Here is a 142,800-nt window from a genome sequence, read left to right as displayed (position 1 = left end):
CCCTCTTTTTTAAAAAGGGAAAAATAGTATCTAACCCGTAAGTTTGTTGTGCAGATAAATGAGATAAAGCACATAAAGTGTTTGGCACAGTGTCTGGCATATTATAAGTGTCCAAGAAATGGTAGGCACCATTACAAATATTGCGTGGTTAGCACACTTTCTACGTGCTTAGTCAAGAGGGTAAAGAGGTTGGCAGAGATTGGGAGGAGAGAGGGAGAATAACCCTTAAACCCATCATTTTAACAAGTAGGCTTCCCAATAAGGCTAGGTCCTAAGGAACAGGTGTGAGTGGCTATTCTCTAGGCCCACAGAATATCAGGTGTGATCCAGGCACAGCACACCCTGGTGTGACCACCTGGCATGAGTAGATCTTGCACCTGCCACCTGCCTCTTATAACAGGTTCCTTGGGAGGTCAGGACAACACACCCAGAGACTTTCTAATGAAGATACGATATACAGACGTGTAGGTGAGATTAAGGGAACCAGTGGGAGTGTTGAGTCACCTTTAGGCCTGAGGACACGGGGAGGGGATAGTGTTATGGAGTCTAAATGAATGTGCACCGTGGAAGGGGAACCACCCAACAGAAGCGCTAGTGGGAGATAGACACTCCCAGACCATGACAAAACTGGGAGAAATCAGGAGGAATAAATATCCAAATCTCTCTCTCTTCCCTCCTTTTCATCTCCTGAAGTCGCCAGTCATTGACCAAAGCCAATTGGAAGCCAGAGGCCAAGGGTGCCTGGTGGTCCACAGGGCTCAGCGCCAGGGCAGAAAAGTCATCCAGGGCTGGGGACGCACAGCACTCCTGTACCCCAGCTCTCCCTCTCGCCACACCAATCTTAGCTGCGGCCTCCTCCTCTCCCTTCCCCTTCTCTGCTCCTTTTGCTTTCACTTTGCCAGGTTGACTGAGCATTTCCTTAGGTGAAAAGTGCTGCTTGGATGGAGGTCATTAAAGCCACAGGACTTCTAACCACAACATGGAATAAGCAGTTCACAGGAGCCAGCCCAGAGTGTTCCTAGACGGTCCCATTATATCAGCCTACTGCGGCTACTGCTATTTTGAGTCAAAGTACAAACACAATTCTTGCCTCTCTAGTCTGTCAGTGAGAGGAGTGGCGTAGTGGGCAGCTGGGGTTTTGTTTGTTTGTTTTGTTTTTGCTGCCTAGCTTCTACTCATCTCATCTTGATTACCATTCCCAGTTCTCTCTGGGGTATTACCCTTTCTTCCCCCATGTCTTCAGGTAGAGCTGACTTGTTCCTGGCTCAGAGGTGGAACATGTGACCTACACTTCAACCAATCACTGCATCTAATTCCCCCATACACAGTAACTGGTTCAGGGATGGACATGTAACGCAGTCAGAACAATAAGATATAGTAAGATTTTGTTAGAAATGCTGGAACTAAGACTGTTGATGAATTCCAGATAGAACATTGTAGAAGATATTATGGTTGACTCTCCAGTAGCCATTGCACCCTAGATGATTTTCTAAGCAAGAGTTTCTCAACCTTAGCACCACTGACGTTTTGGACCAGATAGTTCTTTGTTGTGGGGAGCTGTCACTGTGCATCAAAGATGATTAGCAGGGCTTCCCTGGTGGCGCAGTGGTTGAGAGTCCGCCTGCCGATGCAGGGGACACGGGTTCGTGCCCTGGTCCGGGAGGACCCCGCATGCCGTGGAGCGGCTGGGCCCGTGAGCCATGGCCGCTGAGCCTGCGCGTCCGGAGCCTGCGCGTCCGGAGCCTGCGCGTCCGGAGCCTGTGCTCCACAACGGGAGAGGTCACAACAGTGAGAGGCCCGCGTACCGCAAAAAAAAAAAAAAAAGATGATAGCAGCATCCCTGTCCTCCGCCCACTAGATGCCAGTAGCACCCCTCACTTTATTTATGACAACCAAAAATGTCTTTGGATATTGTCAAATGGCCAATGTGATACATCTTCCCGGGTTGAAAACCACTGATCTAAGCTAACATGGTAATTTTATTCCATGTGTCAGTGGTTGGTTGAGGAATGGGCAAGTGAAGCAATTCTGCACCATAAAACATGAGAAGAAGTCTTCTAGGAGATTCTAGGGGACATTTCTTCTTTCTGAAGAAAGAGCTGTAGGAAGAGGTAGTTTTCCTTCTTTTCCTGCACCTTGCAATGTCTAATTATGACACTTGAAATTTCAATAGCCATTATGTGACCATGAGGGCTCTTCTTCTAGAAAAAGAATTGATACTAGAAATGAAGGGGTAGAAAAAACTTGGCTCCTTGATGACATTGTTGAGGCAATTAGTTAACCAGTCTGGATCTCACTGCATCTTTCAATTTCTTATTGTGTGAGGTGAAAACTTTTCTTATTGATCACACTAACTTGAGTCAGATTTTCTGTTGTTTGCAACTCAAGTTATCTTAAGTGACATAGACTTCAGAATGGATGTACGCAACCTTGGGAGCTTCTAGATGTTCTCCTGTGATCACGGAGGGAGATCCTACTTAAGACTTGAGAAAATACAGAGAATGCAGGACTGAGAAGAGAGAAAAGAAATGTAATTTAGTGACAATGGTTTGGACATATCAGAAAATACATTTTCTTGCTTGGCTTTAGTCCATTAGAGTTGGGTTTTCCGGGGACTTCCCTGGCGATCCAGTGCTTAAGACTCAGCGTTTCCACAGCAGGGGGCACAGGTTCCATCCCTGGTCAGGGAACTAAGGTCCCTGTGACACGGCCAAAAAAAAAAAAGTTGGGTTTTCTGTCCCTTGCAATAAAAAGTGATCTAACTGATACAGATGGAATAAGAATAGAGCCTCCAGCATCAGAAAATCACCTCAGAGCAAATGAGAGATTAAGTACTTCGGATGCCAGTCCCCCCAAATTAATCCAAACCCTTTAGCTGTGTCTACACCAGCAAAGAAAGTAGAATGAGGTACTACCCAACCTCTCCCAGCCCACTTTCCCAAATACAACAAAATACCTATGCCTAAAATATTAATAAAATTAAGGAAAGTATGAGCCTCGAATATGGACACTTGTCACAATTTCAAATTCCACGGACTCACTATAGATTTTGCCTGGATGATCTGTATAGATATTTGATCATCTGGGGTGATACTGTATTCATAAAAAGGAAACTTAGATACATCCTATCTGACTTTCTCATTTTTCAGAGGAGGAAACTGAGGCCCAGAGAGCAGAAATGATTACCAAGGTCACGTGGTTACCGAGTGGCAGAGCCAAGACTGGAAGCCACGCCTCTTGACAATTCCACTCTTCTTCATTCTCCCTCACCTCACTTACCTGATACTGGGTTCTGTTTTCTTTTTTCATATATAAATTTATTTATTTATTATTTATTTTTGGTTGCGTTGGGTCTTTGTTGCTGCGCGTGGGCTTCCTCTGGTTGCGGCGAGTGGGGTCTAGTCTTCGTTGCGGTGCGCGGGCTTCTCATTGAGGTGGCTTCTCCTGTTGCGGAGCACGGGCTCTAGAGCGCAGGCTCAGTAGTTGTGGTGCACGGGCTTCGTTGCTCCGCGGCATGTGAGATCTTCCCGGAACGGGGCTTGAACCCGTGTGCCTTGCATTGGCAGGCGGATTCTTAACCACTGCGCCACCAGGGAAGCCCCTGGGTTCTGTTTTCTGAAACGGTCCATGCAGACACTGGGGACTTGGCCTGGCTTTCCTGCAGCGGGAGAAGTTACTCTACCAGGATCCATATCTAATTAGTGGCACCCACGAGAACATAGGTTGTAAAATCTTTCTAGGACAGCTGCATCAGCAGCCCTGGGAAGCCCTGGGATGGGAGGGACCCTCACCCTCAGCTGGGACAGATGGCCGGTCTGGCAAGGCTGGTCTGGCCGCCTGTTCTTCTTCAGGCAGAGTTGGAGCCAGCTGGATGCTGGAAGATGGAATAACCAGAGACAGCAGAGTGGGAGAATGGGCCCCTCCCCATGGCAGGAGGCACCGAATCTTTTGTGCCACCAAAAATTCAGTCCAAATTTAAAGCCGACACACAAGTGGAGTGGGCGGGCCTCTGTGATTTGATGGGTTCTCCGAGGCTCTGGCTGCCTAAAAATATCCCCTCTACCCACCAGCCTAGGACACCCTCCCTTCTTATCGGGCCTGCAATTCCTACCATTAGAGTCACGAAGGTTTTAGATGACAAAGAATGGAGCACGTTTCCCAGCAGGTCACCATGAAAGCAGGCTTCCTGGCAGTGGAAGGGGGGCCCTTGCGTCTGCTCCTTTTAGCACAAAGAGCTAATACTGCCAGGAGCTCAGAGAAGACAAGAGTGGCCTACTTAACAGTTTTCGTCCAACTGAGACTGCAGTCACTCAATTCATTCATGCTCCTTTGACCGGGGCCTTGAGGAAATTATCAGGCTTTAGAGAAAATAAGGCAATGAGGCCTCCAAGCAAAGCATCATTTTCTGTCTCTCCTTGGCACTCACATTTGGGCTGCCTCCCCGTGGGGATCTGGGTCCAAGTTGGAGAACTTTTTCAAGTGCTTGCTGCAGCCAGAATTCGGGAGCTTCCAGAGCTCTGCAGGGCTCTCCAATGATTGTTGCTGTTTTCCCCTAAATTCCCTCCTACTTCCTCTTGCCACCACTTTCCCTTGGCCAATCCCAAGGAAAAAAAGGTCTTTAATCCTGGCATGTTCTTGAGAAGTAGAGGGGTGAAATGGCGGGGGGACAAAGCAAGGCAGTGGGAGAGATTCTCGCCCCTGGTTGATTTTGTCCACCCCATGCTGCCGGTGTGAACCACCCTCTACTCTGTTCTGTCAGGGCTGGGGCCAGGGAGAGAGGTTGACAGGGAGGGTCAGAGGGAACAGTTGCTGACAGAAAGGGCCTGGCAGGCAGCAGAGTGATTAATGATCTTGGGGTTAGGAAACGGACAACAGCCAAAGGAGAGGAGGCTGGTATTCACGGGATTGAGAGTTGGGCTTAGAATTTACAGCCTCTGCCTTGAAGGGGAAACTCTCTGAATACTTAAAAAGATGTTTGGTGTAGGCGCTTATGGGTTGGAATCGGGGTGGGTACCTTGGTTTGGGTCAGGTCATTCATTCATTCATTAACAAGATGCCCATGGATAAGACTGGAGAAGCCAAATGAAAGAATGGACTAATGTGACCATTCCTGTGATTGCCAGACACACCCTTGTGAGGGAAGAGAGGAGGGCTTGTCCTTGAAGCAAAAGGATACTCTCATTGTCATTCATCCTGGCACAAATTTAACTGGATGCTCGCCCTAAGGATATAAGGAGGAGGGACTTATATTAGAAAGAAAAAAAAAGTATCTGTTCTCCCCTGAGTAGAATATCTCCTCAGCTGGCACCCCAAGAAGAGCCCCGGAATATTTCTGGTGTGAGTGTGTTTTGGGGCAGGGGGAAGAGGGCTGCCCTTTGTCAGTGGAGCCAAGCCAGAAGCGAAGCAAGGAAATAGGAATGAGGAAGGATGAGCAGGAGATTTTGATAATTCTCAGTTTTCCTAACTTCTTCCATTGATCCCAGACTTAGGGAAAAGTCTCCCTAAGGTTTACAGCCTGATCTCAGTGATGCTGTAGTGGCTGAAGGAAGAGGCTGGTGCCTGCTTGGGACCCAGCAGCAGAGCAGTGAGCATCGTCTCCTCTCCTGAGGTCAGAGAAGTAGCTAGAACTGTGGTAGCTGGAGGGCAGTGGTACCCAGTAGGAATATCATGGAGGTCAGTGGCTGAGGCAGTGTCTCGGGGATGAGGCAGAGTGAAATAACCTCGTGGTCTTTTTCCTGGACGTCAGTAAGGCAACACCCTGGAAAGCACTCCAAGGTGGTCTGAGAGTCTCAGAAGGCTGGGGTCTCAGCGGAGGTCACTGTAATTTGAGGCACAAACATGTCTCAAGGGGCCCGGCGTTGTGTTGGGCTGCAGGGATACAGGGATGAATTAGACAAGATCCCTCCCCTTAGGACCTGCTGCCTAAGTGACTTTACTCTATCCCTCCAGGTGTCTGGAACCAGAGGACCCTGGGTAGGAAAAGTCATGCTGAATCCCCGGCTCAGGGAGACCACTTGGTTACCTTTGTATTGTCCATGTTGCCAGGCCCATGGTTCAACTTTAAGAACCACAGCCTTACAAGATCTGGAAGAGAGATTGAAGAGTGTCTGGCCCGGCCCTCTGATTTTACAGACGCAGAGACATCTAAATGGTAGGATCTGGTGGGGGAGAAGGCATCCAGACCTGTCCCTTGGCAAAGGGGCACTTTGATATCAGAGCATTGCCCTCACTCCAAAGCAGAGAAGAATAGGTAAGTCCTGTGGCCAAGTGTGCAGGCTCAGACACAAGTATTCAAATCCTGGTTCTAGCTCTGTAACCACGGGTATATTACTGACCCTCTTGAAGCCTCCATATCCTGATGTATAAAGTGGGGACAATAATGACAGTTACTCACAGGGAGTCTCTTGAGGATTAAATGAGGAAAAATCTGTGGCAAAGGCTTAGTGCTCCGTATGGTACATTAAAAATGCTCCATGGTTTTCAATTATTTAAAAAAAGGTTTTTTTCTCAAAACATGCTTGGGTTGGGATTGATTTGCCTTTTTCTTTTCTGTTCAAAGTACATGTCAGCTGTAAACCTTGCTGCTTTTAATATCATTAGTCATTACCCATTGATGAGAATACTCTTTTTGAAGCTCTTGCCTCTTCCATTTTCCTGCAACTCCAGGACTTTTTCTGTACCTCACAGCTTCTGTTATAATACCCCAGGCAAGAGGTAATGTTCCAGTTATCTACTGTTGCATGACAAACTACCCTACAATTTAGTGCCTTAAAAGGACAACTGTATATGTCATATCTCATGAGTTTATAAATCAAGAACTTGGGCAGGGCTTGGCTGGGTGATTCTTCTGCTCCATTTAGTGTTGACAGAGGTTACTTGGAGATACCTGCTTTGCATTTGTGCAAATGGCTGGAATTCTGGGCTCAGCTGGGATGGTCAACTGTTCGGATGTAACCTCTCCTGCATGGTGGCTTAAGGTAATCAGACTTCTTTACATGGAGACTCAAGACTCCATTAGCCTGTGCAACAAGAGTGTAACCTAGCTTCGGAATTCCCAGGATGTTAGTTCTACCACATTCTATTGGTTAATCAGATCACTAAAGCCACCTTGGAGAATTAGAATCCACGTCTCAAAAGTAAGAGCAGCAACGAGTTTACAATCATATTTAATCTACCAGAGGTAATGAGAGCATACATATCAACATTTTTATGTAAAAATACAAAGCACTGGGGAAAAAATTAAAAGGAATATACATGATTGTTTATCCCCTCTATGGATGGAGAAACTCTCTAAGCATAAAAGAATTGAAAGAAACCAGAAAGGAGAATTAGAGTTCAAACTTCTGTATTTCAAAAGAATTGTAGGGTTTCCCTGGTGGTGCAGTGGTTAAGAATCTCCCTGCCAATGCAGGGGACACGGGTTTGAGCCCTGGTCTGGGGAAGATCCCACATGCCGCGGAGCAACTAAGCCTGTGAGCCACAGCTACTGAGCCCACGCACCGCATCTACTGAAGCCCTCATGCTCTAGAACCCGTGCTCCGCAGCAAGAGAAGCCACCGCAATGAAAAGCCCGCGCACCGCAACGAAGACCCAACACAGCCAAAATTAATAATAAAAATAAATAAATTTATTTAAAAAAGAATTGTACACAAAATAAAAATAAACTGAAGCCACAAAAAAAATAGCTACAATACGTAATAGATGAATATCTCTAAGGTAGAAAGTTAATACAAATCAATAAGAAAAAAAGCCCAATAGAAAATTAAGAAAAGTAAATGAATAGACAATTCCTCCCAATAAGAAAAGCACATGACTAATAAATACGCAGAAAAAAAATTCAATCTCACATAGAAATTAAAACCACTATAAGATATTTTGTAATCTCTTTGACTTTGGATGACCAAAAATACTCTCTTGGATGCTGGCAAAGATATTGGGAGACAGTCACTTTCAACAAAGCTCCTGGAAATCAGCTTCCAGGAATTATCGGAAAGAAATAATTATCAGCGTGCACAAAGATTTAGAGACAAAGATATTCATTGCAGTATTGTACAAAATAACAAAAAATTGGAGGAAATCTAACAACAAAGGATTGCTTAAATAAATTATGATGTATTCACATAGTGTAATACTATGTAACCATTAAAAGCAAGGTAAAGTATGTTACCACATGAGAAAGACAAGTGATTTGCCACTTTCAACTGCATCCTTCTTTGCAGGGTTTGTCTAAATATAACCACATTGAAGAATCAAATAATTCTCCAGCTCTGACCTCCAAGGGACCTAATCTATGGTAGTCAATCTTTTTTTTTTTTTACATCTTTATTGGAGTATAATTGCTTTACAATGGTGTGTTAGTTTCTGCTTTATAACAAAGTGAATCAGTTATACATATGTTCCCATATCTCTTCCCTCTTGCATCTCCCTCCCTCCCAACCTCCCTATCCCACCCCTCTAGGTGGTCACAAAGCACCGTTGATCTCCCTGTGCTATGCAGCTGCTTCCCACTAGCTATCTATTTTACGTTTGGTAATGTACATATGTCCATGCCACTCTCTCACTTTGTCACAGCTTACCCTTCCCCCTCCCCATATCCTCAAGTCCATTCTCTAGTAGGTCTGTGTCTTTATTCCTGTCTTATAGGGTAGTCAATCTTTAATCTGTAAATCCTCTCCTGATATGGAATTTGTCTCCAGGATGAAAGAATCTTACTAAGATTCTTTAGCTGTAAATAGCAGGCATCGATTTTAGCTGGCTTGAGCACAAAGAGATGGAATTTGGGGGAAGGATTCCATGGTGTCCCATAGAAACCATGGGAGGACTGAATTGCCAAACCCAAAGAAGGGCAGGAAACGAGGTGGTTCTGGAGACCTGAGTACTTGAAGTCTATGGGTCTTCTCTGGGAGCACTGTTAATGTGAACACCTCTCACACCCCAGGCTCCCAGGTCAAGGTGCCAGGTTCCTGTGAAGGAGCATCTGATTGGGTCAGGTGTACCCCACCCCGACCTAGACCAGTCACCTGGGTTGGGGGGGTGGCGTGGGAGCAGTTTACGTTACAAACGAGGGCTCACCTTGAATACTGTATGGAGGACATTCCCAGAGAAGAATGAGTTTTGTGAGTTGAGCAGCCGCTCCAGGAACTATTTCCTAGAAAGCTCATAGACATATTGTACTCAGGTGGTCACCACTGAAATTTCCATTTTTGCATTATTGTATGTACGTCTGTCGTTTTACATAAAATTATTTTTTTATCATACCAAGCAAAATGAACAAAAATTCTTTCATCTCATTTAATATCCAGCTCAAAATTTCTCAGTTGTCTCAGGTGCCTTTTTTTTTTTTTTTTAATATTTGTTTATTTGCCTGCGCAGGGTCTTAGTTGTGGCACACGGGATCTTCGCTGTCACGTGTGGGATCTTTGTTGAGGCATGCGGGATCGTTAGTTGCAGCATGTGGGACCCAGTTCCCTGACCAGGGATCCAAACCCGGGCCCTCTGCATTGGGAGTATGGAGTGTTAGCCACTGGACCACCAGGAAAGTCCCTCAAAGTGTTTTTTTACATTTAAAACGTCTTGATTGTCTTTTAAATTTTTTTACATTTAATTTAATTTGATTCACATTTTAATTTTTAGCCTAGCATAGGATCACCCCCTAGGGGGTACTTTGGAAAAGTGTGGAGTGATTTGCTTTGCCCCAAAGATGGGCAGAGGTCCCGCTCCTGGCAAGCAGAGCCTGGGACCCCAGCAGCTTCATCTATTGCAACTTGTGCAACAATTTTACACATACCTCACACCACGTTCCACACAACTTTCAAATGTCCCACTAGATTTTTTTTTTATTTTTATTGGTAGCTTATTTTATTTTATTTTATTTTTATTTTTTGGCTGCATTGGGTCCTCATTGCTGTGCGTGGGCTTTTCTCCGGTTGAGGTGAGTGGGGGCCACTCTTTGTTGTGGTGTGCGGGTTTCTCACTGCGGTGGCTTCTCTTGTTGTGGAAAACGGGCTCCAGGCGTGTGGGCTTCAGTAGTTGTGGCACATAAGCTCTAGACCGCAGGCTCAGTAGTTGTGGCGCACAGGCTTAGTTGCTCTGCGGCATGTGGGATCCTCCCGGGCCAGGACTCGAACCTGTGTCCCCTGCATCGGCAGGCAGATTCTCAACCACTGCGCCACCAGGGAAGCCCCCCACTAGATATTTACAGAGCTGGAAACTCATTTATAATCATCTGAGCTTTAGAATGTAACTTCATTTTATATGTAAACAGAAAGACTTTTTAAAAGGCTTTTAATATACACTAAGTATACCCTAAGAATGGAACTACTATGTAAACTGCAGGAAGATTATACTTTATATTTTGTTCAGTGCCTTACCAGGAGTTGTTCACCAATTTGGAAGTCACATCACTGACAGCAGTGCTGCTTGTGGTAACTGAGGCTTCAATATCCCTGTGTTAGTCTTCATTCATAGCTGTCACATTTGTGGTGATTTTATTTTAGGGACTAGCGTCTATTTCACTACATCACCTAGTGGAGTCCTCGCTGAGCTGTCACCTATTGAAATACACCCCTAAGTTCCATTTCTAGCCCCTTTCAACTCTAAGCCTTTCCCAGCCCCTCTTCTTATCATGCCCAAACCAGACACGGAAGGCTCCTGCTGCATTTCCCTTAGGATAATGCCTGACATCCAGGTTTGGAGGGGGTAGGAGTGAGAGGAGGGCACGGATTTCCTGAGCTCCCTGACTTTTGGGGGAGAGGACCGGGGAATGCCATTGTGTGTCACAACAGAAAGAGAACCAGCTGGGGCTTGCTTACCAGAGGAAGACTTTCGTTGCCTCACTCCTGCCACAGCTGATACTGCCTTCAGAACAAAGCTCGTAATTTACAGGCTTCAGATGCAACTTACATTTCCTGAGCACCTCTATTACGCCAGCCATTGTGCCAGGTGTCTCACAAGCAACTGAGGTAGATGTTATTGCCCCCACTTTACAGGTAAGGAAACTGAGGCTAAGTTTCTAAAGTATGGAAACGATCCCAAGAAATCCTCCTGAAAGCCCCTCCCTGCTTCCAGGAAGGGTTGGACAGTTCTTCCCACGTTCCATCCCCTTTGTCCCTTTCTATGCCTACGCAGGCTCGGAGGAGAAGGGGGCCAGGAGGAGTCCTGGCCAGATGGCAGGGTAATAAATGACTCTGATTTAATCATTTGTTGCTCTCCTCTTAATTAAAAAGCTTTTCTCTGAATGACTTGCTGATCACACTGTTTGGGTGAGGACTGGAGGGCCAAGGGAAATCTAGATTGAGTGGAGGAGTTGGCAAAAAGGGTGCCAGATGGGTAGAAGAAGCCCACCCTACACATGCTGTGGGGAGACAGTCTCAGGGGCTCTCTCTTTAGGTCTGAAACGTGTTCAGTCCAATGACAGAGCCTTAGGGAACTGGTTCTTCTCTGGGTCCTGTGTTTATCCAGAAGCTGACTCAGCCATAGGGCTCTTGAATTTCTGAGATCAAGATGCAAGATTCATTTTATCTAATACGTGGCTTGGCACTCAGTTTCCCCGAAGCCCCATCTGGCCTTGGGGAATGGTTAGATGACCTATGGGCCATTTTGCACATGTAGTGTTACTTATACACTGGATACACAGGGGAGGAGGTGAAGCAGGGGAGGGGGGATGTGGTTGGGGGCTCCCGTTGTTCCAAGCGTTGTCAGGATCTGCAGTTGCAATCAAAGGACATGATTTCATAAGCTCGCTACGTCTTCTGTACAAGTACAATGTATAAGTCCCTGTGACTAAAATCCACTTCACAGCAATTATCACACAGAGCCATGTTTTCAAAGCCTCAAATGTAATTAGAACATGTTATTGACAAAGCGTTAGCTAAAGATTTAAGCTTTGAATCTGTCCATGAGGGATTGGATTTGTGAACATTGAGACTCCCCCCGCCCCCCTCACTTCAGTTGCGGTTGAGAGTTAGATTGAGATGCCAAATTCGATCAAAGCCCACGTGACACTCCCTACCGAGGGACTCCTGGCCCTCCCTCACTCGTTCAGACTTGCCAAAAGGACCCCAAAGATTGTGTCCTTCAGGAGAACGTCCTGTCAATCTATAACTCTCTCTCGAAAGTTATTTCATTTAATTAACCAAATTTTCCTCGCATTTGTGACTCTGTCAGATCCGATCATCCTTGGAGCTACCACTTTTCCTGGTTATTTCTGGCTGTCAAATTCCTACTTGTCCTTCAAAGGCCAGTTCAGGTACCACTCCATCTACTTTGCCTTCCTTGTCCTGTGGGCCCTCTGCACCCACCATCACATTTTTTAAAATAATTTATATATATATATACACATATATATATATATATTTTTTTTTTTTTGGTTTAATTTTCGGCTGCGTTGGGTCTTAGCTGCAGCACGCAGGATCATTGCGGCATGTGGGATGTATTTTTGACATACATCTCCTCTCTTCCCCTAGACTATAAGAGACAAACATTTTCTTTTTAGTGTTTGTATTCCAATCATGGATAATGGCATCTTGCAGACAAATAATAAAGAGTTGCGGAGGCTTCTTACTTTGTTTCATCTGTCGTTATGTTATCAGCCCCACCACTGTTTGCATTAGCATAGCTTTGTAGCACGTTTTAAATTTTAGCTCTAGAATAATAGCTTAATATGTTGATCACTTCCTATGTTCCAGGCAATGGGCTAAGAACTCTACATGATCTCATTTAATCCTAAGAGGAAGTCTCTGGGATAAGCCCAATTTTTCCATTTTATAATGGAGGAAGCCAAAATAGGAAGAAATTAACTTACTTCAGTACAAATGCAAAGATCAAAGTGCAGAACCATGTGACTAGCATGTTACCCTGTATAGAAAAAGGAATGAGGGATAAATATGGTTTTATTTACATGTACATAAAATATATCCAGAAAAATATGCAAGAAAATGATGACATTTGTTGCCTGTTGGGCAAGGGATGGGTGGCTAAAAATCAGGGATGCAGGCAGATGCAGATGCAAGTCTTGGAGGTACTGAAGCTTATACAATTTGGGAGGGGGCAGCTTTTTTTATTTTATTTTATTTATTTTTGCCTGCGTTAGGTCTTTTTTGCTGCGCGCGGTCTTTTTCTAGTTGCGACGAGTGGGGGCTACTCTTCAATGCGGTGCGCGGACTTCTCATTGCGGTGGCTTCTCTTGCATAGCACAGGCTCTAGTCCTACCGGCTTCAGTGGTTGCAGTGCACGAGCTTCAGTAGTTACAGCACACAGGCTCAGTAGTTGTGGCGCATGGGCTTAGCTGCTCCGTGGCATGTGGGATCTTCCCGGACCAGGGATTGAACCCATGTCCCCTGCATTGGCAAGCAATTCTTAACCACTGCGCCACCAGGGAAGTCCCAGGACAGGGCAGCTTTTAAAGAAAAAATAATACAAAATGAATATAGAATTAGGTACAGGACCTTAGAAGAGGCCTATTGCAAATGAGGGTCCCTGAAGTCAAAGCTTACATAACTTCATGTTAAATCTGCTTCCAGCTGGAAGAAAACATTTCACTTGTATGTGCTTTTACATGTGTACAGTGTTTGAATCATGTGAATGTATTGCTTATTCAAAAAATATATGGTTTTTTGATTAATATTTTTAAATGCTATCTCTTCAACTGATAGCATGACACAGGACTTTTAAATTGTGAGAAAAGCAAGTAACTAAGTATTTTCATTTGTTTACAAGCAGAGAAGGAGGTGCGTGTAGCAAGCTAGAGAGGGTGCTGAGAAGGAATTCTGGAGTTGTCTGTTTACTGGAAACTGAGGGGTAGTGGAAGGTGGGGATTTACCTCCATCATTTCAAAGTACAGACTCATGCTGGGACTCTGAAAGGCTTGAGTATGTTATACTTACAGGACTACACATCACTTGCTGTACAAGTAGGGTTAAGGAGAGAGTCCCTGCTCTTTCAGAAGCTTACAAGAGGAAAATAAAAACTCAAATAATATTGAACTGATTGCTAAGAGGGAGGTTGATTTCCTGGAAACAAGGGCTGGAGGACCAAGGAGGTGAGTGGACTGGATGCTAATGCGCTTTCCCAAATGGATCTGATGGTCCGTGGTTTTCTATTATTGCAGCCAGGAGAAAGAGGTCCTTTACTGTAAACTACCTAGAAAGCATGCATTCTCTTAACCGCTCAATTAGGATAATTTACCTTCGTGATAAATGGGACTGTTCCTTCTCTGTGATTTAGTCTGAGCGGGCCTCCTTCTAATGCAGGTGGAAATAGCTCTGTTCTCAGCAGACGGCCAACCTGTGTCCTCACCACCCTAATGCCTCAACCTGCAGCTTGCGGCGTGGCTCTGCAGAAGGGATTGATCGCAAGCCCCCAGGTCAGTGGGAACATAAAATAGATAGCAGCTCCCTCCATATATCCCTCTCCCATAGACAGAACAAATTTGAACATGCAGAGAATCTGGAGTGGACACTAAGGAGAATCTTCTGACAGTTAAGACACATGAAATACTGGAGTAAGGGAAGGAAGGAGCAGCATGTTTCTCAGATCCCGAGGAACCCCACACTTTGCATGGTTATTTAGATGCTGTCTTAGTTACAGTGGAGACAGCATGCAGCCCTCAAGGCCACTTAAATTTCCCTCTACTTTTTTTTTTTTTTTTTTTGCGGTACGCGGGCCTCTCAACTGTTGTGGCCTCTCCCGTTGCAGAGCACGGGCTCCGGACACGCAGGCTCAGCGGCCATGGCTCACGGGCCCAGCCGCTCCGCAACATGTGGGATCTTCCCAGACCGGGTCATGAACCCGTGTTCCCTGCATCGGCAGGCGGACCCCCAACCACTGCACCACCAGGGAAGCCCTCCCTCTACTTTTGAAATTCCTTGACGATTGAATGACCTTTTTTTGTTTGTGTGATGTTTTATTTGAGTCAGGAGTGGATTCCCTTTCTTTCTCTATTGAAGGGGGGAAGGCAATTGATGGCCACAGAAGTAAAAATCAAACAAATGCGAGTGGGGAATGTCTAGGGGAGGGTAATATAAAGTGTTACCCTTACAGTCTTTGAGAACTGAAAACCAGGAGAAATTCAACACATGCAACAAACTACTAAAAATAAGTTTTAGTTCCATGATGTGGGCAGGCTGGTTATGGGGTTAGAGGAGCGGAAGGGGGGAAAGGGAAGAATAAAAAGGTAATAAATGTAATATAAGATGAAAAAGAAAGAAAGAAGAAGAGATAAACATAGAGAACCAAGGAGTAAAGAGGAGCCCAGACAGAGTGATGGGAAGCAGTAACGCGGGCTAGGATCATGGACTATTATTCGCCCCCTGGTGGCCTTCAGGGGTATTGCACCAAGCCAACGCCTTCTAATTGAATGTTAAATTTTCGCATCTGTGAGCACAAATGGGGGGCTGCCAAGGGGGCAATTTCCCATGGGATGGATTACCTATTCTATATCAAGAGTAGAATATTAAGCAAAGTCTGATGGCTCTTCCCTTGTTGTAGCACCTAGGGAGCTGCGTACTGGATGAAGAGTAGGAGGTAGGACGTCTGAGGGTTTGAGTTCCAGTGTTACCTGTATCATTGAACAAGCTACTTGTCTCCTCTTTGCCTCCATTTTCCTTTAATAATCATGAAAGAACGCAATTTTTCCAATTCATATCTCTGTAAAGAAGCTGCCTAGTATACAGAAAAAATACAGCAGTCCGTAGAAAGTTCCATCTACTACCTCAGCTTTCGAAGCAACTTCATATCCACCGCCGCAGTGGGAGGTGAGCAAGGGGGCGCTCTTTGAGTGCCGTGTTGTACTCAGACGTTCAGGCTCCCTGAGAAGGAGACGTGGTGCCGGAGTCTCCCTCCAAGGAGCTTTCCAAAGCGACCATCTCACCAGGCCACCGGGCTTCCTGGTCTGGACTCCTGCTTGGCTTCCTAAAAGGCCTTCCTGTTGGCACTCTTGCCTTCCTCCAGGGAAACCTCCAGTCAGCGGCAAGAACAATCTTCCTAAGACACGCACCATATCGCACGATTCCAGGGTGAATCCTTGCAGTAGTTCCCCACCGCGCCCAGAACAAAATCCAAACATCTTCCCGGTGCCTGCAGGACCCTGACAGTATCTGTCCTACTCGCCTCTCCAGCCTCACCGTGTGCCCCTCGCCTTCCCTCTCACTGTCCTGTGGCCATCCTTGCCTTCTTTCAGCTCCCCTAACATGCCCAGATCTTACTTGCCTGGGAGCCTCTGGCTGAGGACCCTCCTCCCTATGACATTTACATGGCTGCCTCCCCTCCTCCTTCTGGTCTCAGCTTCAAGGCCTTCCCTCAGAGGGTTCTCTCCCGGGCTTCCCTGGTGGCGCAGTGGTTGAGAGTCTGCTTGCGGATGCAGGGGACGTGGGTTCATGCCCCGGTCTGGGAGGATCCCACATGCCGAGGAGCGGCTGGGCCTTGTGAGCCATAGCCGCTGAGCCTGCGCATCCGGAGCCTGTGCTCCGCAACAGGAGAGGCCACAACAGTGAGAGGCCCGCATTCCGGAAAAAAAAAAAAAAAAAAAATAGAGAGAGTCCTTTTCTAACTGCCATGAAGTAGTTCCTTCTGTAGTCTCTCCTTGGGCCCTCTGCTCATGTCCCTCAAGCACTTATCATTTCGTTTGTTTCCGTGTGTGTGTGTGTGTGTGTGTGTGTGTGTGTGTGTGTGTCTGTGTGTCTGTGTGTGTGTGTGTGTCTGTGTGTCTGTGTGTGCCTCCCCAACCTGACTGTAAGCTTTAAGAAGAAAGGGTGACATCTTTGGGTTTTTATTGACTGTTGCAACCCCAGGGCCTTTGCCCAGTGTATGGCCCATAGCAGGTCCTTGAATTGTTGCTAAACGAATATATGAATATCCATTCATATGGTGAATAAAGTGGAATTTGTGATTTTGGAGAAACAGGAAAAGTGAAACTTCACAGGTTTAAGAAAACTGGAGCAGGGTGTCAAGGGGCGGTGCTTTTGGCAAAGCCATCCCAGCAGAAAAGGTGCCAGTTTGAGGGAGAGGCTTGGGAATTAATCACAGCCACCAAGACCAGAAAGTTTGAGAAATTAAGATGCTTAGAGAACCCTCACACCAAACTGTGGGATGCATGGTGTAGAAATAATACTGAGTTTCTGTCTTTATAATACATTTAGAGGTTTTGGGGGGAGGAGCGATGGGGATGCAGATGAGAGAAGGGAGCAAAACGGAACTGTCAGACTCAAAGCAATTAAGTCCATCAGAATGGAACAACCAGCTAAGGAAGGTGAATTTCTTGGCTTATAAACCTTCACATGGCCCCTCTGTGCTTTGGATATGCAAATGTCTTTACCAACTGGCGGCACCCCAGGAAGGAACAGCCTCCTTATCCACCCAAAGTCTTGCACCTGCTCCGGAATCTTATCACAGTGCTCTAGGTGTAATTAACCTGAGTGATGACATGCCCTTGAGGTGCCTGTCAGAAACTCCCTTCCCAAAGGGCCGTCAAGCCCTCTCTAGGGGATCAGAAACGGAGGGAAGAGGGAAGCCCAGGGCCTGCATCACTAGCATGTAAGCTCCAGGAAGAGGACTGCAGCAGGTACTCAGACATACTGCCAGGCAACTGCAAGCATGCAACAATTATCTGTATGTTTAATTAGTGTCAGAAAGAGTCCTACAGTGGAAATGATGTTCCCCGTTCCAGCCCAGCCTCTGCCTGGTCAGGCACAGCTAATGCCTCTGCGTGTGGTTTTACAACACACAAAGGTGCTGTCTGAACTAGCAGCTGATCTGGTCTCTGTTTCCTCCCATATAAAACCACATAGTCCGTTCTAGCTTTAAAATTCAATGTATCAATATATCTGTGAATCATCTATCTATCAATGCATGTTTGTTCGCTGCCCACTGATACAGTAGGAGTGGACTGGGTTTATGGTTGTCAGATAAAATATAGGACCCTCAGTTAAATTTAAATTTCAGATAAGTAATACCTTTTAAATATAAGTACGTACATGCAATGTTGGGGACAATTATTTGGGACATTTGCTAAATCTGACAGTTTTAGCTATTTGTCTTCTATCCTCCAAATACTGTAATCTTTTGGAGGAACAGGAACATCTTATTCATCTTTGGAATCCCTTGCAATTGTGTCTGCCAGATTTCACAGACTAAATATAATTGGATATTTTTGAAAGAAAAACTACTTTTAATTTTGGTAAATAAAGGCATTTATGACATTCATCACTTTACTAAAGAAAAGTCGTTTTTTGTTTTTTGTTTTTTTGCGGTACGCGGGCCTCTCACTGTTGTGGCCTCTCCCGTTGCAGAGCACAGTCTCCGGACACGCAGGCTCAGTGGCCATGGCTCACGGGCCCAGCCGCTCCGCGGCATGTGGGATCTTCCCAGACCGGGGCACGAACCCGTGTCCCCTGCATCGGCAGACGGACTCTCAACCACTGTGCCACCAGGGAAGCCCTCAAGCCATTTTTATGTAATTTTACAAAATTATATAAATCTTTTTAAAAATTAACTTTACAAGATGCCTATCACATTGTCCTTTTGTTCGTGTGTGTCTAAGGCAACCAGGTGACACTTCAAACCAGTTGGCACCGCCCAGCTGACCCGCATTTAGGAGCTTCTGCTGTGCGGTGTTTATTTGAAGGCCTTGCACGATGTTTTCACTTTTTTGCTTTAGCTGCCAGGAAGCCCTGAGTTAGTTTGGAGCTCAGCTGCTATAACTAGGCTGTTCTCTCCCTGCATTCCTTGGCTCCAGGCGCTTTCTTCCAGGCCTTTAAACCTTTTCAATGAAAGAATTTTTACTATAAGTTGCCTGAAGAACTTTGGAAGTATAGAAATTTAAATTTAAAAAGCCGTGCATATAACAGTACTCAATAAACGGTGCTGTTGACAAAGCAGATATGAACAATGAGTGGTATTTGATTAGTTTACTTTCTGAAGACAAGGTTTTTTTTAACTGAATTCTTTTTTTTTTAACATCTTTATTGGAGTATAATTCTAATTTCACATTCTTAGAATTTTTGAATGTTTGAGCTAGAAAGGTAAGTACAACTTTTAGTTCAAATCCAGACTTCCCAAATTGGGATTTTGATCCCATGAATCCGTAGGAATACTACAATCCAAGCTCCACTGGTCCACATGCCTTCTCAGCACACATCAAAGGGCAATATGTCATTCTACAGGTGAGCCAACTGAGCACAGCCAAGGTCAGTGACTGTCGTATGAATTGGTAGCAGACGTGGGTGAAGTGCCCAGCACCCAGCTTTCTTAGCAAATTAACTGAGTCTGCTGGGGAATAGAAAGGGCAGGGAAAGATGTTCATTCATTTCTGTTCACACTATATAGTAAGAAATGGCTGCTGGGTGTAGAGAAATGAAGGACCTGAGAAGATTGACCTCAAATAATAGGAACATCCCTCTCCCATCTGTTCTGGGATTTCACAGTTCACTAAGTGCTTCTCCCGTATTTTCTCAATTTGATCCTCACCACAGCAAGGAGATTTAGCAAGGTAGTACTGTTTTCTCGTCCTAACTTTACAGATGAGAACTTAGAGGCATGGTCGTGTGTTGATGTGGCCAATAAAAGGGGTGGAGCTGAGATTTGAACACTATCTAGTGCTGAACTTCACTCAAGGCCTGTAGCCAGGCCAATGTTTTTGTCATTTAAAAAACCAACCCGGGCTTCCCTGGTGGCTCAGTGGTTGAGAGTCCGCCTGCCGAGGCAGGGGACACGGGTTCGTGTCCCGATCCGGGAGGATCCCACATGCCACGGAGCGGCTGGGCCAGTGAGCCATGGCCACTGAGCCTGCACGTCCGGAGACTGTGCTCCACAGCGGGAGAGGCCACAACAGTGAGAGGCCCGCGTACCACAAAAAAAAAAAAACCAACCCGATTTACTTTTTCAAAAGTCACACAACTTCTATATGATTATTATAAGAAAATTCAAATAATTCAGAAAAATATAGATTAAAAAGGAGAGGAGTGTATCCCATCCTCCCCTGTTCCTGAACTATGAGTTTACATGCATTTATAGGTAGGATTTTTATTTTTAATGCATCGAACTATACACATTGATGTGCTTTGTTTTTCTTAACAATACATCTTGGCCATTTTTCCAAATCCTTAAGTAGAGATCTACCTCTTTGTTTTTAAATGAGCCATGTTTGAAGATAGAATAGCAACGTTTATGTGAATACTGATGACAGGGAAATATTATATTTACCACCAATATTTAATAGTGGAGTTGATTATGGAATGGAAAGGGTGTTGGTGCTCAGAAATGGGGTAAACTGACTCTGATAGTGTCAGCTTACTAATTTTCTCTCAGAAGTGTGGGTTCCAGAGTCAGAATCACAAATAGGCTAATAAGGCTTTGAAAAAGTTATCCAATAGCTGCTCAGTTTTCCTATCTGTAAAAGAGGGATACAAATACTGTGTGTTCCTTAAGGTTGTAGTGAGGATTAAATGAGATAATTCACATTAAATGCTCAACACAATGACTGATGAAGACTATGGTGATGACAACAATGACAGTGACACAATGCGAACTCTCTTTTGATCCAAGAAGGTCAGGTCGGGGTTGGAACAGCAGGTGGTGCTTAAATTGCAAGGTTATCAAATCAGGAATGGATACCCCTGGGGATACTTTTGTTAAGAGCTACCAAATCCGTCTGCCCGTCTCTCCGTATTACTATGAGATTAGCCACAGCTGCACTATCTTTGGCTTGTCAAATCAAACTCTGTGTTACTACGATGTTGTACATTTTGCACAGCTCATATTGCTTCCTTCCTGGGTGCTAATAAAAATAAGGAAGAGCAAGTAAAACAAAAACCTCCGACAACTCCTGACAGCGTGACTCCAGTTTTGGAAACAACAACCCAGGCTTTCACGGTCCGGAGCTTGCTGAAACCTTTGAGGGACTCAAGGACTACAATTCCCAGGGTGCACCATTTCAGCCCCGCCCACGACGTTGCGTCTCCTAATTCTCGCCAGGGCCCGAGTTCAAACTACAAATCCCAGAAGGCCCTGCAGCACCGCTCGGGTCTCCCGTCTGAGGTCCTTCAGTTTTTAAAGCGTAACTGGGGCCGCGTTGCCCTCTGGGAAGTGTAGTTCCTCGGGGAGCGACCACCACCACCAGCACTATCTCTGAGGCCTGGCTGCTGAAATAAGGCGAGCGAACTGAACTGGCAGCGCTCGAATAACTGGGCCTAACCGGCCACCCGGAAGAGTAACCTGGCTCGGGGCGGCCCTGGAGACGCGCCTGGCTTCGGGGTCGGGCGCTAATGTGGCTCACGTTCTAGGCCTCACCGGGTGAGAAGGTAAACTGGGAGGAAGGCGGCGGTGGCGGACGAGACCAGATGCCACCCTGGAGCGGGGAGTGGGCCAACGGAAAGGGTGAATCCAAGTGGAGATGATAGTGGTGGGAGTGGCGCTCCCATACTGCCAGGTCAGGGAGAGGCGCGCCCCCAAAATGGGGTGGAACACAGGTCTCAGCACAATGAAGAGAGGCGTCCATGTAGTGGGATGGCTTTATGGTTTGGGGCTGATCAATGGGACTTCATCCCATGGCGTCGTCTCCCCTGGCTAGTGGAGGCAGCGCACCTGGCCTTGGACCTGGAGAGTCTGGGGGCGCAGCGGAGCGCTGATTGGAAAGTTAGGCAGGAGTGTTTTACCCGGGGAGCCTGAGAACTGCAGCCGAGCTCGGGAACGATGCCTTTCCCTAACCCCTTCTTAACTGCTGGTGGTTGGAGGAAGTGGAAGGTCTCTAGGGATCGATGTTTGGAGTTTTGGTCAAAGAGAGTCCCAGCAGGAAGGAAACCGTTTTACCCTCGGGCGCTTCTCAGAGGCCCCCCCCCCAACCTTGTCATATTATAAACATGGCGTGGCGTTACACTGGGTAGCGGCTCTTCAGTTCGAATCAAGCCAGAGAAATTGGTGTCCAGCGCCTGGGTCTAGAGTATTGTAAAAGTGGCTCAACTCATAGAAGAATGACCTAAGTAAATTAATTTGAAAAAATAAGTCGGGATAGGGATACAAAACAGAACATATATAATGATCCTATTTTGTAATAAATCATCAGTCTTCCAAATATTATACATGACCTGTATCTATGGATATGGATAGAAAAAAATCAGAATTATACTGTACTCTATAAACTATGAACAGTGGTTATTGATGGATACTGAGATTACACATTAATTTTACTCTTTTCTTTACATCTTTATGTAGCATCTGAATTTGTACAATGAGTGTATTACTTTTTTTTTTCCTTATTTTTCCAGAAGAGTCAGTCACTCGTTGCTCTATGGTGGTGGGTTTACCACCCGCAGATTGACTTGCCAGGAATGATAAAACGATGGTATTCGAGGGGTGGATTTAGTGTGCAGTGTATGTGACGCTAATGCTTTTTTCCTTCTTCCAGGTTGGAAAGAGGCTGTTTTAGCAAGTGTCACGCCATGGTATGTGTTTGTTTTGGTCTATGTCAATCTAGTCTATTATCCTTTATAGTTTGAAATGTCGCCCTTCTCATTATCCGATGGATTTAGGTTGCACTGTATAACTTTTTGGGATCTGATAACTCATGTTGGCTGGTGGATGAGAGGGAGAAAAATATTGCAGTTGCAATACCTTTTTGGCTTTGGATTTGATCGACCTTGCTTTTTACTTTTTGTCAGAGTCATGGTTTTGGGCATATGCTACCTACTATCTGTGTGGGTATGTGTTTGATTATAAAAGAAACTTTCATATATCCTTTGGCTCCTTGTGCATTTCCTGGGACAAAAGCTTGTTAAAATCAAGGTAAGCAAATACACACATTTAATGTTTATTTCAATATTGTTTTTCCCTTCTCAGCTTTTGCCAAGTTTCCGATTAAAGACTGACATTCCTGCATGAACATTTCCCTGTTAAAATGTCCTTGCCTCTTACAGAGGAGCAGAGGAAAAAAATTGAAGAGAATCGGCAAAAGGCTCTGGCCCGTAGAGCTGAGAAATTATTAGCAGGACAGCATCAGAACACAGTCTCGGGCTCCTCCATTGCTGCCAAACCTTCCCAGTCCAAGCAGGGCCCTTCCACACACCTCCACCAGGATCCTTCTAAGTCAGGGAGCCATGGTGTCGTTTTCAAGCAACAGAATCCCAGGAGTTCATCTGATGGTGATCAGAGACCTCAAAATTCCCACAGTTTTCAACTCAGCACCTCAGAGCAGGCAAAGGGGACATGGCAGAGGCAAGAAGAGATGCCCACAGCCTGCCCGAGCCACCGCCCACCAAATCAAGTGACTCTCGCTGGGATCTCCCCTCCCTTGGCAAACAGTCCTCCAGTGGTCTCCAGCGAGCAGCTCTGGGTTTATGGGTTAGAGCAAGGTCAGATTCAGGCTTCGCACAAGACCAAATCGACACCCTTTGTTAACACAACTCATGAGCCTTTGGCCAGAGCAAAGAATTTCCAGGAGACGACAGCTTCTTCCTCTGGACAGCCTCCCAGGGATCCTGAATTAGAGGCCAGGATGGCAAGACCCTCCACCTCTGGGCAGAACGTTTCAGGGAGTGTGATGCCCAGGCCAGAAGAAAGACTACAACAGAAATCAGGGACCCCACTCCACAAAGCAGCAGGCTCCCAGCAGGGAACATGCATAAAAATCGGTGATCGTTTCCAGGTGAAGATTGGGTACAGTGAAGAGCTCATTGCAGTGTTTAAGAGTCTGCCCAGCAGACGTTACGGTAATGAGTCTTCCATCTAGTTCTTCCAGATGTTTTTTCCTACTTCTAGAGTCTCTTTAAATCTAACAGTTTCTCATAAATATGAAGAGAGTGCATTGGCACATTATATCCATCCAGCTGTTAAAACTTTTCTGTTTTATTTAGCTCACATTTCCTTTTATAATAGACGTTCCTTCAAGCAGCTGCCATGCTTGGGGGCTGCCACATGGCCACGTGGAGAATGGCTGAATAGTTCCCCTGCCAGGTGCTTTGTATGCAGTGTAGCACTTAAGCCTAAAACAGTTTTTTGTGAGAAGTAGGTGTTATTTGCATTTTAAAGGCGATGGAGCTGGCTCAGCCAGGTGACATGGCACGCCCAGGTTGGTTCTCCCAGAAGGGCAGAGCCAAAGCATTATCCTCATTTATATTTGCTGTTTGTCCTCTACGGGGATTTTGTACATCAGTAGGGGCTTTTCAGTCAACTGTTTTGAACTTAGCATTCATTCATTCATTTAACAAACCCTTATTGAATGTCCAAGTACAGCTCATACCAGCAGTCATCCACCTTATTGTGGGCAAACCAGGTACTTCTGTTTCATTTCAGATCCTGCCACCAAGACGTGGAACTTCAGCATGACCGACTACGGTGCCCTGAGTAAGTAGGCGTGTGGTCACCCCCTCATGCAGGGGGACGCTGGTATTGAAAAGTTCCTCGAGTAGCAGATACAGTCTAGCTTGTGGTTCAGATGGCTTTGGGGACGCCATCCCAGTGCTCTCCTTCCTTCTCCCCATGGCCAGCCTAATGAGGCAGGTCCTTGGGAGGAGAGCACCGGTCATATTAACAAAAGCTAGCACTTACAGAATGTGCTACATGCTAGGCTGTTCTAAGCCCCTTATCTATGCTAACTCTTTCATTCCTTATAACAGCCATTTTACAGATGGGAAAACTGGGGTCCAGAGAGGCTCTGTAAGTAACATAGGGTCACACAGCCAATCGGTTGTACAACTGGGGTTCAAACCCAAGCCACTGACTTCAGAGTATATGTTCCCACTGGACTGCAGGCTCCAGCCATGCCAGGAAGCTGTGCCGGCCCTGCTCCCAGGAACGGTAACAGTTCAGCAGACAACACAAACCCGAGAGTGCGGAGAGCGGGTGTTGCCCAGGCTGGCTCCAGCCTGTGTCATGTCTGGTGGTGGTCAGGGCCCCTGGGTGTGCACCACTCTGTCTTCTGAGATTTTGTTGACTGTCCTACACCAAGGTTTTTGTCACCTTGTCCTAGTGCCTGAAGCCTGCACCTCTGTTAGAGTCAGCCCTGAGTGTCCCCATCTCCCGCTCTACTCTTCCCTCCCAGCAGCCATTTCTATGCCCTCTCTGTCCCCACCCGGTTCAAAAAGGGAAAAGTGGAGGATGCATGGCGAGGTTACTCCTCCACAGATTTGGGTCACGAGGTGGAATTCTCTGACATCACCAGTACAGTTTCTGGGGGTAATGGGACAGCTCCCTGCAGAACTTCCTGTTTCTCTCCTTGTCCTCTACCTTTTGAAATGTTTGACACTAGGTTTGGGGGAGCTCGCTTCTCCCATTATTTTAATCCATTTATTAGGTGTTGGGGGGAGGAGAGCCAGTGCTCTGGTTAACATTGTAGGTCTTGATACCTGGTGTTGTGTTATTGCTCATGTTAAACCAGTGATTTCCACTGTTACGAAGTTTTTTTCATGTCATGTCAATTTTATTTTTTTTTTTTGCTTTTCTTATACTTTTATATATGTATACAAAAGTAACCTACAGAGACTGTTTAAAAGTCTCTGTTTTGTTTGTTTTGTCCTCTTTTTACTCCTGTCCTCTGACCACAATGCATGGTGACTCAGATGACTAATGCTTTTGCACATTCATGTAGGTTTTCTGTGCAGTATGGTTGTTTTTGGTAATGCTCCACGTATTTTTTTTAACAGTTCATTGGGCACAAGATTCTGTCTATAGCTTTCAGGTGGATTTTGCTGATTAGGAGTTGTTGAGCTCCCATGTATCCTTCTCAATGTTTTGCATACTCAGTCTGCTCTCTACCAAGATATACCCGGAACACTCTCCCAACAACCGTGGATTTGTGCCTTAACCCTTGTTTCTTAATTTTCGGATAGTTGATGATTGCTGTGTCATCTTAGTACATGTTACTTTTTATTAATGCAACATATGAAGACTTTCAGTCTTTCTGTTATTTGTTTGGGTCCTCCTCTGAATTTTGCCTTTTTAACCCTACCACACACCCACTGGAGGTCATGTGGAAAGTATGTCAACGTGCAAAGAGGAGAAACCAGCCATCCTCCCCCACCCCCGTCTGTCCCCACTCACTTAACCGCTGTCAGCATTTTAGTTTTGTTCCTTCCAGCCGTTTTTTCCTATGCATTAACATATACAGTGTTTTCTATATGTAATGTAATCTGTATCTTGCCTTTTTCACTTAATGTTCCTGCATAAAGCACTTTTATTTTAATGGTGCATGTTAAACAGTTAATTCTGGGTGATGAAAATGTGCGTGTCCATTATTGAACCACTTTGACCTCCAAAAAAATGATTTCGTACTTAATAGCGTCTTTTGTCTTTTCCAAAATTTCTTCCAAAAAACAAACTAATGGCTATATAACATTCTCCATTTTAGAATGTGTGATAGGGACTTCCCTGGTGGTCCAGTGGTTAAGACTCCGCCTTGCAATGCAGGGGGCACGGGTTGGATCCCTGGTCAGGGAACTAAGATCCCACATGCTGCACGGTACAACCAAGGAAAAAAAAAAAAAGAATGTGTCATATACTGGGTAAATCATTTTCTTTTTGTTTAATATTCATTTGCTCCTTGTTTCCCCAGTATCAAAGCTGTAAGGAACACCTTGGTCTATAAATTTGTGTTTTTTCAACTTGTGTTAGTTGAGATAGATTCCTAGAAGTTGAATCATTATGCTCACTTTTTAGGGCTCCTGCTGTATATTGCCAAATTGTTTTCCAGAACGTTTTATTCCTATCTGATATCTATTTTTCTAATCCTGCAAGTTCGATAAGTTAAAAATGGCTTTTTATTACTCTGATTGTTTGTGGAGTTGCACGTTTCTCCAGATGTCTATTAGTCATTTTACCCCTTTTGAATTGGTTGCCTAACTTCTTATCTTATATGGTCTTAGTATTTTTTTTTGAAGTATGAGCTCTGTTCATATTTCTTGCAAATATCTTTATTCACTAGTTTTGCCTTTCATTTCAGTTTGTGTTTTTTAACAGTTTAGTTCTATGTCGTCAAATCTATTAATCTATAAAATGCCTCAGTAATAGAGAAGATAAGGGTCAACACTGTACATCTGTGGCCTGATGATCCTGTGTCTCCTTCCTTGTCCTCCCAGCGGTGGACAGAGCAGTGACCTGGGAACAGGGTTAAGGGGGTGATTTCTGGTGTGTTGACTTCCTTCGGTGGCTTCTCTGACATGGCCACAGAAATTATCTGATAAGTTTACTCATCCTGGTGAGATCCCTGTCCCCCCTGTTCATTTCTGAATTCTAAGTTTTTTTAAACTGGGAAACCTACGGAATAGAAGAGTTACATTCAGGAAATCCTGAAATACCTGAAGCCCCAATTAAAGCACACCTGCACACCTTCCGCATCTGCCTACGCTTTTTCTCTCCCGCCTGCCCAGCAAACTTCCTCCTCACCCTGCGCCTGCCCTCCTCCTGTTCCTGCCTTAGCATTCCAGGGCCACCTAAAAGTCGCTCGGGTTGTCACCTCTGTCCTTTTCTTCTTCGGCAGTGAAAGCAGCCCAGCACCTCCAGGCTGTCACCCTGCAGCCTTTGGAAGGGGCCGAGGGCCACGTGGAGTCACCCTCTACCAGCAGCAGCAGCAGAGTTGCAGCCCAGACCTGCCTTCCTGTAGCTCCCTCCCTTGCCTTTGTCAAAGGGCAGTGCATACTCATCTCCCGGGCCCGCTTTGAGGCAGACATCAGCTATTCCGAAGGCCTGATTGCGCTGTTTAAACAGATGGATTCCAGAAAATACGGCAAGTAGTTGGCCTCCGCCTGATTTCCAGGATGCAGAGTGGCCTGTGACCTCAGACTAGGCTGTTTTCCTCTCTTTAAATGTTCAGAAATAACTTTCTTGGTAGAGCCTTTCTAACCTTCTCCTCTTCCTGTAGAAAGATGCTCCCTAAATTGTTCCAGATTGTTGAACACATAGTGGGGCCTGCTCTGTCTTTAAAGGCCTCGCAAAGAGAAGACTTCTTCCCCAGTCACCTGGGCAGTGTCTTCTTGGTAGAAGCAGGTCAGTTCCTGCTTCAGCCACTTAAACCCATTTAGTTTTATTTTGTCCTTAGTAGAGCTTGAAAAATAGGCATTTGCCATAAAAATAAATGCCTCTGGGTAGAGACTAAGCCAGTGGTTTTCAAACTTGAGCGTGCCTCCGAGCCACCTGGAGGGGTGGGTGAATCAGATTGCCGGCCCCCACGCCCAGAATAAAAGCTGGTGCCTGGCTCCCACCCAGAGCTACTGAATTAATCGGCTGGAGGTGGGGCCTGGGCATTGACATTTAAAAAATCTTCAGGTGAGACTGATCATCAGCCAGGATTGAAAACCACCAGCGAAAGCAAAGCAGTTTTGCTTTATTTTTTGTGAGGTTCTTCAAAAGCTGCCGCATCAGCATAGAGAGCAGAAGAATTCTGAACACCTGGGTTTCGTTCTGAGCTTGGGCCGTGTTGTTTTACAAAACAGTGTGGCTTTTATGGATTTGTATTCCCATTCTTGAAATGGTTTTAGTTTTCCTAGGCAAGTAGAAAGCAGACCTTTAAAACCTCCTGCCTTTGAGACATTACGTGCAGGCGGCATATGGAGGAAGCCTCTGTGGAATGACTTGCCCAGTGAGCTTTCATCAAGGTCGGGGTTCCTTCAGGAGCGGGTGATGCTGGCTGTTGCATTTTTATCCCTTAGATGGAGAGAGTTTTGACTGGTGAGAGCAGGCTGGTGAGTAGGGTTTAGGCACAATGTGCAGGGCCCAGCCTCAGTCCAGAGAGCATTGCCTCCCCTGGCCCCGCAGGTGTTCGGCTTCCGCCTGGGGTGGCCCTCAAAAGGCAAGTACCGATGACCTGTGTCTTCTGACCTGTGGCCTTTGAAATCACGCTCCTGACATGCTCTGCTGTTTAGGGAGGAATGAGAACAGGGAAAATACTCACACCCAACCCTGCCCAGGCCCCTAGACATAAAAACACCATCATTGGACTTTTTTTTTTTTTTTTTTTTTTCCATAGCACTTATTCACAGACTTTCCCATTTGCTGCCCTGCCACTGTCGTCAGGATCAAGCTATTGTCAGAAAGGGTCTCCTGCACTGTTCCCACATCAAGAGTAGTCGGTGTGCTTTTGGTCTTTCTGTCAGATTACACCTGGGCCACCTTGCTTCTTTCCTGCAGTGGACTCAAAGTATCCATGATGCCTTTTGCCTGACTGCCTTGCTTCTTCAATGACCAGACAGAGAAGAATTCATTTTTGCTGCCCAGAAAGCACTTACTGAGTTGAAGCTTGCTTGATTTTCTCAGAAGGTCGATTGGTAGGAAAACCTAAGTAATTAGTCAATGTTGGGTACCCAGATGCTCACCCTTCTTAGTTAATATTATGTGTAGTTTATGCTACACCGTACTAATCAGAAGATGGAAGAATAATAATAATTTATCATTGTTTACCTTTTTTTTGAGTGCGTTGTTTGCCAGAAACTCTTTCATAAGCATTTTACATTTAAATTTTATGTAATGCTCACAAGAGCCCTGTGAGGCAGCGGCTATAGGATGCTCCTTTTTCACATGTGGAACTGAGGCACAGGGAAGTTGCATAACTTGCCCAAAGTCACACATCCAGGAAGCAGCAGACCTGGGATTTGAACATAGACCGTTTGACCACACTGACCACAAGTAGCTTGTTTTCCATGTACAACATGGAGCTAATAATGGTGCCCAGCTTATAGCATATTGAGGAACTGATGAGATGGTGCATGTGAGTCTCTTGGCACTGTGCCTGGCTTAAGGTAAGCAGTGAATAAGTGCAAGCTACAATATTATCCCCACCTTGGAGATTCAGAGTGCTTCTGACCGTCCCCAGTCCTGTGTCCCCGTTGCTCCCTTTATCACCACGCTTACAGCCCAGTGCTATCTTCATGTCTGCTTGTCTTTCCTCCCCAAATTTTGTGAAAGTCTCAATTACTGGTGCTCTCGATCTCTGTGTCCTCAGTGCCCAGCACAGGGTCAGCCACATCACCCGAGGTTCCTGGGGGTTTGTGAAAGCAGGGAATGAATGAGTAGGTGTGGTGACATTGCAGGAGGGCAGGGTGTCACGTGTGCCTATTTGTTTCTTGTCATTGCAGATGTCAAGACCAGGAAGTGGAACTTTCTCCTGGAAGAGTACAGTAAACTAAGTGAGCTGACCACCTTGCTTGCTTTATATCATGCTGTTGTTAAGCCTTAATTATGTGCCTTAAATTTAATGTATTTTGAAAGAAGCAGCTCCTTCCTCCCCTCCACCGTGGTAACTTCGCGTGCTTGTGTACAGGACTAGTAAAGGTGAAGTTGGTCTCGGGCAGCCATGTCCCTGTGCTCTGGGACGGCGGCTTTACGGCAGCCCAAGCAGATGCAGGGTCTCATCTTCCATCAGGGTGAGGCGCTACTAGTCAAATTCTTGAGGCCTGTGAAACCTCACACCCATCACAGAAGTATGAGAAGTGAGGGTTTGTGGATTTGGGGAATCAGAGGCAAGCTAGGATCGCTGAGCTTAGATGGAAGCTACTTTGGATTCCCTCTAAGAACAGGCTCTCTCAGCTTACTTCTAGAACCAGATGGTCTGTGAAAGCTGGAGGGCCGTAGTGGTTACAGGCTTCATCATGGGCTGAGCTCTGCCAGAGGCAGAAGCCAAGGCCAGGGTGCATCAGCGTTTAATAAGCGCTTTGGAGTCTCACCAAGGGAAGGGCCATGTGTACAGATGTAACTACAAGAAGGGGAAGCCAGTTTGGGCTTATCATTTTTCTTCTCTGCTCTGCTTGGGTGGGGCAGTGAATGAATTCCAGTATGGCAGAGAAAGGGGGTGGGGTGTGGTCATAGCTCAGCCTGTCCTGGAATACCAGTCTGTTACCCATCTTCCAGACCATCGATATTCTGCAGTGGGTGTGCAGCCGGCACAATGGAGGTTCCTCCTGCCTGACCCCCTGAGAACTTTCTGGTACCAGGGTTCGGCCAGGAGAGACATGCTCCAGCTCAGTGGGGCTGGGAGTGGGGATCCACATCATTGGCTGTCTTGCCCACCAGGCTAGGGCTTTAAGGAAGAGGGTCTCTTCCCTCTGTCTCCTCCTTATGTGACTTCCTATGCAGCGTCAGGTAGGTAATTCAATATTCTGGGTCCCGTGTGTCCCTTCAGTAAAAAATGGGGTGTTTAATCCACATTTGCCCTACTGACAGAAAGTAAATATAAGGGAAGAGCTTTTGATTCCTTGAGGAAAGACTTGCTGCCAACTCGAGGCTAAGTTTGAATACGATGAGTTATTTAGTGTCGGCAACCACTAGCTGGAGCAGGAGGGATGGCTGACGTTGACCTGAGACCCCTTGGGTCTGCTATTTGGAACTCGTGACTTAGAGCAGATTATTTGGCCAAAGCTGAATTTTTGATGAACGGTAGGAGTGAGTTTGTCCCTCTCACCCCTTTGTCTTTCAACCACAGAAAGACATATAAATATGTGAGCTATAAAGGCTTTGACTTTTATGGAGCAACAAAAAGCAGGATATTTACAGCACTAGCACATGAATGTAATGTTGAAAAACCATGACTTGCAACTGACATAGCGTTATATAACGGTTCCAAGTCTTGAGGGCCATAGATTCCTTGAAACCTCTGCTGAAAACAATGGATTCTTCACCCAGAAAAATGCACATAACAGCCCCACGTAAGATTTTGCCTTTGATATTAATAATGCCATGGGTGTAGAGTTAAGAATTCTAGAGTCAAGGGTTCATAGAATATAAGACTGATTCTCCCCATTTCATAGATTGGGAAAAATTTGGACCCAGAGAAGGAAAACAGTTGTTTTCCTTGTCGGGAGCCTTGTTAGGGTCACAATGAAGTCTGACTAAAATTGCAATTTTGAGTTTGTGATGTGACCCAGTAGGAAACTTAGAAGCCCAGGTCTGCGAACTAAGAAGCCGAGGTGAAGAGGTGCTGCAGAACACTGCAGTTCCCAGTTTAGTTCCAATTCCACTGTTAACAGATTGTAAACCTGGGGAATTTGCACCTCTCTCCTCACCCCTAGGTCTCGTATGTGAAATCAGATGATTGACCTGAGCTAGTGACCATGTGCGTATGAAACTAATTAAGAAATGACGGTGGGAACTGAGTGTGGGAGTGCTCACTGCTAACGTGGTGACTACAGTCTCCAGGTCAGGCCAGTCGCAGAGCGATCCTCTTCCCTCTTTTCTAAGTGACTTGCTTCCTCGTGCCCACAGTGAAGTTGGCATAAAGCCTTCTGTTTCCCCCCCACCTGTCAACAGTCCAGAAGTGTTCTTCGTCCCCTCGATGATCTTGTCAGCTGCTATTTGAAAACGTTAACATCTCTCTGTTGTGTGGCCCGGTAGCGTTCTGCCAGAGAGCTATTTTACAGAAACACTTCTCTATGACTCATGAAGCCAGACTGCACATTCCTGTCGTCTTCCAGCACAGGGAAGGGATAGCAGTGAGTCGCTGACAGCGAATAGAGGCTGTCTCAGAAACACACTCAGTTGACTGAACCAGCAGCAGAGGATTTGGGGAGATAGTAGTCGATAGGAAACAGAGTAGAAAGTGGTTTTTGTTCCTCTTGAGTGGCTGAAAGGACATAATGCTTACAAAGCACTGTGTTTCACAGCAGCCGGATCCTTAGCCCTTTCTTAGCTTTCATCAGGTATTTGATTGCTGAAGATCACTAGAATTAAAATGAAAATGGGTTCTGAAAGCACGTGGAGTGCTTAGTCTCTTGAAGTGTGCAGAAATCAGCACGCTCAGATTTAATTTGGAAGCACGCAGTGTATTTCTGCATCAGTATGGGCACTCTTTTATATTAAGCCATCAACCTTACCTGCTTTCTTATCATGGTGATTCTATTCATGCAAACTGTTTCCAGAAATAACTGATACCTATATTTAGGGAAAGAGAGAGATGGATTTAAATATACTGAAAAGGCAAAAGGCAATTTAAGGTGGCGGTAGACGGCTCAGCCCTCCATATTCACATCAGTATTTGCGATTGCCAATTGACGGCGGTGGCAGAAGACTTTTCGAATACCTTGTGACCATATGGAGCAGAGAACTGACAACCTTAGAATTTCAAGTAGTATCGGGTAGAAGTGAAATAGACGCAAGTTCTCTATTTGATTCCTTCTCCTGGATTCCTGGAGAACTCAGCCCCTTGGTGGGTTACTGTGACTATCTCAGGGTGCCCCGAAAAGGTAAAAGGTAGAGAGCAGTCAGGGATCTGTAAACAGTGGTCACTCTCCTGACTCTGCTCGTGAGATTTTTCAAAGGAAATGTTGAAAGGGAAGAACATCTTGAAAGCTACAACTGTAGGACGGCAGGCTGTGATCAGAAGTTTAATGATAATTCTACTACCAGGGATTTCTAGGTCTATCCTCTTTTCTCTAACTTTTGAATTTTTAACTTGTCTTCTCCTGCCGTCCCCCGCCCCCCAGAATTATGTTTTATTTATATCTCTGGGTTTTTTCTTCTTTTTCTGTTTCTCTATTGAATAAAGGGCTTTTTTTTTTCCTCTTAATTTTAAAATCAGGTGAAGCTAAATTCCTTCAAAGAGAAAAATCAGTGAAATTGATTTTCTTTTATTTCCATGTCGGTCCAAGTTCGTTTATTTTTCCCACCTGGGTTAAAGACTCTGACTGGAAGAGATTTCCCCATCCATTATATTGGGGTCTGGAACCAGCACACATGGACGGAAAGTAAAGACCCCTAAATATAAGCTTTAATTGAAAGAGAGTCATGGTCACCCTTAGTAATAGTTTAGACTCTAAGCTTAGCGGGGGTCGGTAAACTTTTTTTGTAAAGGGCCAGATAGTAAACATTTTAGGCTTCGTGGGCCATGCGGTCTCTGTCCCAGCGACTCAGGTCCACCGTTACGGCATGAAAGCAGTAAACGACAGTCCATAAACTAATAGGCACCACTGTGTTCCAGTGAAACTTTATTTACCAGAACAGGTAATAGACTGTTTTTCCCACAGGCCTTAGCTTGCCGATACCTGTAAAACTCACCTCTCTCAAGAGGAGCTGCTTATTCTCTTATGGAAAAGGTCAGAAGTGTGCAGGGCCATGTGCATTGTTGTCAGTTGGTGGCCTTTGTTTGGACTCTGCCCTTTGTTGTTGTTTGTAAATAGCACTACTGTCCTACTGATCTTTCTTGGAAATACCTAACGGCTTCTCTGCATAGACCACGGTGCTTCCTTGCCTGGTGACAGCATATAGCTTAAAGTTCTCCATCTTCTCAAACACTGAAACCAAAATAAAACATAAGGAGAATGGAAACAAGACAAGATTTATTCATTTTAGGCCTTGCTTTTCCTGGGCTGATTTTTGAAGAATATGGGTCCTTATTTATTGAATGGGAATACTAAGATAATTTTTTAAATGACTTGAGGTTAAAAATAGGTAGGTCGCAAGAACACTTTAGTTCTTTCCGGTGTTTGTGTAGTGTAGTGAAGATCAATTTCGCATTACTGAGTGCCCTCTTGTTTGCAGACACTAGGAATAGAGAGGGAAAACTGGTTCTCTGCCATGCATCTGTCTGCACCCAGTTTTCTCTCCAGTTACTTTTCGGAGAAGATGGCATGCAGCAGAATTCCAGCCATTGAACTTTGTATCTCAAAGCCCCTTCTTTTTCCCCCAGAAATCTTGGACATTAACACTCCACTTCACACACCTCTGTTCTCCTTTCTAGTGGAAAGGGTGCGCTGCCTTCCACAAGTTCAGCTGGATCCTCTGCCCAAGACCCTCACCCTGGCTTTCGCCGCTCAGCTCCAGAAGACGTCTCTGTGTCCCGTGGCAGACATCCCCGAGGCAGACCTGTCCAAAGTGGATTCCAAGCTGGTGTCGAGCCTGCTGCCCTTTCAGAGAGCTGGAGTCAAGTAGGTTCTTCATCTGTCTTCCTCTTGCTCTCTCCTGCTCAGATTTATATCGCTCACCACGGACTGGCTTCAGATGCTCCCTCTTGCACGATGCTCGTCTTTCGCAGCCGTCTAGAGGCATCTGGGTATTAGCATTAAACAGCCCAGGTGCACTGTCACCAAAGCCTGATTGTACCCACTGATTTCAAATTCCGTAAGTTAATTAGGACTCTGTATTGCAAGTGTACAGAAACCCAACTCAAAGTAGTGTAAGAAAAGAGATTTCTCATTGCATGTAATAGAAAGCCCAGGGTCTCTAAAGAGCTCATCAGGACTCTGTACCCCTCTCAGCTCTGCTTTCTTCTTAGTTTGCTTTGTTCTCAGCCAGGTGCTCCTCAAGTGTGGCAGCGGGGGCAGCCAGGGGCTTCCGTTTTGCACCCATCGGTCTGCAGCCCAGCGGAAGCAACTCTTTTCTAGTGGGTCCCACACCGAATATCTGAAATTTGGTGCTGACGCTTGAACTGGTCAGTCCCTATGTCCTGGGGGGCTCGGAGGTCTTACTGGTAAGACCAGGTGACAGGCCCATCCCTGGAGCGAAAGGGTAGGGGCTGCCTCACCCCAATTACTTGGACTGAGAGTGTAAGGTGGTGGTTTTCCAAAGGAAAGTGCTCTTACTATATTGACGGAAAGAAAAAAAGATAAGCCCGTGTCCTGACCTGTCCCTTTTTCTGCAGTTTCTTAGGAGAAACAAAATGACAGGTTTGCCCCAAGTAGAAAGATGGGAGGTGGAGGAGAGGGCAGAGGCTCCATGTAGAAATAATAAGAGCTAGATCTGATGTCAGGTCGTGTGGTTGGAGATAGAGCCCCATGCAAAGGAAGGACCTACACTGTCAATGGACATGGCCCACAAAGGCAGCCTGCCCGCGTGCAGCCCACTTGTGGTGGTTTGGTTAAAGCTTGGCTGCTGTCTCTGTAGGATTTTGTTCTCCGGGTACAGTTTGGGCACAGTGGGACCTCACTGCATCCCCACGGTCCCAGCTCTGCCCACACCCTTTTCTTCCTTTGCCTTCCAGCTGCCACCTCTCTTAGATAACGCACTTTGCCGTTTCTTTCATCTGTTGGGATGTCCTTTGGGCCTTGTTTTACCCAGGCTCAAGGTGGGTTTTCCCTTTCATCTTTCTTCCTCCGTCTCCTTCATTAATGCTGAGAGAGGTTGCCCACCCCCAGCTCCTGGGCAGCCCCCATCTTCAGAATCCAGGTTCTTCATGGCTCCCCTGGAGATCCCTGGGCACATGCGGTGCACGCTGAGAGGTGGTGGGTGCGAGGCACCCCAGGGTATGTACATCAGAGCCAGAGCACAGCCAGCTGTTTCTATCTTTTTCTCCATGGCTCTGAAACTGCTAATGGTACTTGCAGCCTTTCTTCAAAACTGCATTAATTCCAGATTTTAACTTTCATTCCCTGAAGTGGAGGAGTTTGGTATTAAGGGAAGGGCTGTCAATTCCATGTTTTTGTTTTGTTTTTTACATAAGTACTACAACTGGAAACTCAGTTAAATGTACGGAGCAAAATCTCTTAGACATCAGCCTGCTCTAATATCTAAACGGTTCCTTTTAATAGAGGAGTGAGTTGAGACCAAGGAGGACAGTCCTCTGTCTAACGCTGCTCAGTTTCCAAAAGTGGAATTGGGGCTGAAATTCCATCTTCTGATGATGAGTGCAGCGTTTTTTGTGTAAAACCAAACTACGGCACTCAGCTGTGCGATTGTCTCTCTATTATCCAGGCGACATCTTTGTTCTCAGTTGTGATCACTTTGTTCCTTAGTTGGACTACCTTGAGGCAGAGTAAAAGGAAAGGCTATGAAATTCAAGCGTCTGTTCTGCTTTGGGAATGACCAGGTGGATGAAGCCATGCAAACATTGTAAATGGTTGCGACGCCTCGGAGGCTGAAACGAAAGGCCCTCCCTGGTTTGTTGCATAGGTGCCCCTGGCGATCCTGACCACCAGTTTTGTAAATCAGAAAGTAATGTAAAAAAATAGGTCTTTTACAACTTGTCTGTCTGCATGCGTCTGTCTGAGGTGATCCCGGAAATGGTCCGGAAGATTTCACCAAGGTCGGCAGGACAAGGGGAGGGTGGGCTCCCTCCGCCCCCATTGCAGGAGTCTGGTGGCCACAGCCAAGGGGGAGGGGAGGGGACACCACCTCTCACCGGGTGGGCCGTGTGGCAGCTGGGAGGACAGAGAAGTGCCAGGACCACGACAGGACACTCGTTGTCTGCTGAGCCTGGGTGTCCTGGGTTCACGCCCCCCGCAGACCCGCTGCTCACTTTCCCACCTTCGTTGGGCACTGGCTTCTGAAGGGCGGAAACGCCGTTTCCAGGCAATTCAGAAAGGCCGTGTGCAGCCCGGAATTCTTGTGGGCCATAGCCGCTGCTGGTCAGAAGAGGGGCCGTTCTCTGTCTTTTCTGGGTGAGAAGGAAAGGAGAAGAGCTAGTCGACTGGCTTATCATCAGGTTCCTGAGCCAATGATCAGTTCTTCGGGAATTCCGATGAAAGAGGAGTGGCGTTTGCAGCAGGCCAGGCATCTGGCACTGGGGACCCTTTTAGCTTTTCTCTGATTCATATGCCAGTCGAGCAAGTCACCATCACTGTTTGTGTCTTGGTTATTTTTCTCCTTTGGGGGAATAATTGTTATAAGGGAAGCACTTCCCCAGCACTTACGACGGCACCAAGCGCTGTTTTAAGTGCTTTAAACATCACGAGCCCCCGTAACACTCTCTGGGGTAGGCCTCGTCGTTATTCCACGTTACAGCGGAGGCACGAGGAGGTCAGATAACTTGCGTAAAGGCACACGGCTCCCAGGTGGTGGAATTGGGATTCCAACCCAGGCCAGTCGGGCTCCGAAGGAGTAGAATAATAATTCCATGCTTTATTCACAAACTGTAAGCAAGGGCTGCTGCCCTGGAGGGCTTGGGGACCCTGGAGGCTGCTAGGTAATGAGACACGTGGCTGAGGTCGGTGCTGCTCTTAGACAAACACTCTTGCTCCATCCTTCTCTCGGGCCATCCTCCTTTTCTCCAACGTTTTCTGTCTTTGCCAGCTTTATGGGTACAGAGTCCTCTCTGATCTTGAGAAAGCCATTTTTCCACCCCACCGTCTCTTCCTTCTTCCCTTCCCGGCAGATCCCTCATGTGATAAGCGTGCCCCTCCCAGCCCCTCGTTAGGGACTGTTTCCCACACTCTTCCTTTATATCCCCTGGGCCTCGCCTGCGCTGGGCAGAGGGTGACTTCTCTTACTGGAAACTCCCTCCCTCGGCTTCCACGACCTAATTGTCTTCTAGAGCTTCTCCCTCCCCTTCAACTACATTTCACGTTGTCCCTGTTTGTAGTCTTTCCTTGATTATTATTACTCTGCCCCGCGTTTGGCCCCTGGCTTCCCTCTCGGCGGAGCAGGTCTCTTGCAAGCCGGTAGCCCACACCGAGCAGCCATGTGGCTTCACGCGGCGGCTCGATGGCGGGTTAACCGACGCCCTGGGAAGCGCGCCGTGCTCTGTCCTGACCGTGTCTGCTTTCAGTTTTGCCATAGCGAAAAGAGGCCGCCTGCTGCTTGCTGATGACATGGGCCTGGGGAAGACCATCCAAGCCATCTGCATAGCCGCCTATTACCGGAAGGAGTGGCCGCTCCTGGTGGTGGTACCGTCCTCTGTGCGCTTCACCTGGGAGCAGGTCAGCTCTCCTGGTGCCGTGAGTTTAACGAGGAAGCCTTTCCTCAGTGTCAGAGTCATCAAATGACAGTTTGGGGACAGGACCTGGGGAGCTTGAAAGATCTGTCTCAGCTGGAGGAGGAAGGGAGCCTGCTGAGGCCAGGCTCCTGGGTTTCTGAGTTAGAATCAGGCTAGGCCTTTAGGGAGGAAGGGCAAGGCCTTACCAAGCTCAGACTTGCTTCCGTCTGTCAGTAGACGCTTCCTGAGCACCTCCGGTGCCCCTGCAAAGAACACCTTTCACCTCTACCCCACTTAAGTTTCAAAATAGTTTTACTTCCTTTATTTCCCTTAATCCTTAAACAGCTGTGTTCAGCAGACACAAGATATTAACCCCACTGACAGATGAGAAAACTGCCTCTCCAAGAGGTTAAGCACCGTGCTTGCTGCTAGCGAGGAACGTTCCAGGGCCTTGAGGTCGCGCCTCCTGTCGTTGGGCTCAGGGCCCACACCGGTAGCGGGTGGTGTGGGCAGGATGTTCACAGTCTACCGGGCACCTTTATGGCAGAAAAACCTGACATGACCATTGTATTATCACTCAGCTGTGAGCTTTGTCTCCCATAAATCCGGGGATCAGAGTGGTCCCATGAAATGAATGAAACTCTACGTAAGCAAACGTGGTGAGGATGGAAGACGTGGTTCATCGTCCGTAGCTTTTCCCAGCTTCGTGCTGCTCGAGGTGGCTGTCGGCTTCCTCATGCCGAGGCTGTTACTAAGCCCCCGTGAGCTGCTCCTGGGGAAGAGGCAGCTGTGCCTGCAGCCACGGGGCCTGACGCCCAGACATGCCCTTCCAACCCAGGAGAAAGCAAAACTTAAAAAAAGTGCATATCGGGGCTTCCCTGGTGGCGCAGTGGTTGAGAGTCCGCCTGCCGATGCAGGGGACACGGGTTCGTGCCCCGGTCCGGGAAGATCCCACATGCCGCGGAGCGGCTGGGCCCGTGAGCCATGGCCGCTGAGCCTGCACGACCGGAGCCTGTGCTCCGCAACGGGAGAGGCCACAACAGAGAGAGGCCCGCGTACAGCAAAAAAAAAAAAAAAAAAAAAGTGCATATCGAAACAGTACCTCACTCACTTCTTGTGCTCGTGATCTGAACTGTGCCAGAGCCTCTAGGAACTAACAGTTCAACACACGTTAGATTCCCACAGCACCCTCGGAAATTCTAGGCAAGAATAGATGGTCAGTGGCTTATAAGCAGGACAGAGCCTGGCCTCGCGCTCCCGGAATCAGAATGGTGTCAGCCCAGGCTCACTGGGAGCACCCAGACCCCTGGCCAATGACAGAGGGACCTGGTGGCTGTCCACTGGCTCCAGGTACTGGCTTTGGCTAGAGATGGCAAGATTTCTGGGGAAAGGAGGTGCCTTTGTAGAAAGCACTGAACATTTTCATCATCGTCAGTGCCTTTGGTGTACCAGGCTCTGCTAAAAATTCCTTTATAAAATTCCTCTTTAAAAGAGTTGCATTCTTTCCTCACAGAAACTTGTCATCTTGCTAGAGGTCACAGAAGTGGAATCCACAGACACCCCAAAGCGACTGCTCACAAGGGCTTGCTTACCGAGGAGAGAAGTGTCCCGTTAGTGGAAAGTGAAGGGGTGTGGGTGGGTGGGAGGAACAGGGAGGCGACGGTTGTTCGTGGGGACAAGGTTATGCTGAATGCAGGAGGGCGGGAAGGGGAAGAGACCGAGTTTGTCTTCAGCGGGCGTTAACGTTGGTCCGCGTGGAGAGAGGCGGTGGGTGGGTTAGCAGGGCCACAGCTGGCACCTGCCAGGCTGAATCACCACTTGGGTTTTGTTCTCTCCTGTCACCCCCAGGCCTTTCGTCAGTGGCTGCCGTCTCTGAGCCCAGACCACATCAACGTCGTGGTGACTGGGAAGGACCGCCTGACAGCTGGCTTGGTCAACATTGTCAGTTTCGATCTTCTGAGCAAGTTAGAGAAGCAGCTAAAACCCCCTTTTAGAGTTGTCATCATTGTAAGTGACTTGGCAGGGTGCTTAAGTACTTTATCTCTGGGGAAGCTTTCTGCTCGAAAGAGCGTCCATATCTGTAATCTCATGGGGCCCCACTAGGTGTCTAGGAGAGTAGAAATCACTGACTTTGTTTTGTAGGGAAGTGATCTTTCATTTCTCTCAAATAGCGCTTCTCGACCCTGGCTACATGTTAGGATCTTCTGGGGCAGGGGCGGGCGCTTTTTGAAAAATTGTGGTTTACTAGGTCTGTTCTGGGGCTTTCTAGCCCACCTCTCCCCACGGGGGGTCACGTTGGAGGCGAGCACGTGAACCCCCGACAGCCCGGGGCTCTGGGAGCTACAGCCTGGACAGCATGGACCTGTGCCGCCATCTGGTGCCCTCCTGTCGGCGTGACTCAGACGTGCAGTTCAAACAGTTAATAGATTTTCTTCCAGATGATATAAGGACACTCCCTTCCTACCAAAGAAAAGCACTTTTTACCCTAGTTGTTTTTTTTTTTTAAAGGAGGCTTTAGAGTTTAGAGTCCTGCTCCCAGATGTGATGGTACATCTTTTAGCTGCCGCTTTCCTTCTTCTAACTCCTTTCGTACTCCAGAAGGAAAGTCTAGAGATGCTGGCTTCCGGCCTCCTCTGTCAGTACCCAGTGTGTCTACATGGCTCACAAACACAGCCCTGAAAACGTGTGAGTCTCTCGCATCCCCACTCCCGTCCAGCCAGCTACCACCCCTAGTCCAGGTGACAGACGTCCCGGGGCGAAGCCTGCGGTGGATGGTTTCCAGGGGAAGCTTATCCTCGCTTTTCCTCTTGGCAGAACAGGGAAACCCAGTGCCTCCGGGTAACACGAAAGGTTTTTTATTCAAACGCGTGACTTGAAAAAGCCAGTGGTGTTTTCCTCCTCTAAAAATAGGATTCTCTACCTACAGTGGCCTCCCAGATCTTGCTGCGCATCTTGTCTAGTGCACATCTCATCTAGAAGGAGCTAAAGAAAGGGCTTTTAGAAAACTCTTTGAGGACCTCTGAGTTACTCACGTCAACAAGACTGCAGTGGGGACTCTGCCTCGGGTTTCCCGGCAGCGGGCTGACTGCGAGGGAGGCGCCTTCGTCCATTGGCTCAGCTAGCCAGAGGTCGCAGGCAGCTCTGTGCCCTGCCCAGGGCTGTGTGCCGCGGGTGTGGAGGGAGCGGTCAGCCCCTGGTCTCCGGGGAGCCGCAGTCCAGTAAGACAGACCGACACACACGCAGATCGTTACAGTCCGTTCCAGGGCCTTCGGAGACGCGGTAGCCAGAGCCTGTGGGAGCTCAGGGAAAGCGGGGGAGAAGGCGTGGGCTGGGCCGCAGAGCCTTGAGTCTTCAGCACACGGCGTTAGTGCTGTGCAGGGGGGTGGTGCAATCTTACAAGCCAGCAGAGCACCTTTCAGGAGTTTGTCCCGTGCCGCGTGCGAGGTGGGCAGGGCAGGGGAGTCGCCAGCCCCACTTTGCAAGTGGAAAACTGTCCCTGAGAGATGAAGCGACTTGCTCACAATGTCATAGAGAAGATGCCCCAGAGCCTGGTCCTTGCCCAGGCCCCCAGCCGTCTCCTTGAAGGAGAAAGCACTAAGAGAGGCAGCCTCAGTGTGACGCTGTACCAGGGTCAAGCTTGACGTGGGCTCTCTCTCCGTCTGCTCAGGATTTGGCCTTGTTCACTTACGTGACTGTTTCTTTTCAGGATGAATCTCACTTCCTCAAAAACATTAAGACTGCCCGCTGTCGTGCAGCTGTGCCCCTCCTCAAGGTGAGAGCTGCTGAGGACGGGCTCCGTGCCTGAGCCCACTCGGCACTGAGATCTGCTGTATTTTGCTCGGGCTGGACTGGTGTCCAAGGGGAGCAGGGGCCGCAAGTCCAGGGCTGCAGGCCGTGGATGTGACTTAGCATTAACTCAGGGCATCTCTACTTAGGACTTTGGTACCAGATTCGTTTTTCTTCCTAACATCCTGCTGAGGAACTAGTGGTCAGTGCAGTCGTCTGTCTCTCAAAGATGAAGACCTGTTGAAGGACACAGGCCAGGTGGGAACTCACTCTGGACTGTCCTCGGGCTCCCCCTGGACAAGGCAGAGGGACAGCCTCCAGCAGCGGGTCCTCTAAACAGCCCAGGAGGAGCTGCCTGTCTTCCACGTGGCTTGCGAGGCAAAGCTCTCATGGTGCACACTCAGAACCAGGCCGTGGGCATCAGCAAGACGCGCCACAAAGCGCGGAGGCCTGCTTTATAGATAAGATGATAGCCTTTTCTGGGGCTGCCCCAAGGCTGTTGTGTTAGCAGGAAGGTCAGCCGTCCACACCCTTTTCTGGGGTGGTCTAACATATGCTGACCCTTTGGCTGCCTGAGTCCTGGTTTCAGAGCAGAAGAGGTGTGGGTGTGTGTGTGTCTGTGTGTGTGTGTCCAGCACAGCTTTGAATCTTTATCCAAAGGCATTGTATTCTGACCTGCAGTATAAGCTCTGTGCTTTGTGTGGTACACACTGCAGTGTCTATATTTTGTGTCCCAGCCCCTCCATCCCCAACAGAGGGAAGGCCCCCAACTTTCCTTCCATCTATTTGGGGTGAGCTTTTTCCTACTTCAGGGAAAAAAGTTGTACAATTAGAAAAGTAGTCTTTTCTCTCGTAACAAGGTAGAAATATCTCACAGGTGACTTTGGGGGAATCTCCTTTGGTTTGTATGAACTGAGCAAACGAAAGCGCATGTTATGTTCATCTTGGGCTCTTGGGTTGCACCTGATTTTTAAAACTGCAGCTTTTATTGCTTAAAAGAAGCTTTAAGTTGTACCCAAGCTAGGGAAGACAAATATGCTAAATGTTGGTGAAACTTAATAGCATTTGAAAATTAATTTTTTCCAACTCCCCACAAAACACAGTTGAGTGTCTGCTCATTTCAAGTTGGTTTTGTGTTCGGAGTAACAGGTAATATGATAACATCTTCCAAAGCAGGATTATGTCATTCCCTCCAAACCTAAAGGTCCTTTACTTAAAAACCTTGATTCTCTGCCCAAATTACCTATAAATGTTTATAGGTTGAGAGCCATTTATGGACACACTTAAATGTTTTTCCCAAAGTGGTGGCCCTTCTTTTGGGGAATTTTCATATGTTTTCTTTTGAAAAATGTTAATAGACCCTGGTACTGTGGTTCCAATTTTACAGCCATAACTGAAATTAAATCTGTATACCCCTGATTGTTTAGACAAAAGAAACTGCACAGTAGATAGATGATATCATTAAAGATATAATAGGAAAGCTTCTTAGCAACTGTCTTGTTAATGCACTCATTGCCTGGTCAGGCAGCTGGACTTAAATATTGGTTTCTGAAATATGTGCTTCTGAGTCAGACCGTTCAAAGCAGTGTCTGCGTTTTTCAGATCTTGGGTATATTTCAGAGTGACACATTTAAAACAAAATTTTAACCGCTAACTAGTATGTATTACTCTGCATTGGCCGTAGAACTGGGATGAATTAATGTTTCAAAACAGGACCCGTGAATATAGCCTGTTCATGGGTGTCTGGAAGCCACTGTCATCCATGACATTGACTTCACGTGTGCTGGACTGTTGAGGAGGATGAGGCATCCTGTGTTATTCTGATCATCAGACCTCCCACCTCTCTGCTGTATTTCCGTCGAGACCAGAGTTCCTCAACCTTGGCACTGTTGACATTTGGGGCTGGATAATTCGTTGTTATCCACAGGGCTGTCCTGGGCATCGTAGGACATTTAGCTGCATCCTTGGCCTCTACTCACTGAATGCCACTGGCTCCTTCAGTTGTGACAACCAGGTCTTGCCAAGCGTCCCTGGGGAGGAGGGGGGAATTACCCCTCCCCATTTCTGTTGAGAACCACTGATCAGATACTCTAAGGAAATGAGTGAATCTAGGTATTTTGGGAATAAGAGGAGAGTTGGGAAGAAGGAAAATAATGCCTTTGAAGAGCCAAAGAAGGGCCGAATTTAATACTACTTGACTGTTCCTCTAACTTGTGCATCTCTTAGAACTATATTCTGATAATTAATATGTCAAAATATTTTCAGCAGATGTTCATGATGAGGTGATTAGGTTATATCCTACTCTCTGTGAGATAGGCCACATCATGTGGGTTTCCTGAATGGAAACAGCAGCTGCATGCAGAGGACGTTTTGCTTAGGTTGTAAGAAACTAGTGGTGTTGTCCCATGGGAAATGTGACATCTTTCTTCCCCTACAGCACCGTTTTCCTGGGCTGCGAAGCGAGGTGGTTCTGTTTTCATCTGCAGTTGACCCTTGAGCAGCGGGGGTTTAACGTGCCTTTAACTTATATTTAGCTGGCCCTCCATATCTGAGGTTCCTCCACATACTGAGATGCATCCAACCTCAGGCAGTATAGGACTGTAGTATTTACTATTGAAAACATCTGCCTAAGTGGACCTGTACAGTTCAAACCTGTGTCGTTCAAGGTTCAACTGTGTGAAAGTAGGCAAGACAGAAAGCTATAAAGAACAAAACTGAAATCACCTTTAATCCCTCCAACACAGAAAACCACTGTTAACAGTTTGGTTATTTTTCTAACATGTCAGCTGTAGGGCAAGATTTTTTTTTTTTTTTTTTTTTTTTTTTGCGGTACATGGGCCTCTCGCTGTTGTGACCTCTCCCTCTGCGGAGCACAGGCTCTGGACGTGCAGGCTCAGCGGCCATGGCTCACGGGCCCAGCTGCTCTGCGGCATGTGGGATCCCCCCGGACCGGGGCACGAACCCGTGTCCCCTGCATCGGCAGGCGGACTCTCAACCACTGCGCCACCAGGGAAGCCCCCAAGATCATTTTTAATGGTTTGGGAGCGTTCTGTGGTATGGACGCATCCCATGATTTAACCCTTAGTGTTGGACACTGTTTAGCTATTATAAATAATTCTGCAAGTGAACATCATCCGTATGTTCATAGCTTGTATACTTTGTCCTCTTAGGACGAATTCTTCCACTCAGAATTTCTGGGTCGTAGTTTTACCTTTTGATAGTTGCCTCTGAAATCCAGTCTGGCCACGCATCACCACCTTCACTCCTGCTCAGGCCAAATCACATGGTCTTTTTCTCCACATGACTCCAGCCCTGAAGGGTATCTGACTTTTCCATTGTGAGCAGTGAGGTGTGTTTGAGTTTCCTTTAGTGTGTGTTTTTTTTTTTATAGTGCTTTTTATTGTTAAACCAGTTAGATTATTTCTTTTTTTTTTAACATCTTTATTGGGGTATAATTGCTTTACAATGGTGTGTTAGTTTCTGCTTTATAACAGTGAATCAGTCATACATAAACATATGTTCCCATATGTCTTCCCTCTTGCGTCTCCCTCCCTCCCACCCTCCCTATCCCATCCCTCCAGGCTGTCACAAAGCACCGAGCCAATATCCCTGTGCCATGCGGCTGCTTCCCACTAGCTATCTACCTTACTACGTTTGTTAGTGTGTATATGTCCATGACTCTCTCTCGCCCTGTCACAGCTCACCCAGATTATTTCTTTAGAAGAAGAAAGGCCCTCAGAATCCCACCATCCTTCCCTGATAAATAGCTGTTTCTCTTTTTGTGGGAGTAGAGTCCTTTTATGTCTGTTGATTGGCTAGATCAGATGAGCATAGTGGTCTAAGGTGTCTGAGCTTTTTCTTTTCCTTTTTCATTGAAGTAGTTTAACTAGGTGATATATTCAAAGAGTACAGAAGGGTGTACAGTGAAAAATAACTCTTTCTCCCCACTCTGGATCCCCCAGTCCCTTGATCTCTCTCCTCGAAGACAGCCACAGTTACTGGATTTTGGGGTTTAGTTGTAAAAATTAGTCTGTGCCCATGTCAGTACATTCAACGTGTGTTTCCTTTCTCCCTCCCTAGAATGTTCTACAACCAGTTTTGCACCTTCCTTTTTTCCCTTAATGGCGTATCTTGGTAATCATGCCACCTCATTCCCGATAACTGGACCTCATTCTTACAAATAGTAGTCTATTGTATAAATTTGTCAGAATGTGTATCATCTGATCCCTTTTGTTGGATTTGTAACCAGGTTTTGGATGTTTTGTACAGTACTACAATGGCAGTACTTGTGATATACAAGCAAGGAGTCGAAAACCCAGTTCCTCTGCACCTAGAACAGAAAACCCAGTCCCTCTGCGTTTGGAGAGATGGCTCTTTGCCTCTTCAGGCCACAGCGGGGGCGGTGTCCACTAGGAGGGTCTGCTCTCACCCCCAGTGTGATCAGGCAGGCTGCAGGAAGAGTCCCCTGCTCGTGTGAATCAACTAACTTCTCTGTGACGCTAAATAGAAATCGTTTTTTTGCATTGTTCCATTGTGGGTTTCTTGGGTGCTAGAAGAGTTACCTGTAAGGCGTTCAATTTAGGGTTGATTTATGTAGTTTTATGCATTTATATTTTCCTAAACCGGAAGTTCTCAAGGGTAGAGGGTGGCATATAAACCACGTGAAACCGGGCACAATTAAAGGCCTTATGGATGACAGTGATGACAATAAACGTGTCGGGGCTGAGCAGGCTAAGTCATTCCATAATAGATGAGACGCCGTATTGGTTTCTTTTCAAAGCTGGCCTTTTCTCTTTCCATAATGCTGCCTCTGCTTTTTTAACACCCACAAGCATCCATTTTCAACGGTCCCATCACCACCCTAGTCTGGACAGTATATGGGAGGTCTGACTCCATGTTAACTCCGTCCTATAAATATCGGGCAGAGAACCCTGGAGTTCATTTCCAGCACCTGATCTATGAGCTGCTGCCCAGGCTCCATCCCCAGGCTACAGCAGTGATGATGTGGGGAATAGGTTTGGATGGTGAGCTGATTTTCTCTTACCGGTAAGACTTCTCATTTTCCCCGTTTCATTGAAATGGTCTTGAGCCAAGGCAAGTGGTGCAACAGGCGTCATTCCAGAAGCTCATTGTTATTTTAATGAGTCTGCATTAAACCATGGAGGAAATTAGAAGGCCCAGGTAGTTGAACTGTGGAAAATTATAGCTGGAGAAGTTCATGGCTCTCCTGTCCTAATGGAATTAGGTCTTAGCAGCTGCTGAGCGGGCAGAAGTGCGTCTCAAGAACGGTATATATGTTGTATATTTATAATCATTTTCCTTCCCTCTGCTGCACCTGTATTTATTTACTTTTATGAGGCCGTGTATCTATCTGAAAACCTGATTTCCTCCCCTAGGTGACTGACTGCATGCGATTGCCTTACGCTGCCATCATTAACTCGAGGTTACAGTGGTTAACAAGCTGTTTCTAGACAACTGAGCCCCCCAGTAGGGTCCCTTCCCAGAGCTGAAATGGATTTTACCACCAGTGATCTTTGGCCACTCCGTGTTCTAGTACAGTAGGGAAGTGTCTCCTTTTATATCTCACCCTCTTTCTCATCTGAGTAAGAGGTAGGATTTGGGGTCTGGTCTTCTTGGGTCAGGTTGGTGTCACGCTAAGGAGGAGCCCGAAGTCTGTCACTGGAATTGACCAACTGTTTACGCCCATCCTGCCCTCAGCTGAGCAGGCTGCTGCAGGCCTGGGCTGAGTGTAGGGTAGATGGATCCGGGTCCCACCTTTTAAAGTCCTTATTAACTACCAGATGAGCTTGAATCAGGGATCTCTAGGCTCAAGGCATTGTGCAGCTGAGCTAGTGACAGCCTTTTTTTTTTTTTTTTTTCCTCCTCTAAAGAAAACAAATAGAGGCTTGTACACAGGTCATTGCTGATGCTTTCTCCTGGGATTGAGAAAGGGCTGGTCCTAGGTGTCAGTATCTAATCATAGGTTCAGCTTGGGTGTCAGAAATCCATCCTGGAAAAAGTTCGGACCTGCTGCTGTCTCTCCTACTTCCCCTTCCTCTACCCATGCTGGATTCTTTGAGTTTACTCCACGTTCCGTAGGACACCAGTTAGCTTCCTTGTGAACATTTTTAGGCATACAGTGAATATTTATTGATTGCCTACTTTGTGCCAGCCACTGTTCTACGGAAACAGAGGTGGACACAGCCCAGTCCTTGATCTCAAGAAGCTTGCAGTCTAGTGAGGGAGACAGACAAGATAGAATTCAGTGTAAGGGACTGAGTGCTGATGTACATGCAGGCAGAGGGTGTGGCCAAGGCAGCTTAGGAGATGACGCCCAGCCTCTTACCCAGGTCACACCGTGAGGTTCTCGGAGCACACATGCTCTTTTTCTCTGGTCATGGTACCTTCGCTTAGAGTTCCCAGGTTGTGGCCACCCAGAGCTCTGGAGTGAGGCCAGCCGTAGTGCCTTTGGAATCTAGATCTACCTTGGATCTAAGATGCACGAACTTGAGAAGTACCTGCGGTCAGAGTGCGAGGAAGTGAAGGTGTTCATGCAAGATTCCAGGGGTGTACTGTTCCGGGGGCCTCGGCTCCAACTCCTGGGGGTGCTGGGGACATCTCTTGCGTGTCCTCTGTGCGTCTCAGCATCTTGGGCTTTTGTGTTCTAGGTTGCCAAGAGGGTGATCTTACTGTCGGGCACCCCAGCCATGTCCCGGCCGGCAGAGCTCTACACGCAGATCCTCGCCGTCAGACCGACCTTCTTCCCTCAGTTCCATGCCTTTGGACTTCGCTACTGTGGTGCCAGGCGGGTATGTGTTCTTTATTCCCCCTCTTCCCCGCCCACCCCACCCTGATTTTCACACCTCCCTTTCCATTCCTTCTTTTTGGCTGTGGTGTGATCAGAAGATCACTGGCCATAGAGCTGGATTCAGATTTTAGCTCTGCTTTGCCCCTAACTCTGACCTTGGAGTGTCCTCTACGGTAAGATAAGAGCAGCCCCTCCGAGTTCTAATGCTTGTGGTGATTCCACGTTAGTGTTTTCTAGTAGAGCGACCAGTGGCCGATGCATAGGTGCCTGGAGCTCTGAAAGCCAACAGCTCTTGCCTCAGAGAAGGGCACTGAGGTGAGCTCCAGGTGAGGCCGAGGCCCTACATACTCTGTGCAAAAAGGACAGAGGAAGCCTTTGAACAGGTGGAGTGGGAAGCATGATCTCAGGCTCCCCTGGTGGGCTCTCATCAGTGGGCCTTTGCTTTAAATGTCGACTCATTATAGTGAATCGTGCCCGGTCAGCAGGCCAGAAGCCTCTGACCTGCAAATTATCTCTATGAATACGGTGCCAATGGAGCAGCTGCCCCTGAAGATACAGTCTGCACAGCTTCCGTTCTCCAGAAATGGCAGAGGAAGCCTTGTAAACAAATGCCGTTGCAATCAAAATCGTGATTTCTGGACTTCCCTGGTGACGCAGTGGTTAAGAATCTGCCTGCCAGTGCAGGAGACACGGGTTCAATCCTTAGCCTGGGAAGATCCCACATGCCACGGAGCAGCTAAGACGGTGAGCCACAACTACTGAGCCTGCGCTTTAGAGCCCACGAGCCACAACTACTGAAGCCCACACGGCTAGGGCCCTTGCTCCACACGAGAAGCCACCACAATATGAAGTCTGTGCACCACAATGAAGAGTAGCCCCTGCTCGCCGCACCTAGAGAAAGCCTGTGTGCAGCAGCAAGACCCAACGCAGCCAAAAAAATAAAAAAATTTTAAAAATCACGATTTCTAAAACCTGTTTTTTTTAATAAATTTATTTATTTAATTATTTATTTATTTTTTTGGCTGCATTGGGTCTTCCATGGCTTTGTGCGAGCTTTCTCTGGTTGCTGAGGGTTTCTCATTGCAGTGGCTTCTCTTGTTGTAGAGCACGGGCTCCAGGCGTGTGGGCTTCAGTAGTTGTGGCACACAGGCTCAGTAGTTGTGGCGCATGGGCTTAGTTGCTCCACGGCATGTCAGATCTTCCCGGACCAGGGCTCGAACCTGTGTCCCCTGCACTGGCAGGCGGATTCTTAACCACTGCGCCACCAGGAAAGCCCCCTCAGTTTTTTTTAGCTGAAGAAAAAAAGTTTATTTAATGACATGGGGAAATAAAAGAGTGGAAAAAAGTAGGATGCGAAACTTTCCCTATAGTTAATTATTCATTCTTTGTCTCCCTCTCTTCCCCCGCCTCCTCTTTCACCCCCCTCTGTGTCTCTCTCATGTATGACTGGAAGATAAGGTATGCCAAAATGGATTACTTTCGTAAATGAGAAGGTCAGCATTTTAAAAAATATTTAAATTACAGTAGTCACAAATGCAAATTCCTCCTGACGGGCCGTTGACTCCATTGGCGGTCACCAGTCTGGCCACCTGGCTGAGCGTGGGACTCCATCTTCCTCAGAGGTGCCTTGCTGCCAAAGCCCCGCTTTCAGGAGGATGACCTTGCCAGACAAAGGGCCACTGCTGAAGGATGAATTCATCACTGGGCTTTCCTCTGGATGCCCCAGCACCTCACTTTTGAATACTGATCAAGAAAATTCTAGCTACCACCACCATCTCTCTTGCAAACCAGAGGAAAAGAGTCAGGAGGTGGAGAGCAGAGGAAGGGGTAGATGGCAGCGTTTTTGTCTTTTCTCACCAATCTCCTTGTCCGCTGGTGCAGTACAGGGCACATGGGTAGCGTGTGTCATCTCCACAGGGCACATGTGTAGCGTGTGTGGTCTCCACAGGGCACATGGGTAGCGTGTGTGGTCTCCACAGGGCACATGTGTAGCGTGTGTCATCTCCACAGGGCACATGTGTAGCGTGTGTCATCTCCACACTTGGCGGCTGAACTTGGCTGAGATTCCCTGTGCTGGGTCCCTCCAGACATGGCACAGGCCTCAGCTGGTAACATGCTCACCTCTGCGCTTAGGGGGCTGAGTCAGTGAACAAAGAAACGCGGGTCAAATGAGCCTGCTGCCAGTGCTGGCGGGCCTGGGCGTGGTTTCTCTGTAGACTGATCACTTCTGACATCCTGTCACCCGCAGCAGTAATAATGTTGCCAAGTGCCTTTTCCAAGTATGCCCGAGCTGTGTTCAGCCTGCAGATGGCCAAGGAGGCCCTGCCCCAAGCAGCACTTGGTCCTTCTCTGAGACGGGTAATCCCCAGACGCCTCCCTCATGTAGTTCTTTCGCTCCTTCGTGTTCCCTCTGCCTCTTCAGGTTGAAGCAGGCCTCTGTGTCTTGGTTTGGCAGGAGCCAGGCCACCCCCAGCGTGTGGCGGAGCACGACCAGAGCTTCCAGGATTTCCTCGCTCTCCTTGTCTGCGACCGTGTCTCCCTTGTAGCTCAGCAGTGCGTCCTTGGTGGACACAGCATGTTTCCTGGCCTGAGCTGGGGGGTCTCTCCGTGTCAGGCAGCCAAAGCCTGTGCACCTTTCGAGTGCTCTTCCCCAGAATAACCCGAGACAGGATGACACACAGAATTAGCTCCTTGTTTGCTTAGGAGTTCGTTGTTTTTCCTTAATCAGTTGAGCTGTTTTCTTCAAGCACTGGGCTGTTCTCTTTTCAGGAAGAGACACAGTCTGTGGCCTTCTCCTTCTTGGCATCTGTGCCCTCTTCACTCTCTCCAGACCCACCAGTGGGATACAGTCTCATCTGTTCACTGGTGTGCTGGGGCCTTGGTGTGCTGTGATGGGTGGAGCAGAAGTCCCAGTCGGTGTCATTGCTGACAGGTGGGAGGTGATGGGGCTGGTTCGAACCTTCTTCCTGAGCCCCGAGTAGCTCTCTCTGGTCCAGGCTCCGGAACACCCACGATCTGAAAACCAGAAAGGGAGAGTCACTCACTTCTCTTTCTAATCTCTACTTTCAAAGCTGTGGCCAGGGTGATGGATTTATCCTTCAACAGTTGTCTTTTGTCCGGCAAGGTAGACTTCTCAGATGCCTAAACCCTGTTCCCGTGAGGTTCCAGTAGCACTGAATTAGAATGGCAGGCGCTGGCCCCTCTCTCAAGGGCAAATCACTTCTCATTTTCCCCACTTGTTCTGCTGTAACCTTGAAGCCACAACTCCAGCTCACCCTGGCTTCTCTCCTGCGGGCAGTGTCCCTGTGCAGAGGCTCTAACTGGACTCTAAAGCCTCATTACTTCAGACCTTAAGGATTCCTTCTTTTGATCAAGTCACAAATACGCCGAGCTGCTGTCTGCATCGAAGACACTGACACTTGGAGAAACGGCTGCCCCTCACTCATCACCCATGCCACCTGGGAGAGAAAAGCTTGCCATGCAAGTTAGTGATGTTAATAAGATCATCTACCTTATTTTAAAATACTTTTGGAAAAGGAAAGACAGCTTTTCAAGTACTTTAAAAATATCCACTTACATTCAGAGTACTTATAATGCAACTTGTGGTGCTTGGCAAAGTTAATGGCAAACCGTTTTTAGCTGGTTATTGAGGCAGGAGATTTCTGTTATTAAATGTATTTAAAGCCATACACACCTTTAACAAAGTTTCCCCATGGATCAGTCCAGGTTAGGTTGTGCGCAGTTGTGTTGATCCCTCAAGACAACTTGATTTCTGAAAAGGATCTTATCTTCCTTGACTGTCTGGACGCATGGTGTCGTGTTTAGCCAGGGGTCGGGGCGGTGCTGAGGGCAGAGCCATTCCCTGCCTTTACTGCTGCACTGTCCCTCCCTGGGTTCCCAGTCTCCGGCCACCGTCTCCGCAGTCATTCAAGCCATCCTCAGATTCGCCCTTGTCCTCCTCCTGCTGCCACTGCCCCAGCATCCAAGAAAACATAGTCAGACGCTGCCTTCCCCATCTTTGTATCCTTCCTTTCACCTAGCCCAGTGCCTGCTCCGTGATAAGTTTTCAATAAAAGCTTGTTGGATTGTAATTACGGTATTACGCATTTAAAACCTTTGGTATTATTGGGTTTTAACCTGCAAGGTTAAGAGTTGATAATATTAGAAGGTAGGAACATTATACCTAAATTAATTACGATATCCATTTGTTCCTAGCATGATTTTTATATAATGCAGCCAGTAGGCCAGGGCTACTTTTTTTTTAAATTAATTTATTATTTTTGGCTGCGTTGGGTCTTCGTTGCTGCGCACAGTCTTCCTCTAGTTGTGGCGAGTGGAGGCTACTCTTCATCATGGTGTGCAGGCTTCTTATTGCAGTGCCTTCTCTTGTTAAGGAGCACAGTCTCTAGGCGCATGGGCTTCAGTAGTTGTGGCACATGGGCTCAGTAGTTGTGGCTCGTGGGCTCTAGAGTGCAGGCTCAGTAGTTGTGGTGCATGGGCTTAGCTGCTCCGTGGCATGTGGGATCTTCCCGGACCAGGGATCGAACCTGTGTCCCCTGCATTGGCAGGCGGATTCTCAACCACTGCGCCACCAGGGAAGTCTCTACTTTTTTTTTTTCTTTTAACTGTGGTCAGATTCTTGCATTAAGAGAAGCCACTGAAAAGAATGCCCCATGCTGAGCTCATTTTCGACCCTATACCGTGAAGGCGTTTGCTCAGAACATCCAGTTGATTTCAGGGTGTATTTTTTTAAAAGAAGAAGCAGTTTTTGATCATTTTATTTCTCCACCTTTGGCTGTCTCTTCCTGCTCTCAATCTAGCAGAGGTTTATAGGACACCTATCACATCTCCAGCATTATACTAGGTCCACTGGCCCTCGAAAGTGATCAAGCCTAGCCCCTGCCCTCGGTGGTTCACAGTCCAGGGTGGGGTGAGGCATGAGGGCAAATGAGCAGCTGAAACCCTAAGGCAGCAGATACCCTGGCTCCCTGATTTTCTACAGGACCGTAAAAGTCAGTCCTGTTTCCAGTAAGATTGTTAGTGAAGGGCAGGGTTTTTATTTTAATCGGTAGCATCTTGTCTACCTGTGTGGTAGGAAGTAGACATTCTTGCTCACTGCCTCCTTGAGCTGCTAAATGAAGGAACCATTTTTATGAAGGACTGCCTGGGTGCTCTAAAACCCACCTCTGGTTTCAGCAAGACTGCAGCACCTGTGTTCTGGGTTCTTCCCTTCAGCCGCCTCCACCATGGCCACCGCAGTGGCATTCACCAGGTCACGCATGGTGAGGCCCACGCTGGGGAAGAGCAGCTTCGTAATCCCTGTAACCCTCATCAAATAAAGATATTACAGCATCATCTGTTACCTTGTGCAACAGGCTCAGTCGGGTAAGCCCTAGGGAAACTTTGTGCATTTAGTGTATGGGAAGAGTCTGACAAGCTGAGTGTCTCGTTTGCTCTTCAATGTAACAGGCACCAAACCGCTTGACATCTTGCCTTTGCTGCTAGAAAGGATAGCGCCAAACTGTGGGACGCCATGATACACGTTTTTGGTTCTCTCATTCCTGACTTTCTTTCTTCCTTTTCCTTCCTGTTTCTCATTTGTATTCTGTGAGATTTTATTCATCCCTTAAAGCCACTTGAAGTTCTCTGAACAAAGCCAAGGGAAGAGAGGGTTGCGAGAAGGCCATTCCCGGAGGTGACAGCTCCAGTCCTGGGCCCTGGGGACTCTCACGAGCTGTGTCTCTGTTCTGCCTCCACAGCTGCCCTGGGGATGGGATTATTCAGGCTCCTCCAACCTGGGGGAGCTGAAGCTCCTGCTGGAGGAGACGGTCATGCTGCGACGCCTCAAGGGCGACGTCCTCTGCCAGCTCCCAGCCAAACAGCGCAAGATGGTGGTGGTCGCCCCAGGCCGGATCAGCGCCAGGACCAGAGCTGCCCTGGATGCCGCGGCCAAGGAGATGACCACCAAGGAGAGCACTGTGAGTCCGGGGCTGGAGATGGGGATTGGGAAGGTCCCCTTGTGCACAGCTGTTCCTGCCCTGGAGGGGCACTGCAGAGCTGACCCAGGGTCCCCCGAACTTGTCTTCCCGTAACCTCTCTCCCTCGCCCCGGGCAGGATGGTGAGCCCGCTTCATTTCTCAGCCTACCTGGTCTACTTCCAAAATCTCATATTAATTTGCAGTTTTCTACTTGTGTAGATCACTGTTGACGGACAGTCATAGAGATAAACCCCAGGGCAACCACAGGATGGTGATATGTATTCTGAATCCCTCAAAGAAAGTTGGAGTTTATGTTTAGTGTATTTTGAGAATACTTCCTTTAGTAACGGTCATTAGAAATTAGTCCTAAGTGTATTTGTTATATATGTTAACGCTCTAATCATCTCATGTCTTTTGCTTTAGTCAAAAAAACAAATTGACATTTATATAACAAAGAGTTTTCAAACTCTCTTAACTTTTAATCCTTATTTCGGTCATTTATGGTTGGCAACAAGTTGGCACCCCCATTTTATAGAGGGGGAAACTGAAGCTCACAGAGAGTGGGATTTGCCCAAGGTCTTATGGCTACTCCATGGCAGAGCTGAGGCTATAACCAGGCCTGTTAGCCTTATATATTAGGGCTCTTTCCACTATGGTGACTTTGTCTTTTCAAAACACTTTCGTTTCATATCTGTCTTTAGTGTCATACCGTGCTAAGTGCTATAAAGTAATCTATACCAGACCCGTTTCTGTCTTCTTGGGATAAAAACCTTGCAATTTTCATTCCCAAGAAAATGACAGTCATTGACATTTTCTGACATTATCATAAAGCATTATCTGGGCTTGATATTACCCTGTATACGGAAACTTAGATCTACATGAGATACTAGCCTTCTGGGAGAGTACAAAATAAGTAAGATGACAGGAGACAGAATGTGTGATTTTTTTTTTTTAATGTTATTTTACCATGTGATGAACAAGACTGGCTAGTCATTTTTAAGAAACAGTGTAGGGTAAAGGATACACTGGTAGCTTGTCTAGCAGTATTTAATTTATGCTGTATTATACATAATAATCGGGATGGCCTGGAGGAAGTGAGCAAGCGTAATCTCTTTGCCGTGGAGTTTTCAAGTGAAGTTCCTTAACGTTGACGTGGACATACAGACCAGTGGTTCTCAAATTATATTTCAGTGGAACCATGAGCAGAACCGGGGTGTTCTGTTGCTAAAACCAGCATTGGTGTCTTTTTCTGATTTCTAGAGAAAAAAAGGCAGTGAATAAAAATATTTTCTCAATTTTAGTTTTTTCTTAGAACTTTCTTAAACCTTTAATGTCTACTAACTTTTGCCCACCAGTGAACTCCACCAGACAAGGAAACCAAGGAACATGTATAGCATATGTAATATTAATGGGAAAAATTCAGATGTGTGATCTTTTTAGATGCAGAGGTCTGAATGTTTATAAAATGCTATGTTTTAGTTCCTTGTGTGTGTGATGGAAGAAAGTCTATTAGTATTTCGTGGGAGTCCCCAGAGGACACCCTCACCTGTACCCAGTCCATCTCCTGAACCAGGTGGTGGAGAGCAGCCAGCGTAGACAACTGACAAAACGGTCTGTGGGCATTAGAATTGAGGAGGAAAGTCACGTTAAGTGGTCAAGAGGCAATATGGCCAAAAAGACGTATGGGAATTTTGAACTTAGTGCAGCAAGGGTTGAAAGCATTTTTTAAACTTTCCGCCAATGTGCACAGTTAGGTGAGTGGCTCTTTCCAAAGATGATTTCATATGTAACCTGCAAGTTTGATTTCTGAGTTTATCGACAGTGATGTGAAATTGACTAGGCTGAGCCATGGAAATCAGGAATATTGGGTGTTTATAACTCCCCGTAGCTGTGCAAGTCCCTTAAATTCTTTGGGATTTGTAGATACTTTCTTCCCTAAAAAGGGGAGCCACGACCTACCTCATAGGCTTGGTGCTGGAAAAGTATGAAGGACTTGGGACAGTTGCTCTGAGTCCTGCCTGTTGTGTGTGATTGTTGTCTCTGCTTCTACAGCCCAGAGTCTTAACACTGTTTTGCAGATCGTGCAGACAAACCCTAAACTGCAGTGTAATTCTTCAAGAATCCAGTGGAGAAGGGGCCTTGAGTTCTTCCCAGTCCAGTGCTTGAGGATTGCTATGTGCTTCCTTGGTGTCTTGGGAAATTTAGGTTTGTCCCTAAGAGAGAGAAATTGAATAGATACAGGTTGCCTTCAGCATATGATGCTCAAGCCACATGCTAAATTCTTTTAGATAATAAGACAAATTCTTGAAAATTTGGTTTTCTTTTGTGTTCTTTAATGTAAATTAATTTTTATAATGGAAAATCCAAGTAGCAAATGAATTTGTGAGCATGACCCTGAAAACATCAGAACCTTTCTTACTGTAAAGCCCCAGACTTGATGCATCTGCAAACCGTGGATCTGACTGGGAGCACCCTCCTGCCAACTTAACCCAGGAAGGGGAGCCAGTGTCAGCCGGGGCTTGGGCCAGATGGCCATCAACATGCCTTCCAAGCCCTGACTGGCTGTGAAATCCTGAATTGAAAGTGTTAAAATGGAGAATCACGGTTTTGTGGTTTTAGTCTGTGAATCTATAGAAAGGACCCCCCCACCGCCATTTTTATAGTGACTCTGTAGCCCCAAGTTTCCCTGCAATTTTACACATTATGGTGGTTCCAGCAAAGCACTGCTAGCCTGTCAAAAAGTGATTTTTCTTTGTTCCCTCACACCTTCCCATCTGGAGGAAGACATTTTTTAAAAAGCTTTAAATCATAGAAGCCAAGGTGAAGCGGCCAATTTATAAAACATAATGTACAGTGAAATCTTTTTCTCATTTTCAGCCAAAATAATAGATAGCTGTTCACAGGCTAAGAAAAGCTGACTCTAATCATCTTTTGTCTAAAGCCGTTTTTTTGATCAGCAAGACCAGGAACAGAAAAATGGAACTGGTCCATGCAGACTTCCTGGTGACAGTATCAGCTCACCTTTCTGCCGTTTGACAATCCACTTAGATTCCAACATAGAAAAATAAATTCAGAACCCAGTGGATCTAATTTAATAAAAATCTAAGAGGCAGGAGCAAAGAATGCAGGTTATTTAAAATTTCCCAGTCCATGGCTGACAAAAGAAATAATAAGATAGTTAATGGGCTAGTATTATGTCTATCAGTTTGGGGAGCTTTTTTTTTTTAAGATAAAACTATTGATTTCTCCCACATTAAAAATACAATAGAGGGCCTCCCTGGTGGTGCAGTGGTTGAGAGTCCGTCTGCTGATGCAGGGGACACGGGTTTCTGCCCCGGTCCGGGAAGATCCCACATGCCGCGGAGCGGCTGGGCCCGTGAGCCATGGCCGCAGAGCCGGCATGTCCGGAACCTGTGCTCCGCAACGGGAGAGGCCACAGCAGTGAGAGGCCCGCGTACCGCAAAAAAAAAAAAAAAAAAAAAAAGATCAACCCATCTATTTATATTACATCATTTTGGCATATATCATTTTGGTATTTTTTCTATAAAATTTATGTGTTTTTTGCTTTAAAATATATATTATTTATCTCTCTCTATATATTATAACTTATGTACATAATAAGCAACGTATGTATTTTAAAAGCAGAATTGGGATCTTATAAAGATACATCAAGTGGGGAAGAAAGCAGGTTACAAAACTATCTGTACCCTTTTCCATGTTGTTGTTGTTCTTCTAAAACATAACATTTGAAGACTGCATGATGTTTTCTCACCTGCCTATATTGTAAGTTTGCCAGTCATTTGTAGTTGGACATTGAAGTTAGTTCAATTGTTCACTATGCTAAGTAACACTACGCTGAAAAAGCAGTTTACATCTGAATTTGTGTACCTCCAATTCTATCCTGAGGGTAAATTTTAGGAGTGAGTTGCTGCATCACAGGGCATGGGCATATTTTGAAGACTTTTGGTACCTATTGATAACAGCCCCAAAAGGGTTATTAGCCCAGGGTCCCATCTCCCAAGCTGTGTGTAGTAATGATGTTGTTTTCTCACACCCACATTGGCTCTGCCTGTTAAGTCTTGGGGCGGGGTTTCTGAAAGTGCTGTTTACCATCTCTCCATCTGTTTTGCCCTCTCCCTTTCTAAGAGCAAGTGTGGCCTGAGTGTGGGTGGGAGGGAAGGACCTGACAGGAGTCTCTGAAGGAACAGGAGTTTAGTTGCGGACTGAGAACGGGTAGGGTGCAGTCTCCTTGAGGCGTACACGCTGCGGGTGAGGTCGTCAGATGGGAGCCTGACACTGTCCCTTCAGCATATCCTACTAGGGACGCGTTCGGTGGTTGGAGGGCCTAACCTACTGCAGGGCACCCTTTGAGAGATACGAACGGACTCCATGTGAGTTCATGGGCCACACGCGAAAAGTGTGTGTGTCCAGAGCCTCATCAGAATCCTGACTGGGCCTGGGGCTGAGAAACAAGTTAAGACACACACACAGAATCACATCTTCAATGTGAGTTCCCAGGAGGTTAGAGTTGTCTAATTGAACTGCTGCCACAAAACAGGAGGGACGGTGCCCACCACTGCCACGACTCATGTAGAAAATGAAATGCATCCACTACCCCGTCAGTGCCCCTACGGATTCCTGTGGTTCCTGGGTCTCTTTCTTCTTTCTTGTCAAGGCCTAGAGGAGAGATGATATTTAAAGCCAAAAAACGATTTTGACCAGGTAGCTTTTCTCACCATCTGTGGTGTGTGTAGTTTAAGGTGCAGTCCAGCTGTGGCTGCTTTCCTGAGTTATTAATGAGTTCAGGGCCGTAGGTGTTTTTACTGTTGGGTCACTTCTTTGTTCCATGAGGAAGCTGCCATGTCAATCACTGGCCTCACAGGGCCCAGGCCCAAAATGTAGGAGCATCTATAAACCCATGCTGGCTAGTGGAAGGGGATGGCTGCCCCACCCCGGATGGTAAGAGTATCTGTCCTCTCTGGGGACGGAGTAATGGTAAATGTTATCTCATATTGTTGTGAAACTGGTTAAGCACCTCCTGGGTTAGCATTCTTTATTGGGATTTATTTAGATGCAAACTATAAAGAAAATACCGTTTCCTCTTGAGGGAAGTCAATTACCTTCTGTGCACACAGGCCAGAAACATGTGAATAACATTTTGAGATGATACTAGAATAGACTAGTTGGGGTCAGTTGGAAATGATTCAGTAAGTCTTAGAGGTGAGCTTAGTCAGTTGGGTATGGACACAAGTTGGCAGAAGGAAAGGGGTGGGGGAACATCGTGGGCCACTGTCATGTGTAAGTTGTCACCAGGCTGTAATACCTATAGTAAATAGGTGTGCTTAGCAGGGCTGCCTTCCCGCTGAGCACATGAGCTTGGCATGGATGGTGAAGCACTACCTGCAATGTCCTTCCAAAGAGCTTGCATGTTCCTTGCCTCATTGGATTCTCACAACAGTTCTCGAAGGGTGACAGAACATCTGTAATGCTACTTGGTCTCTCAGTACAAAACCAGAGTGCAGACAGTGTCTGTGGCGTGGCTAAAGCGCGTGGGTAAGTCAGGGCCTCTTGGTACAAAACCAGAGTGCAGACAGTGTCTGTGGCGTGGCTGAAGCGAGTGGGTAAGTCAGGGCCTCGGCTCTGGCGATGGATGTTGGGATTTGTGAAGCTCTTGGTGGTGATGATTATGTCAGCGTGTCACGGAGTTCTCAGAGTGGGAGACTTCAAACCCTCGATTTCTCCTTCCACAGAAACAGCAGCAGAAAGAAGCCCTTATTCTCTTCTTCAACAGAACAGCTGAAGCTAAAATCCCATCTGTCATGTAAGTGAACACCAAGTGTCGACTTCTCTCTCTCTCTCTGTTTTAAAAAGAAATACCTGTTATCTTAGTCCGTCAGGATGGTTTTATTGCTCTGTAAGAGATGATTAGCGATTTGAATGGTAGTTGCCTTGAATATAAAGTTTAGGGCACCATCACCCAGGAGGCATAAGTAGGCTTGTCGCTGGAGCCCTGCCAGGATGTGCTTGGGGTCCCTGCGAGATCCCGTCTTAACCCAAGTGAGCTGGAGCTGGAGCCACTTATGAGCAGGGTTGGGTGACCCAAACACTGAAGGGAAGTTTTCCTCTTGCTAAGAGAACTGTGGTCACTTGCCTGTAGGAAAAAAATTAGGGGTTTCACAGAAGACCAGGAGGCTGCCTTACGGAGATTCTCTGGTCGTCTCCAAAGACATCATGTTTCAGCTGTCATTTACCTAAATAAGAAAGAAGGTGAATACCATCGTTTGTTCAAAAGATACGGGCAAGTGGCTGTTGTCACACTTGGTCTCCTTCTGTCTTCTCAACTAAAGCTGGTGTAATAATTTCTGTTCTTAAAATTATTCACTGACTTGAAAGAAAAAAATCTCAATTGTCTGCCTTGGCTAAAGAAAGAAAAACCCACTGCTCTTCACATATCACTGAGATAGAAACTTGAAGCAAGTCTAACGACATGCAGCTTGCCTAATTTTTTACTGTTTAACATTTGTGTGAGACTCAGGCAGGGTAATGGTCCAAGTGATTCAATTACAATGAAATGAATTTAGCGTGGGTTGAGCGGTCCCAGATTGGCTGTGGGGACCGAGATCCATGGATAAATGGAGACCTACAGCCTGCCCTGCCCTCTCACTCAGCCTCTGCATCTCCCAGCCTCACCGGCCTCTCGCTCTGCACCCTTAAATGTGGCTGGAGAGTGAGTTCGCTGCATTGTTCAAATCACAGACTCTCCGCAAAGACTCCTGAATGTCGGGCAGCTCTCCTTCACCCTCTGGGCACTGCCCTTTTCATTTATGATACTGTTTAAGAGACCAGTGAACTCCAGATGTGGTTTTTATGGCCTGGAAACTTCTCTCTCAGACACTAATCTGAATTGCCTCCACCGACATTTCTCATGTGCTGCTGAATAACACATGGCATAGGTGTGAGCCCCTTCCCTCGCTGTCTCAGCTTGTGACCTACAAAATCCAGGGTCCATTGAGTGCTGGGCCCAGAGCCATCCATTTCCCTTAGGAATTTTAAATCTAACCATTTTCCACCTTATAAATAAACTTCGGTAATACCTTGTCTTACTCCATTCATGCTGCTATGACAAAAATATCGTAGGCTGTGCACCTTAAACAGCAAACATGTATTTCTCACAGTCCTAGAGGCTGGGAAGTCCAAGTTCAGAGTCTGGTGACAGTTCTCTTCCTGGCTCGTAGACAGCCCTCTTCTCGCTGTGTCCTTGCATAGTGGAAGGGGAAGGGTGCTTTCTGGGGTCTCTTTTATAAGAACACTAACTCCATCTCCTCCCATAGGCCCCACATTGGGGGTTCGGATTTCAGCATATGAACTGGGGGGCAGGGACACAAACATTCAAATCATAACATACCTTATACATACTTTTTCAAAATTCCATGATAAATTATATAGTGATTTATAGTTTCCAACAGTTTTGATATCTGTTAACTCATGTCACATTATTATAGACTCCTCGTGAGATCAGTAGAATAAAGTTAAAATGCAGAAACTGAGTAAATCTAACGTAAATCTCTAAACTTCAGAATCATACAGCTAGTAAGTGGAAATTAGATTATAAATCTTAAAACCCCAGTTTCCTCTGATAGTTGCTTTTCTTCCCATTTTTGCTGTTGTTCGTTTTCATTTTAATGGACATCTTTCAATATACAGCGAAGGTTATTGTGGTCGGCAGATATTTCCCGCTCGGTAGCTCAGGGACGTGAGGAAGGGCAGAGCAGCAATGCCACGTCTGAGATGTAGAGGATGAGAGGCATCAGGAAAACTGGGGGCCGTGGTGTTTATGACTGGCCAAGTTGATTTTATGGCCTTGTGACTTTCTGATGCTGTAGCAGTTAACTTTTTTGCTTATATCATGGCAAATTTTATGTCTCTCAAACTAATTAAAGTAGATTCTATTAGTACTATTAGTACTAACAATTCACAAATTGAACTCAAATCCATACCGTAGTTGGTCATAGTGTTGTTTGAAAAAATTCTTAGACGTTTAGAAGAGAGTCCGCTTCCCTTTTCCCCACCTGCCTGTACTGTAATAGGAAACCTTGGAGATTTGTCCTTCTCCAAGGAGAGCAATGTCTGTTCTTTGCCCAGACACACACCCACGTGTGGGGATGGCCTCAGGCACAGCGAGGGCTCCTTGTGTCCTGTCTGAGGAAGCTGACCTTCCCGCCGCCCGTGCAGGAGCCACCGGTGACCTGTACTGGGACTGGGAACCCTCTGCAGGGCACGAGTGCCAGGGCAAGCTTGGGATCTGCCCACTGGGTGACTCTCCTCCCTACAGCTTCTGGGGGTCGCTGCCTTCCTTTAAGGCCACAGCTAAAGATAAGGAGCAGAAAGTCAAGAAGAAACACAGTGATGGAGGAGAGAAGTAAATTAAAAGCAGAATGAAGACCATGTAAACAAGGCCTTTTCACCCGTATTCCTTGGCCTTGGAAAAAAGAATTCACGTATACCACTGCCTTAACTGCTGGCCCTGTGGTTTGCAGTCTGATGTGGGAGAGAGCTGGAGGGCGATCCCTGACGTCTCTTCAGTATTATGACTTACGTCTGAATTCTACATTGGCAGAAATTTATTACTGTCAAGAATCCCTCAGTCCCTGCCCAGGCATTTTCAGATCTGTAAACAACACTTCAATTTTTATTGAAAACACATTATAATGATAGTAGCAGCCAAAGTGCAAACTGTTAATTATCTTGTATGATCCCAGGTAATAATAAGAATGTTTCAGTAACCTATCAGAGACACGTAAAACATAAGGATACTTTGATTTATTTGTGTTTGGGAGATGACTAAAAAGTATGGAAGAACTCTTTCTGCATATGGCGGAAGATGACTTCCCCACAGTTCCTGAGGGCAAGGGGGAGAGGTCAGCTCTCAGAGGAGGGAGAGAATGAGCTGCGGAGGCAGGTACCCAGAAGGTATCTGCTACAGATGCAGTCACTTTTCAGTAATTAATCTCAGCTGGATTGCGTATGTGTTTAATTTATTGTGTTGTCATTGTCAAATACAGTGAATATATCCTGGACCTACTGGAAAGTGGAAGAGAGAAGTTTCTAGTGTTTGCACACCATAAGGTGGTTTTGGATGCAGTTACTAATGAGCTTGAGAGGAAGGTAAGCTCCCTTTGAAATTCAGCACAGGATGCTTTTCTTGTTTGTGTGTCGACTGCTAAGCAGGCCAAGGTCAGATCTGAGCAAAGAAATGAGGTGCAGGTTTCCGGAAACATTTCTGTCGACTTTCCGAATAATGTTTCTTGCTTGTAGAACCAGGAACAGGTTTGTTTTAACCCATCTTTTATTTATTTATTTATTTATTTTGCGGTACACGGGCCTCTCACCGCTGTGGCCTCTCCCGTTGCGGAGCACAGGCTCCGGACGCGCAGGCTCAGCGGCCATGGCTCACGGGCCCAGCCGCTCCGCGGCATGTGGGATCTTCCCGGACCGGGGCACGAACCCGTGTCCCCTGCATCGGCAGGCGGACTCTCAACCACTGCGCCACCAGGGAAGCCCCCCAACCCCTCTTTTAAAATGTTTTATTTTAATAGCTTTATTGAGGTATAATTACCATGCAATGAACTGCACATATTTGAAGTATACAGTTGAGCAAGAGTGGAGGTAGTTGTTGCACAGAAGGAACAAAAAGTGCCCGCTGAACTGAGAAGGTATCTTGAGACCTAAAAACAAGGCAGGCAGCTCCATACCATCAGTGGATCCATTTATTAAAGGGTAACTTACAGGGAGGGTAGGACTGGGTGGATGGTGATCCAGAGCGTTTGCAGCTGCACTCCGCAATGCTGAGGAGCCACTGGAACAGTTTTGTAGTTAACCTAGAGCATAGGGGTATGTGCTTGGAGACAGGAAGTACGTTCCTAAGTCCAGATCTATGGTGGGTTACTAGCCTCCTGAGCATCAGGAATGCGTCAGTGAAGGTTGTCATCATTGGAGACTAACCGAGCATACAGGCCACCTGGACCCAAAGATCATTAAACAGTATCTATTAACTACGAAGCCCTAGATGACAAAGAAGAGGTTCACTACACGACAGCCCTAGGTAAGGCCACTGGAAGGACAGGAGGAACTGCACAGGCCCAAGATGGCGCCAGTCTTGCTAATAGCCACACAGTAGTGAATATATCTGTCAGCCCCAGAAGTTTCCTCCTGTCCTTTGTAATCCCCGTTTCTCCCCATCCTCCCATCTCCAGGCCACCACTGATCTGCTCTCTGTCACTGTAGATTAGTTCGCATTTTTGGAGCCTTATATAAATGTGGAATCATACAGGATCATACAGTGTGTACTCCTTTTTTTTTTAATCTGATTTCTCTTACTCAACATATTTTGAGATTCATACATGTTACTGCATGTATCAACAGTTCATTCCTTTCTGTTGCTGAGTAATATTCCATTGTATGCATGTACCACACTTTATCCACTCACCTGTTGGTGGACATTTGCCAACCCATCCTTTTTTTTTTTTTTTTTTTTTAATTTATTTTGGCTGCGTTAGGTCTTAGTTGCAGCATGCGAGATCTTTGTTGCGGCATGTGGGATCTTTAGTAGGAGCATGCGGGGTCTTTTAGTTGCAGCATGCGGACTTCTTAGTTGAGACAGGCAGACAGCCCATCCTTTTTTAGTGACAAGTGGAAACCCACCCAAATGTGAGGAAATAGATAAATGGTTAAAGTATACTATTGTTGCATAATGAACTATTACACAGCCATTAAAAATCATGTTTTAGAAAACATTTTAATAATTTAGTTTATTTACAATATAATGTTTGTCAGAGAAAAGCAAGATATAGAACTTTTTATTTAAAAGATGTAGCAAACACATTGAGAAAAGAGTGATGGGAAAAAATAGATCAGTAATTTATTTTCCTCATAATGTCTGTCTTTATCATTAGAAAACAATAAATGCCACTTAAAATAAGCTGATCTCAGGAACCTAATCCTGTGTTTCCCCAGGGGAAATTATCCAGGATTTGCTAATTCAGATTTTATAATAATGACTATATAGAACATAACTACTGTGAATAACAAGACATAACTACATAAGGTTATAAAGCATTTAATATATATATATTAAAATTAAATTTTTAATTGCAAATAAAAAAATTGTTTTTTTAAAGAAAATAAGCTGAGCTAAGCATGCAACTATCAGATACAACTCAGCAGTTGATTTCAGGGCAGTTGTCCCAGAGGAGTGAAAAGTTACATTCACTTGTACACCAATGTTCAGGGCAGCTTTATTTGTAGTAGTGCAAAGCTGGACCAACCCACATGTCCTGCCCAAGGTGAATAGGTAACCATGGTACATCCCTGCCACAGAACACTGCTCAGCAATGAGAAGGAATGAGCTACAGGTGTGTGTGAACCAACTGTACGTGCAACGACAGGGGTGACTCTCCGGGCAGTGATGCTGAGTGAAAAGAGCCCAGCCCCAAAGGTTGCACAGTGTTTGACTCCATTTATAAATGTTCCTGAAATGGAACATTTTAGAAATGCAGGACAGGGCTTCACTGGTGGCGCAGTGGTTGAGAGTCTGCCTGCCGATGCAGGGGACACGGGTTCGTGCCCCGGTCCGGGAAGATCCCACATGCCGCGGAGCGGCTGGGCCCGTGAGCCATGGCCGCTGAGCCTGCGCGTCCGGAGCCTGTGCTCCGCAACAGGAGAGGCCACAGCAGTGAGAGGCCCGCATACCGCAAAAAAAAAAAAATAATAAGACAGATTAGTAGGGACTGGGTGGGTGAGGGGGAAGCAGGAGGGAGGCGGGCAGGGCTCTAAATGGGCTACAGAGCATCCCTGTGCGGTTAGAACTGTTCACTGTCTCGGCTGTGAAGGCAGATACGTGAAAACCCACGTTCGAGATAAAGTTGTATGGAACACACACACCCAGGAGTTTAAGTGAAACTGGGGAAATCTGGATAAGGTCAGTGGATTGTATCAAAGTCAGTATCCTGGGTGTGATATTATGCTATAGTTTTACCAATATTCCCAGTGGAGGAAACTGGGCAAATCATACGAGGACTCTTTCTCTGTATTATTGCTTAAACTACATGCGAGCCTACAGTTATCTCAACACAAGTTTCAATTATGAAAGGAATGGAAAGACCAGGAAAGAAGCTCGGAAAGCAGTACGGAGCGGCGAGCTTGATGCTCCACCCGGCTTGGAGCCAGAGCAGCGCGGGGCTGTGTCCCTGGAGCTGTGTCGCCGAGGCCCCGCACCTGCGCCCACCTTGCTTCCCTCTCCTGTTCCCGCAGCGTGTGAAGCACATCCGCATCGATGGCTCCACCTCCTCAGCCGACCGTGAGGACCTGTGCCAGCAGTTCCAGCTGTCGGAGGGGCCCGCCGTGGCCGTGCTGTCCATCACCGCCGCCAACATGGGCCTCACCTTCTCCTCGGCTGACCTGGTGGTGTTCGCGGAGCTGTTTTGGAACCCAGGGGTGAGGGGGCGTACTCCTGGCTGCTGGCAGAGAGAGCCAGTGGGGCGGGGTGGGGGGGCAGGGAGTGGGGCTTCTGTGCGCTGTCCCTGGTGCCTGCGTCATCTTCCCTCTGTTTCTGTTAGGCCTGGTAAACATGCTTATACTTTGCCATCCATTGGCCAGCTATTAGGTCTTCACAACAACCTGCTAAGTAGTAGGCTTATCGACCATCTTATTACCAATGGGAAGATTGAAGTTTTAGGAGTCTCATGATCCATGTCTCCATGAAGAAATTGGAGCACAGAGAGCTCAAGAGCATAGCTGTCACTTAAGGGGAGCACGTGGCAGCCCTGGCCTCAGGCCTCTGGCTTCCCAGCCTCAGCCCCTTTTTATCAACCGACCCCGGGAGCCACTTTACCAGTGGGGCCACAATAGGGCGACTGCAGTGGGTATTCCCTGAACACGCCCAGGGTGCCCACTGGCCTTATCTGATCAGCTGTGGCAGCAGGTGGAAGACATTTGTTTGGACTCAAAGTTTTCTCCTCAACCCCAGAAAGAAGTTCTTTCCCTTCTGATATTCTGACCGGTGTGGCTCTCATCGACCACACGTCGGTGACGGCTGTAACGATGGCTGGGCTTAGAGCGTGAAGGCATTTTATAATGGAAACCATGTTCTTGGTTTTCATTATTTGTTGTAGGGTTTTTCCACCGTATAAAAAAGCCACCCTACCCCCTGATCACATATGGCCTCTCCCTGGGCGCGGTATCTCTATCTGTTTAGAAGATAACTTTTCATTCCATGGAGGAAGAGTGGCAGTGTGCCGGGTCTCCTTTGTCACAGCTGGTGGCAGAGCTGAAGCTGGCTCTCCCTCTGCAGCGCCCAGCAGCTGGCCCGGCCCTGAAGGGTCATCCACAGCTACCCAGCTGCAGATCGAGGTCCCCCCTGCTGACCAGTATTGTGCTTGCTTCTCCCTTTTGTCAGATGACAGACCGTTTGTGGACAGAGGCTTGCAGGCCCCCTGCCACGTGACACGCAGTGAGGAGGAAGGGTTGTGGTGAGGCTCCGGGGCAAGAGGCCACCTGCTGTGGTGGGCTGAGCAGCTTCCAGCCTTGACCGACATGCGTCCCGATCCCCGCCCCGCAGGTGCTGATGCAGGCCGAGGACCGGGTGCACCGCATCGGGCAGTCGAGCTCTGTGGGCATCCACTACCTGGTGGCAAGAGGCACGGCTGATGACTACCTTTGGTGAGGCCCCTGGCTGGCCTGGCAGTTGGGTCGACACCGATGACGTATTTCCTTTGCTCCCTAAGAGCCTCTGCTTTGGGGCAGGTTTCCAGGGATCCACACAGAAGACCTGCTAGTAGTGCGCTCCCCCTTTCCTCATGACCCTGTTTGACCTCCTGCATAGTGTTAACTGGTGGCTGCAGGAGGCATGAGGAAATCCTGTAGGAATAAGGGGATGTGGCTCCTTCCCACTGACCTGAGACAAGGGAGGAGAACTTATTGGGATGCAATTAGGTGGAATTTTGTTTGTAAAACACTCTGTTCCCAGACGTGAAGGCGTTTGCTGAGTCAGGGAGACTGGCCCCCTGGCCCCTTGGGAGGTGTGCTGGTTCCGTAAGGCCACGTCTTACAGTGCTGCTGCTGGGCCGTGTAGTGCTTCCTTAGCAAAGATGGGGTCAGATTTTTAACTCTGGGGTTTCATGTCCATCACTTAGGCCAAAACTCCCCAAATGCTCCCTCCCCAGTTCCATTTCCTCCTTCCTCATATTGTTTCTTGATTATCTTATTAGTTTCCACTACCTATCTCTGTTTCCAGCATTATGACTAAGGCATCTTACCTTTATTTTGCATGTGGGTTGTCCCTACCTCCCTTTCTGTTAATGGATTTGTTAACTGAGCAGCTTATAACAGTGCCAGGTTCAAATTTTTGTTGCAGTAGCATTTATTTCCTACACATCTTCCAGTAGAAAGAATTTTGAGCCTGACGATGTGAGCCCTGACTTGGTCGGTTTACAATAGAGAGGAGGTCAGTATTTCAGGATGGGCGTTTGTGCCTGAAGAGATGGAGAGATGTGAAACAGTGAGCGTGTCTCATAAGGACAGGGGCTGGTCTCGCTATAATCAGTCTGCTGGTTCTGTGCAGGTTGTTTCCACTGCAGCTCATTTCTCCCCAACAGGCCACTGATTCAAGAGAAGATTAAAGTTCTGGGTGAAGCCGGGCTTTCTGAGACCAATTTTTCAGAAATGACAGAAGCTGCAGATTATTTCTACAAGGTAACACCAGCATGTGGCTCCCTGCCACTGGGGTGTCCAGAGGTCCTGAGCGGGAAGGTGTGAATCACTCCTGGGGACCTCCCCCAGCTGGGGAGCTAAAATGATGGTTGCATTCGTTCTCGGGTCAATCTGTGTGTGTGCGTCTGTTTATGGAGAAGTGCTGGCATTAACTCCTGCTGCTTCTGACATGCCCTCCTCAAAAACCACGGCCTCCAAATGCTGCCTCTTCCATCAGGCCATTAGAAACGGACAGAAAACGCCCCATGGCAACAGCTGAATTGTTGCAAAAAGTACATAGCAACAGCACCCAAACACATCCCCAGCGCAGAATGGGGAGTGTTTCACATAGGGTGTTGCTTCTGTGTAGCATATTTTCCCCTCTGTTGCTGCACCTTATCCTCAGTGACTCCCCATTTTATAAAGGGGTGAGCAGAGACTTGCAGAGCAGCAAGGCTCTCCCGCAGTCATGGGTCACTTGAAGCCAGCCCAGGCGGAAGGCTTCCAGACTCAGCCAGCATTCCCTATGCGACGGCCCCTCTTACTGTCAAGGAGAGTAAGATCCTGTGAGCATCCTTCCGTGACCAGGTGGGGCCTTGTCAGAGGTGCTGAGAGGAGGCCTGTTTGCCTCTGGAGAGGGCAGCCCAGGGCCCAGCAGGCCTGCCCTGGCCTAGCTCTCCAGCCCCATGGCTGCCACAGCCCTTCCCCCTCCATTTCAGTGAAGCAAGGTAGAGGAGCCAGAGGTGCAAAGACTCCCAAAGGCTGGTCTTCTTTCACCTGCTCGGGTGGTTGACAAGGAACGTGAGAACTCGGGAGGTCCTGCCTGATGGAGGGGGACCCCTGGGGGGTTATTTCTAATGAGAGCATGGACAGAGGTCTGAGCCTCGTGTAGAAAGGCAGCCCTGCGCTTCAGGAAGCTGACATGCCGCCTCCTTCCTGTGGAATTGCCGAGCATCAGAAGCTGTCAGGTCCACACGATCTTGTAGGTGATGCTAAGACTTGTCTGAGGATATAATCTTTCATTTACATTTGCTTGCAACTAAATTCTTTCTTCGTAATGTAATTATTGGGATAAATAAGACTCAGGGGAGATCATATTTTTAAACACAGGGTATAAACTATCCTTATAATTAATAAGCCAATTTTAAGACAACCTTCCTTTTAAACTTTTTGAAGAACTGTCTAATTCAGTTGAATGGTGACTGTTTTGACAGAGCCTTGGTTGTTATGTGCCCTTTGAAAAGAAAGAGCCTTATTTTTAAAGGCTTCTCAACTAATGAGAATAGGTTTATTTATAACTCATTTATTTATACTGGCCTGACCCTCAGTTGCTTTGAATTAGTTAGGAATTTCTGCCTAGGGACTTCCCTGGTGGCGCAGAATCCGCCTGCCAGTGCAGGGGACACGGGTTCGAGCCCTAGTCCGGGAGGATCCCACATGCCGCAGAGCAACTAAGCCCATGCGCCACAACTACTGAGCTTGTGCTCTACAGCCCGCGAGCCCCAACTACTGAGCCTGTGCACCACAACTAACTGAGCCTGTGCTCTGGAGCCCACGAGCCACAACTAACTGAGCCTGTGCTCTAGAGCCCGCGAGCCGCAACTCCTGAAGCCTGTGCGCCTAGAGCCCGTGCTCCACCACAAGGGAAGCCACCGCAACGAGAAGCCCGCGCACCACAACAAAGAGTAGCCCCCGCTCTCCGCGACTAGAGAAAGCCCACGCACAGCAACAAAGACCCGATGCAGCCAAAAATAAATTAATAAAAAAAACAGAATTTCTGCCTAAAGTACAAATGGAGTTTATCAATATTTATTTTGATTAATAATTATATCACTTAAAAAAAATTAAAATAGGGCTGAAAACTGTATCAACTATTAGGAAAAGAAAGTGTTGCCTCCTGTATAGGAGCCAAAAGCAGAAGAGGTCATGTCTGCCTGCCTGCTGGGAAGGGAAGTGAAATACTGTCTGATCTTGGAACTTGCTTCCCTTTAATTATGCGTGCTCCAAGTTAGCACATAGCGTTGCCATCACGTCCTCAAATGCACATGGACAGCTGTTTATACCTGGAGTAGGCTGCCTCGTGGGCGGCATTTCCTCGACCTTGCAGTTGCTCAGACAAAAGCTGATATCACAGAGGAGGACATGCGGCTGGTGTGGGGCTGACCTTAATGACCTTTAATGTCACTTCCCATCTGAATAGCTAGGATCCTGAAAGGCGAGAGAATGTAGGGTACAGATTATTGAATAATCTAGAGTCCTTGCAGGATCAGTTTTCAAGAACTTCGCTAGTGTGGAGGGCTTCTGTGAAAGCAAAGAAATAGTGGCCAGTTAGGTTGAGACCTCACTCCAAAGGGCCTGGAAAGCCAGGGAAGCAGCATTAGACTCGATGAGGTAGGCACAGGGGTGCCCAATGACGTGACAGGAAAATCTTGTTAGAGGATAGTCTGTAGGGAAAAATTAGCCTGGAAAAGACCGGTGAGCAGTTGACGTGGGAAGAGGCCTGAGGTGGGAAGTGCAGTGAAGCCATTTCAGATTCAGGCAGGTACAAAGCAATGTGGCCCAAGTAAAGAGCCTGCCTGCGAAGTATCTGGGAGGGAACAGACGGAGAAACCAACCTGATGCAGTTTGATGGGTGAGATCCGGAGTCAGGATGCCCTGGTGATTGCAAGCTAGGGGTACTATGAGAACAGTGCGAGACCATCAAAACTAGGGAACAGGACCTGCTTTGGGGATGTAGGAGTGAGATGACAGATGGTTGTGGTTTTTAGACAGGTTTAGTTTTATGGACCTGTGGGAGGTCAGTGGAGATACTGAATATGTGCCTCTGGGTTGAATGATGGCCAGGGTTAGGAATTTAGACAGAGGAGAGATCAGCAAAGGGGTGAGAGCAAGCCCGTCATCTGCCGTGGTCATAACAGCTGGGTGTGATTTTAGCACTACACCATCGTTGTCAATGCATAGATGCAGTTGGAAGGCATTTTGATCATTTGTAACTTTAGGGTAGTCAGAATCAGGTACACGTATCTACTTATCAATATGTTAAGTGTGTGTTTTATAACCACTCAGAGAATTAGGTATAAGCCATGGCTGAACACACCAATTCGGGAGTTGAATTACAGGCTAACTAACCTCTTAGTGGAGAAAGGCTTGGGAGCTGTTTCAATATTGAAATACTGATTTGTAAAGTTAGAAGGGAGAAAACATTCCCAACATAAATTAGTGTGAGAGCAGGTCCTGTGTCACTTTCACAACCGTTCGTTTTCTGTTTTTCCTTCTTTACCCAGCAAGCAGCAGAGAAGCTAAGAAGCCAGACACAAAGGCAGTGAGGCTGCTTGAGTGATAGTTTACTGAGCTGGTCCCACAGTGGTGGAGAGAATGTCAGTGTTGGTGCCTGGGTGCTGATGTCTTTGTCTTTTCTTCCTCTGGTGAAGGACCCAAAGCAGCAGAAGATCTATGACTTTTTCCAGAAGTCCTTTGAGGAAGACGGAAGCGATATGGAGCTCCTGGAGGCAGCGGAGTCATTTGACCCAGGAAGTGGTTCCCAGGACACGGGAGACACACTGGACGAGAGCACATTGACAGGCAGTCCGCTGAAGAAGAGCAGATTTGAATTTTTTGATAACTGGGACAGCTTCACCTCTCCTCTGTAAGAGGGGCCAAAAATGCATTCAAAATCATGGAATTTATTAAAATAAAATGAGGCACTTTTTTGGAAAGGCTATGTTCCTCTGGTCATTACCACAGTGTTGGTCTCTGTCTCCAAGCCCGGCGGGTTACCAGGCATGTGTCAGCATTTCCTTTCATTATGTGTGGGTTTGCTTGGGTCTTAATTAACCGTAGCTTAACCTACTGAGAAACAGACAGTAGGCTGTAGTAGTGGTGATTCATGTTCTTTAATTAACGAGGTGCTTCCTACACAGGACCCGAAATCTAGATTTGTAAAATGTATTGATTCAACAAATATTTATAGAGCACCTCATGTGTGCCAGGCACTGTTTTCTAGGTGCTGGCAGCAAATCACCAAAGAAAAGAAGAAAGTACACGCCTTTGCCAAAGTTATCATGTAACAGGAGAGGCAATAGTTCTATGTTCTATGAAAAAAATACAGTAAGCTGAGGGTTTAGAGCAGGGGTTGACAAGCTTTTTCTATAAATAGCCAGATAGTAATTACTTTGGGCTCTATGAGCCAGGATGTCTGTGTTGGAACTACTCAGCTCTGCTTCTGTGGTGCAAAATCAACCATTAGATAATCCGGAACAAGTGACTGTGGCTCTTTTCCAATAAAATTCTGTTACGGACACAATTTTGAGCTTCTCATAATTTTCATGTGTCGCAAATGACTATTATTTTCAACCATTTAAAAACATAAAAACTGTACTTGGCTCACAGGCCATACAAAAAGAGGCAGAGAGCAGGGTTTGGCCCACAGATCATAGTTTGCTAACCCCTGGATTAGAGCAGCACCATCTAATAGAAATGTAACACAGGGCACATATGTGTTGTATTAGTATTACTAATTTGATCCTTCTTTATTTCCAAAGAGTATTTTTAAAAATGAAGGATCAGGGCTTCCCTGGTGGTGCAGTGGTTGAGAGTCTGCCTGCCGATGCAGGGGACACGGGTTCGAGCCCCGGTCCGGGAAGATCCCACATGCCACGGAGCGGCTAGGCCTGTGAGCCATGGCCACTGAGCCTGCGCGTCCGGAGCCTGTGCTCCACAACAGGAGAGGCCACGACAGTGAGAGGCCCGCGTACTGCAAAAAAACAAAAAAAAACCAAACCCATAACAATTAATAAATGGTAATAGGAAGATACATATTGATAATTACCTTAAATGTGAATGGATTAAATGCTCCAACCAAAAGACACAGGCTCACTGAATGGATACAAAAACAAGACCCATATATACGCTGTCTACAGGAGACCCACTTCAGAACTAGGGACACATACAGACTGAAAGTGAGGGGATGGAAAAAGATATTCCATGCAAATGGAAATCAAAAGAAAGCTGGAGTAGCAACACTCATATCAGATAAAATAGACTTTAAAATAAAGAATGTTACAAGAGCCAAGGAAAGACACTACATAATGATCAAGGGATCAATCCAAGAAGAAGATATAACAATTATAAATATATATGCACTCAACATAGGAGCACCTCAATACATAAGGCAACTGCTAACAGCTATAAAAGAGGAAATCGACAGTAACACAATAATAGTGGGGGACTTTTAACACCTCACGTAAACCAATGGACAGATCATCCAGACAGAAAATTAATAAAACACAAGTGTTAAATGACACAATAGACCAGACAGATTTAATTGATATTTGTAGGACATTCCATCCAAAAACAGCAGATTACACTTTCTTCTCAAGTGCACATGGAACATTCTCCAGGATAGATCACATAGTGGGTCACAAATCAAGTCTCGGTAAATTTAAGAAAACTGAAATCATTTCAAGCATCTTTTCCAACTGCAACACTATGAGATTAGCAATTAATTATAGGGAAAAAAACGTAAAAAACACAAACACATGGAGGCTAAACAATACTAAATAACCAAGACATCACTGAAGAAATCAAAGAGGAAATCAAAAAATACCTAGAGACAAGTTACAATGTAAACACACTGATCCAAAACCTATGGGACGCAGCAAAGGCAGTTCTATGAGGGAAGTTTATAGCTATACACGCCTACCTCAAGAAACAAGAAAAATCTCAAATAAACAATCTAACCTTACACCTAAAGGAACTAGAGAAAGAAGAACAAACAAAACCCAAAGTTAGTAGAAGGAAAGAAATCATAAAGGTCAGAGCAGAAATAAATGAAATAGAAACAAAGAAAACAATAGCAAAGATCAATAAAACTAAAAGCTTGTTCTTTGAGAAGATAAACAAAATTGATAACCTTTAGCCAGACTCATCAAGAAAAAGGAGAGGACTCAAATCAATAAAATTAGAAATGAAAAAGGAGAAGTTGCAAAGGACACCACAGAAATACAAAGCATCCTAAGAGTCTACTACAAGCAACTCTATGCCAATAAAAGGGACAACCTGGAAGAAATGGACAAATTCTTAGAAAGGTATAATCTTCCAAGACTGAACCAAGAAGAAATAGAAAATATAATCAGACCAGTCGCAAGTAATGAAATTGAAACTGTGATGAAAAATCTTCCAACAAACAAAAGTCCAGGATCAGATGGTTTCACAGGTGAATTCTATCAAACATTTAGCGAAGGGCTAACATCCATCCTTCTCAAACTCTTCCAAAAAATTGCAGAGGAAGGAACACTCCCAAACTCATTCCATGAGGCCACCATCACCCTGATAGCAAAACCAGACAAAGATACTACAAAAAAAGAAAATTACAGACCAATATTACTGATAAATATAGATGCAAAAAATCCTCAACAAAATACTAGCAAACAGAATCCAACAACATTAAAAAAATCATACACCATGATCAAGTGGGATTTATCTCAGGGATGCAAGGATTCTTCAATATACACAAATCAATCAATGTGATACACCATATTAACAAATTGAAGAATACAAACCATATGATCATCTCAATAGATGCAGAAAAAGCTTTTGATAAAATTCAACACCCACTTATGATAAAAACTCTCCAGAAAGTGGGCATAGAGGGAACCTACCTCAACATAATAAAGGCCATATATGACAAACCCACAGCAAACATCATTCTCAATGGTGAAAAACTGAAAGCATTTCCTCTAAGATGAGGAACAAGATAAGGATGTCCACTCTTGCCACTATTTTTTTTTTTTTTTTTTTTTTGGCTGAGTTGGGTCTTCGTTGCAGTGCGCGGGCTTCTCATTGTGGTGGCTTCTCTTGTTATGGAGCATGGGCTCTAGGCACGCGGGCTTCAGTAGCTGTGGCACATGGGCTCAGCAGTTGTGGCTCACAGGCTCTAGAGTGCAGGCTCAGTAGTTGTGGCGCATGGGCTTAGTTGCTCCATGGCATGTGGGATGTTCCCAGACCAGGGCTTGAACCCGTGTCCCTGCATTGGCAGGTGGATTCTTAACCACTGTGCCACCACTATTATTCAACATAGTTTTGGAAGTCCTAGCCATGGCAATCAGATAAGAAAAAGAAATAAAAGGAATCCAAATTGGAAAAGAAGGAATAAAACTGTCACTGTCTGCAGATGACATAATACTACACATAGAGAATCCTAAAGATGTCACCAGAAAACTACTAGAGCTAATCAATGAATTTGGTAAAGTTGCAGGATACAAAATTTTTAATGCACAGAAATCTCTTGCATTCCTATACACTAACAACGAAAGATCAGAAAGAGAAATTAAGGAAACAATCCCATTCACCATTGCAACAAAAGGAATAAAATACCTAGGAATAAACCTACCTAAGGAGACAAAGACCTGTACTCAGAAAACTATAAGACAGCGATGAAAGAAATCAAAGATGACACAAACAGATGGAGAGATATAACATGTTCTTGGATTGGAAGAATCAACATTGTGAAAATGACTATACTACCCAAAGCAATCAACAGATTCAGTGCAATCACTATCAAATCACCAGTGGCATTTTTTACAGAACTAGAACAAAAAAGCTTAAAATTTGTATGGAAACACAAAAGACCCCGAATAGCCAAAGAAGTCTTGAGGGGAAAAAAACGGAGCTGGAGGAATCAGACTCCCTGACTTCAGACTATACTACAAAGTTACAGTAATCAAGACAATATGGTACTGGCACAAAAACAGAAATATAGATCAATGGAACAGGATAGAAAGGCCAGAGATAAACCCACACACATATGGTCAACTAATCTATGACAAAGGAGGCAGGGATATACAATGGAGAAAAGACAGTCTCTTCAGTAAGTGGTGCTGGGAAAACTGGACAGCTACATGTAAAAGAATGAAATTAGAACACTCCCTAACACCATACACAAAAATAAACTCAATATGGATTAGAGACCTAAATGTAAGACCAGACACTATAAAACTCTTAGAGGAAAACATAGGAAGAACACTCTTTGACATAAATCCCAGCAATATCTTTTTTGATCCACCTTCTAGAGTAATGGAAATAAAAATAAACAAATGGGACCTAATGAAACTTAGAAGTTTTGCAAAGCAAACTACAAACAAGATGAAAAAACAACCCTCAGAATGGGAGGAAATATTTGCAAATGAATCAACAGACAAAGGACTAATCTCCAAAATATATAAAGAGCTCATGCAGCTCAATATTAAAAAAAACAAACAACCCAATCCAAAAATGGGCAGAAGACCTAAATAGACATTTCTCCAAAGAAGACATACAGATAGCCAAGAAGCACGTGAAAAGCTGCTCAACATCACTAATTATTAGAGAAATGCAATTCAAAACTACAATGAGGTATCACCTCACACCAGTTAGAATGGGCATCATCAGAAAATCTACAAACAACAAATGCTGGAGAGGGTGTGGAGAAAGGGGAACCATCTTGCACTGTTGGTGGGAATGTAAATTGATACAGCCACTATGGAGAACAGTATGGAGGTTCCTTAAAAAACTAAAAATAGAACTATCATATGACCTGGCAATCCCACTACTGGGCATATACCCAGAGAAAACCATAATTCAAAAAGACACATGCACCCCAATGTTCACTGCAGCACTATTTACAATAGCCAGGTCATGGAAGCAACCTAAATGCCCATTGACAGACGAATGGATAAAGAAGATGTGGTACATATATACAATGGAATATTACTCAGCCATAAAAAGGAAAGAAATTGGGTCATTTGTAGAGCCGTGGATGAATCTAGAGATGTCACACAGAGTGAAGTAAGTCAGAAAGAGAAAACCAAATATCATATATTAATGCATATATGTGGAATCTAGAAAAATGATACAGATGAACAGGTTTGCAGGGCAGAAATAGAGACACAGATGTAGAGGACAAACGTATGGACACCAAGGGGATAAAGCAGAGGGGTAGTGGTGGGATGAATTGGGAGATTGGGATTGACATGTATACACTAATACGTATAAAATAGATAACTAATAAGAACCTGCTGTATATAAAAAAATAAAATAAAATTCATAAATAAGTAAATAAATTTTACTATAATTTTCCCCTAAATAGCAACTTAAATGTTTTCCTAAGAGTGATTAACATAGAGCAGTGGCTGCTGTTTCATCAGATAAGCTGTATTAAGTCCCTTCAAGAGTGGGAGCTCTGGGGCTTCCCTGGTGGTGCAGTGGTTGAGAGTCCGCCTGCCGATGAAGGGGACGCGGGTTCGTGCCCCGGTCCGGGAAGATCCCACATGCCGTGGAGCGGCTGGGCCCGTGAGCCATGGCCGCTGAGCCTGCGCGTCCGGAGCCTGTGCTCCGCAACGGGAGAGGCCACAGCGGTGAGAGGCCCGCGTACCGCAAAAAAAAAAAAAGTAGCCTTCTCCTGTGAGTCTGTAGACATCTGCAGAGATGCTGCCTCCTGCCTGCTGCTCCCTCCACCCTTATCAGAGCCTCTGGGGAGTGTGGGTACAGCTTCTCCATGGGCTCCACTGGCGGCGTTTGGTCAAGTTCTTTAATTGCTTAGGATCTCATTTCCTACTTCTATTAATAGTCCCTCCTTACTCCAGGGATATGGCTAGGATAAAAGGGGTACAATTCAAAGGAAAAATGAATGTGTAGGTGATTTTGAGAAATACAGTGCCACTTAGAAGAATCACTTCTAAGTTAAATTAACAGATAACCTGCCGCATTCACCCCGGGCCTGCCACACAGAGTGGCCTCCCGTGTTTTCTGGAAACGTCAGTTGGATTGAAGAAAATCTGGGGCCATCTCATACCACTCCTCTCCCCGCCATCAATGTTCCCCTTAAAGGCCCACTGCAGCTGCTTTGCCTCTGCTCACCAGGTCAGCAAGTGAAGTCTTGCTCCCTGAATGACCCTGGTTAATTTCTGCCTCTAGGGCCGGCGTCAGGAAGACTCCAAAAGGCAGCCTGTTAGCGTTGATCCGCTTGTGCTTGAATTAATCATGTCTTTTCCGTCTTGGCTTCCCACGAGCCTTTTTCTAGGTCAGAGGGAGAACTGAGAAACAGATCTGGAGGTGCCTTCCCCTCCTTCCCGGCTCTTGGGTTTTGCCTTATCTGTGCATTCTTGTCTATGGGAAACAATGTTTTCTGAAGCTCTTTTTTAGTGAAATTTAAACTGCAAAGGGAATGAAAAGAAGTCTATCCTTATTTTTTTACCCTATCCTCTGACTTCTTATCAAGTTCAGGATTACAATGTAGAAAAAGGCTTAGAAGCTTAAACAGGATTCACTGGCTCAGTCTCTCATACCTATGTTTTTTGTTTGTTTTTTTGCTGTACGCGGGCCGCTCACCGTTGTGGCCTCTCCCGTTGCGGTGCACAGGCTTGGGACGCGCAAGCTTGGGACGCGCAGGCTCAGCGGCCATGGCTCACGGGCCCAGCCGCTCCGTGGCATAGTGGGATCTTCCCAGACCGGGGCCCGAACCCGCGTCCCCTGCATCGGCAGGCGGACTCTCAACCACTGCGCCACCAGGGAAGCCCCCATACCTATGTTTTATTTTGGTGCTGCGTCTTCCGGGGGGGCGGGTCTCAGCGAAAGAAATGGATTCCTCATCATAGCAGAAAGCATTGAGAAGCCTGTGAGTCACGGTCTTTGGGGTACTATGACAGCTAACAGTTATCTGATTTTGTAACACCCTCTGCCCACATCCCCCCCCCAACCCATTCAACAGATACATTGAGTACCAAGCACTCTTCCTCTTCCTTTTAACCCCTCTTTTGGGGGATGAAACAGAACATACAAAAGACAAATTTACAGCTTAACAAAATATTATAAAATAATTATAATATTATTAAATATTATTTAAATATTATTTAAAATATTTATAAAATAAAAACCTGTGTAACCATGACACCAAAGTTATGAATATATCATCTTCTAGAAGCTTTATTGTTTTGCTTTTAATGTTTAGATGTACAATCCAACTGGAGTTTATTTTTGCACATGGAGTGAGATAAGGTCAAGGTTAATATTTTTCCATATGAATATGCAGTTATCTCAGCACCATTTACTGAAAAGCCTGTCCCTTCAGCCACTGCTCTATTCACTACTATAAATTTTATAGAAAAATGAACTAATCTAGAAATGCCTAAATAAAAAAATGAAAGTCCTACATCCTCATCCCTCCTACTCCTAGCCCTATTTCCTAGAGGTAACAACTAATATAAACAATTTGGGATGAAGCCATTGGTAACTTATTCCCTTTGTATACAAATCTGTGTAAATATACAGAGAATTTGCTTTTATAAAAATTGTATCAAATGCTTCATACTGACAATGGCTCATTTTACATAATACATTTGGCCATTGTTTCATATTGCTCTCCCTTATCCCTTTTAAGAGGTGCCAAGTAACTCCCACCCTGATGGATTTAACTGCCTGTGTCAATTCTCTATGAAATGTCCATTCAAAACAACAACCAACCACTAGAATGAATTTAAAGTAAATTTGTAGAGAGAAGAGAGGAAGGAAGGAATCCATGCGCTGAATCCAGTTCAGACAGCTGATTCTCTCCAGGTGTCCAGGCCTTGGCCTTGGCAGCCTCTCCCTCCTCTTGCTGAGTCAGCTCTTCCCAGGGGAGCCTGGCTTGCAGTACTCTTTGACAGTTCTATGCAGACTTTGCTCTCGTCTGTGGCCATCAGAGAAGGGCGAGCAAGAGCTCTTCAGGCACAAAGTGAAGAAACAACATGGGCCCCGGGACCCCGGGATAAGCCCTTTCTGTCTCCAGCATGAGATGAGTGTAGCATGATGCTTGCACCTCAGATTTCTTTCAAGAATAAAATGTTCCATATGCCCCCAAGAGAGCTGGTCAATGCAGCAGCTACAGGAACTCTTCTCTGGAGGCAACTTTTAACTTATTTATTTTTCTAAAGGCAAAAAGTGAATTTTGAGGGCTCCTGTGGAGAAGTGACTCAGCAGAGCTTTTGTTTTGTTTTGTTTTTGCGGTACACGGGCCTCTCACTCTTGTGGCCTCTCCCGTTGCGGACGCAGGCTCCGGACGCGCAGGCTCAGCGGCCATGGTTCACGGGCCCAGCCACTCCGCGGCATGTGGGATCTTCCCAGACCGGGGCACGAACCCGTGTCCCCTGTATCGGCAGGCGGACTCTCAACCACTGCGCCACCAGGGAAGCCCTCAGCAGAGGTTTTGACTGGGACTTTTATGGGCACACATCACAGTTAACAACTTCTACACCTGATGATCCTCTGATGGGGGTGGAGATTTATTAGCCCACAGGTAAGACAAATGGAGACTCCACGCACAGTTCTCTGAAGTCACTTAGGGCTGATTTCGTGAGAGTGCTACTTATACATCCTCAAGCTTGCTATTTAAAGAGAAGTGTTGAGTTTTGAAAAAACTGCTCTGAGCACGAACAATTTCCTCTTTTATTTATTTATTTTTGGCTGCCTTGGGTCTTCGTTGCTGCGCGCGGGCTTTCTCCAGTTCGGCGAGCGGGGGCTACTCGTCATTCGTTGTGGTGCGCGGGCTTCTCATTGCAGTGGCTTCTCTCGTTGCGGAGCACGGGGTCTAGGCGTGCGGACTTCCGTAGTTGTGGCACACGTGCTCTAGAGCTCAGGCTCAGTAGTTGTGGCCCACGGTGCAGTTGCTCCACGGCGTGTGGGAGTCTTCCCAGACCAGGAATCGAACCTGTGTCCCCTGCCTTGGCAGGCGGATTCTTAACCACTGCACCACCAGGGGAGTCCCAACGACTTCCTCTTATAATGGAGTGTCTCATTTGCAGGCACTCTACTGCATTTCTACTCATGCGTCCTCTCTTCTCTTGCTCTCTGTGTCCCTTTGAAGGCCAGAGACATAGGAGGCTATACAGGAGATGGGGAGGGCGATGGTAAATGTGCTAAAAGGTGGTCTGAGTTAGACTCTAGAGCCAGCCCAGGAGAGCTCATCTCAGCTCGGGCTGCCCCAGTGCGAGGCTGGCCGTGCTTACCCACCCACCCTGGACAAGTGAGCACCACTCCTGCCTGGCCTAGAGGCACAGACTGGAACAGGAGGGCCATGAGAGTGCTTGGGTTTTTTTTGTTTGTTTTTTGGCTAAGCCACACGGCTTGCAGGATCTTAGTTCCCTGACCAGGGATTGAACCCACGCCACCACAGTGAAAGTGCCGAGTCCCAACCACTGGACCACCAGGGAACTTCCAAGCGCTTGTTTCTCAACACTCCTTCACCAGTCCTGTTTGTTGGCACTAATACGTTTTAATTTAGTTTTCTGGAGACAGGGCATAGTTTGGGTGGAAAGGTTTCCAGAAATTGTCCCCCAAAGGCAGTGTGTTTCTCTTCTGGAGGAGACTTGCTCCCTTGGCCCCTTGCCGTCCTCCACCCTAAAGGGACAGAGAATGTGTGGATGGAGCCTCTGGTGAAACTGAGGGACACTGAGTACACCCTACTCCATCGGCAGTAGCCATGTAGTCGGTGGCAGTAGCCATGACTATAATAGTCTCATTGCGCTCAAGCTAAAGAAATTAAAGGAGACAAGAGATGCGCATACTTTTAAGAAGAAGTAGAAAGCAGATATGCTGAAGTTCCCTGAGTGTGGCAGAACAGAAAATAGGATTGAAAAGGCATCAAGAGACATTGCAATCATGTATCATCATCACCATCTCAACAATACTAGCCGTCATTTAGAAATGCCCACCAGGTACCTCACGGAAATTATTTAATCGTCCCAAGAACCTTAGAAGTTATGGTATACTCATTTTGCAGCTGAGGAAACAGCTTGAATCTTGTGATATAGTAGAAAGAGCACTAGTCTGGAAGTCATTGATTGGCTGTATGACCTTGGGCAAGTCATTTGACCTCGCTGGGCTTCAGTTTCCAGTTGGAGCTATGTTATCTCTAAAGCCTTTCTTTAGTTCTAACATAAGTGGATTGACCTTGTAAGGCAGAGAAGCCCAGATAAATAAAACCCTTAAAACCCATCATCGCCATTATACCGTCCAAGGTAACACTTCCCCACTCAATACATATCCATTACCACTGATGTGCCAGGCTCTGTGCTCAGTCCTGGGATGCAGAGGTGGACAACTGAGGCCCTGTCTCCAGGGAGTTGACTTGCGGTGACCTTGGCTTGTTGGTTTTCAAATAGACTTCATGTTTAGAAAAGTTTTCGATTTATAAAGAAATTGAAGAGCGAGTACAGACAGTTCCCATATACTTTCTCACCCAGTTCCCCCGTTAACATCTCACATTAGTATGGTACATTCCTGATAATCAAGGAACCAATATTGAGACATTATTATTAACTTAAATGTATAGTTTATTCAGAGCGCCTTAGTTTTTACCTAACTTCTTCTGTTCCAGGATCTCATTTTTACATTTAGTCATCATGTCGCCTTAAGCTCCTCTTGGCTGTGACAGTTTCTCAGACTCTCTTGCTTTTTATGATCTTAACAGTTTGGGGGAGTGCCGGTCAAGTATTTTGTAGGACACCCCACTATTGGAATTTGTCTGATTTTTTTTTTGTGTGACTAGACTGGGGTTATGGGTTTGGGGGAGGAGGATCACAAAAATAAAGTGCCACTGTCACCACATCTATCAGACGGACACACTCTCTCCATGATTTACGACTGTTTGATATTGACCTTGACCTGTTTGGCAGGTTTCTCCACTCTAAAGTTACTCTTTTTTTCCCCTTTTTTGTGCTCTTTGGAAGAAGTCACTCTGCACAGCCCACACTTAAGGAGTGAGGAGTTATAGCCCCCTTCCTAGAGGGCACATAATCCACAAAAATTATCTAGAATTCTTCTGCAAGAGAGATTCTCCCCCATTTATTTATTTATTTATTCAACCATTTATTTATATCAGCATGAACTCATGGACATTTATTTTCTACTTTGGGTTAAAAATCAATAAAACTTTATTTTTTGCTCAAAAATTTCCAGACTTATCCATTGGGAGTTCTTTCAGTTGGTTCCCATGGCTCTTTGACGGAGCTCCGTCACAGCAGGGTTTTTCTGCTTTTTGTGTTGTGAGCACTCCTTTACTTTCTGGCACTACAAGATGCTCCAGGCTCATCTTGTACATGTTCTGCCCCAGTCCTAGAATCAGTCATTTCTCCAAGGAGCCCTGGTTCCTTTCATCGTGTAACAGAATGATATTAGAAACCATGATGAGAGCTAGGTGTACTCATTGCTAATGGACTTAAAAAAATTTTTTTTCCAATTATACATACTCATTATAAAAGATAATTAGAAAATGCAGAAATGTATAAAAACAAAACTCAATTTAAATATTCCCACAACCCACAACCACAGAAAAGTAGACTTTTTGCTTTTTCTCTGGAATTACATAGCCAGAGCTGGCATAACAGAACAGGGAGGGTAAAGAAAGAACTGCTTTTGTTCCACACAAAAAGTCTACAGGATGGTGAGAACACAAATTGCCCGGTCAGTCCTCTGCCCCAACAGCACTCAAGGTCTGGAAACTCTTCCTGGAATCACAGAACACAAGAACTGGATGGGACCCTAGAGGTCATCTTGTCCAGCCCCTCATTGTAAAGATGGTCAGTGCTGGGAGGCAGGAGGTGGTTCTCCGGGCCATGCAGGGACCGTGGCTAACCCAAAATCATACCACAAGGTAGTCAGAGAGCCTGCCCTAGACCAAGTGCCAGAGACCCGATTTCAAGTTAAGAACGTCTTCTGCTGTGATTTAGTTCAGTGCACTAAATATTATGACTTGGAGTGGTATAAGCCAACAATTAACAGAACTTACTTTGGGGTCAGATAGATGTGGATTTCAGTTCTAGTTCCACCACACTGCTGTGTGCCCTTGGACAAAGTACTTAACTTCTCTGAGTGGCAGTCTCTCCATCTGAAATGATAACAGGAATAGTTACAACTGTATAGTATTTACTACGTTCCGGGCACTGTGGCAAACGCTTGTCATGTGTTTAACCCATTGGCTCTTTACAACAACATCATGAGGTAGGTATTATAGTCATTCAGATTTTATAGTTGAGGAAACCGACACAGAGAAAAGGAAAATAACTTATCAGAGGCCTCACAAGGGGTAAATAGCAGAGCCCTGCTTTGAAACCAGACCTATGTTCCTTACCATAACTAGTAAGACCTCCTCTCTTTATCCTAATGATGAAGATAATGATTCTTCCTATCTCAAAGGATCATAGTGAAAAGTAAATGTGAACATCCATGTAAAATACTCAGAACAGTGCCCACCATATGGTACCTTCCAGAACATGCCAGCTGGCATTATTGTTATCACTTCTGCTGCTTTGAGCCCCAGTGAGACAGGCTAGGACCTGGGGCCCTTCGCTGCAGTGCTTGCATCTGGACAACAAAATACAAAGAACCTATATGGTACTAAAAATAACTGCGTGCATGCGCAGCTGGGGCAAATTCTGCACAAAAGACACAAAGAGACCAAAAAACCCAGCTGCTACTTTTGAAGAGCCAGGAGCAAAAGCAGGGTACTGCACATGCGCCTGCACACAACACCTTCTAAGCCACCGCTCCGCCCGGCCCCTGGACACACCCCTACCCGCGCCCCATAAGAGGAACCAGCTGGCTCCCACTCAGGGAGCAAGCAAGCAAGGGGACCTGTTGTTTCTCCTCGATCCCCGCTGCTGCAGCAGGGGCCCCAATAAAGCCTTGCCTGAATTTCTTGTCTGGCCTCTGATCAATTTCTATTGATTAAGGAGGCCAAGAACCCTGGTCGGTGACAACTCTACCCATCCTGTACTCAAATCTTGAAGGGTTGAATGATCGTAACCATATGAAATTCGAAGTATGTAACTGTCTGCAAGGTGTGTGTGGGGGTTTTTTTTTGTCAGGTAAGGTTTTACTGGGGCCCCTGCCGCAGCAAGGAGGAGTGAGAACTAACAGGTTCTCACAGGTTTCCTTGCTTGCTTGGGAACTGCAAGGGTGGGGACAGCAGGTTCCTTATATGGGGCGAGGGTGGGAGTGTGTCCAGGGGTCGGACTGGAGGGGCGGCTTAGGTGTTTTGCCCACCCCTCTGGTGGTGTTGAGTGCAGGGGGCATGCTCAGTACCCTGCCTTTGCTCCCTTCACCCAGTTTTTGCTTCTGGCTCTTCAGAAATGGCAGTTGGGCTTTATCGATCTTTTGTATCTTTTGTCCAGAATTTGCCCCACCTGGTCATGCACGCAGTCATTTTTAGTCCCATACAGTTTCTTTGTATTTTGTTGCTGGAGGAGAGGTGTGTCCAGGTGCAAGCGCGGCAGCAAAGGGTCCCTGGCCGCAGCCTGTCTCATTCCCCCGGAGAGATTCTACACCCCTATTCTTTTTTTTTTGCGGTACGCGGGCCTCTCACTGTCGTGGCCTCTCCCGTTGAGGAGCACAGGCTCCGGACGTGCAGGCTCAGCCGCCATGGCTCATGGGCCCAGCCGCTCCACCGCATGTGGGATCTTCCCGGACCGGGGCACGAACCCGTGTCCTCTGCGTCGGCAGGCAGACTCTCAACCACTGTGCCACCAGGGAAGCCCCTACACCCTTATTCTTAAGGGGGAAGGGGCCGAAGGTCTCTTCTTCTGAAACTTCTTCCTGCTGGACGGGGGCCGCCGACTGTAGCCTACCCTAGAGGTGTAGATGTCCCTCGCTGACTGTTCCAAGGACCTGTAGGGACCTGGGCCACTCTCTGCTGGAATGGGTTGAATTCCTTGAGCCATAGTGAGCCTTACTTCAAACTGTTGGAGCCTAGAAGACACAAACTTAACCAAAAGGTTAAACAAACACGGGCCAAAATGAGAAGAACAACAACAGCCTTAAAGAGTCTAGAAAGGGAAGGAACCAGGTTAACTTTGGGAGGGCTTCTTTAACTGTTGACCAGACGGGGAGGTGCTGTCACCCCTACCAAGAAGCCATCCTTTCTGGGTGTATATTTTTGTTCATCTCAGGGTTAAAGTTTAACATGTTTCTTTATTATTAGAGTGGAAGGTCGGACCTGTTGGTCCCAGGTCTCCTTGGACAAAAAAGTCTTAGTCACAGGTTTACAACAGTAGGGAAAACAATGGAGTACTAGACGAAATATAGCATAAATCAGTATGACTGAAAAGAAAAGGGTTATAAGAAAACGAAAACCTCCTACCAGAAAGTTTTTTATACCTTGTGGGATCCAAGAGAACAAACTAGAGAACCAGTTTTTAATTTCCCTGCCCATATTCAATAGTGAGGATTGGTGGTTAATTGTCTGCTGAAGCCAGGTGGCTTGTAGAATTTTAATATACCATGAGCCATGAACACATGCACAATCATTTGTGAACTGAAGCCTTTTTTTTTTTTTTTTTTTTTGCGTTACGCGGGCCTCTCACTGTTGTGGCCTCTCCCGTTGCGGAGCACAGGCTCCGGACGCGCAGGCCCAGCGGCCATGGCTCACGGGCCCAGACGCTCCGCGGCATGTGGGATCCTCCCGAACCGGGGCATGAACCCGTGTCCCCTGCATCAGCAGGCAGACTCTCAACCACTGCACCACCAGGGAAGCCCGTGAAGCCAGTTTTTAACCTGAATTCTGCCTGGAAACAAGGTCAAGTAATCCCACAATGCCTTTCGGCACTCATGGTCTTTCTTAGCTCCTAAATCATGGATCCTCCCTTACACTTTTATTTCAAAATTCTCTGAGCTTCCTCTCCTCGGGCGTAACCATCTTCTGAGAAAAGGCAGCAAAACTTTCAAGAGCGTGTTCTACATGTTCCCAGCCTCTTTATTTGAACATACCCTTCAGTTCCTGGCCTTAACCAGAAACCTAGCTCTTTTCTGCTGACCCTTACGAAGGAGCTGGAAGGAAAGATAATAGATGTGGTTCAAGAGTGAGATGCTGGGCTTAAGGTTTCAGGCAGGGACCTGACAGCTGAGGATGGGGCCGTGGGAGTGGATTCTGAAATGAAGCGGGAGGTAGGCCATCAGAACTGAGATGGAGGGAGAAGCTGAAAGACTTACATGGTTCACTCCTCCCCAGCCTTCGGATCTGACTTTCCTCAGGGAACCCAAGGCTCTTCCATTTTAGGAGTCGGTGGAACCATCTTCCTTTCTTCAGAGCTCTGATCGGTTTTATAACTTGTTAATGTGGTCATATGGCTTCCTCTGGCTGGACTGTAACTTATGAGTGGAGCCTTGGTCCTTAGTCACCTCTGTGCCGGCCCCCTGCACAGGGCCTGCCGCTTTTAGAAGGCATACTGTAGAAAGCAATGAGATTTGGAATCATAAGATCTAAGCCCTTATCTAAGCCAAGCGCCAGTGAGCAAGTCACTTAAATTCTGAATCTTGTCCATAAAAATGACGGAAATCGTACCTGCTTTGCAGGATTTCGTGAGATATGTGTCAGATAATGTCGATGTGGGAAAGTGCTTCTGCTACACAGTTTGTTGCTACAACCTGTTAAAGAGTAAACCTGTCTCAGAAGCGTCCAGCCACACCCTGCGGGAGGCACCCGGAATGAGAAAAACCTCCGAACCATAGAGTTCAGTTCCTAGCTGGGCCTCCCAGCCCTCCACTTCCGCTTGACCGCCTAAAACCGCGCCTGCGCAGTTGGCCACTTCCTCTGTGGGCTTGGACCTAGGTTGCTGCGTCATGGTGAGTGTTGCTCCCGGGTGAGGCCTAGATGTGTATCCGCTTGCATCTATCCTTTTTTTGTTTGTTTCTTCGTCCTAACCTACCTCTCTTGCTCGCCCGCTCTGTGCCGTGTCCCCGACCTCTGTACCCTCGCCGCTCCTTTCGGACGCGGCCTGGAGCGGATGGGCAGGGGAGCTTGGCGGGGGCCTGGCGCGTCCGGCCGGGTTAACCGGGTGCCCTCGGAGCACCGGGCCCACCGTCGGTCCTGGTTTTACCGGGATAGGGTGGAATGGGGGGAGCTACGTGACAGGCGGGGGCTGGGTGGGTGGAAGAATGGCGTATGGAGGCCCCGGGACTTGGTGGAGGGGCGAAGTCTCCGTTTCTTGGTCCTAATATCGGCTGGTTTCTCTCTTAATCTCATTCTTAACAGGCGAAACGCACCAAGAAGGTCGGAATCGTGGGCAAATACGGGACCCGTTATGGTGCCTCCCTGAGGAAAATGGTGAAGAAAATTGAAATCAGCCAGCACGCCAAGTACACTTGCTCCTTCTGTGGCAAGGTAAGATGGGCGCTGGGACGGGGGCGGGGAGAGGGAGGGAAGGTTTCCTTCTGAAGTGAGCCCTCTCTTGAAGGAAGTTTATAAGTGGTTTGCTGGTTCTAAGTTGTTGAGCGGTTAGAGTTGCACATACCATGGGTGACCCGTTATGAGATAAGAGTATTGTTTATAATTTCAGGTTTTGTCAAATGCTTTTCATTTAAAGAAAACTATTTGGGAGCTAAAGGGGGAAAAATTATTTGGCAGCCCCAGCCGAAACCAAACCTGCTTTGTGGGACATGCTCTGTGTTTTGTCTACTGATGTTGCTAGAGATTTTTGTTAAATATTTGTATGTTTATTGTGTGCAAAAGTACTGTTATGGCGATGCTTGTTTTGGGGGGAGGGAAGGGTCTTCCACATCCCTGGCAGTGTCACCATGGTGAATGCAAATTTTGCACCAGCGAACTTGAAATTAGAAAAAACATGAATAGCCACATAAAATACACCAGCTTTAGTTTTCTAGTGTAATTTAGACCCCTGGATGTTTATTATATAAAAGGCTCTTTTTTGGTCATAGGAAAAATTGATTGTCTTTTACAGACCAAGATGAAGAGACGAGCTGTGGGCATTTGGCACTGTGGTTCCTGCATGAAAACGGTAGCTGGTGGTGCGTGGACCTACAAGTGAGTCCATTTCTTTATGGTATTTGGAAGTGTTTGGAGCATGTCGAAATTCCAGGTTTGTTGCCGGATGGGCTAGTTTGTTTAACAGGTCTGTTAGTTGGGCTGACTGCTGAACGCTTGTGTGGCAGGCTGTTTTTATAAAAACTAAGAGGTCAGTCAGCTTATTACTGTATGTGTATTGAGGCCATGTGGGCCGCCACGCCTTTGCCACTCTATAAACTGTATTGGTTGGACTTTTTCAGCTTTGTGACTGACAAGGGCCAGGTGATATTTATTGCTGTGATAAACCTCTGTGCTGGTTATTGATTGTGTGGACTCCTGAGTTTATCCGTTTCTGGAAACTCAGGCCACTCTTGAAGGCCGCTAACCTTGGAATTCATTGCTGACCCTGAAGGTTGACATGTTTTTCCTCTAGCTAGTGTGTGGACTTGTGCTGTCCAATACACTAGTCACTTACATATAGTTAAGGGACTTCGCTAGTGTAGTTGAAGTTGTTGATTTTTGTTAAATTTAAAATGGAAACAATGTAAAACGTTGGAAAATGTTGAAATGATAATGTGGATATACATAAAAGCACCTGTGGGAGTGTCTGTGAGGATGGAAGGGGAAGTGGGGAGTTGGTTGCTCTCTTGGCCGTGATGGTTAAATTAGCATTCATCTGCCACGTGGGGGTGGGGTGGGTGTGTGTTTTTCAGGTGCAGTTCCTGAGTGTTGTGGCAAAACATTCTTCTGTCATTTCCACAATGTACTGTAGTCTGCTTTACTACCTTAGTCATTGTTTTCTTGGTATCTCACCGTACCATCTTATAATTTATTAGTTTCTTCGGACATTCTGTCCGTTCTCTTTTAATGAGTTTAGTCAGCCTCCTGTAGTCATTCCTTCATGTTAATTTCATGCTCTGCTGTCTGAGAAATCAGACGCATGAGATTGCCTAATTCTTCAGGTTCTGAAGATGTGGCTGTTAATAGATGCCATCATCATCATTAAGATTGTAATGTAAAAATGAGGCACATTTCTCATTTGCCATTCTACATGTTAACTAGTTTTGGAACCAAATTTGTTTTTCTTTCCAGCACCACTTCTGCCGTCACAGTAAAGTCTGCCATCAGAAGACTGAAGGAATTGAAGGACCAGTAGAAGCGCCACCATTTGATACGTTGCTAGCCTATAATAAATGGGTTAATTTATGTAACAAAATTACTTTGGTTTGTTGTTAATTCTATTAGTTAGACGTTCTTATTTGCATTGCATTAACTTGCTTTCTAAAAAAGGACTTGGATATTAAAATTCTTTCAATTTTTGTTGGAAGAACATGCTCAGATGGGTTGTCATAATCCAGTTTTTTCAATAGTCAAATGGTACATGACATAAAAATATGAGCCTAAGTCTGTTCTTGCCAGTTAGATTTCTTTGAGATACATTGGTTCAAAAAACGCAAACTGTTTTAAAATCACAGTTAATATATAGATTTTAATATTTTGAAGGTAGGATGACATACACTACCTATTAACTTGGTGTTTTGTCTGACCACACACTGACCTTGTAGAAATGTTTGACACAGGCCTACAGGAATGGGATTTTGGATCCACATAGGGAGTTGAACAAGCATTAGGTGGCTGCGGTTAAGAAGCACCAACTCAGCCAAACTGCCTAGGTAGTTGTGTGGTGTATGTTAAGTTTCTTAACTTCTCTGCTTAGTTTCCCGCGTAATGCCTGGTAGTAGAATGGAGTATGTGATGGGAGCTGGGATCACTAATTTGGAGTCTTATTTGAAGGCTTTTGTGTTACTTTGCTTGGGAATTTGGGTGTGATTCTGTAGGCAATAGAGAATTACTAGAATTTTAAAATGGTAAGGTGACGTTTAACATTTGTTGAGCCTGGGTATTCTAAGCATAGAGTATTATTTAATACCACAACAACTTAATGAAGTGTAGATAATCTCATTTACATGTGACAAAGTTATATAACTTGTATATGATGAAGCTGGGATTTCAACCCATGCATTCTTAGCTCCAGAGCTGATACGCCTAGACATAGTTGTTTTTTTTATGATAGTTTAAGAGGAGTGGGTGGGGGGCATAGAGACCAATTAGAAGGCTGTTGAAATAGTAAGTTTTTTTTTTTTTCTCTTGGTACGTGGGCCTCTCGCTGTCTTGGCCTCTCCCCGTTGCGGAGCACAGGCTCCGGACACGCAGGCTCAGCGGCCATGGCTCATGGGCCTAGCCGCTCCGCAGCATGTGGGATCTTCCTGGACTGGGGCATGAACCCGTTTTCCCCTGCATCGGCAAGCGGACTCTAAACCACTGCGCCACCAGGGAAGCCCAGTAAATATTTTTGTGGCTAAAAAAATAGTGACTTTTCAGGCTTGCCTGGTGGCACAGTGGTTAAGAATCTGCCTGCCAATGCAGGGGACATGGGTTCGAGCCCTGGTCCGGGAAGATCCTACATGCCATGGAGCAAGTAAGCCCCTGTGCCACAACTACTGAGCCTGCGCTCTAGAGCCCACTAGCCACAAGTACTGAGACCGCGTGCCTAGAGCCCATGCTCTGCAACAAGAGAAGCCACTGCATTGACAAGCCCATGCACCGCAATGAAGAGTAGCCCCTGCTAGTCGCAACTAGAGAGAGCCCACACACAGCCACGAAGACTCAACACAGCCAAAAATAAATAAATTCATAAGAAAAAAAACAGTGACGTTTCCAAGACTACAGGAGGCAACTGGTAGGGGTAGGGCTGGAAATTAGGTTTCTGACCCCTAATCCATGCTTTCTCACTGTACTAGGCTGCCTTGTTTTTTGGGCTCAAGAGTGTGTCCCTTTGTAATCTGCTTCCCCACCCTTTGGCTTGGTTTTACAGTGGTTTTCTGAGCCTTTGTTTTTCTAAGCTGTTTAATTGACTTTGCATCAGGGTATAAAGAGTAATGCCTGTGTTCCTCACTAGACTCTAAGCTTACAGGCCAACTCATTGTATTCTAAATATTTCCTAAGGATGTTACGGGAAAACCCAAATGAACTTTTTGGGCCAACCCAATGCTATTTGTGTGTATACAGGTCACCAGAAACCCCAAACAGGAACACATCTAATTGCAAGTTTTGTTTTGGGTGTGTAGGTGAGGGCTGAGGATACTTGAGCTTTGTTTCAAAGGATTATTAGCGAGAGACGAGGACTAGAGACTGAATTTTGGGACCAAAATGGACTAAGAAGGAATTGTGGGAGGACTCAGTTAAGATTGGAAATAACATCAGTTTGGGAGTAGAACCAGAGCCAAGCAATCTGTACAGAGTTTTAAAAATTTCACTGTTAACGGTCTCCCTCTGGAAAACCAAAAGCCATTTTTTGTTGATAGCACTTTGGGCCAGAATTCAACAACAGGGAAGGGAAACTTTGAGTATATGTTTTGGGATACGTGAGTCAAAATGAGTCAGGGGTCAAGTTAATGCCATGCCACCGTCAGCTCTGTAAGCCAGGACCCTTGAGAAGGCGTATCAAGGAGTGTGGGAGGTATGGCTGACACCAGAGAACTTCAGGTGTATTTGTGGGTTCAGCCAGTGAAGAAGGGGGTTAATTGAAGATAGAGACCGTACATTAAACCAGTGTGCATTGACCACTCCCTGAAATAAGGGCAAGATATGATCACTGCTCTTTAAGTTTGCTAGCAGGGGTGAAACAGCTTGGCTCATTAAACATTTACAAACTCCTGGTTTATGTGATAAAAGTGTAAAGTAATTATATAAGGCAGTTTCAATCAAAATGCTAATTTTTCTTTACCTGAAATCTGCAAAATGTTCCCAAAATTTAATTTGGGAACAAAATTAGGACAAGGACAAGAACAAGAAAATGTAGAATAGTGGTTAAAAACATGGATTCTAGAGTCAGAAGTAGGAGTTTAAATTTCTTACTAGCTAGTGACCTTGGACAAGTTTACTCTGTTTCTTCAAGTTCCTCATTTGTAGAAAGGATATACTAGTTTCCCCCTCAAACAACAAATTAGGTAAAATTGGCTTTAGAACACTCACTAACTGGATCTTGGAGAGGGAAAGAGTGCTAAGTTTGGAGATAGTGGTGCTGTATTTCAGTAGAAAAGAGGTGGAATCAGGAGGGAAACTGCCTGTGACAAGAGGATGAGTTACGATGTCGGGGAAGGAGGAAGAGATGTGAGGTTTGGGCTGAGAAGCTTTTATGAAGTACATTTTTGATCCCAGGGAAAAGAAGAGCTAAAGCAAGATTTTTTGATACAGGAAGCTAATATGCCATGTGTGTGTGTGTGTGTGTGTGTGTGTGTGTGTGTGTGTGAGTGTGTGTGAGACAATGTGACATACCCATAATCCGGAGTACTCTGCAGCTAAAATTCTTTGGGCTTTTGTGCTGTTCCTTGTAAGGAGAAGGTTTGTTTTACTCTGCTGCATCCCATCTGCTTGTGGTTTTATCTGTGAAGTTGTCATGTGGATCTGTCAGGGGTTACATTCTAGGTATATTTTTGCTAAGGATCAAGAAACAATAACTTTTCCAGGTGTTTCACCTAGTATTTTATTCTAATTGTAGATTAGTCTTTCTTTAGCTTACTCCAGGCTGTGGAGAAAGTAAGTTATGGTTTGGCTGCTTTTTGCACATGAATCATAAAAGAATTTCCCCAAGCACTATTGAAAAGGGATGGACAAATTATAGAGTAAATGGAACCGATCATATATATATATATATATATATATATATTTTGGCCGTGCCTTGTGGCATGCAGGATCTTAGCTCCCCAACCAGGGATGGAACCTGGGCACTTGGCAGTGAGAGCAAAGCGTCCTAACCACTGGACTGCCAGGGAATTCCTCCAATCATTTCTTTTTAGAGAATTTGAATCAAATGGCACAGATACACTAAGGGAAAGCACTAAGCTTTGGAAAACGTTCATGGACTCCTGCCAGGATCACAGCGCTGCCCCAATTCCTGCCTGTTTCAGTTAGTTTTTTGGTTGCATGTAGGAGACTGACTCAAGCTAACTAAAGCAGAAGAGAGATTTACTGGAGCATAATTGAGTGCTTCACAGGCTAGAAGAGAAAGACTAGGTTTGTAAGATGAAGAAACCAGGGCATCTTCACAGTTATCAGTGGAGGAGCTGAGAGACAGTCCCCTTTATTTCTTTTTTTAATAAATTTATTTATTTATGGCTGCATTGGGTCTTCGTTGCACTGGCTTTCTTTAGTTGCATTGAGCGGTGGCTACTCTTTGTTGCGGTGTGCAGGCTTCTCATTGCGGTGGCTTCTTGTCGCAGAGCACGGGCTCTAGGCGCACAGGCTTCAGTGGTTGTGGCTCGCGGGCTCTAGAGCGCAGGCTCAGTAGTTGTGGCGCACAGGCTTTGTTGCTCTGGGGCATGTGGGATCTTCCCAGACCAGGGCTCGAACCCATGTCCTCTGCATTGGCAGGCGGATTCTCAACCACTGCGCCACCAGGGAAGCCCCCTTTGTTTCTTTTGGGCATTATTCTGGAATTAAAAACCTGAAGAGAGGGTCCAGTTGGCTTAGTTGAGGTTACATTTCTGTCCCTTGGCACCTTAGTCAACCGTCTGATCAAAACTACACATGACAAGAAAAATCTCCAAGAGGAAATCAGATTGGCTATAATTTTAGAAGGGCAAGTATCCATAACATAAAACTTATTACTGGAATTGTATTCTAAACTTACAAACCGTCTAGTTTAAAAGTAACACTTCTTGCATTTTGTCCTTCAAACCACCTTGCAAATTGCAACTCACTGAAGAACATTACAACTAGGCTACAAGTATACACTGTAAATTGTGCCTCAGTTCTTCCGCGTGGAAACCTGAGGCCATTGACTATGATCAGAACAGGAGCTTACGGAAGTCAGATGCTATCTTGGATTGAGTCATCAGTGGGTAGTGTGGAATGCTGCCTCCCATCCTGGGGTTTTTACCCCACTCCCAGAATGTAGAATGGGACTAGATAATACTTAGTAGCTGGTGAATTAACTTTCATTCATCCCTTGGCCAACGGAGGGAAGGCTCTTAGTTTTGGAAAAGTCAAGCACAAACCTAGAATTGTACTCCTCTGCCTCCTCCCCTCCCCCTGCACCTAAAACATATACCAAGATAGTAACCAAAAGGAATCCCTGGGGAATCAGATTAATGGTAAGACTGAACAACTGAAATTGTCACGAGCAATGGTCTTGGTCATAACCAATCTCAATGTGATTCCAAATGTAGTTCTGTATTGGAGGAAAGCAACACCTCTGGCCCTGGCATGCTATTAACCTAACATATGTTTCCCCTCATCCCTATATGCAAAGTAATCAAAATTAGTTTGCCTTCACGTTACAGGGACAGCAGTATACTTTCATTGTTTTACTTAAGGGCCAGCAACTCACGTGTTCTCTGTCATAATGCTGATGGATCTTGATCACGTCTCACACAATATCAGAGTGATCCATTACACTGATGAAATAACTGGACCAAGAGAGATCAGGAAGTATTGTGAACATGCCTTTGACATGCATACAGTGATTTAGGTCACCCTGCCTATCTAAAGTGACGGACAAGTTTCTTCACTTTAGACCACCCCTACTTAAGAAGGGGGCTTGATATTTATTGGATCTGTTTGGATTTGGGGGACAAAACATCACATTTGGGTGTGCTTCTCTGTCCCATTTACTGAGTAACCTGTAAGGCAATCAGTTTTGAGTGGCGACTGGAGAAAGGACTTTGGAACAGATCCAAGTCATAATCCAAGTTACTGCCATCTCATCTATGACCTAGCAAATCCCAATAGATTGGAAGTGTTAGTGGTAGAGGTGCTCTGTGATGCTCTAAAAGAAGGGTCACATGCACTAAGGGTTTGGAGTTAGAGGCTTCTAACATCTCTTATCCATTTGAAAAGGAGCTCTTGTTTGCTACTGGTAGAATGCCTGAACACAGAACATAGAGTTTCTGTGCATGTGAAACTGCCCATCTGTTATCTGGTCCATAAAATTATAAATTGTATAAATTGTAAAATTATAAGTGTACAGCAGCCTTCTAAAGTGGAATGTTCCCTTTGCTAGATTGTAGAGACTGAGTGGCAGAGTGACTTGGACTACAACTTAAACCTGCTCCAGAGTCTAGACTTAACCAGCTGGAGTTGGAAAGAAAAAGAATCAAAGATTGGTGACAGGAATGTTGCAAGGACAAATTTGTAGACAATTCTTTGAGTACAGAATTGATGATCTGTGTATCCCATGTAAATGCCTACAAGGAAGCATCCATTATGGGTATTGTTTTCACTAAGCAGATAAATAACCCATTCTGTGGATGTCAGCAATTTTCCCCAGTCACCACTTCGGTGCTTGCTCAGTAGGCCCGTGAACAAAACAATCATGATAGTGGCGACTGAGCCTGTGTATGAGCTCAGAAAGATGGATCTCCCCTTACCGAGGATGACACTGTTGCCTCTGCTGAGTGGTGAACTGCAAGAGGCTGCAAGAGGCCAGTGCTGAGCTAAAGTGACACCATTCCCTAGGGGTGCCACTTGGCCAAGTGATTATATTAGATGCCTTCCATCACGCAGAGGATAGCAGTTTGTCTAATTAGGGATAGATGTGTATTACAGGTGTGGATTTGTCTTTCTTGCCTACAACGTGTCTGCCAGCATCAATGTTCATGGACTTGCAGAACGCCTAATTCCTCACTGTGATATCCCGTACAGTGATGTATGTAGTCTCTGACAGTGAAGGAAGTAAAGGAATTGCAGCAGTTGGCTCACACTCACGGAAATCTGTTGTTTTACCATGTGCCCCGTTATCCAGAGACAGTTTGCTCGATAGACTTAATGGTTTGCCAAAGGCTCGGTTATAGGATCAGCTGGGCGGTAACTTTCTGTGAGGTTAGGTACCATTTTAGGAGATACAGTATGTGCCTTAAACCTAACAGTATATGGTGCTTTCTCCCCCATAGGATGCACAGGTCAAGAAATCAAGGGATCGAAGTGGGACTTACACCACTGAGAATTATGCCAGTTGACCCGCTGAAGGCGTTTTTTGTTTCCCTTGCTTTGTGACCTTGAATTTGATGAGTTTAGAGGTCTCAGTGCCTAAGGAAGAAATGCTTCTTCCAGGGAACACAATCTTGGTTCTATTTAAATTGAAATCTTGAGGCAATTCTTTGATCATTTTGGGTTCTTTATGCCACTGAAGCAACACGCAGAAAAGGGAGTCTCTCCAGATACATCATCTTTACCACCCACCTCTGCTCCAGGAGATTCTCTGCCTTGTATGGGCTGTAGCAATGTGTTTTCTTGTTCTCTGGCTTCTGGTTAGGTTCAATAAATGGGAGGCACCAGCAGAAGACTTGGCAGATGAGAAGAAAGCAGAATCATGATATTTATTTCCTCTGTTCCTCCTTGGCAGAGTTGGTTCAGGTAGACCTTCTGCTGAAGGCTTCAGCTCTCTTAGGTGGCTCTTTTCCTGTATTTACAGCTGCTCTTTCTGAGATTTAGTAACCACTCTCCCCTTATTCCTGAAGGCCTAGGGTGGTAATGACTCCCCATTGTTACTAGTCCTTGAAGGCTTCATCCATTGTTGGCCTTAGTCCCTTTATTCAGCTCTCCTCAGTCACCCCATTTTAGTGTCCCATCTGTTTTCTGCTGGCACCTTGACCAAATCAGATGTTTCACAGAAACCTGTTTCGACATTTCTAGAGCTGAAATCATATTCTCCTCCAAATTCGTTCTCCATCTTTTGTGATCTCTGATTCCTTACTCTTTCTTATGTTCCATAATAAGACATTTTTGTCTCCCCAAATCTCTTCCTTTGAGCAACTTACCTTTTTCATTCCATTTGGTTATGGTGGGGCTACCAATAGCAGGATCCTTTCCCTTGGTCACATAATACAAACTGATATAATTGATCAAACAAATTATTCTTTTGGGAATTTATAAATTGGACAGAGTCACACACAGAGAGAGGTGGTTAGCTGGAATTGAGTCTTTTAATGGAAATACCCTAAGAGACAGATCATGAATTTTTGCCTCTAAGATTCCCTGAAGTTGCAGGTTCTTGCCTGGATATTAGCTCTTCCTTTGATTTGGTGAGATCCCAGTATGGAGTAAAACTCCTCCAGCAGGCTACACACCGGGAGTAGAAGTGAGCAAGAAAAAAGTCCTCACTGGGACTGAAGATGAGTTCTGAATCATCTTAACCCGTGATTGGATTTAGTTAATTTAGAATTCCTAGTGCCCTAGCTGCCTACAAGAAGCAAATGTAAATACTCTCTGGAAAAAGAAAAGATATTCTAAACTTCAATTATCTCTATACTTTTTAATATATGATATCTGGCACCCAAGTAAAAATAACCAAGTGTACAAGGAGACAAGATAGTTTGATTTTAAAAACCAAGAGAGGGGCTTCCCTGGTGGCGCAGTGCTTGAGAGTCTCCCTGCCGATGCAGGGGACACGGGTTCGTGCCCCGGTCTGGGCAGATCCCACATGCCGCGGAGCGGCTGGGCCCGTGAGCCATGGCCGCTGAGCCTGCGCGTCCGGAGCCTGTGCTCCGCAACGGGAGAGGCCACAACAGTGAGAGGCCCACGTACGGCAAAAAATAAAAAAATTTTTAAAAAAAACCAAGAGAAACAATAAACAATGGAAACAGATCCAGAGAGTATCCAAATAATATCAGACATTGACTTTAAAATAACTACATAATATGAACAAGGTAATAAAAGACAAGACTAAGAATTTTATTACCAAAAAACACACAAAACAATCGTTGTAGTAAAAAATTTAGTAGCTAAAATTAGAATTCCATGGATGAATTTAACATCAAATTAGATGCAGATTAAGAGAGAATCTGTGGCTAGAAAGGGAAATCAAAAGAAAATATCCAGAAGCACAAAAAACAATGGAAAGGTATGAACAAGTGTAAGAAACATAGGAAATAAAGGGAAGAGTTCTAATAACAAGTGTGTAACGAGTTCCAGAAGGAGAAAGAGGAGGGATGATAATGGGTAAGAATTTTCCCAAATCAATAAAGAAATATCAAGCCACATATTCAAGAATCTCCCTGTAAGCCTTAGGCAAAATAAGTACAAAGAAAATCACACCTAAGAATATCATAGTAGTATGAATACCAGAGACAAAAGGAATATCTTAAAAGCAGCTAGTAGAAAAAAAGGAGCAGCACTAAGGCAGTCAACTTCTTAACAATAGACTCTGTAAGACAATAGATTTATATCTTCAAAGCTCTTCAAATTCTATACTCAGTGACCATATTCTTAAAACATGAAGGTGAAATAAAGACAATTTCAAACAAAACAATTTATTATCGCAGGTCCACCTATTGGACAGAAAGTAACTAATCTAAGACTTGAAAATGAAAGTCAACAAAATGAAATGTAATGAAAGTCAACAAAAAAGGAGAAATAGGTAAGTACAAGTGATATAGACTGTATAAATAGTAGCAGTAATAAGTTTGGGGGTAATACTAAAATGTATTATAGCAACAGCATATAGGTTGAGAAAGGGTAAATAGTGCTAAAATGTTCTAAGGTTCTTGGATTGTTCTGGAAGAGGTCAAACTACAAATCAAGTATATGTTGTAATCTCTGGTAATCATTAAAAGAATAGAAAATAATGTATAACAAATTAACGCAGTAGAAATAGAATTAAACAATCAGAAGGGATAGGAAAAGAACTAGTAGGACAGTACGTAGTAAGATGGTAGATTTAAGCATATACATAAATACACACATGTGTATGTATTTATGTATCAGTAATAACGTTACATATAAACAGACTAAAGCCTTCAGTTAAAGATCGTCAAATTGGATTACATACACAAAATATAAAGATGAAAGAAAGACCTAAAGAATCAGATACAGACACACTAAAAACATAAAGGTACAGAAAGGTTTAAAGTAAAGGGATAAAAAAGGATATAACCTGAAAACACTAATCCATGAAACAAAAGCAGTATTAATATTTAACAAAGTGGACTTCAAGGCAGAAAAGCATTGCTAGAAACAAATAGGAACATTTATATTGTTAAACAGAAAAAATGTGTGCATGATTTTTTAGCATTTCTGGGCCATGATGAAGATAGGAAACACTAGATAAATAGGTGGGGATGGCTCTGAAGATGTTCTTGAGGAGCACACTGAAGAATTAATAGAAGAATTTAGAGGAAATAAGGAGAACTGATAAATTCTACAAAGTCAATGCCAATGAACAAGAAAACCCAGCAAGCTGGAGTCATTATAAGCTAGAAAACATGTTAATTAAATTCTGTGAAGCAAAAAAAACTAAAAAATATCGAGAACTATTTCAGCAGCTCAAGATATAATAGTAATAGATGCTAATCATTAAAAGAAATTAACCTTTTTTTTTTTTTTTTTGTGGTATGCGGGCCTCTCACTGTTGTGGCCTCTCCCGTTGCGGGGCGCACAGGCTCAGCGGCCATGGCTCACGGGCCTAGTCTTTCCGCGGCATGTGGGATCTTCCCAGACCGAGGCATGAACCCATGTCTCCTGCATCGGCAGGCGGACTCTCAACCACTGCGCCACCAGGGAAGCCCAGAAATTAACCTTTTAAGTGGAACTAGAGCCATCTCTTTGTCTATGGTTTTGTTCTCTATTACTGAAGCCAGCTGCTGCATTTTCCTGGATTGACATTAAACATTGATGTATCTCTAGAAATGTCAGCAGGGGATAACAGAATAATCATTGTTGATCTTATAACACTATATTCACCATATGTTTTGTGCAGTGACTTTGGAAAACAACTTTCGTAAGGTATCATGGTATGGTCACTAGTTCTCTAGATGTTTTTGAAGATTTATATAGTGCACTTTGGCCTTGGAACCCAACGGATTTACATATATTCTTTGGAAACCTGATCTATAAATCAAGAAAGTACTTATCTACAGATATTATTCATTCCTTCAGTAAATCAGAGATTTGACATCATGTATTGGCTGCAAGCATCATATATAACGCTAGGGGGTGATACAATATAACCACAAGGAAGGAACATAGCCTGGCAATGAAGTGTAAGGTTTGGAAGATTCATCTTGAGGGCATATATAAAATGGTTAAGCGCTTGTGTAAAATTAAAGTTTAGTAAGTATTAAGTTATTTTTAAATTTCCATAATGTCATCATGTGACCAAGCAGACTAAGTAAAGAAAGAGACCAAAGGATTGAATAATTACAGGTCTTTGGGGACAGACAACCCACTAATATATATTTAAGATGAGCTTGGGTGTATTTTCTAGGGTTTGCTAGTTTGAAGAGAACATTTTAATTTAGTATTTTCATTTTGTTAATAATACTAAAAACTATTTTTACCAGTTGTAAAAACAAAACTCTTCTGTAGTGATAATGCATTTAATTGAATAAGATTTTATTTATCAAGCATTTGTCAAACTTAGGGTGTTCAGGTCTCTAAGCACATTTTCAGAGTCTTCAAGAATTTTTTTTTCCCTTTCAGAAGGTCAGTACAGCAGGAAAGTATTAAATAAATGCACTGTCAAAAACACTGGGCTTTCCAATTGAGTAACTAGAGCAATGAAGACACAAACCAGTGGGTGAACCTAAGTGGGAGCATGGCCCCCCAGAAGTAGGTCAAAAGATTACACTGACGCAGGGAGATGCCCTAATGGTGCTACCACTGGGCAGAGCCAACAGGTTGCTGAGTGGAGGTGTAGCTTGAAAGGGAGCCAGTAGAAGAGGGGCTTCTCTCTGTTGAGAGGGAGCTGTGTGTGTGTGAGTGTGTGTGCATGAGTGTGCACACATGCACATGAAATGATGTAATTTGTTAAAATTCAAAGGCCAGTATTACAGGGTTGATGTGGGTCTTCACTTCTCTTTCCTGATGTTCTTTTTTCTAAGTCTTTTCTCCTTCAAGCAGCTATTCCTTAACTCATCGACTCAAGGCTGTTCTGCTCACAAATTTCCCTGCTTTTGTTTTAAGTCGTGATTAGCAGCGGGAGGGTTTTATCAGGAATACCTAACACATGCGCCTTGTGGGGAGCCTGACTGTGTTCTAAGGGCTTGACCCGTATAAACTCATGTAATCCTCACGACAGCCTGCACTGGCTGACTGTGGGACCATATTTTCCAACGCTCTTCATGACTTGACTCCTGTTTACCTTTCCAGTCTTATCTGTTTTCATGTTCTGTTTCCACTGTAAGCACCTAACTTGCTCCAGTTACTTGAACGCACTGTGGTTTAGGACCATAGCAAGTATTGACTGTGCTGTTTCTGTTGTCGATTCTCCTTTGCTCCTTCATTGTCACCCTTTCTCCTCACACCAGGCTCATGGGATGAGTACAATTGTTTCCTCCATTTTACAGACGAGGAAAAAGCTTAGGGAAGTTAAATGTTATGTTTAAGGTCACACACTTCAGAGAGACGTGATAATGTGGAAAAAGGATGAACTTTGAACCTAGAAGTTCCGTTATCGAACTTTAACTCTGTTATTTTACTGGCTTCAACTTCAGAGAACATTTTCTTTTTACAGATAAAGAGACTGAGGTTTTTTGAGAGTGATATATTGTGAAGGATATTGGTGATGGGAGGGCCAACCTAGGCATGAGACAAAGGCATAAAATTAGGGAAGGAACAGCAGAATGGAAAGGAAAGAAAGTTTTCAAGAAATAACGTTAACAAAGTGCAAACAGGACTCCACTGATTAAATTAGGGCACGAGCCCATTCTGCGCCCCAGGCTCAGGACCCTGGGCACTTTGTATCTGATACAGGAAGATGGGTGTAAAGAATGGACAGCAGAGGGAGCCCTGGATACGTTTTGCTCGTCAAGCCTGGCCTCAGAAGGACGAGAAAGTGCCGTTTTGTCTGGCGCTCCCTGCCCACGAGCTCATTTCTCCCCATTCTCGTCTTTACTCAGTGCCTGTGTATCAGAGCGCCTATGCAGTGCTAGTATTGTGCCTCTCCGACCGAGGCCCCGTGGAGGTTTCTGCTTTACTCCTCTTCACTAGATGGGGAAACTAAGCCTCAAAGGAGTTGACTCACTGCCCCTAGTTCAGTTACACAAGGTTAAGTCATTGAGTCACGATTTCACTGCTTAGGGCTCTGCGGTTCTAAAGTCTATCCTCCTCATCCCAAAGTCACTTTTCTGTGCCCCTGAATCTTTTATGGGCCTGTATTCCCTCTCTGCAAATGCAATCCTGGGTACTAACAGGGTTAAAAAGGCATTCTCAGAGTAGCATAGTTGATTCATTTTAGCAGGGACATTTTAAAAACACAGTGCTTTAACTCAGAGGAGTTACCCCATACCCAGCAAGCCTGTAGGAGAGAAAGGGAGGGGGGGCGGTGGCAATGGTAGCACCAAGGGTGTCGATTTGAGGGTGTTAAACTCTGCTCATACTTTCCATTTGCCTCCTCTCTTTCTTATAAACAACTGACATTATCTCACTCTTATGTCTAAAACTTTGCAAATACTGATTCAAAACTCTACCCTGGCTGCCCCTTTCCGTAAACTCCACCGTGGCAGCCTTTACCGGCAGTACTCAGACCTTCCTCCTGTGAGTGACGGTGGGTTAGCACACTTGGGGATGGACCCCCAAAAAGAATGAGCTCCATCTTTACATCTTCAGCTGCTACAAAATAAAGACTCCTGTCTTCTCCCCTTCCTTCTCTGGGACCCCACTGTGCAGCTCGGCATGGGACCAAGTCCCGGTAGGGAGTGGGGGAGGGGATCGGCAAAGACTTGGTGACAGGCTGATTGATGGGTTTCCCGCCTCTGCTTGCCCTCCTGCCCACTCCTGCAGGCTCTGGCCCAGGTCCACCCTCCGGCCGCCTGAGGGGTCTGCTTTTCTTTGAGTCAGCACCAATGAGTTAGGGACCAGATCAGCTGGGGGTAGAGGGGAGTACTGCAGGACACTCCCCTGCAGGGGAGGGAGTAAGAATTTAGTTGCCCAAAGGAAGGCATGGTGAAGAGCATCTGAATGGGGGGCACTGGAGTTGTGATCAGAGGAGCCTGAGCAGGGGGTTGATTTGCTGACGTCATTGACCATCAGCCGTTGGTAGAACTCTTTCTCGTTGAAAAACATGAGGGCTTACTCACATCATATTGCTTAGGGCCCTAAAAAAAATCCATCTTGTCCCTCTCATGCTTCAACTCTCCTCTTAGGGATGCCAAAATGGAACCAAATCTCTGTGAACTCAGTCAGCTAACGGAAGATGAGAAGGCAGGTGAGTGAAATCCTCATAAACACCCCAACAGCAATTCTGCCGTGTCCTTTGCCAGAGCTGCTGAGGGTCAAAACAAAGTGGCTGATGACCTTTGGCGGCATCCATCTGTACTTCCCCTCCACAGGTTGTACACACTGGTAGTGGGGACAGGAGGAGAGTTAGATGTGGCTGGAAGGTAGGTAGAGGGACAGAAGTTAAGAGACACCAGTCTTCCAGTAACACTTAGGGAGGGTGGAGTGGATGGGAGGAGGTAAACCAATGATGCCATTCTTGCTAATGGTCAGGCAAGACAGTTATGCCAATATGGTCCCAGAACCATAGACCCCATGGCATCCTGGAATCATACTGCTGGGAGCATACTTAGAGGTTGTCTCATCCAAATCCATCGTTCACAGAGAAGGAGGTGCAGATCCAGAGAAGTGAAGTGGCTTGCCCAGTCGTACAACTAGATAATGACAGAGCCAGGAGTCTACTTCTGGGCTCTTTCCATGACAAGACCCCAGGATTGAATCTGCAAGAGCCTTGGAAGGAGGTCAGGATTGTTCTGGGGACAGATTGATGGGTGAGAGCTTCATTACTGCCCTCTGGCTGAGAGACTCTGGAGGCCCTTAGTTTGGCATTTCTGCTCTTCTGAAGGAAGCAGTTTCTTTTCACGCCAGTTGGACTCGAGCTCTTTTCAATCTCTAGAGCCAGGTCATCAAGACAGAATGAAAGTGTCTTCTCAAAACAGCCTTTCTGCCTAACAGAAGAAGGGAGATGGACGCAGGTCCCTTGCAGGTTCTCACTGGGCTCAAGATATGGGAAATCTGTGTGTGTTCCTCCAATGTCATTCTACGAAAGGAGTTGGGCTTCCACTAGGGAAAATTCTTATGCCTTGCTCCTTTCTTAGGGGGCTGAGGTGTGCCTGTTGTGAGGATTAGTAGGATAAAATGAACAAAATTCCCTGTGACCTGGGGCTGCAAACCCGAGTCCAGAGCCACACAATGAGGCCACACCTCCTCATCCTGGCCTCCCCCAGAGGAAGCCCCCGCCCTGCCTACCACTTCTCCAGTACGTGATCTCCATCTCTATGTAAAAGTCTGCCGGCAAGAGCAGGCAGCCTTTCTGCTTTGGTGGCACATTTCTCACACAGCAAGGCAGCAACTTCAGAGAGGAAAGTAACTGGAGCAGACCCTGCACCCAGGGGAGGCACATCCTCCTCTGTGGCCTGGGGCGTCCCCTCCATTTCTCTTGTGGCTTCCTCCAAGATGTTCAAAGCACAGCTACTAGGACATCACAGAGGGTTCTCATCCCTCTTCCATTCCAAAGTGTTTATATCACCTGTCCCATCCCATTCCATACCCTTTGTGGTTCATTTCATTAACGACTGCTGATTTAGTGCCGATCACCAGTCTAGATTGTGGAAACACAAGAGAGAAGGGGACACAGCACTTGTCCTCAGGGAAGGGGGCAGACTTTTTGCTAGTGGGGGGAAGATTAACAGTTAAGTTGACAACTAGAATATAAGGTAAGTGCTGGTCTGGTCTGGGAGCTGTGGAACCACAACGGAGGGCCACTTAATCCAGGCTGGGGGTGTCAGAAAAGTTCACTACAGGAAAACTGACGTGGCTGGAATTTCATTCTTAAGGAGGGGTGGGTATTATGCAACTGGTTGAAGTTGTGAAATGATACTGGGGACAAAGTGTTACATCTTTTAAGAAGCAAGTGTTCAGACTTCCTGGTGTTTCTTGTTTATTAGCAGGCATCATTTCTGAGTGTTGGGCACTGACGATATTCTGGGTAGTTAAATGACAAGTCTGTGCCCTTTGGGACTTAACTAAACCGATGCAGAGGGTCTGAAAGAATGGGTCTGGGGTCACCCATTGTGAGGCTCACCCCAGAGTCTCTAGGTATGGAACCCAGAAGCTGGCGTTTTAAATAAGTGACTGTGATATTTTTATCACACTCAGGTTACTATTTACAAGGCAGTCATAATATTGATAAATGTGGAGAGGACCCAGGGAAAGCGGGATGAGTGTATTGAACGAAGAAATACATTGGAGTAAAAAATATTTGTGTTACCTGTGAGTCAGGGGCCAATGCCCTTGGAGGTGTGGTGCAAAGGTTAGAGAACTTGGCATTTCCTCGTCAAGGCTGCCGCTGACTTCAGTCCAGGACTGTCTGCTCTCTTCTGCTAACCTTTTTTTCAGTTTGTGTTGCCTTTTTATCTCTTCCAATAAAACAATTTAATGGCAGATTCTGGTACTCACTTTGTGTACAACAGCCAATTAGGGGTAAAGGTGATTAGTGAATGAGGAATAATGACATCTCTCTGTTGGCTTAGAGTTGACAAAGAACTTAGATTATCTCATTTGATCTTCACCCAATCCTGAGGAGGTAGGTCTCTTCTAGCCTCATTTTGCAGTTGAGGAAACTGAGTTCGGAGAGGATAGGCCATCTGCCCAAGGTCACATAAGGTAACTGGTAAGTTAGCTGTGCTGAAAAATGAACTTCTTTGAGAATTTAGTCTTTGGGATTATTCCTTTGACTCTAAAGACCCTGGTGAATAGTTTGCCTCATGAACAACCAGACTGCCTCTGACTTTCCTTCAAGAAAGCCCCGTGAACCCCACCCTGATCACCTGAACCCCCTCTTGAATCCTGGCATGCTTTAACACCACCAGATCAACAAGTATGAGTGTGAGGGAGAGAGAGCAGAAGAGAAGATCAAAGAGAAGACAGAGGCCTCCTTCTCCCAGTCCCTGAACTCAGCAGTCTGTCTGCAGTGTGCTGGACCAACTTTGGCAAAACTCTGAAGGAGTTTTCTATGACTTATGGGCCCCACCTCCCTTCTGCTGTCTCCCTTACCCGTCACCTTGCCTCACTTTTAGCTCGGTGGGCTCCTTTCTGTCGCAAAGGGATTGTGAACTCTCTCACCATGAAAGAATTAGGAAGCTACTGTGTTACTCTCCCCTGGGGCACATTTGTGCTTTGAGCATAAGACCAGTTTGGGGAACTGCATAACCCGAAGGAACAGATAATTAAGGGGAGAGTCTTAACTGGGAAGGAATCACCGTTGTCAGTCATTCTGGAGAATCCCAGAGAGCTATTTTCTGACCTCCAGTGAGAGGAGGACAAGCCATAGACCCAAGGACCCTAGAGAGTCTCCTTCCCTTCTTCATCATGACCTTGAGATGTAGTACCAGCAATAGGAGGTGGCTTTGGCTCTAGAAAACTGGGCTAGAATTCCAACTGTAGCAAATGCTTGCAGTGCCCTTTGACAAGTCTCTCCATCCCTGTTATGCCCAGTTCCCTGTGTTGCGTGGGGATAAAAGGCCTGCCCTGCCCACCTCATAGGGGGGCTGTGAGGCTCAAAGGAGAGAGGGTGTGCAAAGCTAACCTAGTGCCGGCTGCATGGTGGGAGAGTGCCGTGGGGGAGTGAGGTGGAGTTAGAGCGGAGACATGGAGCCCCTGAGAACAGGTGCTTTAGGAGTGACCACTCCGAGGCCAATAGAGGTTTTCTTTACAATTTTATTATTTATTTGTTTACTTATTTATGGCTGCGTTGGGTCTTCGTTGCTGTGTGCGGGTTCTCATTGTGGTGGCTTCTGTTGTTGCGGAGCACGGGCTCTAGGTGCGTGGGCTTCAGTAGCTGTGGCTTGAAGGCTCTAGGGCACAGGCTCAGTAGTCGTGGCGCACGGGCTTAGTTGCTCCGTGGCATGTGGGATCTTCCCAGACCAGGGCTCGAACCCGTGTCTCCTGCATTGGCAGGCGGACTCTCAACCACTGCGCCATGAGGGAAACCCCAGTAGAGGGTTTTTAGTCTTAGCCTGTAGTGAGCATGAGCACAGGTCACCAGCAAACCTGAAATAACAGTCAGAAGTCAGTTAATAAGGCCGTGAAGGGGACTGGTTCAAAGAGTGGCTTGAGCCAGACTACCTGGGTTTTTCTGACCCTAGCTAATTGGCTCTTGGAAGATATTTAATTTCTCCAAACCTCAGTTTTCCCACCTGTAAAATAGAGATAATGACGATCCCTATCTCAGTGTGGTACTCTGAGATTTAAATGAGATATGAATGGAGTGCTTAGCAAAATACCTGGCACAAGAAAAAAGCCCATGAGTTTTAGCTGTTAATGTTATTATATTTGCATGGACTAAGCTAAGACCAGTGCTTTCTGGGACCTCACGGGGCCTGTGTTGGAGGGACGCAGGCTAAGCACTGAGCAAGTACAGGATTTAATTAAGTGGATAAAAGATGCGGGTGATGAATAATGCATTGACACTTGTACATACCAAGGACAATAAATGCGTATCTAATTGGGTGCCTCTGTCTCCTGTGTGCTTTTTGAGGTATAGGAGTAGGGGCAGTTACATAGCAGTCCCTGGGCTGCCACATCCTGTTAAAACAGACAGATTCAGGGCTTCCCTGGTGGTGCAGTGGTTGAGAGTCTGCCTGCCAATGCAGGGGACACGGGTTCGTGCCCCGGTCCGGGAGGATCCCGCATGCCGCAGAGCGGCTGGGCCCGTGAGCCATGGCCGCTGAGCCTACGCGTCTGGAGCCTGTGCTCCGCAATGGGAGAGGCCACAACAGTGAGAGGACCGTACGGCAAAAACAAAAACAAACAAACAAAAAAAACAGACACATTCAGACTCTTTGTGTTGCCCTGCAGTCATCTCTTGGGTCCCTAAAGAGAACAGAAGTTGTGACTCTATGCCCGGGGAGCTTTTCATCCTGGTCATCTGGATGCTTCCAGCCTTGACTCATCTTCATTTGTATGTATATTCTCAGCACCAAACCCCACTCCAAAGCTCTCCCCCTTCCCCACCCCTCCAACTTCAAATGGAAATGAAAAAGAGGCAGCCTGAGAACTCTGTTATTGAAAACAAAACCTGGTAGGCATCAGCTTGCAGTCCCCAACTTACATTCTTGGTTTCTTTCTCCTCATGCCTGGGTCAACCTCTAAGAAGCACCACCCTTCCCTTTTTTTTTTTTTTTTTTTTACTTAATAGTGATTCTTTCTGGGAAACCTTGTAAGAGAATTTTGTGCAGAGCCTTGATGATTTATGGAGTTGCCGGAAGGGCTGATGGGAGGGAGGTGCTGAAAGAGGGAGGGACAGCCCCTTCCACAGCAGGTTATTTCAGGAATGGGGGCGGGGGGATAGACCCCCTTGGCTCCCATCACCTCCACTATTAGCAGCATCCGTGTAGGTGGGAGTGGGTAGGAGACGGGCTCTGTTTGTCAGTGCCAGTGGTGGGAGTTCTCCCTTTGAAGGACTGGTGTTCTCAGAGGGTACAGTGGTTTGGGAGGTAGTGGGAGTGGGTTCCTACCTCTGCTGCCACCAGTTCACAGTGCCTGTTACTTAGGAGCTTTGCAGGCATTAGGAAACTTTTAAGTCATGAACAAAGATGATACCAAAGGAAATTGCAAGATCAAAGTTAATATACGTTTAATTAAAACTTCTCCTTATGTCACCTTCATTAAGTATGAAATTTAGATTTAGAATGTTCCTAGGAAAACAACTTTTATTGAGGTTTTAGTTTTTTGCCGGAATCCCAGGGAACACAATTATTCAAATACTCAGGAATCATAAGCAACCATAAATTTTACATTACTAAGAGTCAAACCATGGCTTCCCTGGTGGCGCAGTGGTTAAGAATCCGCCTGCCAATGCGGGGGACACAGCTTCGAGCCCTGGTCCTGGAAGATCCCACATGCCGCGGAGCAACTAGGCCCGTGAGCCACGCTACTGAGCCTGCGCGTCTGGAGCCTGTGCTCCGCAACAAGAGAGGCCGCGACAAGTGAGAGGCCCGCGCACCGCGATGAAGAGTGGCCCCCGCTCGCTGCAACTAGAGAAAGCCCTCGCACAGAAATGAAGACCCAACACAGCCAAAAATTAAAAAAAAACAAACAAAAAAAAGTTAAAAGGTTGGGGGGAGGGAGGGAAAATTCAAAGGCAATAGAAAAAGACATACGGTTACAATTCTGCCCCCTGCCCTGCCCCCATCACACCGTTTCCACTCCCTTCTCATTGCCAAATGAGCCCATATAGCTCAACTATCTGAGTTTTTTGAGGGCTTCTCTGTCTTTTTAAGGTTTTGATACAGGCACTAGGGTTGAGCCTTGTGACTCACGGCCAGAGCTAAATGATGAATCCTGTGCCAAAGTGCAGCACCTGTGAAGCAGGTACAGAGAGAAGCAATGAAGGTGGGTAGTGCTTTGAGATCACTTGGTCCAGCTTCTCCACTGTAGTTTCACTCATCCCCTGAGACCCAAGGATGAAAAAAAAAAAAAAATCTCACCCAGGGGCATATCGCTCATTAAAAGGCAGAGCTGGGTCTAGAAGAATTTTTGATTGCTGGTCCAGTGCTCTTTCAGCTGCTATATAAGGGTTCAATTAAGACTTTTTTTTCCTCAAAATTCCCTGGTGGTCCAGTGGTTAGGACTCGGTGTTCTCACTGCAGGAGGCCCGGGTTCAATCCCTGGTCAGGGAACTAAGATCCCACAAACCGCGTGACCAAAAAGAAAAAAAAAAGACTTTTTTCCTTCGCCAGGCTGCACCCACTCAGGCACCCAGCTGCATGCCGTGGAGGTAGCCCCGTTTTTCAAAGATGCACATGTTTTAGAACCAGTGAGACCTGCATGGAAAGCCTAGCTTCACCTCTTAACAGCCATTTGATCAGGCAAACTCTGAGATTCTCATTTTCCTTATCTGTAAAATGGGTGTGAGGATGCCTGGGCCACAGGAATGTTTTGAGGCTTAAGTGAAAGCATGGATGTGAAGGCACTTGGAGCGTGCCAGATATACAGCTGGCACTCAGCATTGGTACAGGGGTCTGAATTTGCCCGGATTGTTCTGTAGCTTCTCCATCTGGTGCATCCGTGTCCTGAAGCAAACAGAAATCTCCTCCGTTGCGTTTACTCCCTTCGTATCTCTACAGAGGTGGACGTAGCTGGTGCTCAAATGTCCTATTGAACGAAGGAGTGCCACAGAGAGCAAAATCTGCTCTTTGGACCTCACCCCCCAGGGGGGCAATGGAAGGGCAGAGGGTGTTACAGACTCCCCCAGAGCGGTATGCAGCGCGAAGGAGAGGCCTGCTTTTCGCAGGTGCGTGGGTCAGGGTGGGGATAGAGCGGTCAGGCCAAGCTCTCATCTCACGGAATAGGCTGAGGCTCCCCAGAGAGGCGCCTCCGAGCTGGGCCTCTATCCTCCTCCAGGGTGGAAGCCCGCTGAAATGTTGTGAGGCACGGGGCCCCTGTGCTTTCATCGGTCCTGGCCCGCCTGTCCCTGCTTGGCGCCTGGGCACGTTCACAGCTGAACAAGATGTGGCAGGAAACTGCGAATCAAGGGGGCGAAGGTATTAAAGAAGTCGGGCTGACTTCTGTGTCTGAATCCCTTTCCCACTCCTTCCAGGCTTGCTCCGGCCTGTCCCTGCCTGGCAGAGTCCAGACGCTGCCCCCAGCTCTGCCTTTCGAATTGCACCGGGAGCTGGTGATAGCTGTGAGAACCCAGAGCTGGCTTGGCATAGGGAAAGGCAGAATCTAGGACCAATGTTGATAGCTGCAGTGTTGATAGCTGCAGGAGCGGGTGCCCTTTCTATAACGGTACTTTTGTGGGAAGGGATGTTTTCTTTGCAGGAAGTTTATCTTTGAGAGGTAGCATGGCATTGAGCAGGACTCAGCAAACTCTTTCCGTAAAGAGGCAGATAGTAGATAGTTAACCTTTAAAGGACAAATAGTCTCGCCTGAAAATACTCCAACACTGCCGTTATAGCACAAAAGCAGCCAGACAGTACATACATGAAATGATGTAGCTGCGTTCTAATAAAGTTTTATTTGTGGACACAGAAATTGGAATCATATAATTTTCATGTGTCAAAAACACGTCTCCTTTTGATTTTTTTCCCAACTATTTAAAAGTGTAAAAACGCTTCTTTGCTCGATGGCCATATAGAAACAGGCACAGGGCCAGACAGTGGGAGGAGCTTTTTCAGCCCCTGAGCTTAGACCATGGACTTGGGAGTCAGACAGTCTTGGGGTCAAACCCCGGCTCAGATGTACGCTTGCCATCGGACCTTTGGCAGATGATGTCGTCTCTTGGAGCCTCAGTTTCCTTTCCCTCAAATAGGGATAATGATGCCTAGCTCAGTGAGCATGACATGAGGTAGAGGGCGTGAAGAACTTGATGTGGACTATTTGAAGTCCTCTGTAGGTGGAGGTTACCATTATTGTGTTTATCACTCATAAGAAAACTAGTCATGAGAGTTGTGAGTGTGAACTAAAATATCGCCTGCCGTATCGGTAAACAAAGGATGTTGCAGCCATCAAACCACCACATTACAGCTGCCCTGACGGTGAGCTATGAGGGACCTCAGGAGGGAAAGAGGATGCTGCAGCCTCCCCTGCCAGTTCACCCTGAGGAGACTCAGGATGAGAGAGTGCAGAATACTGGCCCCAGATACCTGAGGTGCATATCAAAGGAGTGATTTCAATGAGCCCAGACTTTGTATCTTCCCATACATAGAAAAGCGCTAAATTCATTAACTTGAGATGTCTGGTTTTCTTTGATTAACAGTGATCTTTTTTTTTTTTTTTTTTTGTGGTACGTTGTGGCCTCTCCCGTTGCGGAGCACAGGCTCCGGACGCACGGGCTCAGCGGCCATGGCTCACGGGCCCAGCTGCTCCACGGCATGTGGGATCTTCCCATACCTGGGCATGAACCCGCGTCCCCTGCATCGGCAGGCGGACTCTCAACCACTGCGCCACCAGGGAAGCCCCCATACCTATGTTTTATTTTGGTGCTGCGTCTTCCGAGGGGCGGGTCTCAGCGAAAGAAATGGATTCCTCATCATAGCAGAAAGCATTGAGATGACTTGCAGTCTGGAAGGTTCCATCCCAGCCCCATGGCGCTTAGGAATGCCGGTTAATCATCTAATGTTGCTGTGTAGTGGCCTCACCGACTCCAAGCTAGAGGTGAAGGCTATCTCCCTTACTGAGGCAGGGATAGTGCATGCTATAATCTGGAAAGTTAGAACTGGAAAGGACCCAGAGATCCTTTCCCATTCTCATTGGACATTTGAGGGAACTCAAGAGACAGGAAGTGACGGGCCCAGGGTCACGCAGTACCTGCTGAGACAGGACCTGCATCCATGCCCAGTGCTGTTTTCACTACACCATATGGCCTCTTCTTCATGCCAGGAAAGTCCTATCTGAAAGACGGAAGAGCAATGACAGACAAAAAAAGCAAGCTTTTTTGAAGAGTTGAACACATGAATACATGGCAGATTGTTTCACAATGGAAAGTTCTTCTTTTGTTGCAAGAAGTTTCTATTTATGTAAGTCTGGTGACATCATCAGGCTTTGCCTCTCCTCTGCCTGAAGGCTCAGGAAGCTGCACCGACGCACAGAGCGAACCGGACACTGGTGTGCACCCTCCTCGGCCAAATGGGCCACTTGCTGTTCCCCAACTGGCACAGCCAGAGTGGACTTTCTGGGCTTGAGCCACTTGAGGGCAGTGGGTCAGGTTCTCGCTCCCACATCAGCCAGACCTGGGTGTGATTCTCCATCCTCAGCTCATCAGGGTGCGACATTTGGCAAGTACCTTAACAGTCTCTCTGACTCCATTTTCCATTTATCAAATGGGGAAGTAATCCCCTCCTGTGGGGTTATAGAAATGAGATTAGCATATGTACAGAAAGCATGTAGCAGAGGTCCTGGCACTCAGTAAATGGGAAAGAGGGTTGCCTCCCTGGAAGGTTTATTCCACAGGCTGTTTTGATTTATGGTTGTTTGGGTTTACATCTTATCTCCCTCCTAAAGAGATACCCATCTTAATGGCAGGAACTGGGCCAAGCTCATCTTTCCGCTCCTGCTGCACCCTGAGCCCCGCACAAAATCGGTGCTCAGTGAGCACGCATTCAGTCGGAGTGAACTGGACACAAGCAGGATGAGTTCATTGGAACCAGAAGCAGGGGTTACAGCTTTTGTAAAGAGCCTGTGCTGACTGCCATTCTAAATAAGCTTCAGAAGTTCTGGGTAGAAATGGAGAGTGGGGGATCGCTCATGTCGACTGAAAAAAAACCGCACAACCTAAAATTTGAATTATGTTTCATTCGGCAGACATTCTGAGGACTTCAAGCCCGGAACACAGCATCTCAGATAATGCTGAGAAACTGCTCTGAAGAAGTGAGGGAGGAGCCAGGATGTATAGGAGTTTTTGCAACAAAAGACCAGGTAGTCAGATAGGACTTTCCTGGCATGAAGAAGAGGCCATATGGTGTAGTGAAAACAGCACTGGGCATGGATGCGGGTCCTGTCTCAGCAGGTACTGCGTGACCCTGGGCCCGTCACTTCCTGTCTCTTGAGTTCCCTCAAATGTCCAATTAGAACTGGAAAGGATCTCTGGGTCCTTTCCAGTTCTAACTTTCCAGATTATAGCATGTACTATCCCTGCCTCAGTAAGGGAGATAGCCTTCACCTCTAGCTTGGAGTCGGTGAGGCCACTACACAGCAACATTAGATGATTAACCGGCATTCCTAAGCGCCATGGGGCTGGGATGGGACCTTCCAGACTGCAAGTCATCAATGTGCTGCTTAGATAACCTGCCGCTTCCTGAAGTCCTTGGGGATCCACGTTCTTTGTCCATCTGTACACCAGTACACCAGCTGGTTAATTCACTCGTTTATCTATTCACACCTAGCCTCTGGAGCCAGACTGCCTGACTTTGAACCCCAGATCTACCAGCCCTGTGACCATGCACAAGTTACAGAACCCCTCTGTGCCTTACCGTTCTCCTCTGTAAAGTGGAGATAATAATGGAATTTGGCTTCCAGGGTTGTGGAGGATTAAATCAGACATATAAATGAAGACCATTCCTGGCATGTAGTAAGCATGATATAAGCGTTCACGGTTAGTTTTTATTTTGGCCGCGCCATTTGGCTTGCGGGATCTTAGTTCCCCGACCAGGGATCGAACCCTTGCCCCCTTCCGTGGAAGCGAGGAGCCCTAACTACTGGACTGCCAGGGAAGTCCCGAGCGTTCACTATTAGTATTATTTGCGAAGCATTTCTTGATGTTGTGGATATTGTGTGCCAGGTGCTGTGTTTGGAGCTTCTCCTACTGCCCTACAAGGTAGGCATTGCTGAGCCTGCTTTTCGTAGGAAGAAACTAAGGTTTGACGAGTTTACGTGACTTGTTTGAGATGGGCCACTGTGCCCATGGGCTGCAGAGGACACGTCAGCAGGGCCAAGAAGAGGGCCGGCTGGGAAGAGCGGGCAGGTCCCCTCCTGCCCCTGTCACTTAGCATCCATCTCACGTTGCCTCCCTGCTGCACTGTTTGGTTCTTGCTCAGACCCGGACTCCTGCTGGTGTCTTGTCTTGAAACGTATAACCTGTCAACACATGAGAATCATCTGCAGTGACTGGGGAGAAATATGATTTAGGAGCCGGGGAGAGGAGTTCAGCGCGACCGGAAAGCTGCCACTTCACGGCTGATTTTGGAGCTGCCTCTCAGCCAGACCAAATGGGAAACGTCCTGCTTCGAAGCAGTCAAGATGTTAATACTTAGATAAGTGAAGACACACATGTGTCAGCTAATATCCCAGGCGTATCGGGCCGATTATGCTGCGCTGGAGTGCAATTTCCTCTCGGGTTTTCTTTCTTTGGCCTGACATTGTGCAGATGGTGAGCTCTGCTTGCTGGAAGTCAAGTGTGGAAATGATCAAATAGAAATACGAGACATTTGGATATCACTTGAGCTGCAACTTGACACTCCAGGTCTGATTGAAAATCCAGCAGGCCTCTTTTACGACCCTTTCTCCCCGCTCCCCCTTTGCCCAGGAAGGTGCCTGCTGAATTCTCCTGGCTCACTCCACACCCCACTACTGTCAGCTCTGGCTCTGTTAGTTAGCGCCACTTCTCACCAAAGATGTCTGACCAAGTGATCCTCCCCGTTAAAGTCCCAGGACCCAGGGAAATCCCTGGCAGTCCAGTGGTTAGGACTCCACGCTTCCACTGCAGGGTGCTCGGGTTTGATCCCTGGTCGGCAAACTAAGGTCCCGCATGCAGTGTGGCACTGCAAAAAAAAAAAGTCCCGGGACACACACACACACACACACACACACACACACACACACACACACCCCTCCCAGTTGCTGCCCAAGGCTCCCCTTCCAGTTTTAATCGCTTCATTGAGGACTTCCTGCCGCTGAAACTTCTTGAGTTTCTCTCTCACATTCTCAAGGGAAAAAGCACCTTCCTCTGTCCTTTAAGCTCCAGATCCTTCTTCCTTCAGAGCCCAGTTGGCAAAGTACCTCCTCCTAGTTTCTTTGGCTAGCCTTCTCCTTGTGCAAGTAGCCTGTACCTACTTTAAAGTCTACTCTCGGGACCTCCCTGGCGGTCCGGTGGTTAGGACTCCATGCTTCCACTGCAGGGGGCACGGGTTTAATCCCTGGTCAGGGAACTAAGATACTGCATGCCTCGTGGCTTGGCCAAAAAAAAAAAAATAAATAAAGTCTATTCTCAACACAGAAATCCAGCTTTCTTTTCTTTTTCTTTTTTGCGGTGCGCAGACCTCTCACTGTTGTGGCCTCTCCCGTTGCGGAGCACAGGCTCCGGACGCACAGGCTCAGCAGCCATGGCTCATGGGCCCAGCCGCTCCGTGGCATGTGGGATCTTCCCGAGATCTTCCCGGACCGGGGCACGAACCCGTGTCCCCTGCATCAGCAGGCAGACTCTCAACCACTGCGCCACCAGGGAAGCCTAGAAATCCAGCTTTCTTAAAAGTTTCAGATGCCTCTCCCTGACTCCTCCATCTCCATCTTCCCCACCCTGTAACCTGGATCCCCCATTCCTTCTGGTAATTTCCATATTGACTGCAGATTCCAGGGCAATTTGGGTCTTTACAACAGCTGCATCGGGGGCTGATTGAATTCCTGAAACCCTCTTCCCCACTCCACTCTCTGACTAGACCAAATTTAGTTTAACCAAACTTCAACACTACATTTTCGTCTCTTCCTTTTTTTTTTTTTTTTTTTGCGGTACGCGGGCCTCTCACTGTTGTGGCGTCTCCCGTTGCGGAGCACAGGCTCCGGACGCGCAGGCTCAGCCGCCATGGCTCACGGGCCTAGCAGCTCTGCGGCATGTGGGATCTTCCCGGACCAGGGCACGAACCCATGTCCCCTGCATCGGCAGGCGGACTCTCAACCACTGCGCCACCAGGGAAGTCTCTTCCTTTTAATGATTAATTTGCTTTGAAGAATTCAAGAACCCAGACACAGTGACTGCTGACCTAGTTACTGACCAATCCTAGTGGTGTTTCTCATGAGGGTCCATCCTCTGGGCTCTGGTCTGTTTCAGGTGAGAATGTGAATTCCGCTGTGGCACCAGTTTTGCTTCTCAAGCAAGTAGAAATATTGTTCAGCCCCCTTGACCTCACCTCTCCTGGAGGTCTGGTGTATAAAGGTATATAAAGGAAAGATTATGATGTCTTTGCTTTGTTTTAGAGCTAGTGTTTTAATCTCTTTAAACTTCAGTTTTCATCCCATTGATTTCAAGCCCTGATCTTGTCAAGGAAGACACCCATCAGTGGCACTGTTGCTGCACAACCGCAAAGCCTCAGCGCTCAGCTGAGGATGCTGAGATGTCCTTAGGTTCCCTACAGCCAAGGGCAAGGCAAAGGCTTGTGGTGGTCGGTTCCCCTTCATGGGCACCACATGCTCCCTGCATTCTTGATCTGCCTCGTTCCTTTAAGGTATTCCTGGGCCCCTGCTCCCTGTTTTAGTCTGCTTGGACTGCCTGGGTGGCTTAAAGAACAGAAATTTAGTATCTTACAATTCTGGAGGCTGGTAGTCCAGGAACGAAGTGTTGCCAGGTTTGGTTTTTTCTGAGGCCTTTCTCTTGGGCTTGTAGACGGCCATCTGCTCCCTGTGTCTTCAGATGGTTTTCCCTTTGTACCTGTCTGTGGCCTAATCTCCTCTTCTTATCAGGCACCAGTCATATTGGATTAGGGCCCACCTTAATGATCTCATTTTAACTCAATTACTTCTTTAAAGACCGCATCTCCAAATATAGCCACATTCTGAGGTACTAGGGGTTAGGAATTCAACATATGAATTTGGGAGGTAGGACACAAGTCAACCTCCAACACTTAACACTTTTTAAATGCACGCTGCCCGGTTTCAGGGCATCCTGGACCTTCATTTAGGCTTCCGAGGAGATATGTCCTCCTTTGTAAAATGGGATTAGTAAGGATACTGATCTCTTGAAGTCGTTGTGAAGACGGCTCTAAGGCTTAACATAGCGTGCATTATAGTAGGTGCTTAGTAACCGTTAGAACCATTTAAATAAATAAAGATGATGATGCTAACAGCACCAGTGTTATTAGCAGATGTCTTGGTCATAACTGTCCTTTTTTACAGCACCTGACGATCATATCACTTGTGTCATTTTCATTTTGCTCATTTCTTTCCAAAAGAGGCTTCCCCATGGCTGCCCAGCACACCAAGATTCAGATCAAAGCTACTCCCCACACCTGCTGTGAGGACTTGGAAGCAGCCTGGCAGGAGGGAGGCACTGGGCCTGCCCCACCTCTCCCATCTCCTTCTGGAGCTCCCTTAATCACAGCTCACTCAGGCATCTGCTTTTGACCTTGGCACCTTCCCTGCACAGTGCCAGGGGCCTGGAGGCCTGCCAGCTCTCCCAGTTTGCCAAGCTGACTCTCTTCCATCACACAAGTGACCTGGGAAATCCCACCTCCCCTCCAGCAGGGGCTCAGTCTCCCTGGATTCATCACGGGAAAGGTGCTGCTCTGTGGACACGCAGCCCTGCCACTCTCCCTACACATGCACAATGCTTGGCTTGCACTCCAAGGCCCTTCTGATAAAGGCTTTCTGCTCAAGACCTTCCTTCTGTCTACGTGCAGCCAAGTGTACATCTCTGTCAACATTTTATTTATTTTTTTTTAAATTTAATTTTATTTATTTTTTTATACAGCAGGTTCTTATTAGTTACCCATTTTATACATATTAGTGTATATATATCAATCCCTGTCAACATTTAAAAAAATATTAAATCGTAAGGCTAATTTTGTTCTCTGTCCTGTGCATTACATGTGCATAAACATGCCCAGTGGAGACGTTTTTACAGTTTACAAAGCAGTTATGCATGAGCCCTTTCTCCCTCTCCTCCACCCTGTCTCAGGCTCCAGCGCGTTGGCATCTGCCGTTTCCCCTCTGCCTGGAAGCACATCTTCTGCCTTGTCCCCTGGAGAACGCCTGTCCTAAGGCAGGCCTGGGCCAATGCTCTGGGAGATGCCTTGCTGACCTCCCTGGCAGAGATGATGCCCCCTTCCTTGGTGGCTCCATTGTGCCTTTGGTGATCTCTTGCCCCTACTTACCACTCCGTAGCTGATTGTGTGTTTGTATAGCTTCCCTGGCTGAACTTGTTGCTCCTCGAGGGTAGGGATGATGATGCATTTAACTTTGCATCGCTGGTGCTCAGTACAGGGCCTGGCTGCAGATGAATGAAGCCAGTGAGTAGGGCGCTGGGCCCCGGGCAGGCTGGGCAGTGCCTTTCATGGCGTCTTCCGTTTGGCCTCACCTCTTCCTTTGTCCTGTTTTTAGCCTAATTCCTTTCAAGGCTCTGGCATGGGACTCTGAGCTCATTTTCATGATTGCTTTAAATATTTGGGACTGTTGGCATGCCAACACGGGGACCCACGCTAAGGAGGGAGAAGAATTCTCTAGCTTTCTGGGTTCTGCCCAAACACAAGGAATGTGCCAGAGGCAGGGGAGGTTCTGAGAAATTGCCAGGTTGGGTCGAACTAAACCGCTTTCTTACCTGGCTTAGGGAGCCAGGAATTTTGGCAGGAGTCAAGAAAGTGAAAGGACACAGAAGCTTGGGGCGGGGGGTGGGCAGTGGGTGAGGATGGCTTCTCCTCCAGGAAACCCAGGAGGAGCCCTAGATAGAAGCCAAAGGGCAGCAGCGACACCGATCTGGAGATGCAGTGTCTACACCCGAAAATGGTGAGCACCCTGGACCAAATTCCGGGACACAGACGGTCCCGGGAGCCAATGCTGAAAATCAGATGGACAGAAGGAGACTCTGGAAGTCTTGCCATGGAAGAACATGGAAGCCACAAAAATAAGCTCGTGAGCATGTGGCATAAGGAGGAGCCTGCGAGTCGCTCCGTGTAGCTCCCACCACTTCGCGGATCAGGAAACGGAAGCTGAGAGAGAAATGGGGTGACCAAGGCCACACAGTTCATGGCGGTAGCACCAGGACTGGAACCTACATCTCCTTCTCCGCTTTCCAAGGCTTCTACCTCCTCAAGGGCTGGAGAGGAGCTAGAATGAGTTTTCCCCAACAGTTGTTATAAATAGACTAGAAAGCCTAGCTGCTGCTTGTTGAGTTCTAGCTATATGCCGGGTACAAACCAGTGCTAAGCGGTTTACATGTTTCATCTTATCTAAGGGCAGCCTTATGAAGCAGACTTTCACAGCCTCATTTTAAAAATGGGGAAACTGAAGTTCAGAGGCTAAGTGATTTGCTTAGATCAACCAGTTACTGAGCATTGAGGTCCATATTCTAACTCAGAGACCGCCTGATTCTGGAGCCTATGCTTTGAACAGCTACTTTCTAAAACCTTCCTGTCTGGCCTTTACAGATCTCAGGATACTGGTTCAAAAGCAAGACAGCTAGAGCTGAAATGCAACATTCCAGCCCTCTGACAGTGAGATTTGAGGCACACAGACCTGGGCATCTGAAATAAGCAGGACATTTTTCTTCCCTAAAGACTCTCCAGTCCAGGGACTTCCCTGGTGGTCCAGTGGTTAAGACTCCTTGCTTCCACTGCAGGGGGCGGTGTTCAATCCCTGGTCGGGGAGCTAAGATCCTACATGCTGCGCGGCACAGCCAAAAAAAAAAAAAAAGACTCTCCAGTCCAAAAAAGGCCTGTGGTTATGGGAGTGGAGATGGACAGATGACCCGTGGTGGGGTTGCTGATACAACAGTGGGTCACAAGGTGAGGCAGCCCAAGCGAGTGGCCAAGAGGAAGGAGACAGATTCCTGACTCCCTGAGTTGGCTGCTGGCTGTAGAGCTCTGTTGCCTAAGAGAGTAGATTCATAAAGAAGGAAGACAGCCCCTTAAAATTCATACACTTTATTTACATTTATAGAACAACTTGAAGCTCACAAAGTGCTGTCTTACGTATTCTCCTTGGATTCTTACAACAGGAAGACAGCGTTACTCTTCCTACTTTACCGATGAGCACACTGACCCAGGGAAGTTAAGTGACTTGTTCTAAGTCACCCAGCTAGCTGCCCATTTTGCCAGGACCCGAACGCAGGTCTCTTGAGCCTTACATGGAAGTCCTTCATCTTGACAGCACTTCCAGTGGACAGAGGAGACAGTAGAGATGCTGCCAGGAGCATCATTGCTGTCTCAGGACGATGACCCCTCTCCCAGGTCTAGGCTTGCCCGGATTGGGCTCCTTATGTCCTTTGCCATTAGTTGGTTCAAGAAAGGCCGTGTGACACAATTCCAGCTAATGAGGCGGGAACAGGGGGCTACTGGGCAGCCTATGGGAAAGCTTCTTGCACTCCTAATGGCCACGGGAAAGGGCAGTCTCTCTGTTCCTCTGGTTGTCGCTGTGCCTGGAACGTGATGACTGGGACTGCTACAGCCAACTTGCTGCTTGGAAGAAACCAGCACGTGGAAGAGGATGAGCAGAGAGACAAGAGAGTCTGGATCCTTGATGACATCATTCAACCAACACTGAGGCCTCCCCTCCTCAGGCTGCACATCCTAGACATCAGACTTCAGACATGGCATAGTCCAGGGGAAAAAAGGTCAGAAAACCTTGTGTCTCCTTCTTAAGAGTTAGGATAATGTCTCCAGAAGATCCCCAGCAAACGCCCTCATGACTTTTTGGCCAGCACTGGATCCCATGGTTGCCCCAAAGCAGGCAAGAAGCATAGGATTGGGACATTAGTGATGAGTGAGACCTACAGGTATGAGAAAGCTGAGGGCGTGGACTGGCTGACACCTCCAAGACAAGGATGTGGTGAAAGAGAAGGACGCTGCTGAGGTCTGGACCTGAGGAAATGTCCAGCATTACCTGGTCCCAGGGACAGGGGTGTAACAAAAGACATGGAAGAAAGACCAGAGGTGTAAGAGGAGAGCCCAGAAAAAAAGAGAGAGAACCAGGGGATTGGGGTTTAAGGCCCTAAAATTATAAAATTGCTGATGCAGAAATTCTTTGTCAAAGAATATAACCCAAAAGAGATAATAATTAAAGTTTATTGAGTACTTTCTCAACCAACAACACAGCGTCAAGGATAGCATTCTTTTTCTTTTAATTTTTATTTTATATTGGAGTAGAGTTGATTAACAATGTTGTGTTAGCTTCAGGTGTACAGCAAAGTGATTCACCTATACAAATATGCGTATCTATTCTTTTCCAAATTCTTTTCCCATTTAGGTTATTTCAGAATACTGAGCAGAGTACCCTATGCTAAGGATAGCATTTTTTAAAGCACTTTACATTTATTAATTTACTTAATCCTCAGGACAATCTTATGAGGTCAGTACTATTCATTCTTTTTACGAGTAAATTTTCGTTTTACAAATAAAGAAAATGAGGCCAGAGAGGTCCTGACATTTGAGCAAGGTCCAACGACTGAGGGATTGAGATTCGGAGAGAACAGTTGCAAGGCCCTTCTTAACCACTAGGCCATTCTGCCTCTTGAAATGAGTAGAAATGAACACAAGGCTGCGCCCTGGGGGTGCTCATTTTAGCGTTATAATAACAGGAAACGATCTAAATGCTTAACAGCTGGAGGTTGGCTAAATAAAGTCTGACTTCCAAATGAGAGCATGTGATATAGATGTTAAAAATCATGTCGCAGAAGAATACTCAATGACATGGGAAAATGTTGAGGACACGTTTTTAAGTGAAAAAAGCTGTTTTCAAAACAGTATGATCCCAAATATGAAAAAGGAAAGATACTTGTTATTATTCACATGTGTGTACTTTGGCAGACAGATCTGGCTTCCGTACTGGATTGCCTATGGCCTATGCCACCACCAGGTACCCTCTTTCATCCTCACCCTGCCTAGCCTGAGAGCCCATCCTCACATCCCAGTCAGTCTGGGACGGTCATCCTTGTGCCTCTGGATTGATGTACTGCCTATTTGAACAAAGATAAGCAGGATGCGTGTGGAGTTCCATGCGCAAATTGTCATTGCTTCCACTCAGGTCATTCCAGGAACCTTATTTCTCGATAAGGCAAGACTCTTAGAGAGTGTTAACGAATGGAAAAGGCTTTGGGAAAATTGGGTAGCACTTGTAGGAAGAATATTTCAGAGACATGGTGCCACTTAAGAATAGGTGTGGAGGAGATGCTGGGTCCCTCCATTGCAGGGATTCTGGAAAGTGCGTAAAAGGAAGGTATCCCGCTCTTTGGACCATGGAAGTAGGGCAGGCCCCTATCCCTGGGGTCACTACCTTTACATTGCAAGCAGCTGAGCCCCAAGATGATTCAGAAGCCCCACTCAGAGTCCTCTGGGTTTCCTGTCCTATGCTTTGCCCCAGCTCTATACCCATGTTCAGGCAAAGCCCAGAACTGACTGCTTAGAAAAATATTTAATTGAGATTCCTCCTACAGTGCTTATTTCTGTCTCAATAAGGCCTTGGCGTGCCATGGGTAGCTAAATATATTGGCTGTTTCCTTTCCAATGCCAACCTAGTTTTTTAAATGTTCCCAAGTACATCTGCCCAGCTTTTCCCTTAGAGAGAATTTACAGCATTTGCCCTCTGTAACCCAGAAGAAAAAAAAACCAAAACTGTGGAGGAGGTTAGCTTGCTTAGGGAAGAGAAACCAAGAGATTATGTCTGTGCAGAAGTTCCTTCCCTCCCTCCTTCCTTCCTTCCTTCCTTCCTTCCTTCCTTCCTTCCTTCCTTCCTTCCTTCCTTCCACCATCTATTGAGCTTCTCCTGAGTTACTGGCACTGTCCCTAACGTGGAGACTATACAGATTTGTGGAATTAGACCTGGTCCCTGCCCTCAAGGTGTTCATAGCCTAATCTACCAACAGTACGGAGTGTTAGTGATGGAGGATGCACAAAACAGAGCTGAGGGGAAGGTCTGCAGTGCCCCAGAGGGAGGATACATAGGGGACATTTTCCTAAATAGCATCTCTACCTGTCCGAGAAGTGCTTAGGAGTTGAGGGAATGGGGAGAGCTGAAGAAACAGCAAGAATATAAGGATAGATGGGACTCATGGGCATGTTACCTTAGTTTGGGGTCGGCAGCATAGACACTTTCCCCAATAAAATTCTTCTGTTGGATTTGGTATCTGATTCTAAAGAAGTCTTGAGTACAATTAATTCACACTCTAGGCTTTGGTTTCTTTACCTATAAAATATATTAGTGCAGACAAAGTTTTATAAACATTTCTAGAGTCACAGAACCCCTTTAGTGAACAAAAGCATATATGGAACCCCAATAGATAAGACCAATAACATCAGAGCTACTGTGATTGAGCTAGGGGTGGGAGACCCAAAACTAGTCCTGGCCTACTGAAATACCTCCCCGGGACTCTGGGGTTCCCTCAGCTGCAGTTGAAAGCCATAGGTTGAGACGGTATTTCAGGCTTTCCTCATGTTCTCTCTCTGCCTCCACTTGGGCATGTGGCCGGTCCCTGGTTCCAGAAGGAGTCTGCACCTGCTACTTGGGAGCTCTGATGGAGGCAGGTGGGAAGTGGTCTTGGAGTACGCGGGATCACCAAGTCCCGGGAGTGGTCAAGTCATGATTGCTTTGGTAGGAAGAAAATAGGTTATCATCTGAAAGCAGGATAGGTTATCATCTGGCAACTGAAAGGATAAGCACAGTCTGGTAGCATGTTACAGATGGTTCTGGCCCCATTTACCCATCTAGTGCTTCTGGAAGATGATCTAGGGGAGAAGGGCCCTCATTTTCCCATCTCCTTGGTTGGATAACCTCACGGTTCATAAGCCTCTACTTTGCAGAAGTCATAAGAAACTTCCTTTGAAGATGTTAAGGTCTATAGCATCTCAAGTGGACTTTACTCTTTGCAATATCAAGTAAGACAAGGCAGGGAATGGTCTCCCCATTTGATAGATGAGGGATCCGAGGCCCAGTGTGGTTGTCTCTTCCATAAAAGAATGCGGAAACTCACTTTTGAGACTATAGTCTGTACCTCACACCCTCTCAGACTCCTGAGAAGTTCTTTCTGTTCTCTAACATTTATTCATTTTGTTGTAATTGATGTAAATCATTTCCTCTGCTTTTACCTGTTTCCTTCTAGTTGTCCAGAAAAATCTGAAGTTGGATTTCCTATCCTTCTCGACATTTCATAGAAGGCAATAGAAGTATTCGGGGAGTTGAAGGAATGACCCATAAGAGTTGTGGCAGATTTCCACCTCTTTTTGGGAAACACCGCTTTGGTCATCTTGGCAGGAGGCTTGAGGGTGGGCATGAGAATTTCAGGGTGAGGGTGATTTCAATCCTGGGGAGTCTGTAATTCCCCAGATCTTATTAACATAGGGACTGAATACCAGACGTTCCTTTGGGTCTGCGTGCCGATGCTCTCAGCCTTTCCTAGCAGCCTTTCTCCACTGGTCTGGAACCTTTTAGGGCATTCCAAGCCCCCGCACCTCTCCCCCCGCCCCGGGGCTGGCCTTCAGTCAAGCATCTTCACACTCTGCTGCTTCCATCTGGAACTCCCTTCCTCAATTCCTCATGCTGGCTGCCTCCGGGCCTGCTTGCTCTGCCGGTGCCCAGAATCCCACACAGCCCTGCCAGCTGAAGCCATGGGGAACTGCAGCAGCAGGTAAGGGTGGGCTTGCCTGGAGGCAGGATGCACGGACCGGAGGATCCACGCGAGGTACCCATGACCATTCATCAAAGGGTACCTTCCAGAAGGAGAAAAGACACGTTACCAGCTAGGAGGAGGTAGTTGGAATGCACATAATCGAGGAAGACTATTACCAAGAACCCATAAAGAACATCTCCAGGCTACCTTAGGATTCTGAGATTCTCTATGGCGTCGACTCCCCTTAAGTCATGAGATTCTGCCTGATATGGAGTCACAGCCTTTCCAGAAACTCTTATTTTTCTTCTGCAAAAAGGTGAGGGAGGGCTTCCCTGGTGGCGCAGTGGTTAAGAATCCGCCTGCCAATGCAGGGGACACGGGTTCGAGCCCTGGTCCAGGAAGATCCCACACACCATGGAGCAACTAAGCCCTTGCGCCACAGCTGCTGAGCCCACGTGCCACAACAACTGAAGCCCATGCGCCTAGAGCCCGTGCTCTGCAACAAGAGAAGCCAACGCAATGAGCAGCCCGCGCACCACAACAAAGAGTAGCCCCCGCTCGCCGCAACTAGAGAAAGCCCGTGCGCAGCAACAAGAACCCAATGCAGCCAAAAATAAATAAATTAAAAAAAAAAAAGGTGAGGGAATCTGAATACAACATCAGGGGGACCCGCTAGCTGACTGCATCAGGGACCCAACAAAGACTTAGGCAACGCAGGTGTTGAGCATACCTCTGGTTACCTCTGGACAGCTTGCATAACTTCCTGCCTCCAGGCAGACCTAGAGATGAATTCAGCTGAGGTTTTAGAAAACATGATGCTGGAAGAAAGTGAGAGGAGGGGTAGCATTCAGTAGAAACAGAACCAGACCCTGGAGACATCCGCCTGGAGGGCTCTTACACAAACAACATCAACCACGGGGCTTTCTCCTTCAGGCAACCCCCTTCGTAACTTCTTAGTCTCCGTGTTGTCAGTGTACTCCCCTTGCTTTCCTGACTTATGGCAGGAGTCATCTCCTCCTCCCCTTTACCCCCAACATCTATGCCATGGTGAACCTCGCCATTCCCCCCTGTGTGGGTGATTCTCCTACTGGCTCCTACTGCAGGCCTCTTGTCAGGGGAGACAGGAGGCCCTCAGCTCTCCCTTCCATCAGACTCTGCTCTCATGATATCAGAACCTACAATTAACCCCATTTCCGATTAAGTCATGCCCACCTGCCTCTGCCTGGCTTCCCGGCGTCTCCACATCATGCCCTTGCCCTTCTCCTGATGAATCATTTTATGTGGCTCCCTTCCATGGCTTCTCTTCTCTGGTCAGTCTCGTCTTGTCTCTCCCACAAGCATGTTAGTTTGATTCTTCCCTCCACACCTGGGCCTGAAATGCCAGCTTCAGTTCTGCTCCAAACCACCAATTCTTCAAGGCCCATTTCTTCTGTGAAGCATTCCCAGTCGGGTCATCCCCTTCATGTCCTTACTGTTTGTGTGTTAATTCTTTCCAACTTCGCACCAATTTGGCAGTTTATGTCATATTACTAAGCATTGTCTTTTCAACAAGGCTGTAATCTTCTTGATGGTAAGAGTGCAATACCTGTTTGAATCACCTCTCTCTGCACCCAAGGCAAGGATGTGGGAATGAGGCAAATTAACATTTATCCAGGGTTTTCAGACATCATCCCATTGAATCTTTTCAACCCTAAGAGTTGGATGCTTTTTGTCTCTTGTTTTATAGATGAGGAAACTGAAGCTCAGAGAAGTATTTTTACATTCACAGCTGGAAAGTGGCCGAGTCAGGATTAGAAACCAGTGTTGCCTGAAAACAAAGCGTCTTTCACGACTCCATGTCTCTATTCTCAGGTGGGGCATAGGGCACTCATAAATGCATTGGATCAGAAAAACAAGTTGACACGTGAAGCTGATGTGCATTCAGAATCACTGTTAGCATTAAACCCATATATGCGTTTCTTTTAATCCCACCTCGAAAATTGAAATCCCAGATTGACCTCTTCCAATGCTAATTTTTGTTCAGAGAAGTTAGGAGCAAGTTTTATGATTGATGTCTTTTTTTAAATGTCCTAATTATTTTTTCGGAAGCATGGTTTTTCTAAAATTTTTGCCTGGTAAGAAATCGTCCAGGGATGTCTGATGTCACTTCTGAACTGAACCACCAGAGAGGAGGCTGTGATAGCTGGAAGTGTGTCTCTCAAGGCTGGTGTTCCTGACCTTGCATCTTTTTAGACTGTAATCAAAGGAGCAGCAAATTCTTGAGCTAGAACTCAATATATAGTGTAAATACATATACGTCATCCAGGCTCCCAGATGTCAGAAATTCCCCCATGACCCCGTAAGAAGAATATTCCATTGCTTTAGATTGTGAAGAAAAAGGAGAGATAGATAAAGAGAGAGGGAGAGAGAGAGGGAGAGGGAACTTGAGCACAAATGAGGAAGACATATAAAGGGAAAAGGAAACAAAGGAAGAAAAAGAGGAATGGAGGAAGACTGAAAGGAAGCTTTTCTCTTTTGAGAAGGTTTTCTCTATTAAGTGGATGGAAAATACGTGTTGAATCTTCAGAATTGGAAGGGAAAGCAAATTTTGTCTTAAGTGGCAACGCTCCCCAAATCCTTTCTCATGTCCTGACAGGGTGAGTACAGGATCCGGTGGCTGGGGATTTAGGCTGAGTTGTTATGGTGTATCACCCTTGGCTACATCATGTCATAGAAAGTGCAGTCCCCACCTTTAGGAAAGATGGCACTGGTGACTTTGGAGAAGTCTCACTCTTGGTGGGTCGGGTGGTGGTGGTGAGCTCAGGAATGGGAAGCAGATTGCCTTGGCTTTGCAGATCTCTCCTCGGCTCCTGGCCTTGTTAGAGGAAATGTTTAGATGCCCTCTTAGGGGTTTCTGAGTGTGCCCACCTAGGGCGGTTTTGAGAATTGAGTGAGATTGGTACCTGACACAGAGTCAGCCCTAAATAAGTGCCGGTTACATCTTCTTCACCAGCATAGAGAGAGCAGGAGCCCTCATTAGTTACTTCCGCAGGTTCATTTTCTACTTCTCTTCCCATTACTCACCTCCTTCCAGCCTCGCATACCAAGAGCCCCCGCCTTGGGGCGTTGATGCCTGCCTCCCCCTCAGCTTGGGTGGGTCTCCTTTCTACCTTATCTCCTCGTGGCTCCCTGACTCAGGTCCCGGCTCAAACATCAGCTCTGCAGAATTTTCCCAGACTAGGGTGTCTAAAGCAGCGCCCCCAGCGCCTGCCACAGCCTCTCCACTTTGCTGTTCTGATAGCATTCACAAGCCCTGACTTTCTCCTGTCTCTTCCCGGAGGTGACGGCTTCCCAGGAGTAGGGACTTTGTTTGCCTGGTTTTTTCATTTTATTCCCAGTGTCTGTAACAGTTCCCAGCACACAATTGATATTCAATAACTATTTGTTAAATGGTTTATTCAACCAAAAATATTGGGAGGGTGGAGTCTGCCTGGGGAAGGGTGAGGGGCACAGGGGCCCTGCTGCCTGTGGCATGTCTGGGCAAGTCAGTCCCCAGCAGAATTTCAGCCTTCACTTGCCCCTTCCTCTGGGCGTCCGGAGGCAGGTTACGACTTGCACAGCCATGTGCAGTGACCTGGTAGGGTGTGCTATATGACTGTAGGAGAATTCTAACACTCCTGGCTTTCGTGCCCAGACGCCCAGACTCAAGTGCCGGTCTTGCCACCAGTTTGCCAGCCACAATACTCAAGTGAGCTAGCAAAATCCCCACCAGGGCTGCATTCTTACCCTGGGCATGGGGCGTAGGGGGCGGGGTGTGTGTGTGTGTGTGTGTGTGTGTGTGTGTGTGTGTGTGTGTGGTGTATGCGGAGGGGGGCATAAGAAGCCTGCTGTAAATGCATCATCCTTTTTATCTAATTCACCGGAAGCATGGTTGTTATGGCGTATCAGCCTTGGCTACGTCATGTCATAGAAAGCACAGTTCCCACCATTAAGACGGCACTGGCGACTTTGGAGAAGTCTCACTCGTGGTGGGTCGGGTGGTGGTGGTGAGCTCAGGAGTGGAAAGCAGATTGCCTTGGCTTTGCAGATCTCTCCTCGGCTCCTGGCCTCTTTAGAGGAAATGTTTAGATGCCCTCTTAGGGGTTTCTGGGTGGAGGTGCTGGATTGGAAACATCTTCTCAACAAAAATGAGCTCCTTGGCGGGTGTGTGCCTTGCTTACAGTAGAAACTCCATAGTAGGGAATGAATGTGCCCTGAGAGACGGGCTGGTGAGGAGGTCGCTGGGCTTGGGGTCAGGAGAACTGGCTTCTAGTCCTGCTTTTCCAGGCAGCCTCTGCCCTGTCCTAAGCCTCACTGTCGTCTGAGTATGAGGGCTGGACTCTGTCTGTGAGGTCCCTTCTCAGAGACTTACAGGAGTTAAAGTCCCACGAGAAGAGCAGCTCCCCAGGGCTGCACACTGATTCGATGAAGCACAACTAGCTCCCTCCTCCCCCTTGCCAGGTCCCCTCCTTCTTCCCATGGAGAGAAAGTGGCCTGATTCTCCTGTCAGGGACACCTGAGTGGTCCCTGCCATTCTGTGGCTTCTAGAGCTGGCTCTGAGGAGTCACAGCCCTGAGGACCATCTTGAGGCTGTTCAAAGTCATTAGGGATGGGTGGAGGAGCGGTGGAGACCAGAGACTGCAGAGGTCCATGCTGTGGGAGCTGGGAAGCAGACCACAAAAAAAACTGGACTTTCCTTTCCCAGGCCAGAGCAGGCTGCTTCTTTATGGATATGATGCAACGTTGCTCACCCCACAGATTCTTATCCCATCCACCCTTCATGAGTGCCGTGATGCTGTAAACAGCTTGGTCTGGATGAACCCCTTGAGAACTGATCTTATCTGTCGCCCTCTGTAGAAACTTAAAAACACAGTTCCCAAATCCTTTGACCCTCCGCTTCTTGAGAGGCGGGATCTGTCTCCCTTCCCCTTGAATCTGCCCTTGTGACCATTTGACGAAAGAATACAGTAGACGAGGCGTTGTGCCCATATCTGGGTCCAGGTCTTCAGAAACGGGCAGCTGCCACTTCCTGTCTCCTGGGATGCTCGCTCTTGGAAGCCAGCCACTGTGCCGAGTGGGAGCCAAAGCGGCCTGTGAGGAGGAGAGACCCACGTGGGGAGGAAGCGAGACTCCGGGCCCGTGGCCCTGGCTGAACACCCAGTGCCAAGGTGCCAGCCCCGTGAGTGAGCCGTCCTGGAAGCCCCCAGTCCAGCGAGCCCAGCAGACAGAACGTGGAGCAGAGGTGAGCTGCTCCCATCCGGCCCCGCCCAAATTGCAGGTACCTGAGCACGATAAATGCTTGTTGCTCGTAGAGTCGCTAAGTCGTGGGGGGTGGTTTGTTAAGGGACAACAGAACACTGGCGCCCCTGGTGCTGGGGAGCAAAAGCCCCTCAAGTCCTTCCAGACCAGTTGCTTCTATTTTTTTTAAAACAACTGCCACCCCAACCATCCTGTGGACTCTCCTTTCCCTGGAAAAACTCAGCTCATCTTTCTGAACGAAGATGGTGATTTGCAGGAATTTTATTCCTAGAAGTCCACTCCCCCTCCCTTCTCATTTCACTCCTCCCTCACAAGCCCCACGCCCACTTCCTCTTATTTTTTCTCTTCCATCCTTCCAGCAGACACTTTCTCCTTAGCCTCGGGCTCCTGCAACAACCCCAAGGGACTTGACCACATGCCTAGGTGGGAATCTCAGGTGTGTTCTGTGCATGCATGTGTGTGCATATGTGTAGGCAGGGGTCTGTGCATGTGTGTGTGCGTGTGTGTAGGTGTGTATGGAGGATAGTGTTACAAACACTGGAGGTGGGTAGCAGGTAGTAGAGGAGCTGATGATTTTGACTGCTGTTTTTGGTGGGTTCATTGGAAACCACCCATTCTTTTTAAAGATACTTAAAAATTGAAATCAACCTTTTCTGGTTATCCCATTCTGCATTTTTCAAATTTTCTACAGTGACATGGATTACTTTTGTAATGAAGGAAATAAACCTCACTTTTCCTTCCAATACTCAGAGTTGACCAGAATTTATATTCTGGTGAATTTCCTTGCAGCCTTTTGTCTGCACTCAAACATCTCTTGAATATTTGAGATCGTGCCATGAATACAGTATGTGTCTTGACTTTTCACTGTGCTTTATATTTTAAGAGTCTCTCTCTCTCACTAAATATTTTCCCAAACCTATTTGTTTTTGCTCCAGTGTATTTTTCCTTTTTTTAAAATTGAGGTGTAGTTGATTTGCAATATTATATGTTTCAGGTGTACAACATAGCGATTCACAATTTTTAGTTTGTACTCCATTTATAGTTACTGTAAAATATTGGCTATGTTCCCTGTGCTGTACAGTATATCTTTGTAGCTTATTTATTTTATACATAGTAGCTTGTACCTCAGTCCCCTACCCCTGTCTTGTCCCTCCCTCCTTCCTTCTCCCCACTGGTAACAGCTAGTTTGTTCTCTATATCTGTCAGTTTGCTTCTTTTTTGTTATATGCACTGGTTTGTTGTGTTTTTTAGATTCCACATATACATGATATCATACAGTATTTGTCTTTCTTTGTCTGACTTATTTCACTAAACATAATACCTTCCAAGTCCATTTGTGTTGTTGCAATTTTCATTCTTTTTTATGGCTGAGTAGTATTCCATTGGGGTGTGTGTGTGTGTGTGTGTGTGTGTGTGTGTGTGTGTGTGTGTATGTGTGTATACACATACCACATCTTCTTTATCCATTCATCTGTTGATGGACACTTAGGTTGCTTCCATATCTTAACACTTGTAAATAATGCTGCTATAAACATTGGGGTGCACCAAACCTAATTTTTAATGGCTTGATAATGTTCTAGCATAAAAAAATATATTTATTTTTTTATTTATTTACTTATTTAATTTGTTTAGCATTTACCTGACATTTAGCTTATGTTTATATATATATATATATATATCACATCATATGTATATCACAACCTAAACGTCAAGTAAATATATGTGTCAGACATACGTGTGTGTGTATACACACACATATCTCATACCCTTCTACGTAAATCTTTGAATCTTTAAATCTTCAAATGTTTTCACTTTGATTCATGGAAGTGAAGTTCCAGGTTAAACACTATGAACATTGGAGAGGCTCCTGGTATGCAGTACAAAACGGTAGAAACTGTCCCTTCTGAAATCTCTGCTTGGCTTCAGGAACCATCTTCTGACTGTCTGGGCATCTCTTACTCTTTTATTCCCAGGAGATGACCAGGGAGGGATGGGGAACCCGAGGAAAGAAAAGACCAGGTGAAGATATGCGAGAAAATATGTAGCTGGCAGAAAGAACTCCTAAGCTTATTTTATGAATATTTCAATGGCTAGGGAGACAGTTTTTGTCTTCTTGCCCAACTTAATATGAGGAAGGAAGAGAAGGGAACTAACAGTAGTCACATGGGTAGATGCTTTCCATCCATTGCCTCATTTCATCCTTACAAGGACCCTGAGTTATTATTATTCCAATTTTATAGATGAGGAAACTGGGTCCTGGGAGGTTAGATAACCTGTCGGAGTCAGACAGCTGGTAAGGAGAGAGCCCGGAGGTGAACCCAGGGCTGTCCAGCTCCAGAGCCAGTGAAATGAGCTGCCATATGGTTTCTCCATTTCCATAGCAAGATAGGGGGAGGGGATGGGCTTTGGCCCTCCCCTCCTCTCCCTTCCTCCCTGTTCCAATTCACTCTTTCTCCCTTTGAATAGAAGGGACTGAGATGAAGCCTTAAGGAGCCCTTTCCCAACTGTTACAAGATATAGGACACCATCCCCCAGAAGTTATCGAACCTCTTTCCCTGAAAAGCATCTGCATCCCAGTGAAAGTCTTCTATCCTCGACTCTGCCTAGATAACCTCTGGAGGCCCCTGCCGGGCAGAGGATTTCAGGAGTTGCTGGGAGCCCTCTGTGGCTGTTCTGACCCGCATTCTTCCAGCACATGTTGTCTAGGAGCAAAGAGGAGAGGGAGGGCGCAGCTGGCAGGGAAGCAACGGGGAGTCGGGCAGATCAAGGAGTATTAATAATGCGGCCACTGGCTGCTAGGCCCGCCCTCAGGGTCCATCACAGGGGAGGGGCCCAGAGGGTGGTTAAGGGCAGAGGGATGTGCAGGGCGCCTGAACCCTGTGTTTAAGCCCCAGCATGCGCAGGAGGAGTGCCCTCAATCAGAGATTTTGTCCAATCCCTCACTCTCCCAGCCACTAAATTGCATCTCTTACCCCTTCAGATTTCCTTTGCAAGGTTTGTCCTCCGAGGAGCCATCCCAGATGGACCCCATGTGGCTCTGTTAGATGCCTCATTCCATTTGGGTAGTTTCATCTGGAGGTGACATTCAAACTATTTAAAAACAGTGAGAATGAGCTTAGTCCTAGACCAGTCTTCACAGAGAGCCAGCTCGAAGGCAGGAGTCTGCGCTCCAAGGACCTCTGCTCGGGCAAGTGTTAACTCTTTAGTTGCTGGACTGGAGGGAGGTATGAAGGGGCCAGGAGAGAGAATGGGGTGGCCCAATCCCTAGTGGGGCTCAGGGTACTGGCTGTTTACCAAGTGGTACAGGATGTTTTCAATATTTTAAGAACTGGTATGGCTGTACCCGTGTGTACAGGTGTGGCTGGGCTCTGCGTAGACGGGAAACAATGACGCCCTGCCTGTCGTTTCCTAGGGTCATTGCGAATGAGTCTTTCCTGACCGCTGTTCCCCACAGGTCCCTCTTCCTCTGCGTCTCCACCCAGAGCCTAACAACGGTTTCTGGAGTCATGTCCCTGCAGCTGCCACATTCCAGCTCATCAGAGATGAGCATAACATGGACCAGAGCCTGTTCCCAGTCCCACAAATGAGGGGTCCTCCGCCTCAGTCTCCCCCATGGTATCTGCCCGCCTGGGTGTCCCCCTCACAGCAAGCACTCAGTCAAGGTGCTTGATAAAACGTGGTTTGGGGTGGGTTCAATTTAGATTAAATTCCCATTTGGGGATCTAAGTCAAGACCCGCAGTTCTCAAGAGCAATGTGGCTAGCCAGCAGTCTCTCCCTTGCAGCAGATTCTGCTGGTCCTTTCTTTCTAGGTGGCATTACACTGACCCGAAATTCCAGAAGCCGGGCTTCTGCTCCTGGCTCCACCATCATCAGCTACATGGCCCTGAGTGAGAATTTCCTGTCTCTGGGCTTCATTTCCCTCCTCCTCAAAACAGATCTGGAAAAGCTGATCTGCAAGCCTGTTCAATCCACAAAAATATGATTCCGTGTTTCCCTTTCATTGCTACCTCGATGCAACATCCATTACGGTTAAGAAAGTAGTTTGGGGAAGAAGATGGTCTGTGTTCAGTGCTGGTTCAGCCACTTTAATACTATTAGCCTTGGGAAAATAGGAGGGTACTTGGGTGGGTTAAATAATACTGTAAAGTTTTAGAACACTTGGTTCTTAGTAAACTTTCAATAAACATTGTCCATTTTTGCTACCTCTGGTTAAGTGTAGGTTTCATCAAGGCTGAGTGTCACCTCTCCTTTATTAACTGATACCCAAAGCACCATATTCTAGGTCTAAATTGATTAACCCTGTGAGCAGGTTGCCACCAGGGTCTCTGTCCTTTATCAGAAGGAGCAGAGCTACCATCCACTGAGGTTTTTACTCTGGGCCAGACCCTGTACCAGACACTTAACATATACCTTATCATTTCCTCTTCACAACAATGGCAAGAGCTAAGTATTATTCTCCCCTCATTTTCCTCCTGAAGAAATGGAGGTTCAAAAAGATAAAAGCCACAGCACTGATAGCAATTATAGATTCAGATGCAATTCTGGGGGTGCTTCAAGCCCATGCCAGGGGGAAACAGAAGGAATTCCTCTGGAAAGACGATTCCATGTCAGTCCAAGCTCTTCCGGGCAGAAAGCTGACACCTGTGTGTAGAGGAGGAAGCTATCCTATTGGGGGTGGGGGGTGAGCATTTCCCCTAAAGCCATCTCTCTCTTCCTTCAAGCCAGGCTTATAGATCCGAACCACAAAGGAAGATGAAAGAATCTGGCTGATGAAGTCCTCCACCCTGAGAAGAGGAAGAAAAAAAAGAGAGAGAGAGAGAAAGAAAGGAAAGAAAGAAAAGAACAGAGGGAGGGGGAAGGAATAATCCTTGACAAATATTTTCTGTTAATAAATTCCATTTTGCCTCTAAAATGTTTGCCAACTATCTAAGCAGGAAAAATTTTTCACATACCAGGGCAAACCGTCGCCGAAACGCCTCTCCAGTTGGCCTGCCCGCAGCCCCTGTTTCCATAACCTCCCAGGAGGCAGCCTCTCATGGACTCTGTGGTCTTCCTCCAGGAAGACCTGCCTTTTCCATGAAGGAGGTTTGCGGGTATTTAGGTGTTCGCTCTTCCCAGCTTGGGGAGACGGTACCTGGGGAGCCCAGCATGTCTTCATGTGCCCCCAGATCTCCTCTCCTCTCCTCGCTCCCTTTCTCTTCTCTTCTCCTCTGTCTTCTGCCCTACTCTCCTCCCATCTCCTCCCTTCCTTGCCCTTCCTCTTTCTCTTTCTCTCTCTCTCTGAACCAGAGTGTGGAAGACTTCTGCCTCACTGCCCTCCTGCTTCCCTCCCAGGCTCATCCCCGTCTCTGCAGTCAGGACCACGTCTCTCCTGCCCGCTCTCCCCCCTACTCCTTCTTATTCTCCTTCCTCCTCCCAAACTTGGCTTTACTGGATTGGGAGGGAGGAAGTTCTCAAACCCTTAGTGTCATCTTGTGACACCTTCAACGCTCTGCCTTCACGCATTCATAAGATTCAACAAGTTTTACTGTGGGCCTACTGGTGGCTTCCATGTTTGAAAAATGCATCAGGCCTTAACGTTGGGTTTGGAGAAAATTCTAGCTAGCAGCTTGTTCATTTTGTTTTATTGAATTTGCTTAGGGATGAGCTTTCTTGAAGATCCTATGGGTAGATTTGTGCCAAAACATACCGCTCAGGGACTCCTGAAACCATCTGGGGAGTATCTGGATGAAAACAAAAGGCATTTGTCAACATCATCCTGTCAAACTGGAGAGCAAATGTGGATCTAGTTAAAACTAAAATGAGGCCAGAGGGTTGATTATCTTTTCCCCTGATGGACCATCTTTCTATCTCCAGCTCAGCTCTTCCCTTCCTGGAATAGTGAGTCTGGCATCCACAATATTGTTCTCACTCGGGCCAACTAGGAGAGCAGCATCTAACACAGCTCCTTGTCTCAGAAGGAAATATGTTCACTCTCCTATGGCCTGACCCTGGTGTTGAGTTTCTCTTATTTTTCCCTCTGGTGTACTTTGGAGACTTTTTAGGGAGCCTGATGGTTTCTTATTTCATTAGGTCATAAAAATCAGGGTCTTTGGGTAAGCAGGACCTCTCTGGGGTCACCGTACCCAAGGACTAGCCTCTATTTAAAATAACTCTTCTGGGCTTCCTTGGCTATCCAGCGGTTAAGACTCTGTGCTTCCAATGCAGGGGGCATGGGTTCGATCCCTGGTCAGGGAACTAAAATCCCACATGCCATGCAGCGCAGCCAAAAAAATAAAAATATACTCTTCCTTCCTCTCTCCCTTCCTTTAGCGACTATTTATTGACACTATGTTCTAAGATGCAATGATAAATAAGACAGACAGATTTTTGCCTTGCTTGAACTTATTGTATGGTGGAAGAGATAATGCAAGATATCAAGTGGGTCAGTCAGTGTAGTGTAGCAAGTATAGCAAGACCATCTTTAATCTTTCTGATACCATGTTTTGTCCCTTGTGATTAAAAGCTTCATTTTAGCATCTACTCTTTGACCCTGCAATTCTGCTTCTAGAATTTATTCTTATTAACGTGTGAGGTACCATTTGTAGATGATTATTTGTTATAGAAATGTTTATAATAGCAAATGATCAGAATTATCCCCTAAGTCCACCAGTAGGGTGTTGGTTAAATACACCATGGTACATCCATAGAATGGAATTCTATCCAGCAGTAAAACAAAAACAAAAACAAACAATCCCCCCCAACCAAACCAAACAAACAAATACTACAACAAAAAAAAGCAACAACGAGAAAGCTCTCTTTTGTACAGATACAAAATAATCTCCAAGAGACACTGTTAAGAGAAAATGCAAGGTAAAGAACAAAGAGTTTAGTGAGTTACCATTTTTGTAAAGAAAAGGGAAAAAGTATGAATACATATATGTGTGTGTATTTGGTTGTGTATGTACAGAACATCTCTGCAAGGCTACAAGAGAGGAGCTGTTTGGCTGTGGGATAGGAGTTGAAAGGAGACTGTTCACTGTATCCCTGTTTGCACTTTCAGACTTTAAAGTCTGTGGATATAGTACTTCTCCTAATATTTAAATTTTACTTTAAAAAAATAAGAACAATAAGAGGAGGTGGGCAAACAGAAGCGTGGATGCCCTTTTTAAGGCAGGCAGCTGCCGTGCAGCTTTACGCATTATTAGTATGGAGAGATGCAGGTTTAATATTGACAGATCTTCCCTTTTTTTAATTGCTCTGCACTTTTTTAGTAAACCATATCTCAGTACATAGAGATAGATCTGCCTCATGTTTTGTTTTGTTTTTTTTTTGCGGTACGCGGGCCTCTCACTGTTGTGGCCTCTCCCGTTGCGGAGCACAGGCTCTGGATGTGCAGGCCCAGTGGCCATGGCTCACGGGCCCAGCCGCTCTGCGGCATGTGGGATCTTCCCGGACCAGGGCACGAACCCGCGTCCCCTGCATCGGCAGGCGGACTCTCAACCACTGCGCCACCAGGGAAGCCCGCCTCATTGTTTTTTAATGGCTTCAAAGTATTTTATAATGCTGTTCTCACCAATAATCATACCTGATGACTCTAACGGTAAAACTGATTACGTCATTTGGTTAGATGAATGGTGTGCTGGTAGACATGCTGTTTTCCCAGCAGGAGCACGATTTGCATGGTTAGTACCCCTAAATCCTTCAGCCTCAGAGAAGATTTTGTAACTTCCCCTTGGTGGCTAATCGCAGGTAGAACAAACGGCTCGTCTTGCTTCTCTCTCATCTGAACCTCTTCTGTAAGCATTGTAAGATGTTTACATCTTGTAAACATTGTAAGAGTGTTTATAAAATATGATTTGGCAAAGTTTCCTGGATAATGCATTGGACAAAATGGTTAGTCCTGGTTCTACCTGATGGCATGGTGTTAGAAAAGTCATAGTGTCCCAGTATCGTACTTTTTCTTTTCACATAGTGGTGTCCAGAGCTGCTCTTAACCCTCTCACAGGACTGTCGCAAGGCTCATGGAGACCACACAGATGAGAGCCATTTGGGTATCTAGAGAAAGTTGCTACAGGAATCCAGGCGATTATTTTCATAATTAGGAATGCCACGGGAGCCCATTTGAGCCTACGTTCTCTGTACGGGTCCACACGTGAGCACCGCAGCAACCCTATCAGGTAGGTATTACTATCTCCACTTTAGATGGGAAAACTGAGCTCAGAGAAATTTTAAAAACTTGCCTAAAAGCTTTCTAGATCTTCCAATTTTTAAGAGACGCTGAAAATAATAATTAACTTTGAGGAATCTTCCACCAATTAAAAAATGTTGGTTCAGAAAAAAAAACAGGCTAAATGAGGCAGGTCTATGAACTGTGTCCGGTCTGAGCTCATCATTGTGGGGTCCTGTGGTAGGGACTCCAGGATCCCTTAGGAAGCTACTGTCTTTATTCGGAGAAAGGGGGTGAAGGCCACCTGGGGCAGGGGCAGCGGGCTGGCAGGGCCAAGACAGATGGAGTAGAGCCTATGTGCAGGGGGGCGGGGGGAAGGAGAAACAACAGGATCTGACGACACTTGGATGTGGGGGATAAGAGAGAAAGAGAGGTGCCAGAAGACAGGATTTTCAAGCTTGAGTGGTTTGTAAGATGGAGTGATTTATAGGCAAAATGGAATGAGAATGGCTCTGAAACCAGGAAGAGCTGGGTTCACACCCCTTCTCCACCATTTGGGGTAAAATTTGGGTTTTCTCATCATTCAGTATAGGTACCTTAGAGGTAGGTGCCAAGCAACATAACCGCATGTGAAGTGTTTATGGTGCTCAAAGTATTAGTCGTAACAAACATTTGCCTTCATTTTCTCTACTTCCACTTCTATTCCAGTCTGTGTAGTCCTGGTGGAGCTGACTCCACCCCCAAGAGGGTGTAACAGGAAGCTCAGGTCTGGCCAGTGGGTGAACTGCATTTTCCTGACAATGGTAATAGGTTCAGGGTGGTCATATGACCAAATCCAGACCAGTTAGAGCCAGTGAGAACCAGTCCGGGCACTTCCATTGGAATTGGACTAGAGGTGAGGGGGGTGTGGTTCTCCGACGGCTTGGCCACCTTGCCAGCCCAGGGGAGAACAGGTCTAAGACGGAGCCAACCAGAGTTAGCAGACCTGAGAGATGAGGAGAGAGAAATTGGGGCCTGGGGAAATAATTAATGTCTCTACATCATGCCTCAGCTCCATGCCGGAGTTTTCAGCTCACACCTGAGCCAGTACCTTCCCTTTTGTCTTAAATGAATACATCTGAACAGACAAATAAACAGTGTCCGTGGACAGAGGACAGGAAACTGCTAGGGAGACCCCTTGATGTTTGGTGTCCCAGTGTTTTGGGACCCACCACCCTCCTTAATCCCCTGGAGATTTTGTGGGGATGGGGGGAGGGAACTTGATAACCGCTGAGAATTCTCCATTCCTGCCAACAGCCCAGTAACAGCATCGCAAGAGGCTTCCTGATTAGTGAAAACTGAGACATACAGTCAAGTGTGAGTCAGAGGTGACAGAAGGGAGGTGAAGAGACTGCAGACAGACAGAGCAGGAGTGAGACTTGCGAGGGAATTGGGAGTGTTCTTGCTGTTTCTAGATTCCTGCGCAGGGATGCTCTGTGGGGAGGCCTGGGATTCTGTGGCCCTGAAGCATGCAGGTCACCTCCAGAGCTTCAGTGCCTCTTGTCACGTAGGCCCTGTGAACACTAAAACAGCACCACCCAGGATGTGACTCCCTCAGAGAGACATCAAATGGTGAAAGTTGTTCAGGCAGGAGAGGGTGAGGCCTGAAATGTCCCCTGAAAATGATGAGCTGGCAAAGGGTGTGTTAAGTGTGTGTGTGAATGTC

The 142,800-nt window shown here is 46.4% G+C and overlaps 2 protein-coding genes, 1 long non-coding RNA gene and 1 pseudogene across 7 annotated transcripts; 2 read left to right on the top strand and 2 right to left on the bottom strand.

Moving 5' to 3' along the window:
* The first annotated feature begins 21,105 nt into the window (after positions 1–21,105).
* SMARCAL1 (SNF2 related chromatin remodeling annealing helicase 1) lies at positions 21,106–74,088 on the top strand. 4 transcript variants are annotated; one of them, XM_082658575.1, is made up of 19 exons: positions 21,106–21,285; positions 22,397–22,433; positions 22,828–23,696; positions 24,280–24,330; positions 27,461–27,706; positions 30,051–30,101; positions 33,930–33,998; positions 34,643–34,829; positions 38,384–38,534; positions 40,379–40,537; positions 42,237–42,302; positions 48,985–49,125; positions 54,884–55,102; positions 60,853–60,923; positions 64,165–64,267; positions 67,412–67,594; positions 68,718–68,818; positions 69,754–69,850; positions 73,279–74,088. In XM_082658575.1, the coding sequence occupies exons 3-19, from the start codon at positions 22,886–22,888 to the stop codon at positions 73,495–73,497; spliced, it is 2,925 nt and encodes a 974-aa protein (XP_082514701.1). In that variant the 5' UTR covers positions 21,106–21,285; positions 22,397–22,433; positions 22,828–22,885; the 3' UTR covers positions 73,498–74,088. The 4 variants fall into 4 exon arrangements, with proteins under 4 accessions (XP_082514701.1, XP_082514699.1, XP_082514702.1 ...); XM_082658573.1 differs by having other exon boundaries at positions 21,106–21,293; XM_082658574.1 differs by lacking the exon at positions 21,106–21,285 and adding an exon at positions 21,294–21,369.
* On the bottom strand, positions 51,254–54,405 carry LOC309824935 (tetratricopeptide repeat protein 23-like; annotated as a pseudogene). Its single transcript has 2 exons — positions 54,335–54,405; positions 51,254–52,139 (listed from the first exon to the last, which is right to left on the bottom strand). The product of its transcript is annotated as a tetratricopeptide repeat protein 23-like (transcript).
* Positions 74,089–84,856: 10,768 nt separating the features above from the next.
* LOC309825433 lies at positions 84,857–88,858 on the bottom strand. The gene is made up of 3 exons (XR_014297032.1): positions 88,841–88,858; positions 85,644–85,742; positions 84,857–85,005 (listed from the first exon to the last, which is right to left on the bottom strand). It is a non-coding gene; the product is annotated as an uncharacterized lncRNA (long non-coding RNA).
* Positions 88,859–89,394: 536 nt separating this feature from the next.
* On the top strand, positions 89,395–91,869 carry RPL37A (ribosomal protein L37a). Its single transcript, XM_082658305.1, has 4 exons — positions 89,395–89,473; positions 89,883–90,011; positions 90,589–90,671; positions 91,746–91,869. Exons 1-4 carry the CDS (start codon positions 89,471–89,473, stop codon positions 91,807–91,809), a joined length of 279 nt encoding a protein of 92 aa, XP_082514431.1. The 5' UTR covers positions 89,395–89,470; the 3' UTR covers positions 91,810–91,869.
* The last annotated feature ends 50,931 nt before the right edge of the window (positions 91,870–142,800 follow it).

The sequence above is a fragment of the Grampus griseus genome (assembly GCF_964374135.1).
Source record: "Grampus griseus genome assembly, chromosome: 7".
NCBI classification, from domain to species: domain Eukaryota; kingdom Metazoa; phylum Chordata; class Mammalia; order Artiodactyla; family Delphinidae; genus Grampus; species Grampus griseus.
This window is presented reverse-complemented; position numbering and strand designations above follow the sequence as displayed.

Coding starts and splice junctions, on each gene's coding strand:
- RPL37A (XM_082658305.1), top strand. Junction 90,012..90,588: donor CTTGCTCCTTCTGTGGCAAG/GTAAGATGGGCG, acceptor TGTCTTTTACAG/ACCAAGATGAAGAGACGAGC. Junction 90,672..91,745: donor GGTGGTGCGTGGACCTACAA/GTGAGTCCATTT, acceptor TTTTCTTTCCAG/CACCACTTCTGCCGTCACAG.
- SMARCAL1 (XM_082658575.1), top strand. CDS start 22,886: ATGTCCTTGCCTCTTACAGAGGAGCAGAGGAAAAAAATTGAAGAGAAT. Junction 27,707..30,050: donor GATGGATTCCAGAAAATACG/GCAAGTAGTTGG, acceptor TTGTCATTGCAG/ATGTCAAGACCAGGAAGTGG. Junction 34,830..38,383: donor TTTCAGAGAGCTGGAGTCAA/GTAGGTTCTTCA, acceptor GTCTGCTTTCAG/TTTTGCCATAGCGAAAAGAG.